The sequence below is a fragment of the Pristiophorus japonicus genome, chromosome 13 (assembly GCF_044704955.1).
Source record: "Pristiophorus japonicus isolate sPriJap1 chromosome 13, sPriJap1.hap1, whole genome shotgun sequence".
In the NCBI taxonomy this organism is placed as follows: Eukaryota; Metazoa; Chordata; class Chondrichthyes; family Pristiophoridae; genus Pristiophorus; species Pristiophorus japonicus.
The window spans coordinates 41,814,093-41,958,271 of record NC_091989.1 but is presented as its reverse complement, the minus strand read 5'-3'; the positions used below and the strand labels follow the sequence as shown (position 1 = coordinate 41,958,271).

Here is a 144,179-nt window from a genome sequence, read left to right as displayed (position 1 = left end):
TGTGAAGTGCCTTGGGACATTAATGGTATTCTACGAACATAAATGTGTTTTATTTAGATTCTTACCACCTCCTCCCCCCGCCCCGCCGCCCAGGATCTTATCATAATTTTCACATTTCCTCAGGCACAAGGACATGTGAATATCTCATTCTGCAAGAGGTGTGCAAGAGGGTCTGGATGATCAGTGGGCTGGAGGAGGAGCAGGCTAGCTTCTACCCAGCATCTCTGCTATGATGCACAAGATTGGAACTTATCATTTGCTCAAATCCCTAAACCAAAACCACATCCTATCAGTCTTAACACAGTATGTTGGAGCTCCAGTGCTGTGGGATGTTTTGTTACGTGAAAGGTATTATAAAAATGCAAACTGTTCAAATTTAAATCCCACTTTTTGCTAACGTGTATAAAACAAAAACATTGTTTTTTCGAATAAGTTTTTTTTTTAAATCAGAGGGGGTATCGACAAGATGATGTTATGTAACTGTAGTCTACGGAGATGAAAGCACTTGAAGGGGAATCTGCATTTTGCCGAGTGATTACAGCATAATTTTTTCTGAAATCATTTTTGGAACCGCTACCTTCCAAAGCAAATTTCAGCCACCAATATCTCCTCAATGCTGGTGAATAGCAAACACTTATTTCACCTGTATTAAAAAATGTAGGTCACACATGTACAGACACAAGTTATATTCGTTGGTATCCTCCACCAAGAATACTGCATCTCTTAACAATGGCTTTTATAATGTTTAAAAACATTACAATGCGCCATTGAAGCATTTTTTTTACAAAACAAAAAAATCAGAACACTCATATTAAGCTGTAATTTTAATTTTAAAAATATTAACACTGCAAAATGGATTTAATTGTTCACATACTGATGCTAAAAAATATATTTCTACTTGCCCAATATTTTTTTAAAAAGCTTAATGGTATCTTTTCTACCCCACCCATGTGCATCTGGCTCAGACTTGAGCCTGGGCCTTTACCAATACCACTATTAACTGATCACAAGGTTTTCAAGTGTGACAGAACTGTTCTCACTGAAATTTTCCTTTCCTGTGGGGAAATACTTGGCCTGGAGGCAGAGATTAGAAACTCAGCAGAATAGGCAGGATAAATCTGTAATTTACCACTCTATGGTGTAGCACACTGACGCTTCAGACACAGAATGCCAAAGCAACATCTTTTAAAAATCACATTTCAATATTGGAATGTACAGCCCATGTTGGAATACTGAATATCTTTACAGTTTAAACCCAAAATGGATCCGTGACAGTGAGCCAAAACAGGAAATAAAAAAGTCCAACTTTCTAGATCAGCTACCATCCCAAATCAGATGTAACTATACTAGTTTCCCCCAAAAAAGTGTTTGACAAGTCTCGATAGTGAATTAAGAGAAAAGCAATGCATAATCAATACCTGTTGAGCATTTCTCTGAGACTGCAAGTGTGACTGTAAACGTCGAAGTAGGGGTACACCATTTCTTGATTGTCGTTTGAGTGTCCAGTAAACATACAACCTCTGTATAAACTGTTTTTTCCGTGGCACTGAGACCTGACTCATTATTTTATTTAGCCTGCAAAGAAAATAACTTGTTTTAAAGTAGTCATTTCAAACATTATAACAATAATTAAGATGTCTTGGGAAACTAAGTCCAAACTAAGCTATTAAACTGAGCTTTGTTTAATATTGCACCCTACAAATCCTATTTCTTACCAGCTAAAATAAAAATATTCTGTGTACGACTGAAATTTATGAATAGAACCAAGAAGGAAAATGTGAATATGGGCAGGGAATTGGAAGGAGGCAGAAATGTTAAAAATGCTTTGCATGTTACGGTTAACTCAGAAATGTAATTTGAATGTTATTTGCACATTGACTTGTTTAAAGTTGGGCTCTTAAGGAAAACCAGACCTACAATATAATTTCTTCTTATTCTACAACCCAGGTCTGGACACACAATTGAGAGAACACAATTATTAGCATAAAGCACACAATATTCTGCAATATTCAGACACATGCAGTAGACCAACTTGCGCCCACATAACATGATCAGATTTGCATAGGAAAGATACTGCTCCGTAATGAAACACAGATGTGATTGCTAAACACCAGTTAATTAGAAAGATTCACCAAGGTCTCAGTATAATCAATTAAAATTTACTTAGAACCAGTTTGACTATATTTAGAACATAGGCCTGTGCGCGGAGATGACTGGATGTCAGATAAGAAATGGATGAGCCCTAATTTCCCCCAGCTAAACATTCAATAGTCCAAAACCATCATAATTGGTCCACAGCGCAAACCCAGTACTCTTGCCACCAATCCAAGGCCATTACCAAGCACTGTTTCAGGCTCAACCAGACTGTCCGCAACCTCAAAGTCCTATTAAACCACGAGCTGATCCTCTCCATCATAAAGACTGTCTACTTCCACTCGACCATCAACAGCCTCCTTCCCAATGTCAGTTTATCTACTGCTGAAACCCTCATCCATGCCTGTGTCACTTCCAGACTGGATTACTCCAATGCTCTGCTGCTTGGCCTCCCATCCTTCACCCTCTAAACTGCAGCTCGTCCAAAACTCTCTCTATATTTATTCTTTCACAATGTTCATCCTCCCCTCCTTCAAGGCCCTCTTTAACACCCACCTCTTTGACCAAGTTGTGGCCAATGATCAGCATCAATTTTCTTTTGGAAGCACTGTGGGATGTTTTCCACATTAAAGGCACTATATAAATGGAAGTTATTATTGCAACTACATACATGTGCATTGCTCTGTTGGAGCTTGTCAAAACTGCAGATGTCAAGGCTAAACCAACACATTTAGGTTGCAGTAATCTATTAATCCTGCTCATTATTGCATTATTAAATGGAAGAACATCTAGATAAAATGACTGTACAATATGTAGAACTTTTAACAGCTCAATTATGAAGCCATCAAATTTTGTTGTTAGAAAGTACCTGTGATGAATGCCACAGATGGGGCATAAGCACTGAACAATGTCAACATAATATTTGAAAGACTTGCAGTTATATACCACCTTTCACAACCTCAGGACATTCCAAAGCACTACAGCCAATGAGGAACTTTTGAAGTGTAGTCACCATTGTAACAGGAAATTTCCCTGAGTTAACTTCGGAGACTGGCTTTCGAATGCATGGTAAATATGCACTGACCAAGAAAATGGAGTCAGTGGCTAAACAGAACCATAATGCACTGAAAATAAGTTTAAATTATCCTCATGCCTATCGAGCTTCTTAAAAAAAAAGTAATTACTGGCTTTCCAATAGCCCATGAGAGTATCCAGTGTATGGTCAAGTCTTACAAACAAGGAACATCCCAGTTTGATTCTTGATCGGTGGTGAGCTGGCTGACCTTAGTCAGAGCACAAATACAGACACTACAATTGGCCTCAATAACCTCTAGCTAAGGAGGGACAAAATTATTTTTCATGATCATTTTTACACTGGAAATTCACATATGTAGAGCAACTTAATACAGAGTGGTGATTTCCTCATGGACCAAATAGATTGTCAATCCGCACTGCCCTTTTGCAGAAGTATTGGAGGGGAACTGTACACTTAATAAACTGTACCGCAGCAAGCAAGTAGTTTGTTCAAGAGGGAATAATAAAAAGGGTATAAAATATTTCTAAAAAAGCATATTAAAAATCAGGGACAACTTTCTCATGTCACGACGAAAGTGTGCGACTCCTTCCAAATTAATCAAGAACTTAGGATACAGGTCATGAGACTTTATTTATAGAGGTGGAGATGACCATCTGATGCAAGCATGGCAGAGGTATTAAAGATATTCTACTGTTTTACCTCTATTTTATGTAGTGAATAATTGAACCTTGAAATCCATCTGGAATTTTCTTTTACTATTAAATAAAGTATACGAGGGTTGAGGGATGGGGTGGGGAGGGGGGAGAAAGAGAGGAGGCTTCAATAGTTGCCACCCAGCTAATTTTGCTGTTTGTTACAATAGCCAAACTGTCCCATCAATAGTATTTATTCTGCCCCAGATAAATACAGTGTACTGTTCAGTGCCCAATTAAACTACATGCACAGGTGAAACCTCATCACGCTCACGCAAGCTTTTCTTTCATGAGTTATAAAAAACAGTCCCAGCAAAGACATTAACTAAAACCAATACAACACAGGTAATGAACCAGACAAGATATGTGTCAAAGAAACAAGAAATTAAACATTATATATAGTTGGAGATTCCAGCTTCCAGATGAGACAATAAACCGAGCTCCCATCTAACCTCTCAGATGGACTTAAAAGTGCCATGGCGCTATTCGAAGAGGAGCAGGGGAGTTCTTCCCAGTGTCCTGGCCAATATTTATCCCCAACCAACAATTAAACAGATTATCTGATCATTATCTCATTGCTTTTGGGAGACCTTGCCATGCGTAAATTGGCTGCTGTGATTCTTACATTACTTCAAAAGAATATCACTGGCTGTAAAGCACTACAGGACATTCTAAGATCATGAGCGGCACTACATAAATGCAAGTCTTTCTTTTCTTTATTATAAATATCAAATAAGAGGGAGAAAATTAAAAAATGTTGGTTAGTCACAAATTACAGGATAAAAACAGCACGAAAAATGTAAAGGTTTGTGCTTGCGCAGAGGCCTAGAATTTCCTGGATCCCACTTGTGCAGAAATTGCCGGTCTCTATGCCAATCTTACCTACAGGAATTGCAGCAGAAATCAGCATATACAATCAAGGCCTGAAGAAGGTGCGGAACATATGACATCTTCCTTCTTCAAGTCCCTCTACCTTATAAACGTTATGAAAATTACGTTTGAAGTCATCAAACCATACCTTATGCACACTAAGCACAGCATGTGTAAGAAAATGCAATTGTGGAAGGTTTTCTCTTTTTAATGCAATAGATTCTGTTGTCATAAAGGAGCATTCACAAGATTAGAGAATACAGTTAGGTCTCAGGAGAAAAATACATTTTGCAGGAAGGTGGAGCTATGTTAGCCAAGTGATATTTCAGTAACTCAGGAACAGCGCACATAATCAAGGATATTCACAAGTAGCAACATCTCAGTATAAATCAGTAACGAGCGAATTACCTTGGAGGGGGGGGGGGGGAAATGGCATAACTCTGCTCTTACACTAGTTATGCCAAAACTTCCCACGAAAGTCCATGCCAGAGTTTTAGCTAGTCCAGCAAGGCATTTGCAATAGTGTTGTACGTCTTATTTTAGATCTTGGTAAATTAAAGAGTGGTACAAAAATATTATAAAAAGTAAAAAAAAAACATTTCTATGTGACTTGTGTACCATAAGTAGACCCAATAATCCATGATTTATTATTGAATATTACTGGGAACTGAACAGTATTTATCTGGGTCAGAAGAAATGTTTTAATGAACGGCAAAATTAGCTGGATGGGAAATATTGATGCACTTTGCCCTACTTTCCCTCAACCCACCCATACTTTTGTTTAATAGTTTAAAAAAATTGCAATGGTATTTCAATTATTCAACTGCAAATAAAATAGGGAAAAAATAAAAAAAATACACCTTCAAGACCTCTGCCATGATTGTCAGGTGGCCTTCCCCACCTCCATAAACAAAGCTTTATAATGTGACTTTGATTTATTGCTGAAACGGTCAGTGTTTTGAGTCCCAAAATTATATACTTGTACCATGTGACATGCAGCAACTTACATTTATACAGCACTTTTTACATAGATAAATGTCCCAAGGAGTGTCACAGAGGCGGATGGAAAAATAAAAAGGGTGCTAAATCAAAGATGATATTAGGAAAGGTGATCAAAGCCTAGTCAAAAAAAGAGAGGACCTGAAATTAGGCAGGGGAGGTGGACAGGTGGGAGTGGTTTCTAAAATGTGGCTGAAGACAATGGTGGGGCAAGGGGGGTGAGGAACGTAGCACCGGCGGTTAGAGATGGGGAGGGGCAAGGCACATTAATACCCTACAGGGAATTTTTTTTTTTGCATACTCCCTTAAGCCCATGTTCTCGATTGATTAGTTATACTTTTATAACACCCCTTTCTTGAAAATTATTTGTAATATTGAGTGAAAAACTTGCCTGCTATTTTCACTGGACTCTCCAGCTTGTCAAACTAAACAACCCCTATACTCATATCAACAAAGTCACAGTACAGCAACTCTGCTGCCATGTGTTCCTAAAGTTCACACCAAGATCCGTTCACCCATCAACGCTGTGCTTGCTAACCTATATTGGCTTCTGGTCCATCTACACCTCGATTATAAAATTCTCATTCTCGTGTTCAAATCCCTCTTGAGGCTTCATCCCTCCCTATCTCTAACCTCCTCCAGCCCTACAACATTCCTCAAACTCTGGTTCCTCCCAACTCTGGCCTCTTGTTCATCCTCCATTTCCTGCACCACACCATTGGCAGCCACCCAGGCCACAAGATCTGAAATTCCCTCCCTAAACATCACCCTCCTTAAACCCACCTCTTTGACTAAGCTTGTGCTCATCTGTCATAATGTCTCCTCCTTTGATTTTGTAACAAATTTTGTCAGATTAAGCTTCTATGAAGCGCCTTGGGACATTCGTAAGTTATTATTGTTGACCGACATGGAAATTTAGCTTGAAGAAAGAGGAAAGCTTAAGGAGCGTACTTTTTAATAAAAATCAAATGATATCAATGCAAGTTTATTTGACTTGTTTTGAAAATGTTAATTCCTTGTTGCCATGGAGAATCATGAGCAGGGTTTCCTCACCAAAGATGCCACTCCAGTTGATGTCAGAAATGTTACAGTGACTCCCATTACAAACATGGGAGGTATAACTTCAAACTGGTCTAAGAACAGATCTGGACAGTTTGACTAGGAGAAACATTGCTGTCAGCTGGGTATATAAAGACTTCAGAGCAGACTAGCAGGGTGGAAAAAAAGCACTGCTTTAGGTTTTCATTCACAGGAAGACTGTCAAGTAAATGATATGTTTATTTCATCTATAAAAAGGTACAGTACTCCACTTAAGACATTCCTCTTCCTTCATGCACTAGCAATTTCTGGTTATTTAAATCATTTTTGTTTGTGTGTGGGGGGTGGCAAACTTGTTTTGTATTTAGCCAGTTATTTCTCTGTCCAGTTTGAGACAGGCACACAAAGATCCAATTAATTACTCACAATAAATACAAGTAGATCTCTCATGACATTACTCACAAGTAATGTGGGGCACAGAGCTCAGTGAGACTACCTTCACTGAGCTGATGTCGCCACTATGTCAGAGGTCTTGCAATGGTTTCTCACTAAGTGAAGGGAGACTAAGAGCGGTCAGAAAATGGGATTTAGACTTACATGGCTCTGCTGAAGGAAGGCTTTGTGCTTTTTGGATGGTAAATATTTGGGTGTCAGAGGAACATGTCACTACACTGCAGCTTGTGCATATTGGAGGCGCTCAGTATACTAAGCTGAGCGAAGACATTTGGGAGTTTCCCCGAGAGCTGATTTGATCCGAAGTGTGTTATTTGCCCCTTTTCTCTCTCTCTGTTACGATCAGACTTTCTCTCCATTATACTTTATTTTTCGATTGCTCTCTCCTAATGACATTACTTTTCCCCTTTCTCTGAATCTGTTCCTGTTTGTCAATCTCCCTCTTTTGTTTCTGTATTTCTCTCTTCCTGCAATGAACACTTCAGAGTGAGAGTGAGGAACAACCTAGCCAGTGGGTGTGGGGCTATCTGCTACAAGACCAGGATGTACATAGATTCAAGGCTATTGATTTTGTGTGGTGCAGGAAGAGTAGAAAAGATTGCAAGGTGGCTTAGGACAATTACATTTTTTCTACGAAGTATTATTGAAATGTGTCAAAGGTTTATGTATTGGATGGGTGGCTGCATGCCACAGATTTTTTTGATGAATACGATGGGTTCAGAAATGGTATCAGAGAGGTGGCTGTAGGATCTGATTGAACCATAGCTTCAAATGGCTGAGCAAAAAAGGTTGAAAGTAATCTCAGGTTTCCCAATCTGTTTGGCTTAAGGGACTCTACAACACAACACACAAGGACATAGAAGCATAATTTTTAGATAGATATTACATTTTCTTTACTTTTCATTAGGTTTATTTAATAGTCTACAGATTTCATCACAAAACTTCCAAATGAAAATCAGGTGATTATTTAACAAGTTTGTGAAGACACTCACCTATCAGGCTGAATGCATGGGACAGATACTACAGGCACAGCAGTACATTTTTCAACTAAGAGTTTCCTAGCCTTCTTTGTCTTCTGCCTCGCCTTACACTTTGTTTTAGTTGCCTTGTTAGGTGAATCTTTTCTACATATGCCATTTTTCACTTCAGCTGGCTCGTAAATGTTTACCGACCTTCTCACGCACCCTGGAGGAGTGTGCACAGCACAGAAAGCAGTCTTTTTCACATTGAACGATGTTGTTCCATTGGATGTAGTTTCTTTAACAGGCTCCATTTTCATGTACAGACCCGCTTGTTGAGCACACGTTACATGGAATGCTGTATAACAATTTGCCTTATGGCACTGGATGCAAGCACCAAGCCCTTTTTGTTTGCAGAGGTAGCATGTCAATTTCCACCTGGCTGCTGGAATGTTCTTGACACCATCAATAGGCTCTATGAATACAGTGTTAGCAAATCCAACTTCAGGAACCCACAGTGCACATACAACATGTCCCCACTGACCATCATCTGTCTTCTTGAAAGCACCACCCTTATTTGGGCACAAGATACAATCAACAGGTCGAGAAGGGGATTGCAAACAACGACGGCACAACCACTGTCCTTCGGGTATGTAAGGAACCCCATAGCATTCCTGATGCACTGCTAAGTTACACATGTCGCAAAACAATATTACATTACTGTTTTGACATTCTCCATCCATGCAAATACAACAAACAGCATCTTCATCAATTAAAGACTGAGGATCACCTTGATTAGAATTTTCAAAGTAAGATTCCTTCTCTAGTTTATCCATAAGGAACTCAAACACATTCTGTGAAACTGCACTCAAACCATCACTTTTACGCCTTTCATTAATCATTTCCAACCATGCATAATCTTCCTCATCCATATCGTACTCAACTTCATTATTGAGCTCCTCAGGAGATTTCTCAATGAGCCTGTAATAAGATGAAGGCCGACGAGGAGCAGAAGGTGGTTCATAATCTACTATTCTAAACCTGGGTTCTGGCAATGCATTCACCTGTGTTGGAGCTCCATGTGTACTCTGAATAGTGACATCCTTCTTTTTCACTTTATTAGATTTGTACCTTTTAGTCTTTATGAAAACAGGTGGACGTTCACTGTTTTCCTTGTTGCTGTTACATTCAACAATTTCTTGGGCAGTTAAATCATCTTCTGAAATTATCTCCAATGGATCATAAATACTGATCCTGTGCAGCCGGCCATCAATCTCCATTTCAACCATTCGCTGTGCTTGAGCATACGTCAGCATTTCACGGCTTGGTGAATGTTTCAGCTTGCAAGGTGAAGATGGACGCCTTGCTGTCACTCGGTGGCATCTTCCTTTCCTCCTCATCGTTAATAAGGAAGTCTGCTGAAAGAAAGTTTATAAAAAGTCAAAAAACAGCTATTGACGGGTTATTAAAAGTTACAAAACATTGCAAGAATTATTCAGACGTTAGAATAGACCAAATCCAACACCTCTGCATAACTTTTCCCCTTCAATTCAAATGAGACATATCCTTCCTCAAGCCCCAATTTTCTGCACTTTTTCTCCTCTCCCAAAGATAGGCACTCATGGCATGACACAGATCCATGTGCGTGAAACAGCATGGCAATTCTTTATTTGCAAGTCTAAATAGCAAGAGGTTACAAGTTTTTTGACTGAAGAACATCGCAGTTCAGCTAAAATCTACCCTCAAATGAAGTCTACAAATGTGCTCGTCAGCAAGAGTCATGGTCAGGGCTAGTGTTTGACCTTCCTATCGCAGGGGCACTGAAGCCAAGCTGAAATCACATTGGGCCCAAGTTTCCACATGATTTGCGCCTGATTTTTTTTTAGGAGCAACTGGTGGAGAACGGACTATCTTAGAAATCGCAATTCTCCACATTTTTTTTTCTGCAGTTCTAGTCAAGTAGAACAGTTCTACTTTGGAACAGAATTTTTTCTTCAAAAGTGGGTGTGTCCGGCCACTGACGCCGGATTTCAAAAGTTTCCACAGTGAAAACATACTCCAAACTAAAGTAGAATGGAGCAAGTGAAGATTTTTGTAGAACTGAAAAAACCTGTTCTACACATTAAAAAATCAGGCGCAGGTTACAAATTAGGCGTCCAGAACGAGGTGGGGGTGGGAAGGGAACTCATTAAATTCTACAATAAATCCTTATTTATACTTCTACAAATAAATCCAACCTGAATAAACATTTATAAGCAAAGAAAAGATTAAATAAACCATCTTCCTACCTGTGTGAAAGTGCTTCAGGCACGGAGAATTCTGCAGTTAGCCTGAGGCGCCCCTTCTGCCCGCGGGGGGGGGGGGGGGGGGGGGGGGGGGGGGAGGAGGCAGTGAGAAGGCTGCAAGTGCTGATGGCAATGTGCTTTTATTTTAAAAATGTTCAAAAATTAAACAGCTACAAAGAACTACAAAAATGGCCGAGTGCCAATGTTTTTTTCACACTGAGCATGCGTGAACGCTCCAACACGCAGCGTTGCCGGCAGGAAAAAAACTAATTTAAATAGTACCCGCCCCCTCCCACTTACAAAATCGGCGCGAGTGTAGGCTCCGCCCCCCCTGGGCGCCGCGCCAGGCAGACAAGGAGCTGCAGAACGCTCCAGAATCGCGATTTTTTTTTTTTTAGGCGCCGCTTTAGGCCTGAAAAACGGGCACCCAGCTCGGAGGGGCGCCCGTTTTTTATCGTGTGGAAACTTGGGCCCTAAAACTCCACACAGATCAGGAATCAAACATGGGCCCACAGAACAATACAGCACACAAGTAGGCCATTCAACCCATTTTTTCAGTTTCTTCTGTACTAAAACAAGCTAAAATGAGTCTCATTGCCCAATGCTCTCCCCATAGCCGTGCACCTTCCTCAGCTTCAAATATTTATCCCATTTTTAATTAAAAAGATGCAATAACTATTTCAACTACTTCTATGATAAAGCATTTAATGCTCCAACAACCCAGAGTAAATTAAATTCTTCTTACCTCTCCCTTTATTCTCTTGGTAACAATTCTAAATTGATGACCCTTCATCACTGACTCCCCAACCAGGTCTTTCGTAAAACCTTTCATAATTTAAAAAACCTCGATTAAGTCTTCTCTTAGCCTTTTCTGCTCCTGTGAATATAGTCCCAGTGCTTTCTTATTACTATAGTTTCCCAACCCTGACATCAGCCTGGTGAATGTACACTGTATGCTACGGCTTTAATGTCCTTTCTAATAACGTGCACAAAACTGCACAGGTACCACAACTGGCCTAACCAATGGCTTGTATAACTTCTTAAATTGTATTAACTTGTACTTTTTCTCTATTTATAAAACCTAAACTGCTGGGTTTTTTTTAATGGCTTTAGCTATCTGCAGATTCAGAAATTTAACCATTATATTTGAAGATCATTTTTATCAGAAGTTTAAAAAAAAAATGATATTCAGGAGGTTTCCAAATCTCAAAGTGAATTAAGTGTTGCTTGCTTTCTGCTTTATATTATACAAATTCCTGTAGCAATCTATACTATAGTGAAAATATTACCGTTTCAACAGAGATACGCAATATGAATGAATGTTTCTTTCAAAATTGACAATGTATCTACCCAAAGATGTTCAGAGTTTGGATGAAGATTGCTTGATTTCTGCATTAATCACTGAAAGTGATACTTGATAGATAGCTTTTCAAATTACATTGTTTCTTGTCAATTTTGCCTCACTATCTTTCCTGAAGAGTTTACTGGTGCTAGAATGTGGAACCATAGGCACTAGCTTGCAGCAACTTCCCAAGTGGCCAGTCTTCATATGCAAGTTGACAGTGGAGGTCAGCAGATTCATCAACTGAAATCATAGTTAAGCTTGATTCTATCTTCACCAAATATCAATACATACGGACTTTCCAGCAGGAATCACTGGATGATGAGTAGAAATGGGAACACTCATTAATTTCCCCCTTCCTAGATCACAGGCACACTATAGCACCCAATTACTGCCCCAGCTGAGATTAACTGACCACAGAGCAAGAATTAAAAGTGGAATCACTGACCAGTATAACTCACTTTACCAACAGCCATTGGGCTAACTGCAGGTTAATTTTTCAAAATGATATTACACTACATATATTTATTCATTATTGTACTAGGATTGAGGTTCAATAATAATTTCAACAGATCACCCAAATTCAGTTGCAAGCAACTTGCAATGCCAAGGGTGGGGAGCTGGGGGAGGAAGTCAGCCATTTTACACAGATAAACTCTTTCTCAAATCAATGACCAGGCTCAAAACTACACAGAGAAATATTGCCATCATCCTATAGCAGGAACAAAAGACCACCCACTTAAAATTGTACTTTAAGATCTTTAGTAGACTTTAAACAATTACTTTCCAATTCCTATCTTCCAAGACCTGTCGTGAACTGCCTCCTCAGTTCTGAGCCAATAGATATCACCACAGCATTCAATGAGAATAGGATGGGCACAAATCAATTCAAAATGATGCTCGAACTATGCTATCGCCAAAAGAGCCTTGCACATGGAATCAAACTATATTTCATCATCATCGGCTTTCACGCCGAAATGGGATGAGTTCACAGGTGTTTCAATGAAGGACCTAATATTCTGGATCCCGAACAACGTCTTGAAGGGTGGAAGATGCCGGTGTTAAAACTTGTGGTGGCCATTGCACCCCAGCCACCACACGGGCTTGGTCCAGTGGCAAGGATTAACCAGGACGACTGGAGACCAGCTCTGCTGCACGGACCTGTGCACATATATCACAGTGTGGGCTGGCACATGCTGCCCCTGGGCCTTCACCTCTTCTGGGCCCCGATCACATCTCTTTACGAACTATTGCCGCTCCTATGCCCTGACCTCGCTGCTCCTGCTGTACCTGCCCACACTGCTGCCGCCGCACGCTGCTAACTCTAACGGCCCCGGCCTGCTGATGGTCTTGCAGGCCGGGACCACGCCAATTTCTGGCCAGGGACACTGCATGCTGTTCCCTCCAATGGCCCCGGCCTGCTAATGGTCTTGTTTATCGAATTTGGGAAGATCATACCCACTATTAAATAAGTCAATGTTAATTTTTGATGACTTTAGTATGCCTTTTGTTTGTAGTTAGCATTGAATACTGAGGGGAGACACAGAACTGGTTATTTCAGGGACCGATGGATCATACATATACCAACATACCTGGACCTTGAGTACCAAAACAATCATCCCTTGAAAGGTTTTGGATAACATCCTACTGCATACGACACAACGTGAGCCCTTTGGTGCATTAAAGCCTTGCAGCCCATAGACGCTTTACCTCGAAATACAGTCATTAGACCTCGAGATGCTACAGGATGCGCTGTTTAACCCTCTTGTAGGCATGAATTTTCTTTTGTAGCCCTCCTGCTTCCCAAAATATATGTAGCATTGAGTGCTGCCCTCCAGCTGTCAGTGTTGTCTTTGTAATAACCCGTAGCAAAGATGCAGTTTTGCTGCCCACTTCTTAGAGCGGGCAAAACGTGTTATCAACATGCCCACTATAGGTGGTGGGGACCTTAGCGATCTCATCCAGACATGAGGTCAGTTCCACATGTATACTGATACCACCCAGCGCTCTCACTCCACCAGTGTGATATAAAACTGTTAGTCTGACATCCAGACTTGGGTGAATCTCAACTTCATGATGGGAAAACTGAAGCCAACATCTTCAGTTACTGCTACTAACTTTGTACCCCCATCACCGACTCAACCCCCGCCCTGTCTCAGGCTGAATTAGACTGTTCCCAAACTTGGCACCCTTGTCAACCTTCCAACTCCGTCACAAGGACTGCCTACTTCCACTTCCAATACTGCCTGCATTCACCCACCTTAGTCCATCTGCAGCTGAAACCATCACTGGGCTGATGAGCGAGTGGGATACGATACGGAGCAGTGTTTTGGATAAGCTGGATTTTGTGGAGGATGGGAAGCCAGCCAGTAGAGCACTGGAATAATCAGGTGTAGACAGGACAAAAGCTTTGAATAGGATTCTAACTACTATTGAAGACATGTGGAGGATTTTTTTTTTTTTGGGGGGGGGGGGGGGGGCAGTCTGCCATATTACTGCATCTGAAAGAAAGAGCTCTAAAAACTATTGAGTGCAGTAACCCATCACAGACATCAACAATACCTGAAGACAGTCATTACTGGGAAGAAAAGAGATGGGTAACTTTTTCTTCTGTCTCGTCACCTAGACATTTTTAATTTCTGGTATCAACCCTTCCCAAGCTTCAAAAGGAGGTGTACTTCTTTCGAAAATAAAGCTTGAATGCTGAGCTATTGATTGGGGGGGGGGGGAAGAAAGAGAGAGAGAGAGAGAGAGAGAGAGAGAGAGAGAGAGAGAGAGAGAGAGAGAGAGAGAGAGAGAGAGAGAGAGAGAGGAGAGGAGAGAGGAGAGAGAGAGGAGAGAGGAGAGAGAGAGGAGAGGGAGAGGAGAGGGAGAGAGGGAGGGGGGGGAGGGGGGGGGGGAAGAGAGAGATCTTAATCCTCATGCTGGAGTTACAATTTGGACTCCGCTGGTTCAAAAAGCTTGTGCCTAAATAAAAGAAATAAAGGAGAGTATCAAAATAAAAACCAATGCGTATAAGGTGGCCAAGGTTAGTGGGAAACTAGAAGATCGAGAAAATTTTAAACGATAGCAAAGTATGACTAAGAAAGCAATAAAGAAAGGAAAGATAGATTACGAAAGTAAACTTGCGCAAAACACAAAAACAGATAGTAAAAGCTTTTACCGATATATAAAAAGGAAAAAGAGTGACAAAGTAAATGTTGGTCCTTTAGAAGATGAGAAGGGGGATTTAGTAATGCGAAATGTGGAAATGGCTGAGACCTTAAACAATTATTTTGCTTCGGTCTTCACAGTGGAAGACACAAAAACCATGCCAAAAATTGCTGGTCACAGGAATGTGGGAAGGGAGGACTTTGAGACAATCACTATCACTAGGGAGGTAGTGCTGGACAGGCTAATGGGACTCAAGGTAGACAAGTCCCCTGGTCCTGATGAAATGCATCCCAGGGTTTTAAAAGAGATGGCAGAAGTAATAGCAGATGCATTGGTTATAATCTACCAAAATTCTCTGGACTCTGGGGAGGTACCAGTGGATTGGAAAGCAGCTAATGTAACACCTCTGTTTAAAAAAAGGGGGCAGACAAAAGGCAGGTAACTATGGGCCGGTTAGTTTAACATCTGTAGTGGGGAAAATGCTTGAAACTATCATTAAGGAAGAAATAGCGGGACATCTAGATAGGAATAGTGCAATCAAGCAGACGCAACATGGATTCATGAAGGGGAAATCATGTTTAACTAGTTTACTGGAATTCTTTGAAGATATAACGAGCATGGTGGATAGAGGTGTACCGATGGATGTAGTGTATTTAGATTTCCAAAAGGCATTAGATAAGGTGCCACACAAAAGGTTACTGCAGAAGATAAAGGTATGCGGAGTCTTAGCATGGATAGCGAATTGGCTGGCTAACAGAAAGCAGAGAGTTGGGATAAATGGGTCCTTTTCAGGTTGGAAATTGGTGGTTAGTGGTGTGCCACAGGGATCGGTGCTGGGACCACAACTGTTTACAATATACATAGATGACCTGGAAGAGGGGACAGAGTGTAGTGTAACAAAATGTGCAAATGACACAAAGATTAGTGGGTTGTGTAGAGGACACAGAGAGGCTGCAAAGAGATTTAGATAGGTTAAGCGAATGGGCTAAGGTTTGGCAGATGGAATACAATGTAGGAAAATGTGAGGCCATCCACCTTGGGAAAAAAAAACAGTAAAAGGGAATATTATTTGAATGGGGAGAAATTACAACATGCTGCGGTGCAGAGTCACCTGGGGGTCCTTGTGCATGAATCCCAAAAAGTTAGTTTGCAGGTACAGCAGGTAATCAGGAAGGCGAATGGAATGTTGGCCTTCATTGCAAGAGGGATGGAGTACAAAAGCAGGGAGGTCCTGCTACAACTGTACAGGGTATTGTTGAGGCCGCACCTGGAGTACTGGGTGTAATTTTGGTCACCTTACTTAAGGAAGGATATATTAGCTTTGGAGGGGGTATAGAGACGATTCACTAGGCTGATTCCGGAGATGAGGGGGGTTACCTTATGATGATAGATTGAGTAGACTGGGTCTTTACTCGTTGGATTTCAGAAGGATGAGGGGTGATCTTATAGAAACATTTAAAATAATGAAAGGGAAAGACAAGATAGAGGCAGAGAGGTTGTTTCCACTAGTCGGGGAGACTAGAACTAGGGGGCACAGCCTCAAAATATGGGGGAGCCAATTTAAAACCGAGTTGAGAAGGAATTTCTTCTCCCAGAGGGTTGTGAATCTGTGGAATTCTCTGCCCAGGGAAGCAGTTGAGGCTAACTCATTGAATGTATTCAAATCACAGATAGATAAATTTTTAACCAATAAGGGAATTAAGGGGTATGGGGAGCGGGCGGGTAAGTGGAGCTGAGTCCACGGCCAGATCAGCCATGATCTTTTTGAATGGCGGAGCAGGCTAGAGGGGCTAGATGGCCTACTCCTGTTGCTAATTCTTATGTTCTAATTATCTGGCCCCAAAGAGGGCAGTTCCTAAAAAAAATAGTTCCAGCAGTTTACTTTGTAGATCTGCATGAACGATTTTTTAGTTGTGCTTATTTGGAACTAGAACACTTTGGGCACTGGATGCCAGTACTAAAGACACCTAAAATAGGATTGTTGCAGTAGTTTCCCTGCAATAGGCTTAGCACCATTCTACTGCACTGAATCTTCAGACGTTTCAGTACTTACTGGTTTGTGAATAAACTTCACCCAATGTATATGTTGTTCCCTCTAAATAAGGGCACCTGCTGGAATTATCAAACTTTCAAGGTTCCTTTTATGGGGATTTTTCAAATGGAGCTTCAACTTGGAAAATTACATAAAGATTAGGATCTTTAGTGGCAATGACAATAGTGAATTTCATCCAGTTAGGACACAACTGATCTGAAACTGATCCAATCTCTCCCTTATAGCCCATAAGGAAGTCCATTCTGATGGACATGTCAAGTAATAAGATTTTTTAAAAACTTAATAGAAACTGCTGCAGTAAATATAACTGAAGGGTACAAATAATCATGGCATCACAACACCCTGGTTAGAGTGCAAATTCCAGACATTATTCAACATAAAGGGCTTCTGAGACACACTAACATGGGAATTAACAATCTTATGACCATGTAACCTTAAATTCTAGAACATTAAGCCAAATAAAAAGAATGCGACACGGAGACGATTTCAGAAATCAACATTTTACATATTGATTTCATCTATGCATCAGAATAAAAATGGTGTTAACTGTCAGAAACAGGCCCAGAATATATTAAAAGATTGCTGCTTCCTTTCCAAACCAAGTGCATATGGATGAAGTTAAACTGCCTTCCTTCAAATTGCACTAACTTTAACCAAGTAGTTGATATAATCTACAGTACTGACTAAAACAAAACCATTAAAAATGTTTGCAGTATAAATAGAACATGATTCATATGCCAATGTTGCAAATGATTTCACATTCGGAAATTATTCACAATAGTGCATTATATATCCTGCACAAACAGAATATTTTTTTTTAAAGTTAGAACTCACAGTGGATGTTAACGTGAATAGATTCTTGAAAGGAGTCTGCTCCCATTACAGGACTACAATTCAAGGTGGAATGGACATGCTTTGCACAGCACAATTTCATTTATATACAAGTACAAAGTTCCGCTTATTAAAAGGAGAGGGGAAAAAAAAAAGGCCCTGAAGATTTATGGGCCAGTTAAAGAAACAAGCTCCAGCGCACATTTCAGCAACGGAATTCCGCCAGTAGCACAAATAAACGATTTCATTTCCACGACATGTAGGAAATGGGTGGGGTGCAGCTTCACAGAGGTTTCATTTGAACTTGGGGGGGGAGGTGGGGAAAGAAAGAGACGGGGACTGCCAACTCTCCTTTGCGGGAGCGTTGACAAACCCGGAAGTGGCTCCAAAGCCCAGCCCGAGTGCGGGGAGCCGTGACGTCACCGCACCCAGCACTTCCCCGGGCCTGTTTGAATGAGCGGCGGCAGCGCGCCCGACCCCAGCAGCCGCCACCGACAGGTCCGGCCCGGTCCTACCCAGCCACAGCAGCGGCCCCTCCTACCGACTGCGCGCGCGTGGTACCCCGCCCCCGCGCCTTCAGTAACCGCCTTCACGCCGGCGAATCCCGACACCCGGAACCCACAACAGGGCTCCGGCAAACTAGATAAGCTTGACAAAAAAAAATGGCGTCCAACAAAACAAGGGCCGAAAAAAAAAGGCACTGGCGGAGCTTTCCCTCCCTCCCCCACCCCCAAACACCTTCCTTCCCAGTCAGGCAAGTAGGTCAATAACAAGTCGCCTCAATTACCGATTCCTCACGTCGGGCGAACTTACCGCCTAGTGGTTTCTTTTAAAAAAAATCTGTCACCAAACACGGGATTGTATCGGCGAGCCCTTTTCTCCGTGCAGGCCCCAGGCTCCGCTCCGGCTTCTCCAGACGTTCATCAAACGGACCGCGCTCGCTAGACGCTTTTTTTCGCCTTCTCTCTCTCTCTTCCCCCTTTTTTTTCCAAATCCAAACACTTGGTGCAAACCCCAGCCTCGGCTCGAGAGGGCGGCTCAGCCTCGAGCAGGCGCGCCGCCGCCTTCCCCTCCAACTCTTGTTGCTGTTGCTGCTCGCGTTGCGCGGCCAACCGCCACAGAGCGTGCGAACATTCGATCGCAGTGCTCCCTCGCGCTTATTCTCTCTCTGTCTGTCTGTCTGCGGTGTGTGTATGTATTTTTCTTTCTGTGCTTCTTCAACAACAATGCACCGTGTTCGGTGACGCAAGACGTCGACGTGAAGCACGCGCGTGCGCGTGCGCGCGCTCGGCTGGCCTTGGCAGCCAATTGCCGTTCAAGTGAGCGGCCCCGGCCGGCTGCTGGAACCGTCGTCTGGCTCCAGCCCGCCAATCAGCGGAGGAGAAAGCAGGTCGCGCGCTCCGACTACCAGCCCACGCACGCGCGGTTAACCCTGGGTTTCGGTTGGCGGGCTGGGGGAGGGGAAAACCCCTGTGGTAACTCGGAGCTCGAGCGGCGGAGGACGGCAGGCAGTGTTTGTTTTTAAAAAGTAGCAAGAGAATAGCTTCTTGATTTTATTCATAGGTGTGGTTTCCCTAAGACGGCGGGGTTGACCGTTTGCCTCGGTGGTTTGTATGGGGGGGGTGCGGGTGCGGGTGCGGTGCCCATGACCGTGAGGTCGGGTCGCAGATCCCACCCCCACCCCGAGGGAAAGGCCCGTTGTGGCGGAAGTGTCCGATGGGCCCTTTAAACCGCCTCCTCCTCCTGGGTGTCATCATCACACTCGCACATGGCGGCTCTGTCCTCGGCCATGGAGCGCTGACTCTCTAGTTTTCAATTACAGGGGCGCTGCGATAACGGAGAACGTGTCTCCTTTCTAGCGCAGTCGGGGAGAGGGGTCGCCTTGCTCCACTTTTGGACCTTCCCCTGCTCTCAATATCCGGGTCGGACAGGGAAGTGGGGGGAGAAACTGCTGACTGAAAGAAGACGATTATCTCTGGAATCTTTTGTGCGTCCTTCTGCGCATGCGCACAGTAGACCGCGCCCCTTTCGCGCACGCGCACTACGATATATGAGCAAGCCGGAAGTGAGGCCGAAACGACGCTGCTGCTCGAGCTGAGTTTTTTTGGGTTATCTTTCGTAAATCAATAGCTATAGTGAAGGTGCATCCATTGCCTCGAATATCGCCGTGATTACACGAACATGTTAATGGCCTTCTGAGACTGGGGCAGAGAGAGCTTGGGGGGGAGGCAGAGCGCCTCCAGAGGAGGTCAGGAACTCGGTGAAGGAGTGTGGAGAGCACAGTGGGGATGGTGGAAGAATGTGCTCCAGGTCGAAAGTGGGTGGGATGGGGGAGAACGTGATCCTGATGGTAAGATGGATCCGTTCTTCCAACCCCAGCTGGTTTACACCCGCACCACGTTCTCCCTCTCCTCCCCCTACACCTGGTTCATTTCTCGGAAAGCTCAGTGCGTGTGTGGCAAGTGGCATCATTGGACTGGACGAAATCCAGAAGTAACGACAATGTCACTATTCACTTCATACCCAATAAGTCCATTAACAATTCGTGACCCACACACAATGCCCCCATCTATAGTGGGGTGTTACGGGGGAAAGTCAGGAATCTGTGGAGGAGGAACTTGGGAAGGAGGAGAAGGTCAGGAATCCTGATTTGGGGGGGAGGGGAGAGAGGAAGTCAGGAATGTGGGGGTTGGGGGTGGGAGAGGGTCAACCCGAGAGTGAGCTCTGTTCTGTCTGGAGTCGGCAGTCAGAATTGCAAAAAGAAACTGCTGGGTGTGTCTCCACCTCCAAGGGGACCAATCAGCAATCAGGCCTTGTCATCAACTCTTTTTGTGGAGTACAAAATAACATTAGATTGAGTGCCCCCCGATCTGGGGGACACTCTAGACACTTATGACGGCCCTCTTTTTTTTTGGTATTTTTGTAGGGTTTTTTTGTGTTTTTTAGGGCATTAAAATTCCACATTTGACAAGTGCCCCCTATAAAAGGGGAGGGGGACACTAAAAACACTGGCAATTAAGGCCTTGTCATCAAACTCTTTTTGGAGTTCACCTGCAAAAACATAAAACATGTATCCGTGCCACCCGACCTGGATGACACACACAAGACATTTACAAGGCCCCTTTTTTATTTATTTTTTTGTGTTTTTTTTTTGGGGCACTAAAATCAAATTTTTCCTTTTTCCAGTGCCCCCTATAAAAGGAGAGGGGGACACTAAAAGCACCGGCAATTAAAACAAATTAAACTTTAAAACGTAAAATCAAATTAAAATTTGGTTGCCGGGCGTGATGATGCACTCCAGTCCCTCCGGTGCCCACCTCTCGCGGAAGGCCGCGAGCGTACCGGTGGACACCGCGTGCTCCATCTCCAAGGACACCCTGGATCGGATGTAAGAGCGGAAGAGAGGCAGGCAGTCAGGTTGAACGACCCCCTCGACCGCCCGCTGCCTGGACCGGCTGATGGCACCCTTGGCCGTGCCCAGGAGCAGTCCTACGAGGAGGCCCTCGGACCTACCCGCTCCCCTCCGCACAGGGTGCCCAAAGATCAGGAGAGTGGGACTGAAGTGCAGCCAGAATTTCAGGAGCAGCCCCTTCAAATAGTGGAACAGGGGCTGCAACCTTGTGCATTCAATAAAAACATGGAACACGGACTCCTCCAGACCGCAGAAATTGCAGGCGGCCTGGGAGTCCGTGAACCGGCTTAAAAATTTGTTGCACGGCACTGCTCCGTGCACCACCCTCCAGGCCAAGTCCCCGATGAATAGTGGGAGGACCCCTGCGTAGAGTGCCCTCCATCGGGGACCCCCGCCTCCTCCGGACGGCAAGATGGTACGCCATGGCGTGTCCGGACGGCCGGCGAGGATGGCAAAGTTGAGGGTGTGCAGGAGCAGCCCGTACAGGAAACCCCTCCGCGCGGAACTGAAAGGCACGGAGGGGATTTCCCCGAGGCGGCTCAAGTTGTGAGGCGCCGGCCCCCGAGGGAGGTTCCGGGGTTTGGCGCCGATGAGGAATTCCGTCCGGACGGGGGTCAGTTCGGACGGGATCTCCCCACGTGCTTGAGCCTCCTCGATACACCTAACGGAGTCAGGGCCCAGAGCTGTTTTTAGCGACTCGATGGCATCGGCCGCGCGGCGGACGTTGGCAGAATTTAGGCGCCGCGCCAGCGTGACTGGCGCCATCCAGCCCGCTCCTCCGCCATCGAGCAGGTCCCTGACCCTGGTCACCTCACCAGCCACAGCCCTCTCTTCCGACCGCCACATGAAGCCTCGGCCGTGGAGGTACGGATTCCCGAGCAGCGGTTCCTGCAGGACGGCCGCCACTCCAGCCGGCGGAGAGCTGCGCTTGGTGGAGACTTTGTTCCAGACCCTGATGAGTTCCCTGTAAAAGACAGGCAGCTCCCGGAGGGCGGTCCTGGCACCCCCCAAGTTCACAAACAGGAGCTGCGTGTCATAATTGAGGTCGAGCTGCTGGCGGAAGAAATACCTCGCCAGAGCACACCACCTAGGAGGGGGCTCGACGTAAAGGTATCTCTGCAGGGTCTGAAGACGGAAAGTCGCGAGCTGGGCGCTGACGCACACCAACGACTGACCGCCCTCCTCAAGCGGGAGACTCAAGACCGCGACAGAGACCCAGTGCTTCCTGTTGTTCCAGAAGAAGTCCACCAGCTTCTTCTGTATCTTGGCGACAAACGCAGGGGGAGGGGTCAAAGTGACCAGCCGGTACCACAGCATTGCGGCCACCAGCTGGTTTATGACTAGCGCTCGACCCCTGTAGGACAGCACTCGGAGCAGTCCTGTCCAGCGCCCTAGGCGAGCGGCGACCTTGGCCTCCAGCTCCTGCCAGTTCGCCGGCCAGGCTTCCTCGTCGGGGCTAAGGTAGACTCCCAGATAGAGGAGATGGGTCGTGCTCCAGGCAAAAGGCCTGAGCTCCTCCGGCAGGGAGTCCACCCGCCACTGACCCACCAGGAGTCCGGAACATTTCTCCCAGTTGATCCTGGCGGAGGACGCGGCCGAGTAAATCTCCTGGCACTCACGCATCCTCCGCAGGTCAGCGGGATCCTCTACCGCGAGGAGCACGTCATCGGCGTAAGCCGAGAGGACGACCTCCACGCCCGGCCCTTGCAGAGCCAGTCCCGTCAACCTCGTCCGCAAGAGGCGCAGGAAAGGCTCCACGCAAACGGCGTATAACTGGCCGGACATGGGGCATCCCTGGCGCACCCCTCTCCTAAAGCGAAGGGGCGCCGTCAAGGACCCGTTAACCTTAATCAGACACTCCGCGACGGCGTACAAAAGTCGGATCCGGGCGACGAAATGCGTCCCGAACCCGAAAGCGCGCAGAGTTCCGAGCAGATAGTCGTGATCCACCCTGTCGAACGCCTTCTCTTGGTCGAGGGATAGGAAGGCGACCGACAGACCAGCCTCCTGGGAGCAATGGATGAGGTCCCGGACCAGATGGATGTTGTCGTGGATTGTCCGGCCCGGGACCGTGTATGACTGGTCGGGGTGGATCATGTGGTCCAGCACGGCACCAAGGCGAGCAGACATCGCCCTGGCGAAGATTTTGTAGTCCGTGCTGAGGAGGGAGACCGGGCGCCAGTTCTTAAGGAGGCGGGGATCGCCCTTCTTAGGCAGCAGGACGATGACTGCCCTGCGCCAAGAGAGGGGCATCTCCCCGGTCGCCAGACTTTCCCCCAGGACCCGCGCGTAGTCGCCCCCCAGGACGTCCCAGAACGCCCTGTGGAACTCCACGGTCAGCCCGTCCAGCCCCGGGGATTTTCCCCTCGAGAGCCGGGCGAGGGCACCGGTCAGCTCCGCCAGGCTTAGCGGAGCTTCCAGATTTTCGGCGCCCTCCGGGCTGACCTTCGGCAGGTCCTCCCACAAAACTCTACGCGCTTCCTCGCTGGACAGATCCGGAGAGAACAGAGCCCCGTAATATTCACGGACCCTGTTGTTGACGCCCTCCGGATCCGAGACGAGAGAGCCGTCGTCGGCCAGCAGCGTCAAGAGCTGCTTACGGACACTCTGCCTTTTTTCCAGCGAGTAGAAGAAGGGGGAGCCGCGGTCCAGATCCCGCAGGAACCGGATCCGCGACCTCACGAACGCGCCTCGGGACCCGACGAGCTGCAGGTCCTTCAGCGCGGCCTTCTTCGCTTCGTACACCGTCCGCAGGGCCGGGTCCTGGACGACTTGACCGAGACGGGCTTCCAGGTCGAGCACCTCTTTTTCTAGGCGCCCGACTCTGGCCGCCCGCCTCTTGGTCGACCCCCTCGCGTACTCTTGACAGAAGACGCGGACGTGAGCCTTGCCCACGTCCCACCATAGCCTCAAGGAGGGGAAGCCCCCCTGCTTCCTTCTCCAGTCGGACCAGAATCGACGGAACGAGTCCTGGAAACGCACGTCCTCCAGCAGCCGGTTGTTAAAGTGCCAGTACGCGGACCCCGCCCTCGCGCGGAGCGAAGCGAGCTCCGCCCACACCAGGTGGTAAGGCCTTGTCATCAAGGGGCTCAATCAGAGCTTCAGGTGTTGCAAATTGATGTATTCAATACAAAAATACTCCCAACGTTTGTGTCTGTTGCGCTTCAATCTTTATTTGATGCCTGACACTTCTAGTTTTGCTTGCAAAACCCCTATGGAAAGTGATGGTTTTTAAAGTTAACAATTGCAGTGCAATCTGTATGATTTATAATTTTGTTTATGATTCCTGGAAACAATTTTTGTGGGTATGCAGGTATATCCTTAACCAGATTGATGGATTACTTACAGATAAGTAATATGCATTATATGAATGTATGAAATACTGTAGAATACTTACACTGTTTGAGCAACCTAGAGACAGTTTGTGGATTTCTAAGTAACTTTCCCCCAAGAAAGTATTCAAGTTGTATCATTGTGTCATTTGTAAAGGATTGTTAAAAATATATCTCTGAAAATCACAAACTTTCTTAATGTCTTCCTTAAGTACTGCCGTGAGCAGTTCACATTTGCCATATATGTAAAATGAACTGAATATTAGCACATTTATTACAAAATTATGAGAACAAGTGTGCATGGAAAGAATTTGATGGAGTTATGTCTAGAAACATTTTATGAAGTATTTCATAAAGATATAGCTCTGGAGAAAATTGAGAGTTCAAGTATATTTCAGTAATTCAGTGAACGAGCCTATGGCTCAGTGGGTAGCACACTCACCTCTGAGTCAGAAGGTTGTGGGTTCATAAATCTAGGCTGACACTCTATTGCAGCACTGAGGGAGTGCTGCACTGTCTTTTGGATGAGATGTTAAACCGAGGCCCCGTCTGCTCTCAAGGTAGATATAAAAGATCCCATGGCACTATTTAGAAGTGTGTTGTGGCCAATATTTATCCCTCAATCAACATAACAAACATTATCTGGTCATTATCACATTACTGTTTGTAGGTGCTCATTTCCCACATTACAACAGTGAATACACTCAAAGTACTTAATTGGCTGTAAAGCGCATTGAGACATCCGGTGGTCGTGAAAGGTGCTATATAAAAGCAAATATTTTTCTTTTTTAAAGGAAAGTATCAAAATACATAGGTTTATTATAGTAAATACATTTTAACAAACTCACTTTGAATTGTTTTACGATCCTAACTATCTGTTTCACAAAGGATTTTTGAGTTTTTTTAAACAAGTGTTTTGGAGATTGTGTATTTGCTCATTGGCCCTGTATTTATGGTTGGAGGCTTCCCGCGGGGAAATGGCTCTGGTCCGCAAATAAAATGGCCACGTATCTGGTGGTCTGGGAGGAACGGGAATTTGCAGTCCTGGGTCTCTCAGTACCTGCAGGAAGAGGCCCACGTATCTCGGGGTCACATCACCCGTGGGATCATGTGGGCCAGCCCAACGAATGATAAGGAATCCCCATTCATGCTTATGAGGTTTCCATATGTACAGATTCCCCATAAGTATGAATTGGAATACCCCCAAAAATACCTCTAAACTTCAAATATTTTTTTAAAATCACATTTAAAATTAAAATGGCATTTAATTAAATATTTAAAACATTTAATTATTTGAAAAATAAATTTACATGTATTAAAGGTGTTAAAAATAAACTTACCTTATTTCACAGGTTTTTAAATGTATAAATATTGACAACATTTTATTTTTTTGTTTATTTTTAAACTCTTACACTGGTAAATTTACCAGGCGTAAGAATTTTACAGGCATTTGCTAGGCAGAAGTTGGGCAAATAGCTCAACTCTCCACCAGCGAATGCCCTTTTCCCTGGGTTGCGGATGATCTGTCAAAAGAATTCTTGACGGATTGCAAGTTCTGTGTTTTAGCAAATGCTAAACCCGGAACCTGCATAGCCCCTACGAGTGCGTGCTCACCTCGTACACGGTCATAGGGGCCGCAAATTATGGCTCATTGTTCCATTTAAAACTGTTAGCTATTTGTTTTGCTAAGAAGTAAACTATAATGCTCAGTCTGATCTTAAAGTCTTACAGCACAGGTGGCGATTTGGCCTATCATGCCTATGCCAGTTCTAAGAGCTATCAAATTAGTTGCACTCCGCCACTCTTTCCTCCTAGTTCTTCTTTTTTTTTTCTTTTCAAGCATATATCCAATTCCCTTTTGAAAGTTACTATTGAATCTGCAAACTTTGAAATTATGCCCTTCATACCCAAGTCCAGTTCATTAATATATATCAAAAAAAGCAGTGGTCCTAATATCGACCCTTGGGAACACCACTGTATACTTCCCTCCAGTCTGAAGAACAACCATTCACCACTACTCTCTGCTTTCTGTCAATTTTGTATCCAAGCTGTCACTGCCCCGTTAATCCCATGGGCTTCAATTTTGTTAAGTCTATTACATTGCATTATATCAAATACCTTTTGAAAGTCCAGAAATACATCGACCGCACTACCTTCATCAACCCTGTCCTTTACTTCGGGGGAATACTCTGTGGTAACTTTACCCCAAGTCACTTAAATTTCACTCTCAATCTATCCACTACCTAAACTTTGGCTCTTCATTAGCAACAATACTTCTCCAGTCATTGATTTGTTCCTTCACCTCCACAATTTTGATGCCTTTGACTCCAGCAAAGCTTTTATTATCTTCCATTCTGGTATGGCCCCGTCTTCATTCCCTCACGTCCAAGTGGTACAAAATTGAGTGCATACAGTTGGCATTGCCAGCTCTAACTGGACCACATCAAGTGATATCAGGCCTCACTCCTCTGTCAAAATCAATCATTACTTCAGGATTATCCGGGAGAATAAAGATAACGCATAACTTCTTTTCTCCACTACTAACTTTAATCCCTCTCCCCTTATCTCCAACAACTGCGAGATGATCATGGACTTCTGTCACAAAGACTGAGACCGTCCATCCAGCTGCCCCTCCCATCTCCCTTTCCTACCAAACCAAATCTTTTTCTCCCCCATCACCCCACCCTCTCATTTCCTCTTTGCCCGAGTCCTAAACCCATGTCTCTAAGTTTTTCTCTCATCTCTCCCTACACCCTCTATGAGATCATCTTGTCCATGAGACCCACTTCCTGCTAAACTGCTGAGCACTCATCCTAGCTAACATTGTAACTGGTTCCTTCTCCTCGGGTACTATCCCCGCTCCTTTTGCAAACTGCCATTATCAACCCCTCCTCAAACTGAACATTGACACTGTGCTTGCAAACTATCTCTAATCTTTCTTTAAAGTCCTTGAATTTGTTTTTGCCTCCAAATGTCATGTTGATCTCTCCTGCAACTCCATTTGAATCTCTCCAATCAGGTTTCTTCCGTTGCCACAGCACTGATAAGACCTTAACCAAAGTCACTAACTACATTCTATGTGAATGTACATGTGATGCATTATCTCTCTTAATCATGCGCGACAGTGTAGTGCTGAGGGAGTGTTGCACTATCGGAGGTGCCATAGAATGTAGTTAGATTGGAGAGATTCAAATGGAGTTGCAGGAGAGATCAACATGGTATTTGGAGGCAAAAACAAATTCAAGGACTTTCAGTTGAGACATTATACCAAGGCCCCACCTGCTCTCAGATGGGGCCCCATGGCACTATTTCGAAGAGCAGGGGAGTTTGTGTGTCCTGGCCAATATTTATCCCTCAATTAACATAACAAAAACAGATTATGTGGTCATTATCATTGCTGTGAGAGCTTGCTGTGTGCAAATTGGCTGCTATGTTTCCGACATTACAAGAGTGACGACACTTCAAAAAGTACTTCATTGGCTGTAAAATGCTTTGAGATACTCGGTGGTCATGAAAAGCGCTATCGAAATGCAATAAGCTTTCTATTTCTATGCAGACTTTGATAAGTCGACCATGTCTCTTTGTTTTCCAGCTAGTTGGGCCTGCCCTTGCTACAAATATATTCTGAAAACTGAGACGTAATGTAAGATAGTGTTAAAACTGCATAGTTACTGAGATTTGCAGTGTTCATTTGTGGATATTGTATTTACTAATCCAAGACTGAACTGTAGCATGCATCCAGGATAGAGATTGTACTTCATTTCATTGTGCTTTTTAAGAGTTAATTAGGTATGTGTTTAAAGTCAACATTCACAAGTTACAATAAAGGGTAAGCAAGTTTTTTTTTTATGCAGGTCAACAAAATAGTACTTTCCTACATTTTAAAATTGTGAAAATAAATACTGTTATTGTAATAAAGTTTTAACTCCACTAAACAGTAAATCATTATGTAAGAGATGTTTGCAAACCATTCGTTGTGTTCCAATGAAGGAAAATATATTGTAAACATAATACAGGTACAACATGCTGAATCCGGCAACCTCGGGACCGAGGCTGTTCCGGATTTCGGAGAAGAAATCCAACGTCCCGAATTCAGTAACCTCGTGGCCGATTTTCGGGTATTTCCGGATTTCGGGGAAAAAATCCGACATCCCGAATCCGGCAACCTTGGGGGAATGATTTTTGGGTATTTCCGATTTCGGAGCAGAAAATCAGACGTCCCGAATCCGACAATCTCGTATGATTTTCGGGTATTTCTGAATTTCGGAGACAATCTGACGTCCCGAATCCGGCAACTCGTGGATGATTTTCGGGTATTTCCAGATTTCGGAGCAGAAAATCCGACTGCCCGAATCCGGCAACCTCGTGGATGATTTTCAGGTATTTCTGAATTTCGGAGACAATCCGACGTCCCAAATCCGGCAACCTCGAGGCCGGAGTGGTTTACGTATTTTTCCGGATTTATATATGAAAATGTATGTACTCAAAGCATGAACTAGAATAAGTAAAGGTTTTTATTTGGTAAAGTACAGGTATGAAACAGTATTCAGGTACCCTGTAATGTATAAAGAATAATATTCTTCCTGTGATCCACTTCCTAAGTAAGCTACACAAAAATAGGTACAGGTTACAATTGGCTGGAGGTTGTGCTTGAGGGAGAGCTTTGGGGTAGAGAGCTCAGATCTGGGGCTGAAAATGGGCCAGCAATAGAATTTAAGGGTGGAAATTGCTGGTGTAGTTATAGGCTGTAGGTCTTGGGCACTCTGCTGCGATAGGCTCTTAAATATATCGACTAATGCTAATTGTTTGTCATTTGGGCTTTTGTTTGATTAATTTCCCCCAAATTTTATATACCTGCATTATTTCCTTTTCACTTATGAAGTTTTGTTGCTCTAGGGCATTAATTCATGACAAAGATTGATAGCTTTGTCAATGGACATTTTTTCCACTTAATTATCAACATCAGCATCGTCATTCTCATTGCTTTCATCCTTTTCCTCTGGACGCAAAACCATGCCCACAATTTCTTCTTGTCACTTTATGCACAACGGGAGCATCATTGTCTATGTCCATGACTTCTGTGACATAGTCTTCATTCAATTCTAGTACAGCTTCACAAGTCAGCCCTTTTGCGTATTCTAAAAGTTCAGCAATCATTTTCTTCTCTCTGGACCCATGAAAACCTTCAAAGTCATCATCAGCATCAAGGTCATCTTCACTAAACATAGTTGCTGGACGGAGGTTATGTCAAGCAATAGTCAAGGTGTTTCTAGTTACCCCATTCCATGCATCCACAGCTGCCCATATGGCGTCCTTTAGAGAGAACCCTTTTGAGAACGTTGTTATCCCCATGCCTCTGTTCTCAGCACTAAGCAAACTCCTCATGAATTCGTTTTTGTAGAGACACTTCATTGATCTCAAAATTCTTTGGTCCATTGGCTGTATCAGTGATGTTACATTGGGAGGTAAATAGATTCCATCGACATTATCCTTTACTAGAAGTTTAGCATCAGGATGTGCTGAGCGCTTGTCTAGCAGCAAGAATATTTTGCCGTTTTCTTCAAGGCTGACCTACAATGAGCACACGCCTAGGGAACAAAATGCTTCTCACACCTCTTCAGAAAAATTACCCTGGTTACCCATGCTCTCTTATTAGCATAATACTGCACTGGCCAGCTCAAGGAACAAAGTAGAGATTACATCTTTTTTTGGAAAGGAAAACCAGAGGGAAGAACGCCGCCTTCAAGGAGTTGGCTTCGCCATCAAAAATGAACTGGTCGGCCGCCGCAAAGACTCCCCCCTGCGGGGTTAACTCTTGGACTCACCCAATCCTGGAACCAATGCGCCACAGTCATCAGTGCATACGCCTCAACACTCGATGCAACGGATGAGACTAAAGAGGGTTTTTATTCCAACCTCAACATCTCTGTCCCGCTTCCCTGGGGGCGACAAACTGATCCTCCTAGGTGACATCAACGTCAGGGTCGGCAAAGACAGCCCTCTGGAGAGGCATGATCTGCAGAGAGGGGGTAGGGAAAGCCAACTCCAGCGGTACCCTACTCCTGACAAAATGTCTAGAACATGAACTTCTCATCACCAACACCCTGTTCCGCCAGAGGGACAAATACAAAGCATCGTGGCAACACCCTCGCTCCAAACACTGGCACCTGCTTGGCTATGTCATCATCCGAGCCAGGGATCGCAAGGATGTGTGCATCACCCGCGCCATGAGAGGAGCTGACGACTGCTGGATGAACCACCGCCTAATCGATCCATCATGGTCATTAACATAGCCCCAAAGCGGAGGGGACAGCAGAAGCAGTGCTGCAAAAAAGTCAATGCCGGGCACTTAAAGACCCAGCTAAGAGAGCCCTATACAGCCAGCGCCTCACAGCTAACCTGGCATGCCTTGATGTCTGAGATGCTGAATGCCCACAGTGCTTGGTCTGCCCTCCAGGCCTCCATAACCAATGCCTGCAAAGAAACACTTTGTCACTCAACCAGAAAACACCAGGATTGGTTTGATGAGAATGATCAGGAGATCCAAGAACTAATAGATCGCAAGCGCAGAGCATTTCTGAGCCTCAAGCAACAACCCAACTCGGGAGCAACAAAGCAACATTACAGGCGGTTCAAGGCTGAAGTGCAACAAAAAACCGGGACCTAAAGAACAGGTGGTGGATGGAGGAAGCACAGGAGATACAACTGGCCGACAGCCATAATGTGCAAGGATTTTTCATCGCAGTCAAGGCCACCTACGGTCCAAACTCCCAAGGCCCCACCCCACTGCTGGCCAAGAATGGGGAAACACTCATCAAGGACACCGAGGTAGTCAGGGCCTGCTGGAAGAAGCACTTCGAAGATCTCCTCAATCGAGACTCTGCCTTTGATGCGCGTATTCTCGACTCCATCCTGCAGCATGCGACCCGCCACCACCTCGGGGTCTATGGAGTGTCCTCCATTTTGGATGCCTCCAAAAGTCTGTCAACATCCTTTGCCTGCTCCACAATGACATACAGACTGTGATCCTTACCAAAGGATCCATTACAGACCCAATTCACGTCCAGACCGAGGTCAAACAGGGCTGCGTTATCGCTCCAACCCTATTCTCAATCTTCCTCGTCGCCATGCTCCACCTCACAGTCAACAAGCTCCCCGCTGGAGTAGATCTAAATACAGAACCAGTGGGAAGCTATTTAACCATCGCCGCCTCCAGGCCAGGTCTAAGATCACACCAACCTCTGTCATTAAGCAATGGTACGCGGACGACGCCTGCGTCTGTGCAAATTCTGAGGCTGAACTCCAGGATATAGTCGACATATTTACTGAGGCATACAAAAGCATAGGCCTTACACTAAACATCCGTAAGACAAAAGGTCCTCCACCAGCCTGTCCTCGCTACATAGCACTGCCCCTCAGTCATTAAGATCCACGGCGCGGCCCTTGACAACATAGACCATTTTCCATAGCTCGGGAGCCTCTTATCAACAAAAGCAGACATTGATGAGATTCAACACCGCCTCCAGTGTAGCCTTCGGCCGACTGAAGAAAAAAGTTTTCGAAGACTCTGCCCTCAAATCTACCACCAAGTTCATGGTCTACAGGGCTGTAGTAATACCCGGCCTTCTATGTGGCTCAGAGGCATGGACCATGTACAGTTGACACCTCAAGTCGCTGGAGATATATCACCAACGATGTCTCCGCAAGATCCTACAAATCTCCTGGAAGGACAGGCGCACCAACATCAGCGTCCTCGTGCAGGCTAACATCCCCAGCATTGAAGCAGACCACACTCGATCAGCTCTGCTGGGCAGGCCACATAGTTTGCATGCCAGACACGAGACTCGCAAAGCAAGTGCTGTAGGCGGAGCTCCTTCACAGCAAACGAGCCAACGGTGGGCAGCAGAAACGTTACAAGGACACCCTCAAAGCCACCCTGATAAAGTACGACATCCCCACTGACGCCTGGGAGTCCCTGGCCAAAGACTGCCCTAAGTGGAGAAAGTGCACCCGGGAGGGCGCTGAGCACTTCGAGTCTCAATGCCGCGAGCGTTCAGAAATCAAGCGTGGGCAGCGGAAAGAATGTGCGGCAAAACAGTCCCACCCACCCCTTCCCTCAACGACTATCTGTCCCACCTGTGAGAGTCTGTGGCTCTTTGGTGGCTGAACGGTCCAATATAAGAACTCACTTCAGGAGTGGAAGCAAGTCTTCCTCGATTCCGAGGGACTGCCTATGATGATGATGATGCACTGGGAATACTCACACCCTTGAAACATCTTGGACGCTGGCTTTTCCAATGACCATCAGCTTAACATGTGTCCCAGTCACATTTGCACAAGCAAACACAGTCAATCTATCGTTGGCATCTTTTACACCTGCTGGCTGTGATTCTTCTGCTGTTGCTAATGTCTTTCTCGGTATATAGTGCCAAAACAGTGCTGTCTCGTCGGCATTATACATTTGCTCAGCTGAAAGGTTTATCATCAGCAATTAGTTTAACGAACTCATCCATATAACTTCCAGCTGCCTCATGATCTGCTGAGGCTTTTTCACCACACACTTTCAATTGCCTGATGCCATGACGCCTTTTAAATTTGGTTAGCCAACCTCAAGAGTAGTCGCATGGAGTTTCAATCTCCAGTTCTATGGAATTCCATGGCTTGTTGCATCACCATTGGGCCAGACAAAGGAACCGTTTCACTTCTTTGTCATCACTACTCCATCATTACTCGATCCAATTCATCACTTTAGGCTCATGCATAGTTTTTCTCTTACTCATTTCTTTCTGAACGTTACTTTCTGCATAAAACTTCATCTGTTCTTTCTGGGTTTTATTTCATAAATGGTGGAGATTCCAACACCGTACTCCTTACTCATGGTGGGGAGGGTTCAGGTGAGTGGAAATTTTTTTAAAAAGTCAATAAGGAGAAGGCAATAAAGCAGGATAGCACTGGGGGAAATGAAAAGCAGAGCATGACTGGAAGGGATAGAATGTATAAATATAAAAGTGTATCAAAGTGGGGTAAAAGCTGGAAAAAATGGTAAAAAAACAAATTTAAAAGCTCTTTATCTGAATGCACGCAGCATTTGTAACAAAATAGATGAGTAGATGGCACAAATGAGTATGATCTGATAGCCATTACAGGGACGTGGTTGCAAGGTGACCAAGGCTGGGAACTTAGTCCTTATACATGGCCTTCTTAAACCTTACAAAGGCCTTTGACACTGTCAACCGTGAGAGTCTATGAACCGTCGTCCTCCGTTTCGGATGCCCCCAAAAGTTTGTCACCATCCTCTGCCTGCTCCATGACGACATGCAGGCCGTGGTCCTTACCAACGGATCCATTACAGACCCAACCCACATCTGGACTGGGGTCAAACAGGGCTGCGTCATCGCCCGAACGCTCTTCTCGATCTTCCTCATTGCCATGCTCCAACTCACAGTCAACAAGCTCCCCGCTGGAGTGGAAGTAAACTACAGAACCAGTGGGAACCTGTTCAACCTTCGTCGTCTCCAGGCCAGGTCCAAGATCACCTCAATTTCTGTTGTCGAGCTACAGTAGGCGGACGACACCTGCATCTGTGTACATAGAGACTGAACTCCAAGTCATGGTCAACGTATTTACTGAGGCGTATGAAAGCGTAGGCCTTACGCTAAACATCCGTAAGACAAAGGTCCTCCAGCAGCCTGTCCTCGCCACCCAGCACTGTCCTCCAGTTGTCAAGATCCATGGCACTGCCCTGGACAATGTGGACCATTTCCCATACCTCGGGAGCCTCTTATCAACAAGAGCAGACATTGACAACGAGATTAAACACTGTCTCCAGTGCAGCCTTCGGCCGCCTGAGGAAAAAAGTGTTTGAAGACCAGGCCCTCATCTGCCACCAAGCTCCTAGTCTACAGGGCTGTAGTAATACCCACCCTCCTGTATGGCCGAGAGACATGGACCATGTACAGTAGACAATTCAAGTCGCTGGAGAAATATCAGCAACGATATCTCCGCAAGATTCTACAAATCCCCTGGCAGGACAGATGCACCAACATTAGCATCCTCGACCAGGCCAACATTCCCAGCATTGAAGCACTGGCCACACTTGATCAGCTCCGCTGCGTAGACCACATTGTTCGCATGCCAGACACGAGACTCCCAAAGCAAGCGCTCTACTTGGAACTCTTTCACGGCAAACGAGCTAAAGGTGGGCAGCAGAAACATTACAAGGACACCCTCAAAGCCCTCCTGAAAAAGTGCAACATCCCCACTGACACCTGGGAGTCCCTGGCCAAAGACCGCCCTAAGTGGAGGAAGTGCTTCTGGGAGGGCGCTGAGCACCTCAAATCTCATCGCCGAGAGCATGCAAAAATCAAGTGCAGCCAGTGGAAAGAGTGTGCGGCAAACCTGTCCTATCCACCATTTCCCTCAACAACTATTTGTCCCACCTGTGACAGAGACTGTAATTCCTGTATTGGACTGCACAGCCACCTAAGAACTCATTTTTAAAGTGGAAGCAAGTCTTCCTCGATTCCGAGGGACTGCCTATGATGATGACGACGATGGCTGGGAACTAAATATTCAGGGGTATTTGACAACTCGGAAGGACAGACAAAAGGGAAAAGGAGGAAGGGGAGCTCTGTTAATAAAGGATGAGATAAGTGCATTAGTGAGAAAATGATATTGGCTCAGAAGATTACGATGTTGAATCAGCTTGGGTGGAGATAAGGAATAATAAGGGGAAAAAGTTGCTGGTGAGCGTAGTCGATAGTCTCCCTCACAGTAGCTAAACTGTTGGATGGAGTATAAATCAAGAAATTATGGAGGCTTGTAAAAAAGGAACAGCAATAATCATGGGCGATTTTAATCTTCATATTGATTGGACAAAGCAAATTGGCCAGGGTAGCCTTGAGGAAGAGTTCATAAGAGTCTATCCGGGATAGTTTTCTTGAACAGTACGTTGCGGAACCAACCAGGGAGCAGGCTATCTTAAATCTGGTACTGTGTAATGAAACAGGATTAATAAACAATCTCCTAGTAAAGGATCCTCTAGGAATGAGTCACCATATCATGGTTGAATTTCAAATTCAGTTGGAGGGTGAGAAAGTTAGATCTCAAACCAGTGTCCTAAGCTTAAATAAAGGAGACTACAAAAATATGAAGGCAGAGTTGTCTAAAGTGGACTGGGAAAATAGATTGTGTGGGACAGTTGATGAGCAGTGGTAGACATTTAAGGAGCTATTTCATAACTCAACAGAAATATTTTTCAATGAGAAGGAAAGACTGTAAGAGAAGGGATAACCATCCGTGGCTAACTAAGGAAATAAGGGATGGTATCAAATTGAAAATAAGGGCAAACAAAGTGGCCAAGACTAGTGGGAGGCCAGCAAAGAATGCCTAAAAAATTGAGAGGGAAGATAGATTATGAAAGTAACCTAGCACGAAATATAAAGACAGATCGTAAGAGTTTCTACAGGTACATAAAAAGGAAAAGAGTGGCGAATGTAAGTGTTGGTCCCTTAGAGGATGAGACTGGGGAATTAATAATGGGGAACAGGGAAATGGCAGAGACTTTGAACAAATATTTTGTATCGGTCTTCACGGTAGAAGATACTAAAAACATCTCAATAGTGGATAATCAATGGGCTAAAGAGAGGGAGGAACTGAATACCATCACTATCACTAAAGAAGTAGTACTCGGAAAAATAATTGGACTAAAGGCGGACAAGTCCCCTGGACCTGATGGCTTGCAACCTAGGGTCCTAAAAGAAGTGGCTGTAGAGATAGTGGATGTATTGGTTGTAATCTACCAAAATTCAGTTTTCTGAATTCCGGATTTGGGATGTTGTATCTGTAAAAGGTTTTCACCTATAATATTTATTTGTACAAACGGGTAAGGTTTACTTGTTTGTATGGTTGTGAATGATTTAAAATGAAGTACAAAACCGAATTTAAAAATAATGCTGTGTACTTTATTAAATATTCTAAGTATGCAGTGTTCAGAACGAATTAGTGAAATTGCCATTAGCACATATTTAACCTTATGAGCTTAAAACATTTTTCTTACTCATTCATGGGCGTCGCTGGCAAGGCCACCATTTATCATCCATCCCTAATTGCCTTGAGATCGTGGTGAGCAGCCTTCTTGAACAGCTGCAGTCCGTGTGGTGAAGGTACTCCTACAGTGCTGTTAGGGAGTTCCAGGATTTTGACCCAGCGATTATGAAGGAATGGCGATATTCTTACAAGTCAGAATTGCGTGCGACTTGGAGGGGAACGTTGAGGTGGTGTTCTCATGCGCCTGCTGCCCTTGTCCTTCTAGATGTTAGAGATTGCAGATTTGGGAGGTGCTGCACTGCATCTTGTAGATGGTGTACACTGCAGCCAGTGGTGGAGGGAGTGAATGTTTAAGGTGGTGGATGGGATGCCAATCAAGCAGGCTGCTTTGCCCTGGATGTTGAGCTTCTTGCCTGGATGAATGCAGCTCCAACAACATTCAAGTGGAGAGTATTCCATTGCACTCCTGACGTGTGCCTTGTAGATGGTGGAAAGGCTGTGGGGAGTCAGGGGTTGAGATACTTGCCACAGAATTCCCAGCCTCTGACCTGCTCTTGCTAGTCCAGTTAAGTTTCTAGTCAATGGTAACCTCACGATGTTGATGGTGGGGAATTCAGCGATGGTAACACCATTGAATGTCAAGCGGTGGTGGCTAGACTCTCTCTTGTTTGAGATAGTAATTGCGTGGCATTTGTGTGGCGCAAATGTTACTTGCCACTTACCTGAATGTCGTCCATATCTTGCTGCATGGACTGCTTCATTATCTGAGAGGTTGTGAATGGCACTGAACACTGCAGTCATCAGCGAACATCCCCGCTTCTGACATGATGGAGCAGCTGAAGATGGTTGGACCTAGGACACTGCCCTGAGGAACTCCTGCAGTGATGTCCTGGGGCTGTGTTGATTGACCACCAACCATCATAACCATCTTCCTTTGTGCTGGTATGACTCCAGCCAGTGGAGAGTTTTCTCCCCGTTTCCCATTGACTTCAATTTTACTAGGGCTCCTTGATGCCACACTCTTGTCAAATGCTGCCTTAAGGACAGTCACTCTCACCTCCCCTCTGGAATTCAGCTCTTTTGTCCATGTTTGAACCAAGGTTGTAATGAAGCCTGGAGCCGAGTGGTCCTGGCAGAACCCAAACTGGTAATCGGTGGGCAGGTTATTGGTGAGTAAGTGCCACTTGACAGCACTGTCAACGACACCAAAATTTGCAGTAAATAAACTAATTGTGGTTGTTGGTTTCGACATTGAAGGGACATGTTTTAAGACTTGAGGGAAAAGGGAAGTTGGAGATGGGGTTTGTTGAACCTTGTGCATAAATTGACTAGTGCATTTCCCCACGTTATAACCGTGACTACGGGCTGGATTTTGCGGAGTGTTAGCGAGCGCAATTGGTGTTGGGCCGTGTGGAAAGTTGTTTCTTTCTTCTCCCTCCTCCTCCTCCCCCCCCAAAGCGGGTCAGCAACCCGTTGTGAGCCCACCGCCACGCGCCTTTCCCAAATGTCGGGTCTGTCAGTACTGAGCAGACCAGACACGCACTGGCGAGGAAGGCAATTAAAATCATTGGGGCTTGTTTACAGCCACTTCTCAATGGCTTTTTGCCCCAGCTTTTTGGATTTGTCAGGTCGGCCACCGAATTCCCGCTGTGCCTAGACCTAGTCTGTGAATCTGAGGCGGGAGGTTAATGGCCATTGAATCAGCTGATGAGTTGCCAGCTTCAAATGTCAAGTCAAAGCTCCCAGCTGATTGAGAAATGTTCCCTTAACCACTATTTTCTCTGGATTGCATTTCCATTACCGATTCAGGATGCTGCAAGTCTTTACACAAGTCCCCATCCAGTCTGACCTCATTACTTCTCCCACAATTGACAGATCACTTGTGTCGTCTATACTTCGCCTTCCATCTATTCCCTCAGCATGAGTGCCCTTGAAAAACTCTCACCTTTGGTCCTCAGCATCCTACCACAATCAGCCCAACACCAGCATCATAAGGTATCCAGCAGCACTGACACCAGCAAACTTCTCCGCAATCAACTGATGCTGCACAGGACACAGGGCATCAGCACCTGACCACATTGCTGCCCAGGAGGCCAGGAATGACCTCACCATGGCCAGATTTGATTTACTTGATGCTGTACACCCTGGCTGCCACATGATGAGTCAGGTTGGCACCACCAACACCATAAAGCATACCTATAATGCCCAACCCATTCCTTTCACACATCACCATTGCAGGGGGCACCGTTATGGCTCACCATTCACTACAACTCACTAAGCCACTTCCAAAGGTGCACACAAATCTGTCCAAGAATGCAAAGTGTTGAAAATAAAGGTTTCAATGTTTGACACCACATTAACAGAAACTTTACATGAACATTGGATAAAACACCCAAGTGTGTTAGTTGGTATGATTGTACTAGGGTGAGGGAGAGTCTGAGGAGTGGCTTGTGAGATGGGGATGTGATAATGTAGATAGAGAGGGATGGGTGGAGGTGCGAGGTAAGTTGGTGTAAGGATGTACAGGAGTAGGATAGGGAAGACAGAGTGATGGGGATGTGATGAGGCATAGCAGCATAAGGTTGAATGTGACTTTGTACTAATTTTTCGTGATCTACTGAGATCATTGAAATGTTTGTGGCACTGCACCCAGGTCGTCCTGATCACAACCCTACTTGTGCCCTCCTGTGCAATGTGCAACCAGGCCGTGTTGATTTCCTGTGGAGGTCTCTTCCACCCTTAGGAAGGGAAGAGGACCTCTCTGTGTCCTGTAACTCTTGGGAGTCATGGGAGAGCCAGAGTGCAGCTCTGTACCTTTGTGCTGTGCTCGTCAGTGTTTGCAGCACCTCAATGCTGTAGAACACGGACAGCACAAATGTCAAAATAAATTCTAGCATGGTCCCTTTAAATAAACCAGCTGATGGTGCGTCATCAAATGTCGTCACCAGATCCGCTTCCTCTAATTGGCTGGACTTAAGTCCAATCAAGGCAAATTCGTTTCAAACAACAAGATGGAGCCAGCTGTCCTCCGCCACAGACCCACGAGGTTTTTAAAATCGCAGCAGACAGTTCAAAAGTACTTCAGTGGCTGATAAGTGCTTTGGGATGTCCTGAGGCCATGATAGGTGCTATAAAAATGAAAATTTTTCCTCAGGACAATTAAACTGCTCTTCAAATCTGCATAACTATGAAACAACATCTAGTTGTAAAGTAGTTCCACTTGTCTAAGGATAATTTCATGGCAAATTGTATATTGACTGTAAACTAGGAAGTTATGACACTTTGCATATTCAAAAGAGGAACTGTAAAAAAAATACATCACGTTCTGTAGATCATTATCATAGCTGTTGTGGAAAGTGCATCAAGTCTAATACTAATCACCTGGTTCTTGTTACCATTTTATAAAGCTACAATGGGTCAGAATATGCTGGAAAAATAACGGTGAGTTCACGGGGCTTGTTGTTTGTGCGTTTAAAAAAAACTAGCAGTTTGTGTCAAGGAAGAGATATGCTATGTGATGCAAATCACCACAAGTTACTGGACAATTTGAACCGCTCTGCAGTTAGCCTCACAAAAACAAGATCTCGTCATCAATCTCCTGATGAGGTTCAAGAGATTGCTGTATTTGTGGTGTAAATACAAATTAAACTCGCCAGTTAGAAAACATTTAATGATGCAAGGACCATTTTTAATGACCAGATTTATGTTCCTACAATGCCACTCAGGCAGCTCAGAAAGGGAACTACTGAAAATGTGGAGTCTCTTTCCTACAGGGAGTAAATTGTTCCAGCAGGTCTAAAAATGTTTTTCTTATTTCCATTGTTTCACTTTTCCCTTTTTCTCTTCCTGTATACAATTTGCCTCTAATTCATCCCGTTTCCTTCTCCATTCCTGTTTCTCTATCCATAAATTTCATTGAGATAGGCTGTTGGTCCTGTTGTTCGCCAAGGTCCCACATACCCCATTATCAACTTGCACTTCCAGCAATTTGCAACTCAAAATATTTGAGCTAAAGGGAGACAAAAACACACAACTCGGCACACCGCGAGATTCCCCACTCCAGCAAATTCTGGCCTGCAGACAACAGCAGCACTCATACTTTGAGCAATTTTCTCTAAGTTGATCTCTGGGACTTTTACATTTTCATATCATATCAAGGAATATCTGTTCACCTGTATAACTTAATTTCCTATCTTATAATCATGGTATATAAGCTGCCAGGAAATTATCCATACTCAAGTAGAATGTTTAAAACTAGGTTTGGTTTTCAACAGCACAACCTCAATGTTCATCTCAGCACAATTCCAACATTGCATTTAAAAATGCAAAGATCAAATGGGTTCTCATGACACTAATGTGCCTTTCAGCTTAATACACTAATATGCATCTATTAAGACCGAGAGGTGGAAAATGGTATGACCTGTTCTTGGGTTCCAAAACCAGTGCCTAACCGAGAAGCCCGAAGCCTGTTGGAATTTGGCCCTCGTTAACATTTCTGCTTGAGCTGCCAATGTATGTCTCACCTGCATTTGTGCATTTCAGCAAGATGGCAGTTGCTGGTGGCGCAGCATCCACTTAATACTCTGCGTAATTTAAACCAAATACTACAAGGGTGCTGAAACAGGTGCTAGGCCCCGCCTTTACATATCTAACAGTGACTGGAGCCTGTTTTAGGCAACTGCTCAAGATGCCTGCAAACTCACCTTTACCAATATGAGTGTGGGACATTGTGCCCTGAAATTGATCCTTTTTGTCCCGGTTTACCACCCAGAAAACAGGTACAATGAGGACCAATTGTTACCCCTAACACTAACTAATCTTAGAACGTTAAAAGATTGAAGTTCCTTGGACCCGTGATATTGAGCTGCTTCCAAGCATTCCTAAAATTGGAGAGGATAGCTTTGCAGGAAGTTCTAGAAGTAATGAGGTGTGGATTCCAATTGGTTAGAAGTGAAGAGACAATGCTACAACCGTACAAATCTGTCAACTTTAATAGCTTGTTTGCACTAGAAAAGATTCACATATAAATACTGGTATTATATTCAGTTATGCAGAAAGTTCAGTTTAAAAAAAAATACAAGCACTGCAATCAATTTGCGCATTACTACTATAAATTTATCATTGTGAAAATATTACTTTGTGGCTGCCATATTAGATGAACAGTAGATAACTTAACCTGCTCTCGCCAGGAGATTTAGCTTTCTTGGAAATGGACCAAGTCTGCTTCACAACAATAAAAAATTCTAATCAAACAGAAATGCCCTTTTAAAACTTGGATGCTCATAACTTTTCTCCAGTGATTTTCTGAGAGATTATGTACAGTGCTTATAGCAGTGATTTCCTTTCAAGTGGCTCTTTCTATGAAAAAACTTATTACAGATGCAGATTGTCAAAATGGACTTGCTTTTAGTTCATGTGACAGAAGGCTACTGTCTCAGATTTAGATAAATGTACAGTATTGAATTTCCCTAGTAGTATTTGAGAATAATATAAAATTAGCTGCATTACACAGCAGAGTGGTAATGAATAGAGCCATAAATGATCAAGCCTAGAGGTCAGAAGTATGAACAACTGGACATTCCAACATGTCAAGTTGTCATTTTATACCATATGGAATAACTTTACTTTATTGCTGCACGTCTGAGGTGCATACAATAGCATCTCAAGGGTTACATATGAAGTTTAAATAGTGTTTCCATTAATTTTGCATACATCTCAAGCTACTGACAACAGTATTTTGATTTAGAATTTATCCACCAATAAAGCAACAAGCCCTTTCCAAATCTTCAGACTTTCAAAATTCAAACAGGACAAAGCAATGAATACAAAATATACAAGCTCAAATAGGAATGAATTTTCAGAGGTCGAGGCCTGTTTTTGCAATCCAGGACTATGCTACATTAGCGCCTAGCTTCAGTCCAAGATATTACCACTTTTACCAGTAACTTAGAGGATCAATATATTTAGTCCTTTTATTCAAAAACATCTTTAAAAGTTCCTGTTACTAGACAACTACACAAAGTTGTTTTTAAGTGTTTCAATAGACCAGGAGTGTAATTTACTGTTGCGATGGAGACAGAAGAGAGATTAGACAGCTGTATAAATCAAGCTGTCTTATGTGCAATACAATTCGTACCACAGCAATGCATAATTATCATGAAGTCCTGTTGCGCAATAAATGCTGCACTTCTGAAAGACATACAGGGATTAAAATTCCATTTCTGCACTCAACAGCATGTCATTTTCTGCCCATTCACTTCAACGGATATAAAATTATGGGCTGGCAAACGCAGAAGCAGAATTATTATCCCATGCTGTATCGTAAAATGGAGGAGGACATGATGCAGGTTTTAAAATCAGGGAGGAAACTGGGTGGATGTAGAAATGCTCTGAATAGAACTAGGAGTAAATGAGCAAATTAGACTACTGCATGTTTTTTAGCTTGACATGATTAAAGGAGCAACATCCTCACATATGTAGTTACCTTATTTCATCAGCTCTCATTTAGCACAGTGAATTAAGATTTTGTTCAAGCACTGGAAAAGCAAATAGATTTTTAAATAAACAGGGACTTGCAGAATGTTGTCTGCGCGTCTTAAATATTGAATGGAATGGAATGGTGGAATGGGCTGGATTTTTTTTTATCCTTTTCCCATATTCCTGTGATGTGTGTATATTTTTTCTAATGCCACTAACTTTGTTTCAATTTTAATATAAAATGGAGGTAGTCGAGATATGTTAAATCCAATTCCACTAAAGCCAGAAATATTAAACATTATTTTATGAGTGTTTCTGTACCGGGATATATAAACTGGGTTCATTTCCATAAGGTAGTGTGTATGTGCAATACTGTCAACATCTCCCGGTTTAAGATCTTCCTTCTTGTCATACCTATATATTACAACGGGAAAAAAAGTATCAAAATGACACAATCTTTTCATACTGAAACACTAGTAAATACATTTAAGCCAGTTACTTGAATTTCCTTCTAACATAGCATCAAATTTAAAGATTTTAAAGGTGTCAAGTTCTGAACCATTTCTTTTCTTTCCAGCAAAGACATCTCCTATTTATAGGTTGGTAGTCTTGGAATTCTTGAATATTCATGTAAATCATAGATTCTGTTCTATTAATTATTCAGAGATCCCTCTATTTGAAGAGATTGAGTACTGTACCATTCCGATTCAGAATCATACGGGTAATTTTCACTTTGTGCGGGCAGTAACCTGGCGGTTAAGGATCGGCCATCCATTATATGCCCCGCCCAATTTTCCTTTCCACTAACTTCAAAAATTGGGTGAAGTGTATGACAGGCAGTCAATCCACAACCACCAGTTTACTGCCCACACAAAGTGAAAATTGGTCCGTAGAATCTTATAGCGGGGAGGCCACTTGGCCCTTTGCATTTGTTACGACTCACAGTCCCATTATATACACCTTTTTAAAAAATATATAATTAAAAAGCTGTTATAGATTCTGCTTCACCACTTTTTCTGATTGGACACCCTATTATGAAAAGAAAAATCAATCATCGAACTTAATTCTTATGATAAATTTATGCCCTCTAGTTACTGACTTGCTAACCAGTGAAAATTGTTTACCTTACCAAACCCCTCATAATTTTTATCAACTCTATCAGATCTCCTCATAACTTTTTCTTTTCTAATGAAAAAGTTTAAGTTTCTTTTGTCTCTCCTCATCACTAATGCCTTTAAATTATTTTAATGAATCACTTTTGTACTCTCTCCTTGACATCCTTTGTAAAATAAGTGCCCAAAAATGGACAATATTCTAACTGCAACCTAAACAATTATTTGTACAGATTTAGCTATTTGCTTTTATACCCTATGCCCCATTTCCCTCAATAACCTTTACCTATCAAAAATTTATCGATCTCAGTCTGGAAAATTTCAACTGACTCAGCAACCACAGTCTGCTGGAGAATGTGTTTCAGATTTCCACTACCCTTTGTGTGAGAGTGCTTTTTGATTTTACTCCTAAATGGCCTAGGTCTCATTTTAAGATTATGCAGTTTTGTTCTGGATTCCCCCAGTAGTGCAAATCATTCCTCTATCTACCTCTATCTATCGAATTCCTTTATCATTTCAAACACTAAGGTATTTGAAATGATTAGTTCACCCTTCAATCTTCTAAACTCATAAAAGCCAAGTTTATACAACCTGCCCTCATAATTTAATCCTTTCAGGCCCTGTATTATTCTGGTGAATCTGCACGGTACCCCATCCAAGGCCAGTATATCTTTCCTGAGGTGCCCAAAACAGAATGCAGTACTCCAGATGGAGTCTGACCTAGACTCTGTACAATGGAAGCATCACTCCTGCATCCGCCTTGAGGTAAAGGTCAGATTCTATTAGCCATTTTGATTATGTTTTGTATCTGGGTCGAGTTTACCAATGTTACTTCACTTTTTCCCTCTCCCATAGGAGATGATTCATGCTGCTGTATGGTTTCACAATTGGTGTTTTGACTAGGTGTATGTTCTTCATGTGTGCATGTAGATGCCAAGCTACTGAACTGTGGAAGCATCCCTAGCCTTCCTTCATTCGATGTGTGTACATTTACACAAACAGGCATCACTTAAGAACATAAGAATTAGGAACAGGAGTAAGCCATCTAGCCCCTCGAGCCTGCTCCGCCATTCAACAAGATCATGGCTGATCTGGTCATGGACTCAGCTCCACTTACCCGCCCTCTCCCCGTAACCCTCAATTCCCTTATTGGTTAAAAATCTATCTATCTTTGACTTGAAAACATTCAATGAGCTAGCCTCAACTGCTTCCTTGGGCAGAGAATTCCACAGATTCACAACCCTCTGGGAGAAGAAATTCTTTCTCAACTCAGTTTTAAATTGGCTCCTCCGTATTTTGAGGCTGTGCCCCCTAGTTCTAGACTCCCCTACCAGTGGAAACAACCTCTCTGCCTCTATCTTGTCTATCCCTTTCATGATTTTAAATGTTTCTATAAGATCACCCCTCATCCTTCTGAACTCCAAGGAGTAAAGACCCAGTCTACTCAATCTATCATCATAAGGTAACCTCCTCTTTTCTCGAATCAGCCTAGTGAATCGTCTCTGTACACCTTCCAAAGCAAGTATATCCTTCCTTAAGTAAGGTGACCAAAACTGCATGCAGTACTCCAGGTGCGGCCTTACCAATACCTTATACAGTTGCAGCAACACCTCCCTGCTTTTGTACTCCATCCCTCTCGCAATGAAGGCCAACATTCCATTCGCCTTCCTGATTACCTGGTGGCTATGAATGGGAACTCTCAGATGGGAGAGTCCAGAACACAGGGACTTAACATAATTAGAGCTAGGCTGTTCAGGGGCAACATCAGAAAGCACTTCACACAAAGGGTAGTGGAAATTTGGAACTCTCTCCTAAAAAGCTGTTGAGGCTATGTCAACTAAAAATTTCAGAACTGAGATTTATAGATTTTTGTTAGGCAAGAGTATTATGGGGCACAGAACCAAGGTGGGTAAATGAAGTGAAGATGCAGATCAGCCATAATCAAAACTGAATGGCAGAACAGGCTTGAGAGGCTGAATGGACTACTTCCATTTCTATGTTCCTATGTTTTCTCCTCTCCCCCACCCCTGAAAATTAGAGACACTGATGCCAATTGTATCTTCACTGCCATCCAGGATTTGAATCTTTAATTTTCTACTGAAAAGGAAAGTATCAAATTTTGATTTGCAACATCATACGCAGCAAATATTTATTGATATGGGTAATAACATTAAACATTTGTTCGATAATTGCTCTGAGCTGTATCTTTAAAGATCAAGAAAAACAGACAAAATTGAATACAAAAGAAATTAAATGGAGGGGCACTGGCGAACAAAGGGATGGGGGGGGGGGGGGTCATCATTCCAAGCAATAAAATGTATTTGTTTCATAAAAAATTCCAATTAATATCAAAAGAGAATATTCAATATCCATTTGGAAATAACTTACCGCCAACCTCGATTGAGTTGAAGAAATCGGGAAACACCGGTCTGTGCAGAAGCCACATCAATGTGCAGTGAAACAGCTGCAGGGAAAGATGGAAGCGACAGTGATACTAGGAAAAATCCTCTCCATCATGAAATGTTCACTTGAAAATAGTTTCAGAACTGTCATGAAGCAACATGCTGCTTTCAATATACGACCATTTAGTGAAATCAGAATGTATAGGAAATAGAACACACTGTATTTTAAAGATAATATAAGTCACCAAGGGTTGGTCATAAAAAACAGGTGACGAGACAAAATAATTTAAGACTAAGGGAATATTAAGGAAATGTGAAGAGATTATTGACGAAGGATAGGTAGAATGATTATTTGGCCAATACGAAGCAGTAAAAACTGGGAGTTGAACATTGTACATAGTGAAATATGAGGCATAGCAGGCAGACTGCGTCACTTAGGCTCCAGATGCAGATTTGCTGACTGGGTGAGATTTACTAAGGAAACAATGGTGTGCCCTGGCTGATGTGATGATGACAGTGGTGAGAACTACAACAATGAGCAGTGTGGATGTGGTGAACAACCAACAATGAAGCATTGTATGAGGAAAGTATGCCGGTGCTTTTCCAAAATGACAAAAGCCTGGAGCCCATTGGTATAACTGCATGTAAAAGGCTGAGCTATGTTGTTAGCGTACTATGAATTATGAAACTTCAATAATCTGTGACTGATAATGCTAACAACCATGACATGGTGGCTATACTTGGTGTAGATCAAAAAAGAGCCTTCCTACATGTATTCAAATGTTGTAGAAATATGACAAAGTAAAGCTGTTTCCCTTGGACCTTGACAGTTTAAACTTGCAACTCATTGTATTTTAAATAACTTGCCACAGGAAGTATCTGATTTCCCTCTTTCTCTGACTGCTCAGCCAATCGAGAGTGGGAATGTAAAATAAATAGACATAAAGGCAAATCACACCGAGCTGCTCTTGTGCACTTCATAATAGCCAGCCTCAGAATGGCACTGACATAACACTGCCAACAGATCACTTGCCTGCCCCCTCACTTAGAAAACTTTGAATGACGAAGAGAAATCAGCTCGAGTACTAGCTAGTGTGCAAATCATGCCAACAAAGGAGTAGCATCCACTAAAGATCCCCAATAATCAGGAAAACATGAAAAAGTATAAATAATGCAGTGTTTTTTTTTTAAAAACTGCAGTATAATAACCAAAACAAATTATTTCATAGCTAAAAACATACAGAAAATAGAACTAAAGCTAAAATTAATTCATGCAACTATGTGATGTTGTGACAGATGCCTAGTGATATAATGGCTCAGTCCAGAAAATCACTGCCTTTAAATTTTGCAGATTCTGTTCGGTGTTTCACTCTGTTGAGCAAAATTAGAAGTGGATTGGCCAAGACAATAATGGAGATATTTTACAGCAGACGTCCAGTTATCATTCAGCCAAATTCCTGAAAACTCCATCTCAGCAGATGAGCTTTCCAGTAACAGCAATTTATTGCAGTTTGATTATGCCTTCATTGTACTTGTGGGCTGGGTGCTCTTCAATCTCTTGGTTGATGTAATTGAGGCGACAGCTCATATTGTTGCTCGTCCTCCAACTTAAAACAATGGGAAGTGCAAGTATGCATGTAAATGTCACGCTGCGCTTATTTTGCCTATTCTACCATGCTCTAATTCTTCGTGACAGCAAGCATGCAAATGGTTGGTTTATGAATAGGTAATATCAAATGTTTGTCAGTGACAATTTTGACAATACATGGTAACCCTTAAATTGCCAGCAGTTCCAAGGAATTAAAAGCTCCCTGTGCTGGCCAATTTTATATTTTTCATGCACTATGCCACTAAAACAAACTCTGGTACTACAGTAATGTAATCATATTATTGTAATATTAACACAAAACAAAAATACTTTGAATAAAAATGTAATTCCTGTTTTCTTTTTCCCATTATTCTTCCTCCCTATTACTTTTGTTTTAACTTTTAATTTTATTGCTAGCTCATGTGCACTATTATAATCTTTCTGTCAATTCGTTTTTTGAGTGTTTAATTGTTTTACTACCCATGTGGTAAGTTCTTCCTCCAGGCCCTACTATCTGTTTTGAAGGTAAGACATGAATCATACAATTTCACCTTTGATTGGCTATAAATCAGTTTTGACATCCAAAGCTCAGGTGTATAAAGACTGACATGATCATGCCATCAACATTATCAGATCACTTTATTAAATTGGCTAATATAAATATGGCAATTTTGAAATGCTGTAAAATCAGATGGATTTTAAAGAAAGGAAAGAGCTTTCACATCCTCAGGACATAATCAAAGTACTTTAAAACCAATAGATTATTGTTGTTAGGTAAATGCAGAAGCAAAATTTGTGTACTGCAAGGTCCTACAAACAGCAAATGAATGATAATCTGATTTGTATGGTGAGGTGAAAGAGGAGCATGTCCAGGACACTGGGAGAATGTTTTTTTAAAACATACATTTGAACAGGCAAGCAAGGCCTTGGTTTAGTATTTCATCCTAAAGATGGCTATTTGAACAATGCAATACTACCTCAATGCTACACTGAAGTGTCAGACCAGATTATGTGCTCAAGTCCTTAATTGGGCTTGAACTCACAACCATCTGATTCAGAAGCAAGAATATGACCAATGATACTTGCAAAATCTCTGATGAGTTACTTACAATTAGCAGAACATTTAGACGGGCATGTAAAGAGCACAATTCATGTAAATGCAGCATTTCCTTTTTAAATGTTGTAATATCAATCTCACTGCAATCAAACCTACGATCTTGGTTTGCCTATTTCTTATTTTGCAAAGGCTGCCAACGTCAGACACCCCTTAGAACGAAGACAACACCAATAGTAAACGGATAACCTATCCAAATTAAAAGTCATTATCCCTGGATTTATCTTTACACAATTGTAAAATTCAATATCCTGCGGTGCCCGGTGATCGTGGGAAACGCAGTAAACATGGAAAACATTCCTATACCATGGTCACCTGGGCACGTACTGAAGATCTAAACATGAGTAAGCAGTTGTGGAGATCATTCCCAGTCATCTTACACATCCTACAATCGGTGTACAATGGATTTTGCTAGGTGGTTTGTTATCAAAGCAGGGTTACAGACCTGTTGTTGGAGGCACAATCTCATGCAGCTTTTGCATGGCAACTCCACCGGGGTAGTTGTAGTGGGATATAAAGAGTAGCATCCCAGTGTAGCAGGCATTTGCCACTAGATGTGAAATCACAGCAACGGATCCTAATTTATACAGAAAGGATTTGCGGTAATTTATCATTCTGTGCAATAAAAGAAATAGAAAGTAATTAGTGATGGGCTTTTACTGGTCGTTACACTTGGGAATACAGAGACAGGAGCAATGTTCCCACTAAGTCTGGAAGTCCTGTGCAGGCCGCTCACCGGCTTTACAATGGATGTGCAGAAAACTGAATGGGCTGCGCAGCCAGTTAAAGGGCCAGCATACCAAAAAATTACATGGATCATTGGACAGGTGTAGGCTATTCAGCCTGTTCTAACATTCAATTAGGTCAAGGCTGACCTGTACCACAAATCCTCTGACCTGCCTTTGCCCCATGCTCTTGATTCCCTTACCTAACAACATTTTATCGATCTCATTCTTGAAAATTTCAATTAAACCAGAATCCACAGCCTTTTGGGGAGGAGTGAGTTCCAGATTTCCACTATTCTTTGTGTGCAAAAGTACTTCCGATTTCACTCCTCAATTGCCTGACTCTAATTTTAAGATTATGCCCTCTTGTTCTGCATTCCCACCAAAGGAAATAGTTTTTAAATCTGTATCTACCCTATCGAATCTCTATCATTTTAAAAAACACAAGTAAACCAGCCTTCAAATTTCTAAACTCAAGGGAATAAATGCCAAGTTTGTGCAAGCTGTCCTCATAATTTAACCCTCTAAGACCTGATCATTCAAGTGAATTTGCACTATACCTCATCCATGGCCAGTATATCTTTCCTGCGGTCTGGTGCCCAAAACTCAATGCAGTGCTCCAAATGGGGTCTAACCAAGGCTCTGCACAGCTGAAGCATCACTCTTGCACTGTCCACCCCCCTTGAACAAAAGGTCAGCATTCCATTAGCCTTTTTGATTACTTTTGTACCTGTGCACTAGGTATTACTGATGTGTGTACCTGGGCACCTAAATCCCTTTACTCCTCCAGAGCTCCAAATCCCTCGCCATGTTTTGTTTTTCTCAGATCTAACCTTTCACTTCCCCACATTGAACTCTATGTGCCATAGATTTGTCCACTCACTTAGTCGGCCTGTGTCCCTTTATAACTTCCTGCCCCCATCCATGCACCTTACTGTGTCTCCTAACTTAGTGTCATCGGTAAACCTAGATATCCAACTTTCGATTGCTTCATCCAAGCCATTAGTACATAGTGAAAAGCTGAGGCCCCAGTTTAGATCCTGGGGAACAACAATGGTCACATCCAACTAAAGAATGAAAGCTTTATCCCAACTCTCTATCTTGTACCATCCAATTACCCATGTCACAATGTTACCTCCAATTCCATGCGCTCTTACACAACAATATAATACTGGGTATGGTTCCAGTTCACCGCAAGCAACATGCAGGCAAATTTTTACTTCGACGGCATCAGGTTTTTTTATAAAGACGGGAGCTCAGAAAATTTGGAATATAAACACTTTTTGTCATTCTGAAACGAGTGCTGCAGTAGAATATAAATAATGCAACAATCAAGAGTATAAATACAATAATTGTGTATTCCTAAATTAGGTCCTTGTATTTTTTTTTTTCTTTGGCCATCTCGCAGTCTTTTCCAAATTGAATTAAATGGACACGTGTCTGCTCCTTTGGTTAGGAAAATCTATTTGGAGGGGAATTATTATTAGAGAAATAATAACAAATGAACACATACTTATTCAGTGTTGCACAGCTACATACTGATCTTTACAATATATGCCAACTTTGGCTTAACAATTCTAATAAAAAGGTACTAGTAATGCACAACTAATTTTATTGCATAATAAATGTCTAATCACCTATACAACATTCGCTTTACAAAAAATACAATCAGCACTCAACTTTTTAAGGACAATGCCATTGAATACTTACAGTTGGGAGCACCCGATTGCTGCAACGACATTCAAGACAGGAAAAGTGTAAATTATGAAGCGCAACTCCTTGTGAGGTAGGAATGAATATAAAAATATGAAACCAAGCGTTGGGAAGAGTAGCCTCCAGCTCCTCTGGTCCCGAGCCCCAAGAGGCAGAAAAAGTATACTGCAACCAAGAGCACGAGGCAGCACAGAGTAAAAATACCAGAAAAAGGGTGATGTCTAAATAGAATCTCAGTCAAGGAAACACAAAAACATTGTGCTGTTACTTAAGACATTGAACTCAAAAAAAAAAAAATCTACATTTAAGGAACCAGCAAGCAGCACTGCAGCTAATAGTGTGTCAATTTGTAGCCTATCTAATGGGAATCAATTGAAATTAGCCAAGGGTACAGAGGGATTGTCAAGCCCATAGAACTGAATTGATCCTTAAGCTTGTAAGTCACCGTTTCAAATTTCCTTCCAATGACAACTTCAATACTCCCAGGTCAGGCACAGTACGGATTGAATGCAGAGAAAAGCTCCCTTGTCTCTGTTCCACAAATGCTTCCCCCCTCCCCACAAGAGATAGTAGGCAGTGTGACATTTCCTAGACCAGGTGTACTTATGGCTCCTTGGAGTCAGATTGCCAGTGAGTAGCAAATTATGCTAATAGTTTTATGCTGTGGATTCATTCTCATGAGCAATTAGAATGATTTCACAGACGCTTACAGCCAGAAGACAAAGACTTTTGTATCACTGGTCTGCACTGGATTTGAACCCACACTTTAAGAGGTGAAAGGACAGTGGCTTTAACTCATGGTACCAACTAGTTCCACTTACATCAGCTCTAAAATGAAACTTTTTTTTTTAGTGCCAAAGCAATCTGTATCTCGAAGCAATTTGGTACTGAGAAGCAGGACGCTTTTTTGAATAATCACACCTCTCTGAAAGAATCAGAACCCCACAGTTACCACAATGCAGTGAAACCACCATTTTTAGGGGTAACATTTTGATTACACTTTCCCAGCAGAGCCTCACCTGCCAGATGTGCACATCAGGAATCATGCACTTGTAGCTGACGATTCTGTCTACTAAATTTAATGGATGGAAAATCATGGAATGCACATACCCGATTTCCTAAAATATGCTCCAAGCGGAGATCCCATGTCAGATGAATGCAATTGGAAAATGTACCCTTAATGGCTTATAAGTGACAAACTTTGTAAACATCTAGTTACAATGGGGGTGAAATTCCCGTCTTCATTAATTTTAGCGAAATGCTGGTGTAAAGTGGTAGAAAGTGACTCCTCCCACATAGCTTTATAATTACTGATGCTTCCCATATGATTTTGAGGATCAAGAGCCTGACAATTTGGAGATAATGAATGTCTGGGAGGCATTATAAAGGCAATAATCTGATTGTGTGGTTGAGGTGGTATTGCACTAGCTTTATAACCTTCAGTTGAACTCCAAGATAAGATTAAGTCTTGAAATCACTAATTCATGCTGATGTTTTTATTTTGCTGGTAACTGCTGTTATCGTGATGCCAACAGCTTTTGCTCTACCTGTCAATGTGTGACGACACTCACATTGATAGGTAAACTGTTGTGATGTTGAAAGTTAACAGTGATAATCATTGATTGCATGGAAATAACAGTCAGCATATATCTCATATTTAACCTAATATGTAGTGAGACTGTTTTTTTTTTTAAACTATATCTTCCCGGTGAAGTCAAATCACATTTAAAATAAACATTTTCAGTTTTTAAAAACATTTGCTTTTGAGTTCTACTATAGTGATCTGAAGGCTGTGTAAAGGATAATCCCCATTTGGAGCTCTTATTCAAGACGGTGTTGTACCAAAGTACTTCTCCCTCAGGCCATAGGAGACGTCCCCAAAATATAGAATCCACACACACGGTTAGACCTGAAAGGAAACATACTGGAAAGTTACTAGATGTGTTTATTTGGTTGTGCGGACAAGTCTTTAAATTCAAGTCGCTGTTGAAGAACAAACAGTACGTTACTTACCCAACCACACCAAACCAGCTGGTACTGCATGGCACAGACTTTTGAAAATAGAAATACGATGATTCACTACTGACAGCAGCAGCATGAGGCCCAGGAATATGCAAAGCTCGGATCGGAACACAATGATAGATAAAGCAGAAAGCCAGATAAAGGTGCCATGGTTCTGCTGCATCCAGGCAGTAAACGCCAAGATAACTGCAACATAGATGAAATATATTGTTTTCAAATGAATATACCCCTTACAGACTATGTGCCTATAAAAATGTTTCAAGTTTATTTTAAACCTTCGCTGTAAGTAAAAGATTTACATATCAACATTTACTCCTTTGGAACAATTTCAAATTTTAATTTAGTCCAGCAGAGTTACATTGTTACAGGTACTGTATATTCTCAGTCACTAACTTCAGGTGTCAACCTTGGCTCGTTTTTGTAGCATTGGGCCCAAGTTTCGAGCCGCGCCTAGAACGGCACAGTCCCGACCTGGACGCCCGTTTTTCGCTCCACAAAGTGCGCCTAAAAAAACCTTCCAGATTCTCCAGCTCCCTGCAGGTCGTTTGCAGCTCGGCGCAGTGCAGCACGAGCTGCAGGGGGCGGAGCCAGGTCCCTGCGCTGAAAACAGTGCCGGGACCTCTGCACATGCGCGCTACAGTGGGCACGCATGTGCAGTAGCTCCAGGTGCCCAAAACTGTGTGGGAGGAGCCGAAGCACGCAGCCCCTAGCCCTGGCTGAATGGCCTCACTGGGGCTGCGTGAATAAGGCTCCTCCCACGGCCAGCTCCTGCTTCCTCCCGACCCGACTCCTGCTTCCCGCCCCCCGCCTCCGGACCAGACCGGACCCGACACCGACCCGACTCCCGCTCCCCCGTCCCCGTCCCCCCCCCCGCCGCCCCTGGACCGGACCCGACCCCAACACCGACCCGACTGCCGCTTCCCCCACCCGCCCCTGGACTGGACCCGACCTGACCTCCCTCCCTCCCGACCTCCCCCCGACCTCCCTCCCTCCCTCCCCCCGACCTCCCTCTCTCCGACCCGAACCAAACCGACCTCCCTCCCACCACCCCCCCCCGGCACCGACCCGCGCTCCTCCCGACCCAACGCCACCTACCTGTAAATCTCCCCCCATATCTCCTTTCCTCCTCCCCCCCCACCCATCCCCCTCCTCTTACCTCCTTCCCCCCACCCATCCCCCTCCTCTTATCTCCTTCCCCCCCTCCTCTTATCTCCTTTCCCCCCCCTCCTCTTATCTCCTTCTCCCCCCCCTCCTCTTATCTCCTCCTTCCCCCCCCTCCCTCCTCTTATCTCCTCCTTCCCCCCCTCCCTCCTCTTATCTCCTCCTTCCCCCCCCTCCCTCCTCTTATCTCCTCCTTCCCCCCCCTCCCTCCTCTTATCTCCTCCTTCCCCCCCCTCCCTCCTCTTATCTCCCTCCTTCCCCCCCTCCCTCCTCTTATCTCCTCCTTCCCCCCCCTCCCTCCTCTTATCTCCTCCTTCCCCCCCCTCCCTCCTCTTATCTCCTCCTTCCCCCCCCTCCCTCCTCTTATCTCCTCCTTCCCCCCCCCTCCCCTCCTCTTATCTCCTCCTTCCCCCCCCCTCCCCTCCTCTTATCTCCTCCTTCCCCCCCCCTCCCCTCCTCTTATCTCCTCCTTCCCCCCCCTCCCCTCTCTTATCTCCTCCTTCCCCCCCCCCTCCCCTCTCTTATCTCCTCCTTCCCCCCCCCCTCCCCTCTCTTATCTCCTCCTTCCCCCCCCCTCCCATCTCCCCATCTCCTTCCCCCTTTCCCCCCCTCCCCCTTCCCCCCCCATCTCCTTCCCCCCCCTCTCCCATCTCCTTCCCCCCCTCCCCCCCCTCCCATCTCCTTCCCCCTCCCCCCCTCCCATCTCCTTCCCCCTCCCCCCCCTCCCATCTCCTTCCCCCTCCCCCCCTCCCATCTCCTTCCCCCTCCCCCCCCTCCCATCTCCTTCCCCCTCCCCCCCCTCCCATCTCCTTCCCCCTCCCCCCCCTCCCATCTCCTTCCCCCTCCCCCCCCTCCCATCTCCTTCCCCCTCCCCCCCCCTCCCATCTCCTTCCCCCTCCCCCCCCTCCCATCTCCTTCCCCCTCCCATCTCCTTCCCCCTCCCCCCCCCCCTCCCATCTCCTTCCCCCTCCTTCCCCCCCCTCCCATCTCCTTCCCCTCCTTCCCCCCCCTCCCATCTCCTTCCCCCTCCTCCCATCTCCTTCCCCCTCCTTCCCCCCCTCCCATCTCCTTCCCCCTCCCCCATCTCCTTCCCCCTCCCCCCCCCCCCCCCCATCTCCTTCCCCCTCCCCCCCTCCCATCTCCTTCCCCCTCCCCCCCTCCCATCTCCTTCCCCCTCCCCCCCCCCATCTCCTTCCCCCCTCCCATCTCCTTCCCTCCTCCCATCTCCTTCCCCCTCCCCCCCCTCCCATCTCCTTCCCCCTCCCCCCCCCCTCCCCTTCCCCTTCCCCCCCCTCCCCCCTCCTCCCCTTCCCCCCTCCCATCTCCTTCCACCCCCCCCCTCCCATCTCCTTCCACCCCCCCCTCCCATCTCCTTCCACCCCCCCCTCCCATCTCCTTCCACCCCCCCCTCCCATCTCCTTCCACCCCCCCCTCCCATCTCCTTCCACCCCCCCCTCCCATATCCTTCCACCCCCCCTCCCATCTCCTTCCACCCCCCCTCCCATATCCTTCCACCCCCCCTCCCATATCCTTCCACCCCCCCTCCCATATCCTTCCACCCCCCCTCTACCTTCCCTCCTTCTGCTCCCCCCTCTCTCTCCTTCTACCTCCGTCCTCCCCCTCCCCTCGCTGTCAGAAACACTAACAGACAGAGAATGAGACACACACAGACAGACAGAAAGATAGAGACACTGAGAGACACACTGTGGGGGGGGGGGGGGGGGGGTGCATCCCAGCACGCTGTTGGAGGGCTCCCAGTGCTGCAGTCGGTAAGTAGAAAATTTTTAATTATTGATTTAAAAAAAAATTATTTATGAATTTTTTTTGATTGATTTATTGGTTGATTTATTGATGTTTTTATCATTTATTATTGATGATGGCTCTTCAGTTTTACAAATAAAGTGTTTAATGTTTGTAAACTTCCCTTTAAACCCCCCCACCCCCATTCCCTACGCCTGATTTTCTAAAGTGTAGACAAGGTTTTTTCGAACGTACAAAAATCTTCACTTACTCCAAACTAACTTAGAATGGAGTAAGTTTTCACTGACGAAACTTTGAAAACAGGCATAAGTGGCCGGACATGCCTCCTTTTGAAATAAAATTCTGTTCCAAAGTGAAACTGTTCTAACTGACTAGAACTGGAGCAAACTAAATGGCGAGAATTCCGATTTCTAAGATACACTGTTCTACACCAGTTGCTCCTAAAAATCAGGAGCAAATCATGGTGAAACTTGGGGCCATTGTCTTGGAGTCAGAAGGCCGTGTTCATGACCCACTCCAGCATTTGAGTGCATAATCTGGCTGACATTTTAGTGCAGTAATGAGGGAGGAGGCTCCGACTTTCGGATGTAAAAAGTTAATCCGTGGCCCTGTCTGCCCTCTCATGGACGTAAAAGATTCCATGGCCCTATTCAAAGAGGTTCTCCTAATTTTTTGGCCATTATTAATCCTTCAACCAACATCACTAAAAACAGATTATCTGGTCATTTATCTCATTACTGTTTGTGGGACCTTGCTCTGTGCAACTTAGTTGTCATGCTTCCCTACACTGCAACAGTTACTACACTTCAAAAGTACTTAATCATCTATGAAGTGCATTGGGACACACTAAGTTTATGAAAGGCGCTATATAATTGCACATTTTTTTTTAAAGTAATATACTGGATTTCAGTCTATTAAACATCTAATTGCAGGTAATACTGTATGGGAGGTGTAAACCAAAGATAGAACCTGCTCCAAACTGAGCCTCTAGTATACTGCCGACACCCAGTTCTGCCAAAGCTTCAATAATATTCGAGCCAGATGACAGAAAACATGTTTCTATGTTCCATTATTTTACTTTGTTTCTAGGAAATGTCAAGAAACACTCAAAGGTATGAATGGTGCAAAATAAATGTATTTTGATCACTACATTGTTGCACTGGATTTAAAGAGATTGTTAATACATACATGTGTTATAAAAGCTCTCAGCCGACTGCCAAATAGAATTATATACACTCGTATTTCAGAATTCATGCTATTTTCTGGACTTTACTAACCTCACTATAAATATGGAATATAGTTCATACATTTCCAAGCTTAGTGTAGTGGCAAACCAGGTTACAATCGACCCCATCTTCACAAAAGAATAAACAATAAAGAATTATGAAGCTGCACTCACCAATAGGAAGTGCAAATATATTTGGGAGAGTTCTTGAGCAGTAGAAGAGAAGATGAAACTGAGTTGCTGAGATCCAACAGTAAAAACAGGCTACCGTTGAACCAAACTGTTTCCTAACTTCTTTCTGAAACTTCCATAGTGCATAAATCACACAGAGACCCAGGCATCCTCGAACTGTTAAAAAACCACAAAGGAAGCTGAATGCAATTAAATATGCTTTCATTAATAGCTATTACATCTCTGGTAGATTTAGAACACAACAAGATCAAAATAAAAGGAGTACTTATTACATAATCTAGTTAACCCCCTGTTTATCAACTGGAAGCACTCATTGGCCAGAAATCCTAACAACTCTGGTACTCACTGGCACCCAGATTATACTTGTTAATTGGAGGGAGATCATGGGCTATAATCTGCTGTGGCAGGGTATCGAACCGTATGCCGTTAGTTGGACTTGTCCTTGCGCATTCAGGTTTGAAGATTTTTTGCGTGGTAAGTTGCTGAAATTGCGAGCTGATAATGTGCAGCGAAGGAAAGAGAGTTTCTGGGCTCTGAGTGAACAGGTAAAGCAACTGTGTAGCTCCTTAACCAAAAAGGATTGTGAAATTAACAATGCAAGGAAGTGTAAATTAGAGTGGCTGAATTAAATTTCAAATCAGGTACCAGAAGAGAAATAAAGAGGGATTTGATTGAGAGAGAAAACACAGATTGGGGAAGAGATCACCTCTTCCAGAAGGTAGGTACTGCAGGGAATTCAGGGCCAGTGATCTCCTGGACTAGTTTTGATCGCCGGAGTCCGCAGAGGAATTTCCCAGATTTTCCCCCCCAAATTCAACCAGGTTTTTAATCTGTTTTTTGCTTCTCCCAGGCGATTACATGGTTTTGGGTGGGGTGGAGTGTATATATTGTGATGCACAAGCAATTGTGTGGGACAGGCTTGATGGACCAGAGGGTCTTTACCTGTTCGTCATTGTTCATATGTTCGTAGAAAGGATAAGTAAAAAAAAAAAAATTTTAATTAAAAAAAATCTCCAACAATTAAAACCTGAAGGAATGAGACTCCACACTTGGAATAGTTCATTTTCAGTGCCAGAGGGGTTGTTTGGCAGTAATTAACACTTATCACATCATTACAAGGGTACTTAGACTGGAATGGACAAGACATATTTTCAGTGGCGAGTTTAGCTTGTATCTATCGCGCAAATACATCAATTTCACGCCAGTCAATGCATTTCGATGGTGAGCCAGACAGCAAGATCCCATTTTCATAAAGCTAATGGCAGAGTAATGCAACTTTTCCATTTTTTGAGTTTAACTGCTCATCTGCCACTCGCCTATCATTTCTGTATAAATAATGGTGAGCGCCATTAGCCTCACTGTTATTTTGATAGCAAATTATAGCCCCATGTAGAAAACCAGGGTCAAAGCTAACAAGATATGTTAAAATTCAATTTTGTATTAATATGCAATTCTTAAAAGGCGAGAACATTTGTCATTTGAAAGTACAAGCCATGACAATGAAAGGAGTCAGAAGCTCTTGCTTTCAATGATCTTCGAGAAAATGTAAAAAATTGCATCCTTTTTATTAGGTTAGTGGGTGGTTGTCCCTTTTAAAGGGCACATTTCCTCTAAGGGACAAGTTTTATAACATGTAATTATTTGACCAGAGTTGGGTATCTAGATACATCATCACTACAGACCCCATCAATAAACATGCCAAAAGCCTGAAGAGAAATATTTTTTTCACAAATTAAAAGTGCAAAATCTTGAAATGGGGATAGGAGGTAAACAACGTAGCTTTTGATGTCTGATATGAAAAAGTATTATTTTATCCCATTTTGAGTTGAGTTCATTTGGGAAAAGATACGTTGGAGAAAGAAAAGAGAGAGAGCTTTGTGTCTTACTCCATTCAGATTAAGGGCTAAATCAGACAATGAAACACTGAGTCAGAGACTCAAGCTAAGGTTGAAAGGAAAGTTGTCTAAAATTACACAGTGTCGTTTTGAGAGCGAGAGAGATCTTACAGTACTGATCAGCCAATTCCATAATATATGGTATAAAAAATATAAAATAAATGTATTAATACATGAATCAGATAAAGAGAAGAGAGATCATAAATAACTAATGCTGGAGGACGACTCGCAGAAGGATTAACCTAGATACCATAACCAGCCCATTGCAAGAAAAAAAACAGCAGATTGACTTAGAAGATTCAACTGTGACTTAATGGCATAACCACTGCCAGACAAGGAGGCCATAAGCCTTTTTACTGATTCAATAGACTTTAAAATAGAGCATATAAATGCTATTGTTTGCTTGGTTGTTCAACTACAAAAGTATAATCCTTGAAACTTGAACTCTAAAGCTGAGCTATGTCACCTTGCATTAAATGAAACTGTACACTTGTAATTTCAAAACCACATTTTTTTATTACTTGCAATAATCATTCAGATAACCATGCTGTCTTTTCACGCAGAGAGTTAAGAAAATAAGTGATGGAACAAAAACAATGTTGTACGCCCTTAAATTCTTCTTCTCTGATAAGCCAACAGTTAAATGGTTTCCAACCAATGTTGAACTTTATTCAGCTGATTGATAAGGAAATATTCTGCCATTCAGGTTGGCAATGCAAGACAACCTAACAAGACAAATTCAGCATCCAATATTAAACTCTAGGCATACAAGATAAATTCCAAGATATTTTATTGATTGTGGCCATTGGAATACTAGAATATGCTAGCTATCTTTCCCATCTTAATGTATAGTTAATTCCTAAATAATGGAATATCTAGTTCCAACAGGGGCTCAGAGCTCATTTCAAAAATATGCATTAATTATTCTTACAGAGACAGCACACTACAATATACTACTCTGCATGTATGTGCCAATATTTTTTTGTTGGGCCATAACCAGGATCAGGCTATGAAAGCCAAGCTATGCTATGAGCTGAACTAACAATAATCAGGAATCATTTCTATTTAGAAATAGAATAGAAAAAATTGACAAGATGGTTTACTATAATGATTCATCCACTTAAATAATAAACTGGATCAAATATTGAGAGTATTTTCATTGAGGCAGAAGCAGAGGGTGCAGAGAGATTCTGGGTATGGCATCAATAAAATCAGCAGCCACACAGCACTGGAAGTACACTCCATGGGGTGTCAGTCAAATTGGAGTGAGCCTGCCTACTTCATCAGGTCTCACATACTGTCCACTACAAAAGTGCACCCTGTAACAATAAAGACATGCACATTCTCCGTTGTACTAAAAAAAGAGACTATATTTTATACAGCATATAGGAAAAAAGGCTCTAATTAAATTATTTATTTTCAGGCTTTATGCAACAACAAAAAATACTAATTAGTCTTTTGAAGGGTATGCTTAGATCATTCCCTCCCCCCAAGCTGTTTCTCAGTTTTGCATTTAACTTAGAATGAGTTAATCATACCTAGAAGCTGCGAGTAAAACTTGGAGATGTCAAGAGCGAAGAGGATGGAAGCTGCTGGGGCGGAGAGCAGCGAAATAAATAGCGGCCCCACGAAGGTCCTTGGCACAACCCCGGGGAACTCGTGATGATCGTACTACAATATATGTATTAAAAAAAAGAGCGCTTCAGACCACGAATCAGACAGTAGAATAAGGCGGAGAAATGTAAAGCGATGGGGCTGGGTGTACCTGGTCCAGGTGCAGGCGGTGGTAGAGCAGGTCGTGCGCCGCTTGCAGGCTGAAGCTCTCCTCCACTTTGGTGAAGGGGCAGGCCAGCAGGTGCAGGGAGGCGAGCAGGGCCAGGAGCAGCAGCTCCCTCTGCACGGCCCGGCTCCTCTCGGCCATGGCGGGCCTGCACACACCACTCACAGCGAGGCGGCAGCTACCGCCGCCATGCAGGCTCGGGAGTCCCGTCCACTGCCCGCAAACCCTCCTCCGCTCCTCTGCATCCAGCAACTACTGCACAAACAAAGCCTGCCGCAGAGGCCCGCTTCGCTACACGCGGGAGGGGAGGGGGAAGCCAATGCCGAGCGCCAGCCCCACGTGCACACAGCCGGCGGGGGGGGGCCCCGATGACGGGTAACAACATCCAGGTCAAACCCGCACAGGATGTCACTGCCCCCAATGTGTATCGGCTGTTATTGAGCCCGACAGTTCATTATTTATAAGTTTGGGCTCTGTTTTTATGTGTCGATTGTCAGGTTTCGGCATTATCAGTGATAACGCAATCTGCTTGTGGGCTGTGTTTGCCTGTTTATGCATAGACTTGCGTCTGCCTGTGTTTATGCATAGATCTGTATTATGCATAGATTTGTGTATAACTACTTATGCACACTTGTGTTTTTGTGCTTATGCATTGACTTGCGTTTGCCTGTGTTTACGCATAGATCTGTATTATGCATAGAAATTATGAATAGCTGTGTTTATGCATACATGTTGCCTATATTTATTTACAGATTTGTGTTTATGCATTGACTTGTGTCTGCCCCTGTTTATGCAGAGGTTTGTGTTGGCCTGTCTTTATGCAGTAATGTGCTGCTGCATCTGCATTGATTCAGGAGATCACGATTCGACAGAGCGCACACGCGCTCCACGTGGGTGAGCGAGCGCTCTGAGCGTGTCGAAAGCTGGTTGGTGGGCTGGGTGATGTACAGCGGCACGGACCAATGGCGTGGCCGGTGCTGGGTGGAGCAGGCGGGCTGTGCGGGTTGGAATGTCCGGCTTGGTGCGCGCGCGATGGAACGTCAGTACCTGCGGATGGCCATGTAGCGAGCCAGAGTTACCTGTACCCAGGGGACGGCACTGCACGGCCACCTGTCATTGCAGGGCTGCAGCACACCACAGCCACTTGCACCCAGGGCATTGCTTCCAATCACAGTGAAGAGCCGCCGTTAGCTTTATCCAGAGCACTGCAGTCGTTGCCAGCTACAGTTTGGGACTGTACCGGTGTAAGAAACAGGCTTCCAACTTTCTGACACTCCCAGCACTGGCACATAAATCCAATGCAAACTAAACCCTAAATTAATGTTTTGCACTGACGTTTGAGTTTGCACTTCAGTAGCTGTAATTAAACAGTACTACTGGCATTTCTTTTATTGGCTTTTTAAACCAAGTATTACTTGCTGTCTCATAAGTTCGCCTTTCAACCTAGTTTTTTTGAGATTTGTATTATATACATAGTAAGGAAATGGGTTGCTCCAGCAAAAAGCTCCACTGTGTTCTGCTGCTTGGATTGCTGCTGTTATTTCGTCTTTCGTCAGGGTCCGACAAGTTATCTTGTCCGACTTGCAAAAAAATAACTAGCAATTTCTTAAAGGTAAGTACTTATCATATTTATGATCCTATTTGGATTTCACAGCATTTCTAATGTCCATCATCTGGGCCAGTGGTCCATGTAGGGAGAGAGTCACTAACAATGACTTATTTGAACTATCTGATATGATGTTAGGGTCAGTAGATACTAGATATTTGCTGGTCTACAAGCTTGATCAATATAGAATATGAGAATTGTAAAAGGATTAGGAATGACTAATTTAAATGCTGAACAAAGTAAAATGTATTAGTGTCTGAAAATTCTTATATTTAAGAAATTCATAGATGGTGCATGTGAATTGGGAGTGTTCGATGGGACAGTATAGAAGGTGCTGTACTCTGTCGGGGAGTTCAGAACAAGGGGGCATAACCTGAAAATTAGAGGTAGACTGATCAAGGGTGATGTCAGGAAGCACTTCTTCACACAAGTTATTGGAAATCTGGAACACTTTCCGGAAATGTTGTTGAGGCTAAATCAATTGAAAATTTCAACAGTGAGCTTGAGATATTTTTGTTAAGTAAATATATTAAGGGATATGGAGCCAAGGCGGGTAAATTGAGTTGAAATACAAATTACCCATGATCTGATTTGAATGGCAGAACAGACTCGAGGGGCTAAATGACCTACTGTTTTTGTTTTCCTATGCTCTTAACTCGCAGTTCTGTCATGTTTCACAAGAGTTGAAGACTGTAGCTTATACGCACCATAATGAATTATAGATGTTTTCTTCACAGTAGTGGAATATCAAAGAATTAAACAATAGTACATTGACCATTCTATTTGTGATACATGTGTGTGTATGTGCAAATTCGTCTCCCTAAAAAGTAAAACTCAACTAACGTGTTTGAGTGGTGTTGTGACCTGAAATGGTTTAAGGCTCGACATTAACGGGTGCCTGCATGCCCTGGACATCCAGGTAATGTTTCTTGGAAGTAAGGTTAGTCTGCTTACATCACTTGAGTCCAACTAGTAGAATTCTGTTTAAATGCCCGTTGAACAGGAGACATACCAACGAATCACTAGCACTTTAACTTGTTTTCAAATATTGGCTATTCCAATAGCATATATTTTTATGTGATGGTGTTTTCTTCAATTAGATTTTAGTGTTTATATAAGATTTTAATTTAACATATGATGTTTAATGGCTTTATGGGCAGGTGGCCAGTATGATATTCCATGGCATAGTTAACTAATTACTTACCTGTGGGATCTCAACTGTTTGGAAGTTGTGGAGTCCCATTTGTTTTCTGGACACTTTAAACTTGTACAGGTATCTGGAGTAGGGCTGTTGAATAGTTTGCAGAGGAGAAAATGCAAATGTGCCAAACTCCGTGATATACCTGATTAATTACTGAATTTTGTTTGAGTTATAGTGGTATAGTTCTCTAAAATGTGCCCTGCTTCTGGTAAATAACCAGTCAAATTTACCATAATAATAATGATATGACTCATCTTTGGTGAATATAATCTCTCACCATCTTGGTAACATATTTAGAAGCGGACAGCTCGAACTAATCTGTTCAGGATATAATTTCAGAGTTAAGGCCCTCGATACTTAAAAAAAAAAATACCTCCCTCTGAAAAAATTCCTTTCAAATAAAAGAATAGATTCCAGAAAAGTTACTGAGTAACGCTTATCTAGTGTCATTGGCTTAACATTGAAATTAAACATGTAAGTTAACCTTTTCTCATTCAGAGTTCTTTAGGAGCACAAATCTGGGAATTTGTGTAGGTAATGAACATGCATTCTGATTAATATGAAAGCTAGATAGATGTTTAATGGCTGAGAGCAATTGAATATATACTTCCTCTTTAATTGTGAGAGCTGATCACAAATGTGTGTGTGTGTGTCTGAGGGTTTTGTTTTGGGGGTGGAGGGGCACTGGGAGAAGAAGAGAGGCATACTCGCCTGTTCCTACCTTGCAAAGAGTGATTAGTGATGTGCACTTTCCCAATGTGTATTGAGAAACTAGAATGCAGTATTAATCAGTAGTATCTCCAGCTAAATACTTGTCTCTGTTGCAACTGGGTTACACACAAAAAAAACTATTGCAAGTGATCAAAATTATTTTTCAAAATTAGGGTGTAGAAGATACTTCCAGAAAGAATTTTGGTGGTGGAAATACAGACTGGGAAGAAAGATATTTGTCAAAATATGAATTCAGGTACGTATGTTTGCAGTTTGTAATAAATCTTGTCCTGGCTGTGTCCTTGCATTTTAGATACCAACGTATGAAATTGAGGAACAAGAAAAGGCTAGCTGGTCCATCAAACCTGCTCCACACTCATTGGGCCCAAGTTTCGGGTGAAGTTGCTCCAATTTTTTTGGAGCAACTAGTTTAGTTTGGAGTATCTTAGAAATCGCACTTCTCGGCATTTAGTTTGCTCCAGTTCTAGTGAGTTAGTTTCGTTTCGTTTTAGTTCTGTTTTTTTTCATAAGGGGGTGTGTCCAGCCACTTAGGTCTGTTTTGCAAGTTTGGGCAGTGAAAACTTACTCCAAACTAACTTAGAATGGAGTAAGTGTCCACTTTTGTAAGTTCTGAAAAACCTTACTTAGAGTTAAGTTCACTGCAGGCACAGCCAGAGATGGGGGATGGGAAGCATTAAACACAAAGGACTAAAGCATTAAACACATTACTTAAAATGGCCTAAAATCTCTTGCGATGATATTTTGCCTTATATCTTCTGAGTGGGTCATTTATTCCTCTTTTTATAAATAAGCAAGTGTAGGCTCCCGGCTGAGGCAGACACATCAATGGGGGGGGGGGGGGGGGGCGGAGGGAAGTTAGGGGGTTTTCCAAAGCACTAAACACCTTCACAACAACATTAAAGAAGCATAAGTACATTTAAAGCACTAAACAAAGCCGTACATTTAAAGCACCAAGCACTAAATGTGAACCACATTTGTTAATTACAACTTTTTAGCTGAGGTATTGGAGCCAATTTCTAATCCAGCATAACCCTCGCAACTGAATCTGGTTAAGTAACCGAAATACGAAGTCCCTTATCAAAGGCTTTCTGAAAGTCCAGGTAGATCTACAGGATTTCTCTCATCCACTACCCTAGTGACTGCCTTAAAAAAAAAAGCTTTTATCAAATTTGTACAGCACAATCTACTTTTTCGGAAGTCATGTTGTGTATTTATAATGGCCCCTTCCCTTTCCCAGTGATCGTAAAGTGCATTTCTTGTGATCTCTTCTTGCATCTTCTCAATAATGGATGTCAGGCTGATAGACCTGTAGTTCCCTGGGTCTGATTTGTCCCCTTTTTATTTTGAAAATAGGAACTATATGAGCTATCTTCCAGTCTAAGGGAACAATCCCTGACTATTGAACTTTTGAAGATACGGGCAAGGGGCTCACAGAGCATCTGTCCCATCTCTTTTTAATAACCCTTGAATGTATATTATCCAGACCTAGAACCCCAACAATCTTGAGCTTTCCTAATCTATCCAATATGACATTACTATCTATTCTAATATTAATAATGCTATTCAATATAGAGCAACTCCCATCTGGGACATGAGCATCATCTATAGCAGTATAGATTGATACAAAATAGTCATTTAGCAACTCTGCCATACTGTCAGCTGTTGCTCAGTTGAAAGCACCCTCGCCTCTGAGTCAGAAGCTTGTGGGTTCATGTTCAACTCCAGAGACTTGAGCACAAACATCTAGGATGACACGCAAGTGCCGTCTTTCAGATGAGATGTTCTCAGGTGGGCATAAAATATCCCAAGGTACTATTTCGAAGAAGAGCAGGGGCATTATCCCTGGTGTTCTGGCCAATATTTATCCCTCAATCAACATCACTAAAACAGATTATCTGGTCATTTTCACACTGCTGTTTGTGAGAGCTTGCTGTGTGAAATTAGCTGCCGCGGTCCCTATAATACAATAGCGCCGACACTTAAAATTTTAAAAATGCTTTGGGATCTCCAGTGGATATGAAAGACTCTATATAAATTCAAGTCTTTTCTTTCTGGGCTTACAATATTAGAGATATGCAGCCTCACATAAAGTGATTAAAATAGACTAAACAAGATCAGAGAGGAAAATGGATTATGTACGAGATTGACGTTCGATTATACAATACAGGTAGCTCTGATTTGATGTGTTTCTGTGATAAAGCTTTGCCATACAGTTGGAATGGAATTGAATTTCTGAGCTTATTGACATTAATCTGTGCTGCAAGAAAAACTGCTGGAACTCTTATGCCTATCCATTTCTGTACAATGTGATTATTCAGGTTTTGACTTTTAGCGGAAGGGCTAGTGTAGTGAAATAAAAATCAAATGTACCAAAATGCTCAAGCAATTTAAGCACTTAATTCATAATGTATTCTCAATAGTTCTGTAATAAGTGCAATCTACTCACTATTTGCTGCCAATCTAGCCATTCATATACACTTGATGAATTTAATAGGAAATGGCAAATTAGATTACAGCAACTTGCATTAATATAGTGCTCCTCACGTGCAGGAAGATGTCTGAGTGCTTTACAATAAGGGGCATAAATATATACTGACATCGACCATGGAGAAAGGGAGAGGAAAAAAAATGAATAGGGAACTGAAAACACAGTTTAAGGTTTTTGAAACAAGGGAGGTGTGTGGGTGGAGCTGACTGGATACAAGGTTCCAGAGGGCTGGAGTGTAGTAGTTGAAAGAGTGACTGATAGTGGTGGAGAGCAGGGAACAAGAGATGTGGAAACTCTGGTGTTAGAGGAGCTGAGAGAGCATGCGGACAAATAAGGCAGGACAAGGTCAAACGGTGACAGGGGTGGGACCATCACAAGACTGGGAAAACAAGTTTGGGGAGGGTGGGCGTGTAGGACTTTGTGGTGTATCTAGCACACAAATCACTGACTCCACACGGTCTGGTGTAAGTCTAACTGCTGTGACCTTCGTCCTTTATTGTTAAGCTCCAGAGTGCCTCTCAGGTGTGGTGGTCAGCCTTATATAGTGTCTGTTCTAGGTACTTCCAGGTTTCCCACCACAGCGCCCTCTGTGGTGTGGCATAGTGCTTACATTATATTTAAGGTACTGGGACGATACACACATCATTACATAGCATCACCTCCCCCACCCCGCCGGAACGCAGGACAACGATACATACATCAATACATAACATCACACTTGTCCAACGGAAGGCAGGTAGGCATAGACAGTGCGTTAGTATGGTACATATTATCTGGTACATTAACTAGTTATTGACTGGTAACGGATCCCTGATTTCCTTGTTAGCCCTTATCATTAATTGTACTTCATATCCATTATTTTACACAAATACAGTGACCATTCAGCATTAAAAAATTAATTCTTATTATAAATTCGCCATCTCACATTAACATAGCTCATTTTAGACTCGCTCTGCCTTACAGAAGTCCTTTGTGGGGACCACCTCTTGGTAAGGCCCTTTTAAGACTCCCAGGTACATTTCCTTTTTAAGGCGCCATCTTTGATGCAGGAGGATTCCACGAGGCTTCTCCTTGGGCTCCGCCATCTTTGATGCTCTGTTGCTCTGAACACGATGCCGCCGCCATCTTCTTCTCCGCCGCTCCGGATGCCCTCCGCCGTCACAGCCTCCGCTCCCCTCCGCTGCCACCTGACTTGCCGCGTCCCCCGCGGCTTCCGTAGCGGCCGCCGTGGCCGCCGACCTCCAGCTGCTGCCGCCGCCCGACGCTAACAGCTCCTCTGCGGGGCCCGCCCGACGGCAACTTCCTCGGCGGGGCTCTTCCGATCCGCCGGCCATCCTGGATCCCTCGCACCCCGCCGGCTCATCCCCCCCCCCCACACTAGGCCTCTCTCTGCAGGGCTGCTTGCCTGTGGGGGCTGAGGCTGCAGGATCTCTGTGGCTTGAGGTCCGGGCCTGTGGCTTGAGGTCCGGGGCTGGGACTTGCCTGTGAGTGTATTGAGGCTGCAGCTCCAGCTCAGTTGGCGCTGCTCTCTAGGGACCCGGGGCACGGCAGCACCCCGGGGAGCAGCAGCCTGTGGAGGGGTGAAGTCTTCCCAGCTCCCACGGACCGTCCCCATCCACCTCCGGCCGAGGAGTGTCGGCCCATCGCCTGCAACGACCCACAAAGGTAAACCGTGTGTCTCGTCCCCGTGGGATACCTGCACCATCGCTGTGCCAAGAACAGGTATCAGTTCCATGGTGTAGGTACGCAGCTTAGCCGTGACCGGGACCAGCTTGGGTCGTGCAGCTGGGTTAATCCACAGTTTTATCAAAAGTTCTCCGACTCATCAACGACGGACCCGAGCCCGTGTCCACTTCCATACTCACAGGGACTCTGTTGATTTTTACTTCCCTTATCACTGGGGGCGAATCGTCGGTACACGTGTGCAGTCCAAACTCCTCATCTTCTTCTACCTGCTCCTCGCTGAACAGTAGATCATCCCCCATCTCCTCAGCCACATGGTGAGTCCGATTTCTTTTACACATACGCTGAAGGTGGCCTTTCGTGTGGCAGGTATTGCACGTGTACTCCGCAAACCTGCACCGGTGAGCCTCATGGCTTCCTCCACAGCGCCAGCATGGTGCTGCTTGATTGGCCCCCCTCAGCGGACTGAGTTCCAGGACCCCGAGGTCCGTGCTCTCTGCCCTGGACAGAGCCACGTTCTGCAGTTTTGTCTGTGGTGGGTGCCATCCTGTGGACAGTGCCTGCCGGTTCTAGATTGTGTGGATTATTTGCTTGGTGCTGCAAGTTGAGGTCATATGTGCCCGGCTGATGGTGATGGCCTTTGTCAGAATTATTGTGGTTCCGTGGCTAACAGCTTGTGAAGGAGACCCTCGTGGCCAATCCCCATAACGAAAACGTCCTGCAAAGTCTCGTCAAGGTGTGCGCCAAAATCACACGGCGCCGCGAGTCTCCAGAGGTCCGCAGCATATTTGGTGATATCCTGGCCCTCGGGTCTGCAGTGATGATAAAATTTGTATCTGGCCATGAGGATGCTCTCCTTCGGTTTCAACTGGTCACGAATGATTCAGTCAGCTCCTCGTATGACTTGTCCCTGGCACTCCCGGGTGCCAGCAAATCCCTGACGAGACAGTAAACCTCATCACAACTGGAGAGCAATATCGCCTTACGTTTATCTCTCATTGCGTCCGTGTCCTCCGTCAGGTCGTTTGCTGTGAAGTAGTACTCGAGCCTTTCCGTGAAGGCCTCCCAATCATTGCCCACGGTAAAATCCTTTAGCGAGCCCAGAGTAGCCATGGTTGCGTGGAGTTCGTCCGCTTCCTAGTTGCCAATGTGGTGTATGTAGCACACAAATCACTGACTCCACACGGTCTGGTGTAAATCTAACTGCTGTGACCTTCGTCCTTTATTGTTCAGCTCCAGAGTGCCTTTCAGGTGTGGTGGTCAGCCTTATAGAGTGCCTGTTCTAGGTACTTCCAGGTTTCTCACCACAGCGCCCTCTGTGGTGTGGCATAGTGCTTACATTACATTTAAGGTACTGGGACGATACACACATCATTACATAACAGACTTGGTCAGCTGGAGCCGGGGAGCCCACCTATCGGGTTTTTAGAGATCGAAGCTTGAGATGAACGCATGGACTAGGTTTTTAGGAATGGAGGTACAAGAAAGCAGTCTTGGTAATAGAATGGATGTGCGGCAGAAAAGCTGAGCTTGGGGTCAAGCAAGATGCCGAAGTTCCACATTGCTTCATTGAGCTTGCGATGAGAGACCGGGAGTTTGATGTAATTCAGGCCTGAGACATGGAGATGCTGACTGGAGCTGAAGGGGGATAGTCACCATTTTGCCAACGTTCAGCGGGAAGACATTCTAGTTCATCCAGGTCGCTAATAGGCAATTTGAGACTGGCAACAACTTTTGGGTCAGTGGCAGAGGCATCAAATTAGTGCCATGTATTGTCGCCAACTTCCACATAATTCAGTAAAGGTAGCATGTAGATAGGGAAGAGGAATACGTGTTGTTGAGTTACAGAAATGTATGTTTTACAGCACATGTCAAGGGTCCTGATGTGTTTGACGCTCTGGGCAGCAATAACTAGCCATAGATGTGTTATGGATTACAATGTCGGATGAAGCTTGTAAGCCCTAAGCTATCTGGCCTGTGATGTCTTGGTTACTTGTCCTCCTGAATTGTCTCAAATATCTGAGCACTTCATGTACAATAAATTGCTTTGAAGTGAAGTAATTGTTTTGTTTTCACCAGACTTTTTTGGTCAGGGAATTGAATTAATTTCACTTGGTGTCATTTGGTTAATGGCAATTTGGGCTACTATAGATGAGAGGGCACATGAGAACAACAGAAAGAGCTACTACACATACTTGTGTGAAAGGGCGATTCGTAATGTTATCTGCCTATGTGTAGCTATTACATTCGTATATATGAAGAATTGTATGAATTTTTAAATGTTTTGATGAGGGAAATTTTAATTAAGTGCTTTTGTAGAACAGGATTTTTGCTCGTAACTGTTCTTTTTAATTTAGTGAGACTCGTCTTGTGGAAATTATTGAATCCCTGTGTGAGAATTCTGAGTTTGAATGTAATCTCATGGTGGAAACCAATGAAGAGTATATTGAGCGTTGGTGGTTCACAATGTAAGTGTCTTTTATAACTAATTCATTTAGTCTTTATTACAAAATCCGTGACAAAATAATTAATCTTTGGGTTTATTGTTATGAGTTTGTAACACTCTCTTGTGTCTCCACACTCTGCTCCTCTAATACAAAACGTCCCCTGATTCCGCACTCCCTCTGTTCTGTCGCCCTTCCTTTCACTATTGGTTGTATGTGCAGCCATTACACTCCTGCCCTCAGGAACTCCATGCATAGCTCCCTCTGCCTTCCTACTTTACTCCCTGCCTTACAAAGACTGTGACATTAATCCCTTTTGCCCCCACTCCAACTCAGCATCCACCTTTTCTTATCCTAATTATAAAGCATTTTAAAACACATTCCAGCACATGAGGAACACTGTAGAACTAGATTTTGCTATGAGCCTGCAGTGTTAGCAAGCTATTCCTTCAAGGTATTACTGCTGACCTGACCCTGTTTCTGCTGACATCTACATGTGCCCACTTTCCAATAGGAGTTGGTGACTCGTGTTTAGGATCAGGGATTCTGGCTGATCTGTGTTGATTTTTCCCCCTCTAGCCCAGGAAGGTTGAGGTTAATTCAAGTGATCTACACTTGACCTGACTGAGATCAAGTAACTCAAAACAAACTGGGAATATAACCTCAGACCTCCTGATCTTCATAGCATAGTAATACACACTTGCTCACAATCCTCTCTTGTCAGAAATCCTGGATGTCCGATAGAGTTGGTTTCCTTTTAATCAAGGGCACCAGCTTCATAATTTCTTTGTGGATCTAAAATATCCCATTTTGATTAAAATATAAAGACACTACCTAATTTTAAGTCCTTGAAAATTCCTTTTTAACAATTGTACTGATTTGCAATCTATTCCATACATTCAGAGTGGACCAAATACCAGATGTGTCTGCATTTCGGAACGGATTGCAAAACTGGTACAAAAGCAAATTAATTCCTCCAAACCAATGTAATTAAAATCATAATTAGGATTGTATTAAATAGGACACAATGCTCTTTTATTTTTGTCCAGAATTAGTTCTAAATGGAATAAAAACAAAAAATGCTGGAAATCTCAGCAGCATCTGTGGAGAGAAACAGAGTTAACATTTCAGGTCTACATAAGAACATAGAAAATAGGTGTCGGAGCAGGCTATTCGGCCCTTCGAGCCTGCACCGCCATTCAATATGATCATGGCTGATCATGCACCTTCAGTACCCCACTCCATAAGAACATAAGAAGTAGGAGTAGGCCATTTGGTCCCTTGAACCATTCAATAAGATCATGTCTGATCTCATCCTGGTCTTAACTCCACTTCCCTGCCCGCTTCCCATAACCCTTGACTCCCTTATCATTCAAAAATCTGTCTATCTCCACCTTAAATACATTCAATGACTCAGTCTCCACAGCTCTCTGAGGTAGAGAATTCCACAGATTCACGACCCTCTGAGAGAAGAAATTCTTCCTTATTTCTGTTTAAAATGGGTGACCCTTATTCTGAAACTATGCCCCCTAGTTCTAGATTCCCCCACTAGGGGAAGCATCCTCTGCATCTACCCTGTCAAGCCCCCTCAGAATTGTATATGCTTCAATAAGATCACCGCTAAATCTTCTAACTCCGGTGAGTATAGGCACAACCTGCTCAACCTTTCTTCATATGACAACCCCTTCATCTCAATAATCAACCTTGTGAGCCTTCTCTGAACTGCCTCCAGTGCAAGTATATCCTTCCTTAAATAAGAAAACCAAAACTATGCCGTACTCCAGATGTGGTCTTAGCAACACCCTATACAGTTGTAGCAGGACTTCTCTACTTTTATACTCCATTCCCCTTGCAATAAAGGCCAACATTCCATTTGCCTTCCTAATTATTTGCTGTACCTGCATGCTAACTTTTTGTGTACACGGACCCTCAGATCCCTCTGTACCACCGCATTTTGTAATCTCACCCCATTTAAATAATAATTTGCTTTTTTATTTTTCCTACCATAGTGAATAACCTCACATTTCACTACATTGTACTCCATCTGTCAAATTTTTGCCCACTGACTTAGCCTGTCTATATCCCTTTGTAGATTCTTTGTGTCCTCCTCACAACTTGCTTTCCCACCCATCTTTGTATCGTCAACAAATTTGGCTATATTACACTCGGTCCCTTCATCCAAGTCATTAATATAGATTGTAAATAGTTGAGACCCCAGCACTGATCCCTGTGGTACCCCACTAGTTACAGTTTCCCAGCTGAAAATGACCCATTTATCCCGACTCTCTACTTTCTGTTAGCTAATCCTCTATCCACACTAATGTATTACCCCCAACCCCATGAGCTCTTATCTTGTGAAGTAACCTTTTATGTGGCACCTTATCGAATGCTTTCTGGAAATCCAAATACACAACATCTATTGGTTCCCCTGTATCCACCCTGCTCGTTACATCCTAAAACAACGGCAGCAAATTTGACAAACGTGATTTCCCTTTCATAAAACCATGCTGACTCTGCTTGACTGCATTATGATTTTCTAAATGTCCTGCTACTACTTACTTAATGATGTGCTTCAGCATTTTCTCAATGACCGATGTTAGGCTAACTGATCTATAGTTTTCTGCTTTCTGTCTCCCTCCTTTCTTAAATAGGGGCGTTACATTTGCGGTTTTCCAGTCCACTGGGACACCTCCAGAATCCAGGGAATTTCGGTAGATTACAACCAGTGCAGCCACTATCTCTGCAGCCACCTCTTTTAAGACCCTAGGATGCAGGCCATCAGGTCCAGGAAACTTGTCCACCTTTAGTTCCATTAGTTTTCCTAAGTGCTTTTTCTCTTGTGAGAATGATTGTTTTAAGTTCCCTCCCTCCCCCGTAGCCCCTTGATTTTCAATTTTTGGGATGCTTTTAATGTCTTCTACTGTGAAGACCGATACACAATATTTGTTCAAAGTTTCTGCCCTTTCTCTGTTTCCCATTATTAATTCCCCAGTCTCATCTTCTGAGGACCCAACATTTACTTTAGCTACTCGCTTCCTTTTTATATACCTGTAGAAGCTCTTGCTGTCTGTTTTTATATTACTTGCTAGTTTACTCTCATAAGCTATCTTCTCTCTCTATCATTTTTTAGTCACCCTTTGCTGATTTCTAAAAAATTCCCAATCCTCTGGCCTTCCACTGTTCTTCGCAACATTGTATGCCTTTGTTCTCAATTTGTTACCAACCTTTATTTCCTTAGTTAGCCACGGATGGTTCATCCTTAGAGTAATTCTTTCACACTCGAATATATCTTTGCTGAGGGTTATGAAATATCTCCTTAAATGTTTGCCACTGCCTTTCTACAGACTTGCCCATTAATATATTTTCTCAGTCCACTTTACTTTCATATCTTTGTAATTACCTTTATTTAAGTTCTGGACACTAGTTTGAGAACGAGCTTTCTTGCTCCCAAACTGAATTTGAAATTCTACCATGCTATGATCACTCTTCCCAAGAGGATCCTTCACTACGAGATCATTAATTTATCCAGACTCGTTACATAAGAACATAATAAATAGGAGCAGGAATAGGCCATTTGGCTCCTTGAGCCTGCTCCGCCATTCACTAAGATCATGGCTAATCTGATTATGGACTCAGCTCCACTTCCCTGCCCGCTCCCCATAACCCTTTACTCACATCACTCAAAAATCTATCTATCTACGCCTTAAATATATTCAATGACCCAACCTCCACAGCTGTCTTGGGCAGAGAATTGCATAGGTTTACAACCCTCTGAGAGAAGAAATTCCTCCTCATCACAGTTTTAAATGGGCGGCCCCTTATTCTGAGACTATGTCCCCTAGTTTTAGTTTCCCCTATGAGTGGCAATATCCTCTCTGCATCCACCTTGTCGAGCCCCCTCATTATCTTATCTTTCAATAAGATCACACCTCATTCTTCTGAACTCCAATGTGTATAGGCCCAATCGACTCAACCTATCCTCAACCCCCTCATCTCAGGAATCAACCCAGTGAACCTTCTCTGAACAGCTTCCAATGCAAGTATATCCTTCCTTAAATACAGAAACCAAAACTGTACGCAGTACTCCAGGTGTGGTCTTACCAATACCCTGTACAATTGTAGCAGGACTTCTCTGCTTTTATACTCTATCCCCCTTGCAATAAAGGCCAACATTCCGTTTGCCTTCCTGATTACTGGCTGTACCTGCATACCAATTTTTGTGTTTCATGCACAGGGACCCCAGGTCCCTCTATACTGTGGCACTTTGCAATTTTTCAACCATTTAAATTATAATTTGCTTTTCTATTATTTCTGCCAAGTGGATAACCTCACATTTTCCCACATTATACCGCATCTGCCAAATTTTTGCCCACTCACTTAGCCTGTCTATATCCCTTTGCAGATTTTTTGTGTCCTCCTCACAATTTGCTTTCCCACCCATCTTTATATCATCAGCACATTACCAGATCTAAAATAGTCTGCTCCCTGGTTGGTTCCACAATGTATTATTTCAATAAACCATCCCGCATACACTCTGTGAACTCCTCCTTCAGGCTACCTTTGCCAGTTTGATTTGTCCAATCAATATGAAGATTAAAATCACCCGTGATTATTGCCGTACCTTTCTTACAAGACTCTATTATTTCTTGATTTATACTCCGTCCAACAGTGTAGCTACTGTTAGGGGGGTCTATAGACTACACCTACCAGCGACTTTTTCCCTTTATTATTCCTTATCTCCACCCAAACTGATTCTACATCTTGATCTTCTGAGCCAATATAATTTCTCAGTACTGCACTGATCTCATTCCTGGGTCTGTGACCCTTCATCAGAACTGGAAAAGTTCGAGATGTAACGGAATCATAAGAATATGCAGGGGCAGTGAAAGGTACCTGAAACGTTAACTCTTTCTCTCCACAGATGCTGCCGGACCTGCTGAGATTTCCCACATTTTCCGTTTTAATTTCGGATTCCAGCATCCACAGTATTTTGCTTTTGTATTGGTTCTAGGTGGAGTTACGTTTTATTCTAATGATGGTTTTGTGACTGTTGTCAACTTCTGTATTAAATGTCTGATAATGTTTTCACTGAATGATTATGTTGTAATCACTGCAACTGTTTACCAGAAAAAAGCTTTCAACGGGGAACTGGAAAAATATTTGAAAAGGGAACATTTGCTGTGGGGAAAGAGAGGGATGAATAGAACAGCTCTTTCAAAAAGCCGCACAGGCATAATGGGCTGAATGGCCTCCTTCTGTGCTGTAAAGTTTTATGAACATGATCAGTTTGTGTTGCATTCAAATTTAGCTACTCTGATAAATTTAAATTTTTTTTAATTGCAGACAGAAAACGCATCCTAATTTCTTCCTCTGGTTCTGTGTGGATATGATTAAAGTTTGCTGTCCTGCTGGGAGCTTTGGTGTAGACTGTGTTGGTACTGTAATTCCTTTTGTGAACATTATGAACTTCAGTGTATGCAATGTCGTACAACAATATAACTGTATCTTGTGACATAATTTTGATGGCTGTGTTACATGATGCTTTTAATTAAGTCAAATTATGTACATTTAGTTCCTTCCCATGGTAAAAAGCCTGCATGTTATTGCATTTTAACAAAAGGCTTCTTTTGCTGCATTAACTAACTGCGTTAATACTTTAACTAACCTCTTTCTTTAATAGTTTAGTGGATCCCTTGTATAATTGTGTTATCAAAAGCCATTTGATCATGTTGAGCTGTGTGCAAAGCATGACACTAATTAGCAAACATTAGACTAGACCAGGGTAAAGAGTAGACCACGTATTATTCGAGACAATTGGAGAGTAGTCACAGTCAGTCAATAACAATTTCATGTTTCAGGCAGTCAAGTGAGGTTTCAGTAAAACATGAGAGTAAAATTCCTCTTAACACAAAAATGTGTTACTTTTTCCCAAAATTAATGGACTGTTTACAGTCTCGTTCTCATAAACCACTTGTTCCAAAGTCTCATGGTCCTTCAAATCCATTAATTATGGAGAAAAATTAGCTTTCTTCGACTTTTTGTGAAAATAGATTCCCCCCCCCCCCTCCCCCACTCCCGCTCCACTTAATCCACTGGCAGTTGAATTGACAAAGGAATTGAGAATGAGCGCCAATCCTTGCAAAGCTGGCCAGTGCAAAACTGAGGTCGATGCAACATTGAAGACCAGGCCCAGGAATCAATTTAGTGTTAACCTTTAAAATCATGTATATTTTTTCTGTAATTTTGTCTACTTCTTCCTCAATTCATGTCTTAATATAATGCCCAAGTCTCTCTAAACAACACGGAATGACCACCTGGTATGAAAGCTTGACGTGCAGCATGCTTTTGACGTGTCGCAGCAAGATCACTTCTAACACGCTGTCATTGAAACGGAGTAGAATTTAAAATGGGGTGTAGACCGACTGCAAGTGCATACCCCCTGAATAAATAGAAGCTCATCACAGTTCTCATTATTGAACTGTATACAACTAGTTGGAGCAGACGCACTGAAGTGATGGGGGAGGGAGATTTCTCTCGCTGTGTTGACTTTTCCTTAACTATGGATTCTGGTCACCTGCTATTACAGATTCACCACTTTTCCCCCCCTCTCGCTTCAGTTTTCTCGCAACCTCTCCAGGGGGCATTGATTTATGCTGGGGTACGCTTTCACAGGTGTTAGCTGCCCTCAGTACCTCATCCGAGTAGCTACTTTTTCAGATATGAGCCTCAGCAGCGAGTGTCCGCTTGACATTTGACGCACGTGCACGCTTTCCAGCGGGGGTCACCTGACAGCAATTAGCACCAATGTTTTCCCCCTCTCCCTATCTAAGGGCACTGATGCCAAATGAAACTCTCCTATTGACCTCAGATCAACTACCTCAGCAGACTGGGAATTGAGCCCAAGACATTCTGATCTGTATGCTCAAATGTCACTTTTACAATAAGCCAGCAGCCGAGCTGATTATACATTGTTTTAATCCATTTAGAATTTTTAATAGTCATGTATGTGCATTGCCAGCAACCTGGAGAACTAAAACATGTCTGAATATTGGCATGCAAATAATTTGCAAAATATATAAGGTGGGAAATGATTTTCATATTTGCTGCAACCTCAGAAATGTCAGCAATATAAGGAATTGTCCAGAAACATTTGTGATTTTCCTGTCTATTGATGCAAGTACAGTGGATATATCTGTGGAACGGTCCCATGTTCATTAGATAGGACTTGAGTGTGTGTTCCTGATGTCTCGGTGGATAAATGAAGTGTGTTGTAGTGCTAAGTGATATGGATCAAATAATCCTTGTGTGTGTGTTAAGCTGATTTCAGCTAAGATAGCAATGGGAGTCCAGTACAGTTGGCTTCAATGTGCGTGGGCAATAACCTGGGTTTCTGCTTTTGATCACTATCTAGTGGCCACTGCTGGTAACTGCATGCGTGTGCATGTTAGGTGACGAGAGGATCAGATTCAGTTGTAATGCCACCACTCCTTATTGGCTCACATAAAGAGTCGTCACTGGGGCGAGGTACTAAATGTCACTAGTTGTGGAACCCTGCCCCATTCTGCATCATTATCTTTGGGGGAAGGCGATTTAAAATTATGGCAAATGGTTCTTTGAAGCACTGGAATTACATTATCAGACCTGTATTTCTAAAGTGACTACTTGTGTCTAATAATCTGTATTACTTTAGGATGTCCCGGTGGTGCAGATAGGCCCTGCAATGGGCATGGTTCATGTGATGGCGATGGTACACGGACTGGTGATGGCTCTTGCAGCTGTATGAAGGAGTACAAAGGAGAAGAATGTCAAGACTGCGCTGCCGGCTACTACAGTGAATTCCAGAATGAAACCCATTCACTCTGCACAGGTACGTTTCTGAGCTGAAAATGTAAGTCCCTTCAGTTAGTTCTTTCACGTCTGTAGAATGATCCAAAGTGCCTCACAGCCAATCAGTTACTCTTCGATTTGTTGTCACTTGATACGTAGGCAAACATGGAGCCATCTTGTGCAATACGAGGTCCCACAAACAATAATGAGATAACAAATGGTTAGTTTGTTTTAGTGGTGTTGTTGATGCCACTTTACCCACAATGTTTGCAACTGAATATTTTAATGGAATAGTAACCAGCAATTATCCATTTGATACATTCAAAAAAGCAACATGTTGTGGTACCTGCTATCCTAAAAAGGGAAAATATTAATGCTTAATTCTCGTATGTGAGGAAGATACTTCTGTTGAAATTCAATTTAAAGCTGCATTTAAAAATAAATCTTCTGTTTTCTTCAAACTTTGAAGTTTTTTTGTGTAATCCTCCAGGTGAGGAATGTCTGTGTGAGGGAGTGGAATACTTGTCATCTGGTGCCTGCATTAAACACTCCCAGGTCAAGTATAGCACAGCTAGAAGCAGAACAAAGATTCTTTAACTCTGCCCCAACAAATTGCCTAATTGCAACCTGCAAAGTGTGCTCTTTTCTGCTTGATGCCCAGCGGAATGCTGCTGGGGAGTCAGGGATGCAGCAGGATGTGACTGCAGATTGGGAGATGTGGTGTTAACAGGTGTAGGGTTGCTCCGTGTCCGAGCAGTAGACCTTCTGACATTCAGCTGATGTTGCTTCTTTGTTTTAAGTTTTAGAAATGCTGCAGCTGATCTTCCAAACCCAATGTTGGGCAAGCCTGTGCACTGGCTTAAGACCCCTGTTCCCACTCTCACACAGTACTTACCTGTGCCCTTGACTCCAAAATAGCAACAATTCCCTAAAGGTGCCTTGGGCTAGTGTCAGAGAGACCACGGAGTTGGGTAGGCACATGCCTGTGAGGAAAAATGCAAGAAATTACAGGAAGACAAGTTAGAAAGGTGACAGATGTAGTTCAAAGCCAAGAAATGTGAAGCAGTACATTTTGGAGGAAAAGAACTGAAAAAAGATGACCCAAAATGATGAGATACTCAATGGAGAGCAGTAAAGAGGAGTGTAGGCATATAACTTTTTAACAATGAAATGCAGGTAGAATAGGCCATAAAGGTCTATCCTGAGTTTTATACATTGGGGCATTGAACATAAAAGTAAGGAAATTATATTGCATTTATGTCAGACATTGGTTAGGCCACAGTTGAAATATTAGTCAGTTCTCAGCACCCCATTACAGGAAGAATATTGGAGCCATAGAATGGCATTTTCAAAAGGCCTTTGCCCAAGGTCAGAACATATGGAGTTGAGGGACAAACATAGAAAAATAGGTGCAGGAGTAGGCCATTCGGCCCTTCGAGCCTGCACCACCATTCAATATGATCATGGCTGATCATGCAACTTCAGTTCCCCATTCCTGCTTTCTCTCCATACCCCTTGATCCCTTTAGCTGTAAGGGCCACATCTAACTCCCTCTTGAATATATCTAACAAACTGGCCTCAACAACTTTCTGTGGTAGAGAATTCCACAGGTTCACAATTCTGAATGAAGAAGTTTCTCCTCATCTCGGTCCTAAATGGCTTACCCCTTATCCTTAGACTGTGACCCCTGGTTCTGGACTTCCCCAACATCGGGAACATTCTTCCTGCATCTAGCCTGTCCAATCCCATCAGAATTTTATGTTTCTGATGAGATCCTCTCCTTCTAAATTCCAGCGAATATAAGCCTTTCTTCATATGTCAGTACTGCCATCCTGGGAATCAGTCTGGTGAACCTTCGCTGCACTCCCTCAATAGCAAGAATGTCCTTCCTCAGATTAGGAGACCAAAACTGTACACAATATTCAAGGTGTGGCCTCACCAAGGCCCTGTACAACCACAGTAAGACCTCATGCTCCTATACTCAAATCCTCTCGCTATGAAGGCCAACATGCCATTTGCCGCCTTCACCGCCTGCTGTACCTGCATGCCAACCTTCAATGACTGATGTACCATGACACCCAGGTCTCGTTGCACCTCCCCTTTTCCTAATCTGTCACCATTCAGATAATAGTCTGTCTCTCTTTTTACCACAAGTGGATAACCTCACATTTATCCACATTATACTTCATCTGCCATGCATTTGCCCACTCACCTAACCTATCCAAGTCATTCTGCAGCCTCATATAATCCTCCTCACAGCTCACACTGCCATCCAACTTAGTGTCATCCGCAAATACAACACTTCCTTCACAATTTGCCAACTTGGAGATATTACATTCAATTCCTTCGCCTAAATCATTTAATGTATATTGTAAATAACAAGTAGTAGAATGGATAGCGAGCTGTACAAAACAAAACAGAGATAGGGTTAACAGTAGTTACTCAGACTGGTGTTCACAAGAATTGTGCTGGGACCACTGTTGTTTACTATTTACATAAACAATCGGGTTACAATTTCAAAATTTGCAGATGACACCAATTTAGGATGTATAGTTAATATTGAGGATTGCAGGAAGACGTTAATAATCTTGCAGAGTGGGCATATAATTGACAATGAACTTCATTATAGATAAGTGGTACATTTTAGTAGGAAGATTAAAGTGGCCAGATACTCCTTGGAAAATAAGTGTCTAATGATCTTATTGAATGACGGAGCAGGTTCGAGGGGCCAAATGGCCTACTCCTGCTCCTATTTCTTATGTTCTTAAATGGGGTGGAGGAGCAGAAGGATCTGGGGGTACAGATAAATCTCTAAAAGTAATGATGCAGGTTAATAAGGCCATTTTAAAAAAGCAAACAAAGCACTGGGGCTCATTTCTATAGGGATACATTTGAAAAACAGGGAAGTTATGTTAAACTTGTATAGAACCTTGGTTAGACCACACTTGGAGCACTGTGATCTGTTCTGGTTCATAAGGGAGAAAGCAATAGAGAGATAAGTTAATGAGCTCGATGAAGAATTGTGGGTGGAGCATAAACACCAGCATGAACCTATTGGGCCGAATGGTATATTTCTGTGCTGTAAATACTATGTAATACTATGCAACGAATAAATAGCAATGATTCATTCGAATGATACTGAGAATTAAAGTTTGTAGCTATGAACAAGGCTTGAACAATTGGAACTATTTCATTTGTGACAGAGACAATTAAGCAGGGATCTAATTGAGGTTTTCAAAATTTTGAAAATTTGTAAGAGGGTAACTAGGAAAGAATGTGTGCATTGGTTGGGGAATCAGGAACTGAGACTGAGGATTATCACTTGAGGTGGGAGGGGTTTTATTTTGCACAAAGAGTTATTGGAATATTTAAAGCTTTAGCATAAAGTTGGCTGTTGAGGCAGAGCTTATATGGGGAAAAGGCAGGGAAATGAGATCAGCTGCAGTTGAAGAGCTAACACAGACATGAAACGCCAAACAGCCTCCTACTGTGCACTATGTCAGTCTTTGTCAAACCAACCATGTAACTGGACAGCTGTGTACCATAGCAGGTAGTTTATCAGCAAGGAATGAAAGTTGACCTGCAGTCAGTTATATAACACATATTTTGAACTATGTACAGCCTGTCAGCCTGCCTGCAAAATGTGCACTGGTCCATCGAGCAAGAACTGCACTGAATGTGCAAGCGGCTGGATAGATGCTGTCACTGATGAAGATGGAGTTGTCTGTGTGGGTAAGCATGCTTGTATTATTACAGTGCAAAACATTGCCGTGCATTCCTCTCTCTTTTGTCTCTTCAAAAGTTTAAGTCCAGTATTCATTAGCACCTCAGACATCCTCTAGGAATGAGTGAGCATAACATGGTTGCATTTCAAATTCAGTTGGAGGGTGAGAAAGTTGGATCTCTAACCAATGTCCTAAGCTTAAATAAAGGAGACTACAAACGTATGAAGGCAGAGTTGGCTAAAGTGGACTGGGAAAATAGATTAAAGAGTGGGACGGTTGATGAGCAATGGCAGACATTTAAGGAGATATTTCATAACGTTCAACAAAAATTTATCCCAATGAGAAGGAAAGACTGTAAGAGAAGGGATAACCATCCGTGGCTAACTAAGGAAGTAAGGGATGGTATCAAATTGAAAACAAGGGCATACAATGTGGTCAAGACTAGTGGGAGGCCAGAGGATTGGGAAACTTTTAAAAGCCAGCAAAGAACGAAGAAAAAAATAAGTGAGGGAAGATAGATTATGAAAGTAAACTAGCATGAAATATAAAAACAGATAGTGTTTCTACAGGTCCATAAAAAGGAAAAGAGTGGCTAAAGTAAATGTTGGGCCCTTAGAGGATGAGACTGGGGAATTAATAATGGGTAACAGGGAACTGGCAGAGACTTTAAACAAATATTTTGCATCAGTCTTCACTGTAGAAGACACTAAAAACATCCCAATATGGGATAATCAAGGGACTATGGGGAAGGAGGAACTTAATACAATCACTATCACTAAAGAAGTAGTACTCGGTAAAATAATGGAACTAAAGGCAGACAAGTCCCCTGGACCTGATGGCTTACCTCCTAGGGTCCTAAAATAAGTGGTTGCAGAGATAGTGGATGCATTGGTTGTAATCTACCAAAATTCCCTGAATTCTGGGGCGGTCCCAGCAGATTGGAAAAACACAAATGTAACACCCGAGATGAGGAGAAACTTCTTCACCCAGAGAGTGGTGAACCTGTGGAATTCTCTACCACAGAAAGTAGTTGAGGCCAATTCACTAAATATATTCAAAAGGGAGTTAGATGAAGTCCTTACTACTCGGGGGATCAAGGGTTATGGCGAGAAAGCAGGAAGGGGGTACTGAAGTTTCATGTTCAGCCATGAACTCATTGAATGGCGGTGCAGGCTAGAAGGGCTGAATGGCCTGCTCCTGCACCTATTTTCTATGTTTCTATGTACCCCTATTTAAAAAAGGGGCAGACAGAAAGCAGGAAACTATAGACTGGTTAGCCTAACATCTGTCGTTGGGAAAATGCTGGAGTATTATTAAGGAAGCAGTAGCAGGACATTTGGAAAAACATAATTCAATTAAGCAGAGTCAGCATGGTTTTATGAAAGGGAAATCATGTTTGACAAATTTGCTGGAGTTCTTTGAGGATGTAACAAGCATAAGGGGGAACCAGTGGATGTGGTGTATTTGAATTTCAAGAAGGCATTCGATAAAGTACCACTTAAAAGGTTACTGCACAAGATAAAAGTTCACGAGGTTGGGAGTAATATATTAGCATGAATAGAGGATTGTCTAACTAACAGAAAACAGAGAGTCGAGATAAATGGGTCATTTTCCGGTTGGCAAATAGTAACTAGTGGGGTGCCACAGAGATCGGTGCTGGGGCCTCAACTATTTACAATCTATATTAATGACTCGGATGAAGGAACTGAGTGTAATGTAGCCAAATTTGCTGATGATACAAAGATTGATGGGAAAGTAAATTGTGAGGAGGACACAAAAAATCTGCAAAGGGATACAGACAGGCTAAGTGAGTGGGCAAAAATTTGGTAGATGGAGTATAATGTAGGAAAATGTGAGGTTATCCACTTTGGCAGAAAAAATAGAAAAGCAAATTATAATTCAAATGGAGAAAAATCGCAAAGTGCTTCAGTACAGAGGGACCTGGGGAGCCTTGTGCATGAAACACAAAAGGTTAGTATGCAGGTACAGTAAGTAATCAGGAAGGCGAATGGAATGTTGGCCTTTATTGAAAGGGGGACAGAGTATAAAAGCAGAGAAGTCCTGCTACAACTATTGTACAAGGTATTAGTGAGGCCACACCTGGAGTACTGCGTGCAGTTTTGGTCTCCGTATTTAAGGAAGGATGTACTTGCATTAGAGGCTGTTCAGAGAAGGTTCACTAGGTTGATTCTGGAGATGAGAGAGTTGACTTATGAAGATAGGTTCAGTGGGTTGGGACTATACTCATTGGAGTTCAGAAGAATGAGGTGATCTTATCGAAACATATAAGATTCTGAGGGGACTCGACAAGGTGGATGCAGAGAGGATGTTTCCACTCATGGGAAACTAATACTAGGGGACATAGGGCCCAAGTTTCCACATGATTTGCGCCTGATTTTTAGGAGCAACTGGTGGAGAACGGACTATCTTAGAAATCGCAATTCTCCACATTTTTTTTTCTGCAGTTATAGTCAGGTAGAACAGTTCTACTTTGGAACAGAATTTTTTCTTCAAAAGGGGGCGTGTCCGACCACTGACGCCTGATTTGAAAGTTTCCACAGTGAAAACGTACTCCAAACTAACTTAGAATGGAGCAAGTGAAGATTTTTGTAGAACTGAAAAAACCTGTTCTACACATTAAAAAATCAGGCGCAGGTTACAAATTAGGCGTCCAGAACGAGGTGGGGGGAAGGGAAGTCATTAAATTCTACAATAAATCCTTATTTATACTTATACAAATATTATACAAATAAATCCAACCTGAATAAAAATTTATAAGCAAAGAAAAGATTAAATAAACCATCTTCCTACCTGTGTGAAAGTGCTTCAGCCAGGGAGAATGCTGCAGCAAGCCTCACAAAACGAGGCAGCCGTTCCCGAACGTGGGGTGGGGGGGCGGGGGAGGAAGCCGTTCCAGACGGCGGAAGGGAAGGAGACAGAAGGCTGCAGGAAGCCTCAGAAATTGAGGAGCCATTTCCCGACGGCAAAAGGGGGAGGTCGTCAGGAAACGGCTGCCTCAACTTTCTGAGGCTTCCTGCAGCCTTCTCTGTGCTGATGGCAATGTGCTTTTATTAAAAAATGTTCAAAAATGAAACAGCTACAAAAAACTACAAAAATGGCCGAGTGCCAATGTTTCCTTCACACTGCGCATGCGCGAACGCTCCAACGCCCACGCGCAGTGTTGCCGGCAGGAAAAAACCTAATTTAAATAGTACCCGCCCCCTCCCACTTACAAAATCGGCGCGAGTGTAGGCTCCGCCCCCCTGGGCACTGCGCCAGGCAGACAAGGAGCTGCAGAATGCTCCAGAATCGCGATTTTTTTTTCCGGCGCCGGAGGGGCGCCCGTTTTTTATCGTGTGGAAACTTGGGCCCTTTGTCTCAGAATAAGGGGCCGCCCATTTAAAACTGAGATGAGGAGGAATCTCTTTTTCGGAGGGTTGTAAATCTGTGGAATTATCTTCCCCAGAGAGCTGTGGAGGCTGGGTCATTGAATATATTTAAGGCGGAGATAAGACCGATTTTTGAGCGATAAGGGAATAGTTATGGGGAGCGGGCAGGGAAGTGGAACTGAGTCCATGATCAGATCAGCCATGATCTTATTAAATGGCGGAGCAGGCTCGAGGGGTCAAATGGCCACTCCTGCTCCTTTTTCTTGTGTTCTTGTGACCAAGCTAAACCCTTCAATGCTAACGATCCAGTTCATTTATTCTAAATTCAAAGCACAGCACAGATATTCAGTCACTGAACTTTCAATTGTTCCTGTCAGCAAGTCCTGAGAGTGAAGTGGTCTGAAGATCTCTAAATGTTCCTTTGTGACTGATTCATAGTTCCACACACAAGTAATTTGGCTTGTTTTAATTGATTTAAAATATTACTAAATACTTTTCTTCCCTTCCAACCATTTGGCATTTCTAGCAGACATAAATAGGAACACAGTATCTTCGGACTGGTACCTGATTGAATAAACTTATTTGTCTTGAATGCTGCAGACCTTATTAAATGTATAGTCAGTGCTGACGCAAATGCCTGTAGTACCATTTTTCTGCCAGCAGATGACATGAATGTACTTTACAGAAGAATTGACAAAAGCAACAAATTCTAACCCATCAGCTCACTAATGTCAGAAGCAATCCTAATAATATATCATGGTAATAAAATAAAGTACTCACAATGTGTTTATTGTGCATTTCTGTTCAATTTAAAGTAGCATTTGTTAAGTAGTAAACATCAATCACTAGATAACTGGAGGTTTCTGTCTACTTAACTGCAACATCCTCCAAGAATTCAAATAAGGTATGTCAAGTATATAAGATTCTGTAAATTTATTACGTTGTGATATTCCACTTCCTCCTCTTTGCCCCACACAACCAATGCTCACTTACCATGTGTGGTGGGGAAGCTCTGAGACACCAAAATGAGTTTTATAATGAACTATTTTGTAATTTTTTGTGTTTTTTATGCTAGTCATGGTGGGAAATAGAACATTTTTCCACTTTGGACACCCATTGTTGGGATCCAGCACTCTTGGGTTAGAAATGGTGTGGGCAAGATAGAAAGTAACGTTCCCTCTACTTCAACAATGGGCCTGAAAGCTAGACTTACAAGAACCTGCTAACTGAATCAATAAGTTTTAGCATTTTCTACATTAACCATCCTTTTAGCTTCTCGGAGTAAGATTGAAAGGTTCGTGCCAATGAGCGGGTGGTTCTGCTGTGGACTTGCTCCTACTGGGAACTGCATTGAGAACGCCCAACCCTGATTGCAGCAAATGAGATTTTTGTTTTGTGCCACAAAGTGTCCCACACTAAATAATATTTATAATATTAGTGTTACAAATGGGTGATTTAAGTCCAGGTCTTGTACCCAGTGTGAACTAAATTGTCAAATTCCAGATTGCAAAGATTGCGCATTCTCGCTCTGGTATCCACTGTACAACTGCATCTTTCCATTTACTTGTAGATGTTGATGAGTGTGTAGCAGAAACCTTACCTTGCAAACAACATGAGTACTGTTCAAATACAGAAGGGTCCTATTCCTGTAAAGGTATGTCTGTTCACTTTAAGCTTTGTTTCACCAGACACCATACACGCTAATTTACAATTTTCATGTATCTGGTTTATGTCTACACTTGTAACCTATTTACATTACCAGTTTCGCACCAATGGTCTTGCTGAAAGCAGGCAGTGCAGATAACTCTCCCTCCCTCGAGCACTGGATTTTGGAGGCAGCAAGCACCACCAAAGTCTTCACTCATGCCTCTGACAGCAGGACTATCTCCTACTGTAATATAAAGCAGAAAAAAACACTGGCGGCAGAGGTGGCAAAAGATATAGCCACTACCAGGGTGAATGTATGAAATAATCTCCTCTCCCCTCTATACAGTTTTCCGAATCACTCGCCCCTAAAAGAGCATTCCAAACGATTAGGAAAGTTAAGAGAGCCAACACACAGGTTTATAAACCTTTTTTTTTCAAAACGCATGTGCAAGTCACTTCTTTGCAGATAACATAATTATTTTTTGCCCCTTCAACTTCTCTCATTGCTGTATGAGTTCCACACAGGTAACAACAGGTTTAAAAAGAAACACCTCACAACTTGTACAGCAATGCCTCAGCCCTTCATGTGGGGCAAGCATGTTCATGCAGCCTATTATATCTATCTGCTATTTAAAAAAAACTCAATGTAAGTGTGGTTTTAACAATATTTCCTATCTAGAAAGCAGTTCCAACAATTAATTGCTTCTTGTTGAGTTCAAAAACATGGAACCAAGAAAAAAGACTATACAAAGCAGGAAGGTCTCTGCCTCAATTCTTGTTGGGTGTGAAGTTGGTTGTTCTAGGTCAAAGAGCAATTGGAATGCTACAATTGGTCAGAACATCTCTGAATTGGGGATGGGAAGGGATAATTGCCCAAGGTTCCCACTCCTGACTCAATAACCTGTGAATGCAACTATATGGATCTCCGATGAGAAGATAAGTTGTGGATATGATGCTAAATAGCTAATGGACACTCACTATTTAGGTTTACATGTGAAGAATGGCCACTTGAGCCTGTGGTGCCGCCATTTTGCAAGGAATCAACTCTTTCAGGAGAGGACAAAAAATTTGAGTGAAAAAAACACAAACACCAGTAGATTATGTTTTTTTTAAAACTTGGATCGCATCCAATCAAAACCAAACATATGAAGACATACTAATATATACAGAGACGAGTACAGCAACTGAGAACTTCAGATATCTTAGAACATAAGAACATAAGAATTAGGAACAGGAGTAGGCCACCTGGCCCCTCGAGCCTGTTCCGCCATTCAATAAGATCATGGCTGATCTGGCCGTGGACTCAGCTCCACTTACCCGCCCTCTCCCCGTAACCCTTAATTCCCTATTGGTTAAAAATCTATCTATCTGTGACTTGAATACATTCAATGAGCCAGCCTCAACTGCTTCCTTGGGCAGAGAATTCCACAGATTCACAACCCTCTGGAGAAGAAATTCCTTCTCAACTTGGTTTTAAATTGGCTTCCCCGTATTTTGAGGCTGTGCCCCCTAGTTCTGGCCTCCCCTACCATTGGAAACAACCTCTCTGCCTCTATCTTGTCTATCCCTTTCATGATTTTAAATGTTTCTATAAGATCACCCCTCATCCTTCTGAACTCCAACGAGTAAAGACCCAGTCTACTCAATCTATTATCATAAGGTAACCCCCTCATCTCCGGAATCAGTGAATCGTCTCTGTACCCCCTCCAAAGCCAGTATATCCTTCCTTAAGTAAGGTGACCAAAACTGCATGCAGTACTCCAGGTGCGGCCTTACCAATACCCTATACAGTTGCAGTAGGACCTCCCTGCTTTTGTACTCCATCCCTCTCGCAATGAAGGCCAACATTCCATTCACCTTCCTGATTACCTGCTGCACATGCAAACTAACTTTTTGGGATTCATGCACAAGGACCCCCAGGTCCCTCTGCATCTCAGCATGTTGTAATTTCTCCCCATTCAAATAATATTCCCTTTTACTGTTTTTTTTTCCCCAAGGCGGATGACCTCGCACTTTCCGACATTAGAGCAGGGATGCCCAAGCTTTAGTTTTCAGGGTCCGCATAGGTGCATACCATGGGGCCTCGGATAATGTATAGGAGTAGAATTTCTGCAGGGGTTCTCATGATCTCCCGCTGTAACCTGAGCGTAAATGCCAGAGAAGAGGTGTAATGGCTGTTTCAAAATTTTATTTGATAAATAAAACTGCTTATAAGCCACGTGACTGCCAGAGGCATCACATCCACACCGTATCTTCATATCTGAAATGCATAACACTAGTGTGGCAACAGACTAAAAACAGGACTTTCCAAACATCCAGGCCCACAAAATAAATTAAAAATATATATAAATGCAAGTTGAACTGAGTAACATTTGCTTCAAAGTTCAAGATTGCCAAAACTTGGGGCCACATGTGACCCTAGGGATAGTAGGTTAGATACTCTTGTCCTAGAGCAGGAGCATAAAATGAAAGTGATCATAGTCTTCTGAAACATTGCATGTTAACTACACTGTAAGAATACTGTTTAAAAAGGGGGAGCATTTCAAGTCACACTTGTGGATGAATTTATCAAGTAGGTTCAGATCATTTTAATAAGGGGGGTGGGGGAGAAAGAGAAGAAAGGTGTTATTAAAACATAACCCAGAAAGAAGAGATTGTGAATGATGAAAACTGCTGTTTTGAGTTTTTTTTTTAAAGTAAAAGTTGGATGGAAGGCGTTCCATGAGTGTATGCTATCGGAGGTCATATTTACAATAAGTTAATATACTGCAGTAATAATGTGCCAGTTTAACTTTATTTGTCTCACTGTTCAGCTTGCGATGATGCCTGTGATGGATGTACTGGAGAAGGTCCTGACGAATGTATCAACTGCACAACTGGGTACACAATGGAGGAGCAGGAATGCGTAGGTATGCGATGTACTTGTGGCTGGTGAGATTAGCTTTGAATGAATTGTGTAGCAGATGCTGGAATCTCTGTCTTGCTGCTGATCTTAAACTGAATACTAATCTATGTACTAAATCTCCTAAATGTAGAGATCACTTTCTTAATCAATTTTAAACTGGCCATAACCAGTTGGCAACTTGAAAATTGAGCAGAGAGAGCAAGAAAGGAGCATGTGTGTTGCATGATAGCATAACTCTTCTCCTACCGGAGAACATGTGACTGGCTAAAAAAAACAGCTGACATTAATGGAAATAGTAAAGTTACGTTTAAAATGACACATTTATTAATGCAGACTGATGGACCTAAGCTCACCCTCTGCTGTTCAATCTGCTGTCTAAACAAACGATGGGCCAGAGGTTTAATCAATTCTGCGGCAATAATTTCCAGAAAAGATCCATTTCAATACTTGTAACATTGCATGCGGTTCAATTTCTTAACTTATCTCTGGCTGCTTTCTCATTTCAGCCTGTTCTGAGATTCCTTAATATAATGGGCTGTAAAATATCTTTAACTTGCCCCATTCTCTCCTCTCCAACCCATATTTAGTGTTTTCTTGAATTAAGAAAGTAGGGACTGAACATAGGAAAAGTAGCCTGTGAAAGTCACACATCATGTGGGCATTATCAGATGTGGGGCTTCAAGAAAAATGGCAGCTAGTGACCTGGTGCTCTGTGGGGTAGGTGAGATGCTTGCCCACACATTTAATATCAAAGCTCATTAGTGGCGCTATTGGCTATATTTTTTTTTCTACTTGTTCTCTCCCTGTGACATACATTTAATTGGCTGAGAAAAGCCTATTCCCAGGCCTACGCAAATACTGCTTTCTAACTGGCCACTGGAAGGTGCATCAGGGCAACTCTGATTTCCCTCCACCCCCCGGTAGGTAAGCATTTGGGCTCTGCTTGATGTGTTCCCACATTGACGCATCAGAGATTGAGAACTCTTACATGTGGGAAGCTAAGTCCTATCCCACCCAAATGCACAGCCTGTTGGACCTGTAAAGTGACTTGCTACCCAGTGTTGTCCAATAGAAATTGGTGACTAGCCGCAGACGAGGCTCCAGCAACACCGTTTTAGCCACATGCACTCATTTTAAACGCTTTCCATGCACTCTCAAAATACAGGTAAATGTACTTCATGTATATATTTCCTTAATAAACATCTGCCACCATTCAGTAACTAGGGAAGTAAAGCACTCACAATGTTCATAAAACACTCGCACTGTGCTTCTTGTTATACCATGTTAACAAATGTACAAAAAGGTGAAAGTACATATGCATATGAGTGTTGTGATCATATGCCCAATGACTGTGTCTATTACTCATTTTTTATTTACCAATCAGAAATGAGTTCGCCACATCGGGATTCCCAAGCCACATGTGGTTACTGTATTGGACAGCACAATGCTACTCTACAATTGTAAACGTTTTTTACATCCCTTCCATCGGAATGGGAAGCATGCTGAATAAATTTGCTTTATCAAGGTGTGGACTTTGATAAATATAGCTCCAAACCCAACATGCTTCAGTCCAGTTCAGTTTAGGTCATTCACAGCAATGCTGCACTGTGGTATAGTTTTACAGAAAATGACATGCAGTATGAAACTGAAACAGCTTAGGAGCTTAAGTCATATTCACATTTTCTTTCATTTTTTTTTCCCGCATTGGATTATTGTTCTGTGGTGGGGAGTAGGGGAGAGAAGAGAATCCCCCACACCATGGCAATTTTAGTGCACTGGGCTTCCTTTATTAAAATAAAATTAAACAAAAAATAAAAAATTTGAAGAGTTATGCAATGTTTCAAATTTTGTTCACTTTCCCTGTGTTTAGATATAAATGAATGCAGCCAGTCTGATGAAGTGTGTACGCGTGAAAATGAAGACTGTGTTAATACTGAAGGCAGCTTTAAATGTGTCTGCACTGAAGGCCACAAAGACACAGATGGCGCCTGTGTAGAAATAAAAGTACCAGGTATACTGATAAGTTTCAAATTCCACTTGTATCAGGTGATGGCTTTTATCTAACTCGGAAACTAACTAACATGAGCAATCTGCTTAATAATGTAAATAGAATTAAAAATACTTTTCACCGACTATACAGTGCTAAATGAGTCAGATCCTTATCACCACTTTAAAAATATTGCCACTCTAAGGGCCCACGGGGGGGGGGGGGGAGGAGGCAGCCGTTCCCGACGGGGGGGGGTGGGGGTGAGGGAGTGCGGGCCCGACCGACCGAACGCAGCGGGGGGGCAGGAAGCCGTTCCAGATGGCGGGCGGGGGGGGAAGGAGACAATGAGAAGGCTGCAGGAAGCCTCACAAGTTCAGCAGCCGTTCCTGACGGCAGTGGGGGGAGGTCATCGGGAAACGACTGCCTCAACTTTCTGAGGCTTCCTGCAGCCTTCTCACTGCTGCAAGAAGCCTCAGTGCTGATGTGCTGATGGCAATGTGCTTTTATTAAAAAATGTTCAAAAATTAAACAGCTACAAAGAACTACAAAAATGGCCGAGTGCCAATGTTTCCTTCACACTGCGCGTGCGCGAACGCTCCAACGCGCACGCGCAGGGTTGCCGGCAGGAAAAAAACTAATTTAAATGGTACCCGCCCCCTCCCACTTACAAAATCGGCGTGAGTGGTAGGCTCCGCCCCCTGGGCGCCGCGCCAAGCAGACATGGAGCTGCAGGGCGCTCCAGAATCGCGCGCTTTTTTTTTGGCGCGAAAAACGGGCGCCCAGCTCGGAGGGGAGCCCGTTTTGTAGCGTGTGGAAACTTGGGGCCTAATATTCAGTAACAGCGTCAAGGACGTTTAAGATTGGAAAACTCTTAAGATGATTGGAGATAGTTAGCTGGTTTAATTCTTCAAATCTTCTGGTTTAGACCACCCTTGTATATTGGCATTCAGAATCCTGGCAGTGCTAGGTACCACTGAAGGCTACTTTCACTCGTTATTTATAATGCATTTTCTCTTTTTGTATCAATAATACACAGGCACCTGAGTGGGAAAGAGGTGAGATTGACTGAGATCAAACTTTATCCATCCACTTTGACATAAAATGTAAAATTGAAATCTGTTCATTTGAAGTTGAGTCCAAAGTTGTGTAGATAAAATTCTCTGGCTTTTTTGAGTAGAGAAGTAATAAAAACCCAAAGTTCTAACCACAACATTAAAGGGAGGAGCACCGAAAATGAATCTTAGTTTGCTTTGACCACCACGCCTTCCTCAAGGAAGGAAAGACGGGGAAGGTCCATACAAATCAATGAGCATACGTTGCATCACTGGCCTGTACCAGGTGCGTGCATACTGTTTAGCTTCTTCCATCTTCTGCTGACCAAAAAAGCTGGTCTGTATCTGTGTACAGCAAGCCCACTTGTGTTTACAGTGTGTTGTAAGAAGTAGCGCTGCCACCAGAGATGCCAACACAAAACATCTCTCGTCGTGGTGTGTGCCTTGTTTGGCACTATGGGCCTTCTGGTGTTCCCAGTCCTAATTTTCATCCTATAAAATAGTGACGGTAGAAGAGAGTGGTGGTTGATCAGGAACGCAATGTTACAAGATTATCCTGCTCAGCAGACTGCACATCTTATCAACCGATAGAGCTGCCCTGGTGGCAAATTTATACGGGTAAATGTTCCAAGGCCCCACTTGCAGCCAGTGCATAGTGAGCATGTCGCACGAGATTACCCGATACGTGCTGGCTGCATGCAAAGCTCCACCAGCAGCATTGGAGCCTTGCACACTTCTATAATTTGTAGCCAAGGTCATGCTATTTTTGGCCACATTACCAAAGGGGTGGCATTGATGCAAAAAGGCAATTACACGTGCTTGAAAATGATGGCATTTTCCAACACAAGTGACTTTGTCTGGCTACAAAGTATGGTCCTCTACTGAGAAGAAAAATGGGGGCAATTTTGACTTTTGAAGTCAGTGGAAATAAAAATCAGGAGAAATGTAAAACGGGCTGACTATTTACACCCATTATCATCCGTTTTACACCATTGCGCAGTGTCCGAATTATCTCCAATGACTTTACAAAAATATCAATGGCGAGGTCAGGCCATGACCAGTATTGACAATAGGGACTTCAGTTTAATAATCTTTATTTTGTTTCCTGCAGTAGACGTGGAAGATTCTGAAGAGCAAAATGTTGTTGAACCTGAAGCTTTAGCAGATGTTGCCCCTCATGAAGACCTTTGACCCACAGTTCAACATATTAGTTTGTCTTGTACAAAAGTCTGCGGGTATATTTTGAAAAGGACTGTCGTTTCTAAATGATGTAGAAGTTATTTTTCAACCAGAAAGTTAAAACATGTTGCCAATGTGATTTGTTTACATGACCAAAAGTTGCCAGTTCCTGGCCTGTTTCCATTTTAAACTCCGTGGGTCAAAATGCTCTTTGCTCGTTTATTTGTGTCACAAATATTTAGTTTCACCTTGTCTATACTTTTGTGTGAACAGATTTGTCAATAAAAAAACATTTTGTAATGTTTTTGATGCCAATAAGTCTCCGTGGAAGGTTGAAAAATTTTAACATTGATACATGACCTTTATGCAGTGACACTGAGCCTTGTATCTACAGATTTTAAATTCTAAACAGTTTTCAGTTGGCCTTTGTATATGTACTTTTTGTTCTGATTTTCATATCCTTGTCAGTTGGAGGTTAGAGTTTTGTTTAAAATGGGTATTACAAAATGGCACTATGGTTTTGTCACTACATCTACTCCTGATTCTGATTTAAACTTCAATGACGGTCATCTTCCAAACAATTTCTCTTTCTCCTCGATACCATTGATCACTTCCAGTATTTTCTCTCATTTCAGACTTTGGGATTTTCAGGGTTTATTGGTACTTTTCCCATTAATTCCTGAATTAGAGATCATTGCATTATGTATGAGGTTCTTTCTCTGCAACCTAACCCAAAAAGACACTGTTTATACTCCATTCACATCTTTTGAACTGGGGGCTATTTTTAAAACCACGATAATTCTTATATTTTATTAAGATTTGTCTTTTCAGAATTGATAGTTTAATGTTCATTTTTGTGACACTCTCGCACTCAAATGACATTGCCTAATAAATAAGTGGGAATTGTACTAAAGATGTTATGGACATACCGGCTTGCACATTCCATTGGGAATACTTCTTTTTTAGGGTGCTGCTGATTGGGAAATTGGGTGGTGATCGCTGCCCATTTTACCTCCATTTCGAATCTGTAATCAGCATTTAAATTGATGCAGGAAATAAGTTTGCGGGCCATTGTATGTAAATTAATGCATCATGTGATTATGTCAAACATATATTTCTGCGCGTTTCACACTGCTTCATTTACCCACCGGTATAAAACTGGGTGTTCAACAACAACAACTTGTATTTATATAGCGTCTTTAACGTCGTGAAATGTCCCAAGGTGCTTCACCGGAGTATGATGAGAAAAAAATTGACACATAAGGAGAAACTAGGGCAGGTGGCCAAAAGCTTGGTCAGAGGTAGGTTTTAAGGAGCGTCATATAGGAGGAAAGAGAGGCGGAGAGGTTTAGGCAGGGAATTCCAGAGCTTAGGGCCAAGGCAATAGAAGGCACGGCCACTAATGGTTCAGCGATTTATAATCGGGGATGCTCAAGAGGGCAGAATTAGAGAAGCGCAGATGTCTCTGGTTGGGTTGTGGGGCTGAAAGAGATTATAGAGATAGGGAGGGGCGAGGGAATGGAGGGATTTGAAAACCAGGATGAGAATTTTGAAATCGCGGCGTTGCTTAACCAGAAGCCAATGTAGGTCTGCGAGCACAGAGGTGATGGGTGAGTGGGACTTGGTGCGAGTTAGGACATGGGCAGCCGAGTTTTGGATCACCTCTAGTTTACGTAGGGTAGAATGTGGGAGGCCAGCCAGGGGTGCATTGGGATAGTCAAGTCTAGAGGTAAAGGTATGTATGAGGGTTTCGGCAGCGGTTGAACTGAGGCAACGGTAGAGACGGGCAATGTTACGCAGATGGAAATAGACAGTCTTTGTTATACTGCGGATATGTGGTTGAAAGCAAATTTCAGGGTCAAATATGACACCAAGGTTGTGAATAATGTAGTTCAGCCTCAGACAGAAGTTGAGAGGAATGGAGTCACTGGCTAGGGAATGGAGTTTGTGGTGGGGACAGAATTGGAGAAAATTTCTGTTCATCCAGAACTGAATGTCAGACAAGCAGTCTGACCATTTAAAAACCGTGGAGGCATTGAGAGTATTGTGGTAGAGCTGGGTGTCATCAGTGCACATGTGAAAATTGACTGTTTCGGATGATGTTGCCAAAGGACAACATGTAGATGAGAAATAAGGGGCTATGGATAGATCTGTGGGGGAGTACAGAGGTAATGATGTGGGAGCGGGAAGAGAAGCCATTGCAGGTATTCTCTGGCTAAAATTAGATAAGAATGGAACCAGGCGAGTACTGTCCCACACAGCTGGATGACGGTGGTGAGGCGTTGAAGGACAGAATAGTCGACCATGCAAAAGGCTGCAGACAAGTCAAGAAGGATGAGGAGGGTTAGTTTACCTTTGTCACAGTCACAAAGGATGTCCTTTGTGACTTTGATGAGAGCCGTTTCGGTACTGTGGAAACCGGATTGGAGGGATTCAAAGGGAGTTGCAGGAAAGATGAGCACGGATTTGGGAGGTGATAACACGTTCAAGGACTTTGGAGTGGAAAGGGAGATTGGAGGTGGGGTGGTAGTTTGCAAGGACGGAAGGGTCAAGGGTGTTTTTTTTGAGGAGAGGGGTGATGGTGGCAGATTTGAGGGAGAGGGGCACTACCTGAGGAGAGAACCGTTAACAATGTCAGTTAACATGGGAGACAGAAAAGGAAGTTGGGTGATCAGCAGTTTGATGGGGTCTCATGGACAAGATGAGCTCGAAGAGGTCATATGGTCAGATCAGAGAAACTGGAGAAAGATGTGAGATCGGCTAGGGTAGGGGGGATCCTTTCGTGCGGTGGGCTAGGGGAAGGAAAGGCAGAGGCGGCTAAACAGATGGTCTCAATGTTTGAGACGAAGTCCATGAACTCCTCACACTTATTGTCAGAGGTGAGGGTGGAGACTGCGGAGAGGGGTTTAAGGTTAGCAGTGGAGAATAGAAGCTTGGGCTTATCTTTGCATTCCAGAATGATTCTGGAATAATGAACAATTTTACAGATGAGAGCAGGATCCGATAATGCATTTTGTGGTTTAGCCAGATCTGGCGGTGACTGGTTAAACCAGTTGTCCGCCATATCCATTCAAGTCTACTTCCCTTCGACTTAAGGGAATGAAGATGAGGGCCGTACCTTGGGGAATGGACAGGGTAAGAGAGAGCAATTGTTTTAATAGGGACTAGGGCATCAAAGGTGGTGGTGAAGGTATGGTTGAGCAGATCGGTAGCTGCAGAAATGTCATGGTCAATGAAAGGCCAAAGGCTGGATGTTCAGTGCAGTGTTCAGCCACCTAAGAATTCATGTTTAGAATGGAAGCAAGTCTTCCTCAATTCCAAGGGACTGCCTATGATGATGAAGTGAGTTTTTTCCAGGGGCTAACACAGAAGGAAGTAGGGTTGGGTGGAGGGGGTGGAAGGCGGATGTGGGTGGAGAGCGATACGAGGAAGTAGTCCAAGATGGCCATATCTGCGATTGACATGATGGGAGTAGGAAGGCGACGAGAGATGGCATGGTCGAGGGGTGTCTGTGAATATGGGTTGGGGAGTTTACATGGAGGGAGAGATTAAGGGAGGATAGGAGGCTAGTGAATCAGAGGAGAGAGAGCATGATGAATTGAGATAGATGTTGAAATCAACGAGGATGAAAAGTCGTTCAGTGCAGAGGTTAAGGGAGGAAAGCAGTGAAGAAATATCGGTAACAATATTTTTATAATACTTGGGTGAGTGGTAGAGAACATGAATTTTAAATGAGAGGTGAGGGGGGTGAATAAGGTGAGATGCTGAAGGGAGGAGAAAGTGCCAGAGGAGTAGGGTGATAGACCAAGGTGTGATTTGCTGATGAGAGCCACACCGCCACCACGGTGGTCTGAGCGGGGCAAGTGGTGGAAGGTATAATAAGATGGGGGGGCGTCATTTAAGGGTAAAGTGTCATCGCCCCTCAACCAGGTTTCCGTCAGGGCCATGATGTCGATGCTATCCACGATAAAATCATGGATGGCTAGGGCCTTCTTTGCAGGTGAACGGACATTCTGGAGGGAGATGCGGAGAGGGTCGTCGATGGCTGCCCCACTGCCAGCGTCCAATAGGTCTGTACTGGGAGCAACGATTTCAGGATTATAAGGTGTTGTGCTCTGTAGGGAAATTAGTTTAGAGAGGTTATTGAGATTGCAACATTGTTGGGCCATTGTTGAAGCTTTTTATTTGTGTTTTTCCTTCTTGCCACTAATGTGCTTAAAAAGCCTTCGTGACACATTTTGTGGTATTGCATTTTTTCTACTCCCATCGCAATTGTGCCACAAGGACATTCTTACTGCCAATCCCCCTATATATGTTTTGTAGAGGAGGAGCAACATAGGGATGCAAGGCAGGTTATAATGCACCTGAGGCAGTTGACACCCACTGGTACCCCGCGCCAGAATATACCAGCAAAGCTGCACATGGCTTTTCTGCAGAGGATTGCCTGTGAATGCTTCAATTCAGAGACTGATACAGAATTAGGTCGCACTACATGCAGACCTGCTACAAAACGTCACCACAGGAATGGCATTGCTTGTGGCTGTAAAGCAGTCAACTTTTATGCATCAGGGGTCCTTTCATTGCAAATATCAGCCAATCAACATTTCATAGATGGATGAAACAAGTCATCGATGCATTGCTTACTTGCACAACATGGTTCAGTACTAGCCCACCTTACTTTCAGTTGGCCTTCTACTGATCAGAAAATTTCGGTTACAGAGTAATGTTCTGTTGCCATAGTAATGGTGGTAGTAGTTGTCATATTAAACTGCTGGTTAGCATTTGATGATTGGTCACCCAATAGGTTAAAACAGTGTCCTTTTGCCTCTCAGAGTTGGATGCAAATGTTGACTCGACTTGTAGCAAGAAAGCCTCATGCCTTTGCTGCAACTTACAGCCTGTTTAGTTGGTACTAATGCTTAATCAAAAACCTTTTAGAAATTAGTACCAGCCTTGCAGTTTTACTCTGGATCCCTGGCCAAAAAGATTGCTGATGTAGGAAATAAAAATGCAACATTGGTGCACTAGAAGATAATATTCTAAGATACTCCATGATTTGGTCATTAGCAGAATTATTCATAGATTTATGTGTAACTTTGGTAGCCTGTTCCTGAATTTCCAATATGTTCTGCCAATGACATCTAATCTTACTCCAATAGAATTTACTCTGTTTGCACTGCTGTTTAATATAGCTTGAAACTACCCTTTCCTGTGGCAATGGGTGCCCATTATAGAAATACCTTTTCCTACTGAGCCATTCTGCATTTTCCCTCGTCATTTATCCTTCTAACTGCTCAACAAGACTACCCAATTAGTACCAAATAATGGGTACTTCTGTGCACTTGCACCCTCAAGGAAGCTGATTTATACTTTTACGTCTTTCAGTCTGGGCAAGATTCAACTCCAGGTCTCCAAAATAAACATACAAGACCCTTGCGTGGAACCATTAAAATCAGCTAAATGTAATAAGGCGAGTTCTACAATGAGTGAATGATCCGCACTGCTACATTGCCTCCCAATTAGCAAAGACAAATCCTTACCCCATTGTTTATTACTAATGATAAGAGTTGGATGGCACTATGGTTATATTTCCAAATGTTGCCCTTTCATAGCTAACTTTAATCTCCCTGGTAATCCAAACCACTTTCCATTTACATTCCATTGCTTCCCCACTCCTGCACTAGTTTCTCGATAAGCCTGTAACACAACCCTAATAGTCCTCAACAAGCACTTTTGTCTCCAATTTATTTTTCCAATAACAGAGAGAAAGCTCATCACTAATTTCTGCTGGTCTTGCTCATCTTTTTAATCATTTTAAAAAATAATTTGAATTAATGACTAGAAGGGGAAGAATACCCCATAATTTATTCTTAGTCTGGAGGAGTCCTGCGGAATAATATGATGCATTTATGTAGCTTAAGACAAGCTTGCAAAGTCAGAATATTAAGACTAAAAGCACAGCGATGAAATGTAAACCATTGTCATCGATGCAGGCTGTGGTTACATGTATTCACCATACTCTCTTGGGCTTTTGGACAGATGGCCCTTCTTTAACCAGTTGGGTAGGTATTGTTGATGTGTCGACGGGGTCAGGCTTGTCTATTGAACATAAGTAACTTCTCCACTCTGTTGTCGGTTGATGACTTGTAGATTCTTTGGATATTGATTTTGGGGTGGGAAAGTCTAAAAGATCAGACAGCGTGACTCCCAATAAGAACGTGTAAAACCTTTCCATTTTATTGAACTCTGAAGAAAACTTTAAAATTGCAGATCCAATTACCGCTCCTCATTTCACTTATTTCTCTTCTGCGCTCTAGCCTTTAGATCTATATCTGTTTAGACTCTTGTATTACCGTAAATGTGAAGCTAAGATCTCAGATTTCATGAAAAATCAATATAATATGTATAGTTTAAAGTACTGTCAAAATCCAGTTACATTTTTAGTGAACCTCCAAAGAGAAGTTGATTAAAGGGGCACCGTTGCCATGGTGAGGATCTTCCAATATCCATTAGTAAGCACAGAGGACTGTTCCATGACAAGAGGGCAAAACTATGTTTCCAATTATATCTGATGCACCAAATTATTTTTAGCATGGTTTGCATTGTGGTTTTCAGACTTTCTGAATTAGATTTAATGTAAGATTAATGTATAATATCTTAAGGACTAAAGCTGAATCACTACACCTCGCTGATAGCCAGGTTCAAAAAGATGATAAAACTGATCCAGGCAATGAAAGTCCAATCAGTTTCACATAAACACATAGTCAAATAATAGAATTGGTTATCAGGAATGCACTTGACGATTCCATAAGAACATAAGAAATAGGAGCTGGAGTAGGCCATTTGGCTCTTCTTCTCCACATGGCTGATCTTCTACCTCAACTCCACCATCTCGCACTATCTCCATATCCCTTAATTCTCCAAAATTTAATCAACCTCTGTCGCATCCACAACACTTTGGGCTAGAGAATTCCAAAGATTCACAACCTTCATTTCTCCTCATCTCAGTCCTAAATGGCCGATCTCTTATTCTGTGACTGTGACCTTGTGTTCTAGATTCCAGAGCCAGGGGAAACATTTTCCCAACATTAACCCTCTCAAACTCCTTAAGAATTTTATATGTTTCAATTAGATCACCTCTCATTCTTCTAAATTCTAAGGAATATAGGCCCAGTCTACTCAATCTCTCCTCATAGGGCAATCCCCACATCCCAGGAACCAGTCTAGTAAACCTTTGCTGCACTCCCTCTAAGTCAAGTATGTCTTTCCTTAGGTAAGGAGACCAGAACTGTACACAGTAAACCAGGTGTGGCCTCACCAATGCCCTGTTTAATTGTAGCAAGACTTCTTTATTCTCAGTACTGCTATGATAAACTGGTAAGTAGCAGCCAACATGGCTTCATAAGAAACAATATTGCCTCATTACCCTCCCTACCTTTTTGAGGAACTGATATCCCGAATTGACTGTGGAATGCCCTATGACATGATATACTGAGATTTCCAAATAAGCTTTTGGAAAAAATTCTGACTAAAAGGCAGCTACTTAATCCTGAAGCAATGGAGGTTTAGGTAAAACCAATGAATGATAGAGACATTCACTGACGAAAGCAACACGTGTTTGTTAGGGAAGTGATGTCAGGGTGGGGGGATGTGGAGTGCCTCCGAGTTCAATGTTGGGACCCTAATGTTTCAAACGTGGTTTTGGAAGCTCAATGCAAACTGGTTAAATTTGGGAGAGCAAGCAGTTGAATAAGTTAGACAAAATGTGTAAGTGTAATGAAATTTAATAGGGGCAAGTAGAAATTGTTGCACGTAGTAAGAATAAAATGAAGTCCCATGAATTGTGTCAAAATAGCAAGGCAGAAGTTGAAAGAGGATTAGTCGCTTAACACTGAGAGGAGACCCTTCGAGCTATACAAGAGTAAATGGTAAGCAAAATTAAATCTGGCACATTACTTCTTATTAGGTTAATACAGGAGATCTAAGGGATATATGTTCAAATTAGTGAAAGGCAAATTTAGGACTGCTGTCAAAAAGTTCTGTTTCACGTGAATGATCAGCACATGGGATAAGTAGAGTAATGCAAACAAAAACAAGGCATGGACTAGGAGATAAGCTTCTGGAGTGCACTGAAGCAATGGAGGTTGGCTAAACTGGAAAAAGCAAAGGGTGGCTGTGAATAGAACAATGTGGATATGGCACGAGAACAGTGGACTGGTGAAATCAGTGCCGAGGCTCTCGCTGTTTGTTGTTTATATTTTAAAAAATTAGGAGTTGTGAACAGAAGCAAAGCTATTCAAGTTTGGAAGTGATGCTAAATTGGGGGAGGGATCAAACAATAGGGACAAAACAGGACACAACACAGGAGAGTGTCCTTGAAGTATTGGTTAATAGCTCACTGTAACTAATAGTGCTGTGTGCAGCAACAATAAGGAAAGATAACTGGATCTTGGAATGTGTAACCAGACAGATACAAATCAGAGGAAACTGACTCTGTACAAGGCACTGGTATGGCCATGTCTAGAGGACTACAGTAACATTAGGACAGTCAAATTACCTTCCTAATCTGCATCTATTATGTGATCTCTTCCATGGTCTTCAGTGGGACAATAAAAACCCTGTGCTTCAATTCTCCAAAGGCAGTTTCTGCATGTCAGCTGGAAGTTTAACCAACAACTATCTTATATTTCACTTGCGGGCTCCATCATTATTCTTTCTTCATCCATTCTTGACTTCATTTCCTCGCCTGCGTTCAAATGGAACTCTCCATTTGATTCTGTTATATTTATTAAGAACTTCTCTCGTTCATGCTAAAAGCTTATTTTCTACTTTACCCTCTCTAAATTAACTCTTTCTAAAGCCCAAGACTTGAATACTGCTCCCATATCTGAGGAAGCCTTTGCAGCACATTTCTCACACTTCTGGACAGGATCTAAGAAAAGATGTGCTATCTGATCACTGACCTTATTCTCACCTGTAGCATTCAATCTCTCTATCACAAAACGTTCTTGTAGTCAGTGGTCCTCAGGATGTTCATACTTTGTTCCTTCTATGCTCCAAATATATTGGGCTGGATTATCCGGTCCTTTGCGCTTCGGGTTTCACCCCGGAGTGGCGTGAAAGGTGGCGTTCAGGTCTCCTGTCGCGATCCTCTGGTCGGGTTTTGTGGCGGCACTCAGCAGCACCGCTGGGAAGAACTGCGCCGCGTGTGCAACGCCTCTGGTTGTGACACCGGCAGTAGTTTGGCCTTTTTGACCAATCCGTCCGCCCAGAAGTGCACCTGCAATGACCGCCTGGGAAATCAGTGAGGTCCAGCCACGTCGCAGCGGTGAGGAAGGTAAACTACTAAGCCCCCCCAGGCGCGCACACGGCCCGGCACTTTAGTTTGCATGTTTCCCATCCTTGCGCCACAAAAAGTGTACAACGCCTCACTTCGTGCTGCGCCCCCTGATACCAAAACTTCCTTACGCAAACTATTTCCAGACGGTAACTTTCTCGTCTCGCCTCGGTTTTTGCCCCGAAAACCGAAAAGCCTAAAATCCAGCCCAGTGTCCTTACGTCCCTGCTGTGCTGAACTCAAATCACATTTTACCATTTTTACTGCAGCTCGTTCATTCCCACGGCCTCAGAACTGGACCTCCTGACCTCAGACTTTCCTTCCTCCTGCAATCTTCAGGCTTTTAAAACTCAAACTTGACATCACACAACCACGACTTCCTGATTTACCTGATCTTCTCTTATTCTTGTCAGTATTTGCTGTCGGCTTTGGGCATTGACCTTGGAGTCACAACTTTAAAAAATTAGAGGCAGTTTGGCTCTTGCAATTTGTGTTTGAGTAAAACCAGTTAAGGATGCTAGGAGCTATAGATGATGTTAAATCACTTGGGGTAGAATCTTTACCGGAGTTCCCCCCAATTACTTGCCATAACTTTGGTAAAAGATAGGAGGAAATCCGTTAGAAATGGTGTAACTGTTTCATATAGAAACATAGAAAATAGGTGCAGGAGTAGGCCATTCGGCCCTTCGAGCCTGCACCACCATTCAATAAGTTCATGGCTGAACATGCAACTTCAGTACCCCATTCCTGCTTTCTCACCATACCCCTTGATCCCCCTAGTAGTAAGGACTACATCTAACTCCTTTTTGAATACACTTAGTGAACTGGCCTCAACAACTCTCCGTGGCAGAGAATTTCACAGGCTCACCACTCCCTGGGTGAAGAAGCCCCTCCCCATCTCGGCCCCAAATGGCCCACCCCCCATCCCCAGACTGTGACCCCTGTAGGACATATAGACCCTCGAGCCTGCTCCGCCACCCAACAAGATCCCTGCTTTTGTACTCCATCCCTCTCGCAATGAAGGCCAACATTCCATTCGCCTTTCTGATTACCTGCTGCACCTGCAAACTAACTTTTTGGGATTCATGCACAAGGACCCCCAGGTCCCTCTGCACTGCAGCATGTTGTAATTTCTCCCCATTCAAATAATATTCCCTTTTACTGTTTTTTTTCCCAAGGTGTTTCTCCAGAGTTTCCACTGATCTCCCATGGAAGATATGGCGGGACTTTGGAATCCCCATAGAAATTCTACTCCCTAATGTTTGTGTATGGATCCAGAAACCTAGGCACCTCAGTAGTTTTCAATTCCGTGACTCCATTACATTGAAAGAAAGTGAGTTGCAATTCACTTACTGGCTTATGTAAAGAAAGACTTGCATTTATATAGCACCTGTCATGACCTCAGGATATCCCAAGACAATTTATTGAAGTATAGTCACTGTTGTAATGTAGGAAACGCAGCAACCAATTTGCATACAAAAAGATCCCACAAACAGTAAACAGATTTTTTTTAGTGATGTTGGTTGAAGGATAAATGCTGGCCAGGACACCGGGGCGAATTCCCCTGCTCTTCTTTGCATAATATCATGGACTCTTTTACATCCATTTGAGAGGGCAGGCAGAGCTTCAATTTAACGTCTCATTTGAAAGACAGCAGGTCCAACAGTGCAGCACTCCCTCAGTACTGCACTGAAGTGTCAGTCTAAATATTTGAATTCAGAATTGCAGATAACGTGAGGTATCATTTATCCAAACACCCCTTATCTGTATTCTGATTCGGTATCTGTATGGACCTGGTAGAATGCTATGTGTGTACAATATATCCATACTGTCAACATCCCAAATTGTCTCAAAATTACCCACACCGATTGTTTTAAGCATTTAATTATAGCTATTAGTAATTTTTCTATTTGGAGCACCATCAGTTGTAAAAATACCAATCTGAAAAGTTATTGAATGAAAAGAAAGACTGTTGCAGATAATAGGAAAATAACTCAAGTATTTTAAATACAGGAAGATTAAAGCAGAGCATATACTTGAGAACTGTTGAACTCAGTGAAGCTGCAGTACCTCCTAATTAACTCAGGGTGGTGCCCTTGATCTGCATCTGGGAACAGAGCTGCTCAGTGCATTTGCGAAAGAATAAATTCTCCTATTAATGCAGGCCAGATTCAGAGATGGAGAATCAAAATCTAGATAGTACTGTGACTGGAGGGACCACCACTGAGCCACATGCATAGTTAAAGAAAAGGAACTGCTACCCATCATTACACATCCAGTGAAAATGGACACCCAAACCACAGAAAAAAACAGATGTCTGGAACAATTAAACCTCCATCAGAATTGAGGCGTAGAACTCCACTTTTACAAAAAAAAACGTATGTATACACTAAACTCCTGCAGTGAATAAAGAACACAGGAAACGAGGCATTTGGTCCACACCTGTCACTCCCCCAAGGCCCACATTTATAGACCCTTCCACATGTACCTGAACATCAGATCTGGAATGTAACTTGCCTATTTTCTCCACAGATGTTGCCTAACCTGCTAAGTGCTTCCAGAAGGACCTCCAAGTCTCCAGCTTCAGAGGAAGCTGTGTTGCCCAGTGTTTCTATTCTGTGCCATTGTGAACAATTAGTTTGCTTTTTTGGAACCACCACACGCACTCCTCTTTAATCGTGAGCTGCAGCCTTTAAGAACTGATAGCTTAAAGGATTTGTTTGTTCCTCAGCTAAGTTTACCACCGACCAAGCACTCAGTGCAAGCCTTTCATATGCACAAATTGTCTATTCAAATTAGAGGGAGGGGCTCCTGTTGCAGTATCCTGTTGGAGGTGGGGTATTCAGCGTACCCTACCTGCTGAGCTGCCAACACAGGTGATACGGACCAACTCAACTCTATTTTTACAAAATTGGGTCTAAGATGTAGCTAGCACAATGGTGCATTCTGTTCCTAGCTGTGAGTGCTTCTTTTCACATGGTAGATTTGGTTTTCTAGTGTAAGCAAATGCTTGGCCCCTTTGCAGCTCAACTGAAGTGTGAGGCAACTTGACCAGTAAATAGCCAGAGAAAGAAAGAATGAACTTGTATTTGTATCATGTTTTCTCACATCCTCAGGACATCGCAAACCAAAGCAGTTCACATCCAGTGAATTAATTTTGACAATAGGAAGCTTGAGGCCTACTCTGTGCCTAATGACCGCAGCTCATGACCATGTGGGTCAGAGGCACTTTGAGCACACCAAGACTGCACACAGAATATGTGCAAGGCTTATTAAGGATGCAATTTCATTTAAGTTACCAAAGCCCTTGACCAGATGCTTAGAGTTTGTTTGAAATGGGTGCTTCAAGGGAGGCCTTGTCATTAATTACACTGTTTATAGTTGGCTGGTTTTCTCCTCTAAATAGTACCATCCTCCCTTGCAGTGCCTGCTGCATCATGGCCTCCAATGCCCAATCTGTAAATTCAGCCATTTTGCCTTAAGCTATTTTTTATTTGGCAAAAGAACAGGCACAGCATTAATGGCAGCCACCAGCTTAACACTAAAACTACTCTGAGACTTTAGTACGCTCCTACATCATGTGCTATACATTGGGAATGCACTCAAGATATTTACATTGGTATTATGGGGCAGGATCAGCTTGTATTCCTAATGCACGAACAGTGGTCCTAATGCTGCCTGAGGACCACATTATCCACCCCATTGTTGTTATGCAGGGTAATATGGCAGCAGGTTTGCACACAGCAAGATCCTACTAATAGTAAATTAGATCAATAACCAGCTAATCTGTTTTTGTTGGGCATGATTGAGGAATTAATGTTGGCCAGGACACAAGAACTGCCTGTTCTCTTCAAATAGTGCCAAATGATCTTTTGAACAAGCAGACAAGGCCTTGATTTAAGATCTCATTCAAAAGACAGCACCTCCATCTATCTAGATCTCCCTCAGTACAGCACTGAAGTATCAGCCGAGTTTATGAATTCACAACCTTCTGACTCAAAGGCAAAAATACTATCAACTGAGCCAAACTGACACTTAAATCTGCTGTAATCGGCCTTTAGAAATGCAGTAAGTTTGGGTTGGTTTATCACAGGAGTTTTTCTGTAGGTTTTACATTCATTCAGTGGGAGTATTGCTGTTTGATGAAAGGAATCATGCATCGGCAACTCAAATATGAGGCTGCTGTAACAGCTCTGTTATGTGGGGATATGTCACAACACCAAAGAATATTGGGCTCATATTAGTCTCATTTATATTATTGAATGGTAATAAGTTTTTTTAAAGACCAAGGGGGATTTAACCCCCAAAAACAGGGAGGTTTGGGTCGGGTGGGATATTAAAATGTTTAAAATCTGAATCCCCATCCCAATCTGCTGGTTTTAACAGAGGCGCGCAACCTCTCATGAGGCGGGTTGGCAATTTAAATATTATAATCAGGCTGCTCGCCTCATATTTAACCACCATTTTAAATTTAAATTAGGCCAGCCAAGTTTTCCGAGCCTCGGGAAACCCGCTAGCTAAAGGGAGGTGAGGACAGCTGGATCCAGGAGGTAAGTGCCTTTACACTTACAATTTTTACTATTTAGATTTTTGATAGTGAATGCCAGCAGACTTACCCACCACATGGGGCAGCACAGCTACGCCCGACCCTATTGATCGTCACACATGCACACTTATAGCATTGATCACAGGGAGAAATCAGGAACCCGGGATAATGTTTCCCTTCCCAGCTGTGGGACGCTGCTGCAGATGACTGCTCCCTTGGAACGACCCTGGAGGCGATTATTCCTTTGTTTTGATTTCTCTTCATTTATCCATCACCTGTCCTGATTTTCATTTCTGTTTTACTCTCTCATCGCTCAATCCGTTCCAGGATCTCCCTAGTGATTCATAGAATCATAGAGTGATGCAGCACAGAAGGAGGCCATTCGGCCCATTGCGCCTGTGCCGACTCTTTGAAAGATCTATTAATTAGTCCCACTCCCCTGCCCTATTCCCATTGCTGTGATAATTTTCCCCCAAGTATTTAGCTTTTGTAACTCTATCTGTAATCTTCCAGTAACCTTGCAGTTCAGTACCACAGGGTGAACAAATATTACTGCTGCTATGATGATGTTCTGTTTCTTACCATCTTCCCCGGAGCCCTAAGCCACAAACCATCCTGTACACTCTAAATGTGCCATTCCTTAGCCAGTTGTAATGAAGTTCACAACAGAAATTGTGGGTGACTTGCCCTTCGGACTTCCCTATTTTTCCATTGATAATTGCCTAGACTTCTGACTTGCCATTTCCCAGTAGCACAGTAGAGTTTAGAAACTAACCACCGAAGGAGATATTGCTGAAGCAGTAACAGCCTGCATCATTACACTGCCCTGCGTTTTATAGAGATCTGAAACGTTACTCTTCCATCACCTTGAAATGGTGTGTTCAGCGGTGCTGAAGGTTTTCACCCTGTCCTTTCACATCTGCCCTATGGGTTTGAATTCATTGCAGATTGACAGGATACAGGTAACACAAGTGCAGACAATGGCCATCTCAAACAAGAGATTTAACCTACTCTCCTGAGCAGGCGGCTGGTAGGGTCCTTCGACACATAAGCATGTCGGGATCCGATGGTGTCAGCAAATTTTAACTCAGCAATGAGCGGGGCCTGCCAGAGCAACCTGGGACAGCAGAGGATCAGCCTCAGAGGAGAATGAAAAAGGACAGTGTTTTTCTTTCCTTTGGGGAGCCAGCAGAAGAAGGAGACACTCCCTCCCTCTTTCCCAAACATGAGACACACGTAGAAAGCCCCGAATCCCAATCCCGTCACCTATCTTGTGTCGAGTTTGGCCATGCCATTTCCGGAATGGGTGGGACGTGGACCAATGGTATGTTAATAAGAACATAAGAACATAAGAAATAGGAACAGGAGTAGGCCATATGGCCCCTTGAGCCTGCTCCGCCATTCAATAAGATCATGGCTGATCCGATCATGGACTCAGCTCCACTTCCCCACCCGCTCCCCATATCCCCTTATCCCCTTATCATTTAAGAAACTGTCTATTTCTGTCTTAAATTTATTCAATATCCCACCTTCCACAGCTCTCCGAGGCAGCAAATTCTACAGATTTACAACCCTCTGAGAGAAGAAATTCCTCCTCGTCTCAGTTTTAAATGGGCGGCCCCTTATTCTAAGATTATGCCCCCTCGTTCTATTCTCCCCTATCAGTGGAAACATCCTCTCTGCATCCACCTGTCAAGCCCCCTCATAATCTTATACGTTTCGATAAGATCATCTCTCATTCTTCTGAACTCCAATGAGTAGAGGCCAAACCTACTCAACCTTTCCTCATAAGTCAACCCCCTCAACCCCAGAATCAACCTAGTGAACCTTCTCTGAACTGTCTCCAAAGCAAGTATATACTTTCGTAAATATGGAAACCAAAACTGCACGCAGTTTCTAGGTGTGGCCTCACCAAAACCTTGCATAGCTGTAGCAAGACTTCCCTGCTTTTATACTCCATCCCCTTTGTAATAAAGACAAAGATACCATTGGCCTTCCTGATCACTTGCTAAGCCTGCATACTATCCTTTTGTGTTTCATGCACAAGTACCCCCAGGTCCCGCTGTACTGCGGCACTTTGCAATCTTTCTCCATTTAAATAATAACTTGCTCTTTGATTTTTTTCTGCCAAAGTGCATGACCTCACACTTTCCAATGTTATACTCCATCTGCCAAATTTTTGCCCACTCACTTAGCCTGTCTATGTCCTTTTGCAGATTTTTTGTGTCCTCCTCACACATTGCTTTTCCTCCCATCTTTGTATCATCAGCAAACTTGACTACGTTACACTCAGTCCCCCCTTCCAAGTCGTTTATATAGATTGTAAATAGTTGGGGTCCCAGCACTGATCCCTGCGGCACCCCACTAGTTACTGGTTGCCAACCAGAGAATGAACCATTTATCCCGACTCTGTTAGTTGGCCAATCCTCTATCCATGCTAATATATTACCCCCAACCCTGTGAACTTTTATCTTGTGCAGTAACCTTTTATGTGGCACCTTGTCAAATGCCTTCTGGAAGTCCAAATGCACCACATCCACTGGTTCCCTTTTATTTATCCTGTTCGTTACATCCTCAAAGAACTCCAACCAATTTGTCAAACTTGACTTCCCTTTCATAAATTCATGCTTACTGCCTGACCAAATTTTGTTTTTCCAAATGTCCTGCTGCTGCTTTTTTAATAATGGACTCCAACATTTTCCCAACCACAGATGTTAGGCTAACTGCTCCATAGTTCCCTGCTTTTGGTCTGCCTCCTTTTTTAAATAGGGCATTACATTTGCAGTCTTCCTATCTGCTGGGACCTCCCCAGAATCCAGGGAATTTTGGTAAATTATAACCAATGAGGCCTGGGAGTTAAAATAGCCCAGGCCTGATTTCAGCAGGAGCGGGTGAATTTTGAATTCACCTCGCCACTATTGTTCACTCTCAGTTTTTGCACATGCGCGGTTTCTTTTAAATTTGCTGCGTGGCCCTGGCATTTAGAGGGAACAGCTTGTGAGCGGCCTGAGTAGTCCTTTCCTGATTACTGCATGGCCGCGCACACTCGCAGCTTAAAGGGAGCACTGCTCACCACCCATCTGTCCAAATCCCGCCCGGAGTTAAAATTGCGGCCATTTTGTAAATAAGATGGACACAGGATTATATTCTTTTCGAGCTGGTGACAGACGTGTGGTAAATATGCTGGACCTAGTTGGACATGATTTTGTTCCCGTATAACTATAAAGAATTGTATGAAGTCAACTGGTAACCACAGGTTCGGGCATTGAAGTAGCATTTAGCCATGCATGCTGGGCCTGAGGTAAGTAATGCCAGAAGCTGTCGTTGAGTTGGACTGTCAGAAGTCTGCTATGCAGCTGGAACATGAGTTCTGCATTTGTGAAGGTTCCTTACACGATGCAATTGCCGGATTCGCCTGGGAGGGCTCACGACATATACAATGACATGTGCATGGGTTTGGTTGCCAGTGAATTGAGATATGTTGGATGTATGGTAAATAAATGTAACATGATATATTGTTGCAGAAACGGCTGGGCACCAGAGGCTGGGAGTGTTCATATTGTAGTGATATTGAAAGGAGACCAATGTCTGCGTTGTACTTAGCAGAATTTCTGTCACCAGTTGCTGGTGCCTCAGCGAAAAGCAATAGTTACCTTCAGTACCCTAGACCTCGCATACTTAAGCTTCCTTAATAACGAATAAACCCTTCCCTCACCTTCACATGGTCCATCTCCAACTCTTCCCTTCCCTTCCTCGACTTCTCTGTCTCCATCTCTGGGGATAGGTTTTGGCAGAACATCGTCCCCCCAAAAAATGATCCCCCATGTCAGAGGGACATGTCCACATGGAGGGGGCTCCCAGGCTGCGAGATTCCTTGGGTCTGGGCCAGCGGGAGAGTAGTGACTGGTATGCCAAGTAAAAGGAGGTGTACCTGCTGTTGGGCACATTGGGGCTGATCTAGGTCTCCAAGGCCCAGGGCACGGCTGAACCCAAAGAAAAGATTCGTAGATTTTGAATTTCACAAAAATGGTAAGGCTCTGCTGCATTTTGCGGCCTCCTCTGGCTGGCTCACACTGGCTGAGTGCCTGCCATTGCCGCTTGAATCAGGGCTCCTCTTCCGCTACTGAAAGTCTGCTAATGTCAATAGTGGAGGATTCCAGCAGCTGCATTTTGGCATAAGTTAGACAGAGAAACACACACCATTTTCATCTCGCTGCCATTAGATACAAGAGACGTGATAACACATCTCGACATCATTTATGTCATTGCATCCTATGATTGAAAACAATCAAATAAAAGGTCTGTCAACATCTTTTTCAGCAAGATGATGATTTTACATTCTTGCAGCTTGATGTCGAATGTCTTTCCTCCTACTCTATAATTGGGTCATCATCAAAATATAATTGTTGAGGGTTCCCTCTGCTGGTGATACTGTGCTAATGCACTGCCCATTTGTAGCTAACTTGAATGCACTTTAAAATAGTAATATTGATTAGAAAATGTAATGACAACCTTACGTGCACTGTGCAGATGTGTTTGCCATTTTTGTAAGTGGTGTTAGGTTCCTGTGTAATTTAAGCCTGACTGCATCCATATATACTTTTTGTTAACTTGTTCATTGGGCTCCTGTTTAGCATCCAGTAACAGACAGTTCCAAAGTGCTTCTGATAAGATCAGCCTTGTACAAAATGAAATGGGCAATGTTTGTTTCTTTGTTCAAGTCTGGTGAATGGGATGTTAGCCTATTAGCTTTTATGACTCAACACCATGTTTCAGGATAGTTGATTGGTGATCGGGGATATCACTGGAGTCACTTGCCTATTTCTCCAGTTGGACATCCACAGGTCCGGTGTGGTGGGGGGGGAGGGAGGGAGAAGGGGAGAGGCCGGAGGGGGTGGAAGACGGGTAGGGGAGGGGATATAAGAACATAAGAATTAGGACCAGGAGTAGGCCATCTAGCCCCTCGAGCCTGCTCCGCCACTCAACAAGATCATGGCTGATCTGGCCGTGGACTCAGCTCCACTTACCCGCCCGCTCCCCATAACCCTTAATTCCCTTATTGGTTAAAAATCTATCTATCTGTGATTTGAATACATTCAATGAGCTAGCCTCAACTGCTTCCTTGGGCAGAGAATTCCACAGATTCACAACCCTCTGGGAGAAGAATTTTCTTCTCAACTCGGTTTTAAATTGGCTCCACAGAATTTTGAGGCTGTGCCCCCTAGTTCTAGTCTCCCCGACCAGTGGAAACAACCTCTCTGCCTCTATCTTGTCTATCCCTTTCATTATTTTAAATGTTTCTATAAGATCACCCCTCATCCTTCTGAACTCCAACGAGTAAAGACCCAGTCTACTCAATCTATCATCATAAGGTAACCCCCTCATCTCCGGAATTAGCCTAGTGAGTCATCTCTGTACCCCCTCCAAAGCTAGTATATCCTTCCTTAAGTAAGGTGACCAAAACTGCACGCAGTACTCCAGGTGCGGCCTCACCAATACCCCGTACAGTTGCAGCAGGACCTCCCTGCTTTTGTACTCCATCCCTCTCGCAATGAAGGCCAACATTCCATTCGCCTTCCTGATTACCTGTGCACCTGCAAAGTAACTTTTTGGGATTCATGCACAAGGACCCCCAAGTCCCTCTGCACCGCAGCATGTTGTAATTTCTCCCCATTCAAATAATATTCCCTTTTACTGTTTTTTTTCCCAAGGTGGATGGACTCACATTTTCCGACATTGTATTCCATCTGCCAAACCTTAGGCCATTCGTTTAACCTAGCTAAATCTCTTTGCAGCCTCTCTATGTCCTCTACACAACCTGCTTTCCCACTAATCTTTGTGTCATCTGCAAATTTTGTTACACTACACTCTGTCCCCTCTTCCAGGTCATCTATGTATATTGTCAACAGTTCTGGTCCCAGCACCGATCCCTGTGGCACACCACTAACCACCGATTTCCAACCCAAAAAGGACCCATTTATCCCGACTCTCTGCTTTCTGTTAGCCAACCAATTCTCTATCTATGCTAATACATTTCCTCTGACTCCGCGTACCTTTATCTTCTGCAGTAACCTTTTGTGTGGCACCTTATCGAATGCCTTTTGGAAATCCAAATACACCACATCCATCGGTACACCTCTATCCACCATGCTTGTTATATCCTCAAAGAATTCCAGTAAATTAGTTAAACATGATTTCCCCTTTATGAATCCATGTTGCATCTGCTTGATTGCACTATTCCTATCTAGATGTCCCGCTATTTCTTCCTTAATAATAGCTTCAAGCATTTTCCCCACTACAGATGTTAAACTAACCGGCCTATAGTTACCTGCCTTTTGTCTGCCCCCCTTTTTTAAACAGAGGCGTTACATTAACTGCTTTCCAATCCGATGGTACCTCCCCAGAGTCCAGAGAATTTTGGTAGATTATAACGAATGCACCTGCTATAACCTCCGCCATCTCTTTTAATACCCTGGGATGCATTTCATCAGGACCAGTGGACTTGTCTACCTTGAGATCCATTAGCCTGTCCAGCACTACCCCCCTAGTGATAGTGATTGTCTCAAGGTCCTCCCTTCCCACATTCCCGTGACCAGCAATTTTTGGCATGGTTTTTGTGTCTTCCACTGTGAAGACCGAAGCAAAATAATTGTTTAAGGTCTCAGCCATTTCCACATTTCCCATTATTAAATCCCCATTCTCATCTTCTAAGGAACCAACATTTACTTTAGTCACTCTTTTCTGTTTTATATATCGGTAAAAGCATTTACTATCTGTTTTTATGTTTTGCGCAAGTTTACTTTTGTAATCTATCTTTCCTTTCTTTATTGCTTTCTTAGTCATTCTTTGCTGTCGTTTAAAATTTTCCCAATCTTCTAGTTTCCCACTAACCTTGGCCACCTTATACGCATTGGTTTTTAATTTGATACTCTCCTTTATTTTCCTTAGTTATCCACGGCTGGGTATCCCTTCTCTTACCGCCCTTCTTTTTCACTGGAATATATTTATGTTGAGCACTATGAAAGAGCTCCTTAAAAGTCCTCCACTGTTCCTCAATTGTGCCACCGTTTAGTCTGTGTTTCCAGTCTACTTTAGCCAACTCTGCCCTCATCCCACTGTAGTCCCCTTTGTTTAAGCATAGTACGCTCGTTTGAGACACTACTTCCTCACCCTCAATCTGTATTACAAATTCAACCATACTGTGATCACTCATTCCGAGAGGAACTTTTACAAGGAGATCATTTATTATTCCTGTCTCATTACACAGGACCAGATCTAAGATAGCTTGCTCCCTTGTAGGTTCTGTAACATACTGTTCTAAGAAACAATCCCGTATGCATTCTATGAATTCCTCCTCAAGGCTACCCCGTGCGATTTGATTTGACCAATTGATATGTAGGTTAAAATCCCCCATGATTACTACCGTTCCTTTTTCACATGCCTCCATTATTCCCTTGATTATTGTCCGCCCCACCGTGAAGTTATCATTTCGGGGCCTAAAAACTACGCCCACCAGTGACTTTTTCCCCTTACTATCTCTAATCTCCACCCACAATGATTCAATATTTTGTTCATTAGAGCCAATATCGTCTCTCACAACTGCCCTGATATCATCCTTTATTAACAGAGCTACCCCACCTCCTTTTCCTTCTTGTCTATCTTTCCAAATTGTCAGATACCCCTGTATGTTTAATTCCCAGTCTTGGCCACCCTGCAACCACGTTTCTGTAATGGCCACCTAATCATAACCATTTGTAATGATTTGTGCCGTCAACTCATTTACTTTGTTTCGAATGCTGCGTGCGTTTAGGTAAAGTGTTTTAATACTAGTTTTTAAACCATGATTTTTGGTTTTGACCCCTTCTGCAGCCCCTTTATATTCATACATATTGTCCCTTCCTATCACCTTGTGGTTTACACTTACCCCAGTGCTACTCTGCTCTGTTGCCTCCTGCCTTTTGCATCCTTTCTTGGGGTTCTGTTCATCTGAGCTCTCACCGACTCTAACTAGCTCAGAGCCCTCTCCTGGGTTCCCATCCCCCTGCCAAGCTAGTTTAAAGCCCTCCCAACCGTACTATCAAAACCACCTGCGAGAACATTGGTCCCGTCTCTGTTGAGGTGTAACCTGTCCGACTTGTACAGGTCCCACCTACCCCAGAAGCGGTCCCAATTGTTCAGGAAACTAAAGCCCTCCCTCCTACACCAATGTCCCAGCCACGTATTTATCTGACTAGCCTTCCTATTTCTACCCTCACTAGTATGTGGCACTGGCAGTAATCCCGAGATTACCACCTTTGAGGTCCTAGCTTTCAATCTTACTCCTAGCTCGCTAAACTCAGCTTTCAGGACCTCACCCCTCTTTCTACCTATGTCGTTGGTACCAATGTGGACCTCAACCACTGGCTATTCCCCTTCCCTCCCCAGAATGCCCTGCAGTCGCTCAGTGGGATGGGTTGGTGGGAAATATAGTGAGGCCCAAAGCACTTCAAGAATTTTAATATAGCAGACGAAAGACAATCTCATTTTAGGCATAGATAAATTTGGTGGAGCATGGCAATATAGCCAAGCAGGAGTCTCCAGAATGATGGTAGCTTACATAGTAGCCCAGAATTTGCTGGAGTGGGTAATCACCCCGTGTGCCCCCTCACCCTTAAGCTCGAAGATCTTTTGCACCACAAATTGCTGGAAGTGCAAACTGATAACAGCACAGCAAAGGCAACAGGGCACCTGGGACCTTAGTGAACAATGGGACCAACAGTCTATCTCTGTAACCACTGAGATTTAAGGATAGAGAAAGAACTAGAGGCACAGCGGACAAGGAAATACAATGAATTAGAGTCAAATTAGGTACAGAAAAAGAAATGAAGAGAGGGAAATAAATATTTGATTATGAAAGAGAGAGAAAAAAAGACAGTAAGGAAAAGTAAGATAAACATAAAAAAAAATTAAATTTAATATTTTAAAAATCTTTCGGAACAATTTACTACTGCAGGAATGAGACTCCACAGTTTCAATTGTTCCCTTTCTGGGCCGGAGAGGTTGAGTGGCATTGCAGGAACATAAATCTCATGATTAAAAGGGTCCTTACATCGTTAAGTACCAACCCCAACTTTCTGCGGCAAGTTTAATTTGTTTTAACAGCGCAAATATAGTTGACGGAGAGCTTCCATTTTCGCCAGGTAAAGCCCCGCAAGGCATCCAGCAATTTGTGGTGATTCGCAACTCACCACATATTGTGGATGATTTACACATTAATAATGGTGTGCGCATTAAACTCAGTTATTTTCCAAGTAAATGTTTGGCCATTATCACTATGCAGAAAGGGTGGCTACTTCCAGAAGCTGAAGAGTATGATAATGATGATGAAGAAGATGCACAGCACCTTCCATCAGGAAGAAGATGCAATAGAAAGGAGAAGAGGTGGAACGAGAGAGCCATCAGCCTGAAGCCAGACAAAGAAGTCAGCAACTTATAGCTGACTGCTTTCAGTAAATAAAAATATCGAAATGAATAAAAATGTTCTCACTACCTGTTCCTCCTTCACCTCCCAACTTCCTCACAAAGACCTGCAGTCCCAAAGGCTTCTGTACTGTAACTACTTAATACAGAAGTCACATTCTCAGCTGTCATCATCCAAGTCCACTAAGGTGCAAACATCCACATAAATGAATTCTAAAGTCTATATAGTCAAACAATTTTTACTTTTTAGAACAAAATTCAACAACAGATTCCAGTAATTTCTTGCACTCTAACTGTGACAATTTCCTATAACTGCATCCGCCCTTTGTGCCAGATACCTTACTGGCTCTAGCTCCTAATCTGCTACTTTTACAAGATGCTCCATGAGCAAGGCAAGTTTGAGAGGTGGGTGGCTGAGAAGATTCATCTACAGCATTTGAGAACTGAATGGTAGCATAGTGGTTATGTTGCTGGACGAGTAATCCAGAGGCTTGGACTAATGATCCAGAGACATGAGTTCAGAATCCCACCACGGCAGCTGGGGAATTTAAATTTAATGAAATAAATCTGGAATAGAAACTAGTATCAATAATGGTGACCATGAAACCACAGGACTGTCGTGAAAACCCATCTGGTTCACTAATGTCCTTTAGGAAAGGAAATCTGCCATCCTTACCCGGTCTGGCCTATATGTGACTCCAGACCCACAGCAATGTGGATGACTCTTAACTGCCCTCTGAATTGGCCCAGCAAGCCAGGGATGGGCGGTAAATGCTGGCCATGTTGGCGCCATCCACATCCTGTGAATGAATTTTAAAGAAATGACACCCATCGCATTGATGCTCCTGTCCCTGATGCTCCTACTTGCAGTTGCCATTCTTTTATGTTGTCAAAGGGTGCCAGGTCTAGATCAGACACTCCCAAATAGTGTTTTTCAGATGTGCTACTTGCTGGCGTCATCACTGACCAAATAGTCTCGATCAAGTCTTGGAAGCCCTGGGACAGTGTTCAGGCTGTCCCTCAAAACACCTGCTGATTTTTTTGATTATGTTCTAAGCACTTGGGACATTTTTCCACATTAAAAGCGCTATATAAATGCAAGTTGTTGTTAAAGCAGTGCTAGCTGCCTTTGCAGAAGTCACCAATCCCCTTAGCACCTCCTTCTGCTGCCTTGTTGCTGCTGGTCTCCTGGTCTGTCAGTCTTGTCAGGATGTTTTGCAGGTGGTGAGAAAGTCCAGACAACATTTTTCAGGTGCATGTTGTGAATCCACTCCCTTCTCCATCATCTCAACCATATATATTGAAACTGTTTCTACTGCCTTCATATGAGAGCTATACTCCGAAACAGTGCTCTTTTGAGGATTGGGCCTTTGAGACCAAAGTCCCCAGGGCTCCTCAACTGAGGGCAATCATTTCTCTAACCTCCACAAAGCAATAGCACTCTCTCCCCTTCCACTACTTCTTCCTCCTGGATGTGTGCACTTGAACTGGTGCTGGGACAGGTCAGACGCCACAACAGAGGTGAGGATGGGGAAAGACTTGTGGATCTTGCTGAACCCGCCCACTCTTCTGATCGACAGGTCTCTTCCTCCACATCATCCCCCAGGATTTCAAAATCAATGAAGCTCGATTAGCTGCACGCATGGCTCATCATAGATACCTTTCAAACCTTATTTAAATTGGATTGTTTAAAGGGAACGGCAAATGCTGGAATTCTGAAACAAAAACATAAAATGCTGGAAATACGCAGTAGATCCATCAACTTTGATGGAGAGAAATGACAACTTAACATTTTAGGTGTAGACCCTTCTTCAGAACTGGAAGGAAAAGTTAACAGAACTGAACAATAAGGGCGGGGGCAAGAGAGAAAACAGGTTGGTTCCTCAAACGGTTTCTTTTTAAAAGTTGGAAATACGTGAAAACTGCTAGTTGATGCGTGAAGCTATGTGGAGAGGGAGGAGACTGGGCTCGACTAGATCACGGTGCAGCAATTGGCCTTCCCATGGAAAGATGCATTTTCCAATTTCTCTTGTTTTTTTCCATTTTCCAATAGGTTGTGTGTTAAGGAATGTGAGAGATGACAGCACTGAAAATGGAAGGTTTTCCCCATTTGCTCCCCTGAAGTAATGTGCTGAAATGGTCAGATGCAATGTAAAGGCTCCATCGGCCGTCAATGTCCTCAACCCAAGACTCAATGGGTCACCACTCCCACTTCTCTCATTGCAGCTTTCCAAAGCCTCTCCTTTGAGTCACGGGTTATATATGTATGGCTGCCAAATTAGCAGCAATTAGAATAACTACATGGGTTTAGTTTAACAGGATTGTGGCCACTGTCCGTCATATTCCATCGGTCATAAGGCACCACATTAGATCCTAAGTATGATGTGAATAAAAACAGCACAATGGAGGGCTATGAATCAGACCAACCAGACCACTGTACATGAGTCAGTTATGTAGATTATGTTAAATTAGGACCCCCCCCCCATCCCATCCATAATCAATTGAATGGTCACTGTGTATTCTGTTTACATTAGATTGTATGAATTAGTGTTTCTGGTGTCGAGCTTCACACATTGGGAGCGTCAATCAGTAACTTGGGTGCCAGGGTCAGCACAACCCAGGCGATTTGCCAATGCACCACTGCTGGCCTCTGTGCTCCAATTTCTTATTTGCGATTGAAATCCCGATATGTTGTGTGAAGCTCTGCACATGGTCCGCTATTTTGGTGAAATGCACATCTTTAATCATTTTTGTTCCCCTAGAATTATTATTTTTTTAAGTTTTTCACTTATTTGAGGTGCACTCCCCTCAGTCAGATGTCTGCCTCCTGCCCAGAACTTCCTCATTCTGATATTTTACGAGATGTTTCTCTGGAGCTGTTGCGGTTGCTGTTTGAAGATACTGTGTGATTATATGAAAGGGGTTCCAGAAATTATTGAATGAAATATTCTGTACTCATGTGCAGCTGACAGAGGCTTCTGTTCTTATTAAATTGAGAGACCACAGTGAAGACCCATAGTGCAGGACATCAGCAGAGTAAAATAAATAGTCGTGATACCTGTCCTCCTATATGGCTCAGAGACATGGACTATATACAGCAGACACCTCAAAGCGCTGGAGAAGTATCACCAGTGCTGCCTTCGCAAGATCCTGCAAATCCACTGGGAGGATAGACGCACCAATATCAGTGTCCTCGCCTACGCCAACATCCCCAGCATCGAAGCACTACCACACTCGACCAGCTTTGTTGGGCGGGCCACATCGTCCTCATGCCTGACACAAGATTCCCTAAGCAAGTGCTCTATTCGGAACTCCTACATAGCAAGCACGCCCCAGGTGGGCAGAGGAAATGCTTCAAGGACACCCTCAAAGCCTCCTTGATAAAGTGTAACATCCCCACCAGCACCTGGGAATCCCTGGCCCAAGACCGCCCAAAGTGGAGGAAGAGCATCCGGGAGGGCGCTGAGCACCTCGAGTCTCATTGCCAAGAGCATGCAGAAACCAAGCACAGACAGCGGAAGAAGCGTGCGGCAAATGAGGCACCCCACCCACCCTTTCCTTTAACCACTGTCTGTCCCACCTGTTACAGAGACTGTAATTCCCACATTGGACAGTACAGTCACCTGAGAATTCACTTTAAGAGTGGAAGCAAGTCTTCCTCAATTTCAAGGGAGTGCCTATGATTGATTGATGATTGATGAAAATAAATAGTGAATATCTTCCTTCTAGATAAGTCTGGGGCAACACTGCACCCCCGCCCCCCCCTCCCAACTCACACCTCATGCGAACTACACTGATGCTACATCTGTTATACCTAATTGCAGGTCCTCAACATCACATTTCCCGCTAAGAGGTTCATTCAACAGAGCCACCAGTAACCAGATGCAGAGAGAAATAAAGTTATACAGAGGCACACTGAATTAGAACTCATCTCTGGTCAGTTAGGTCAGCATATAACTTAATATATACATTTGATTTCCACTTCAAATAATGTGTGAGGTTTATATTTTTGTTCATTATAAAGGGGTGCGTGAGGCAACTCTGTATCTGCTGTGTACCGTTATCCAGCTCAGGGACCAGACTGTCTCTACTCTATACATCAAGAGCTGAAAAATCACACATGTTCTGTTCAAACTCAAGCATTTGATAGGAGGATGATGTGGAAAGTTGCGTATTTTCTAATGGGTTCCGTTACTTTCTCCATGGTGAGCTTTCCAATCTCACCAGGGAACGAGCCAGGCAGAGGCTGGACAGATGCTTCTCACAGAAATAAACAAAGAGAAGTTTAAGGGAAGATTTTCGACTTCAGTGGCTCTGAAGGATCAGATGAAGAAATCATGTGTCCCCAGCCAATGAATTCCCAGGACAGAAAATCTGGGACTGGGGAGAGGTGGTGGGGGTGGGGGGGGGGGGGGGGGGGTGGGGACGGGAAGTGGGGGGGGAGGGGGGGGCTGCCATTTCCTAACATGCGAGGACCAGGAAGTCTTTTTCAACTGCTTTTATTCTTTTAATGGAGTCTGTGATTTCTGTGTCTCAATGAATCAATATCCAGCACCATCTACGGATATGGTCACAGGCTTCGAGCCTGTTTCAGAATTCACATCTACTTTGTGATGGCTCAGCTGGACTACAGGTTACAGAGAGTAGTTTGGCTGGCACATTAATCATTAAACTCAACACCGATGATAAAAATAGACGATACTCAATGGAGAACAGTGGGCTACAGAATTTACTGTGATTTATTACACATGTTTCACCCATGAATAAGCTAAATACTGCAGTTTTCCATTGAGCACTCCGCTCATAATACTCATATATACCTTTCTTTTTATTAACTAAGATCATTTCAATTTAAATTAACTACAATGGTTTTACCTATGATCAGGGCTATTACAGTAAAGAAGGCTTTTTAATATTCCTCAGTGGTTCTTGGGAGCTGCCTCTCCAGCTATGAAGAGACTCATCTTTCAAATTCATAGGCCCATCTCTGCTCTAAAAAGAACAGATTGCAGCACAGTCTTTTAGCTCCGAGTCTTGGCTTATGTGCTTTAATGTCCCTGAGAATAAATTAATTTTTATAAAACTGTTCACTTGTTTGGGGTTCATTCACTTCAGAGAGATGTCTGCTTTTAAAATAATAGATTATTCACTGCTGCCAAATGATTTACTGATGTTAAATCACGGGTTCAGTTGCTTCGCTGTACTGAGTTTGAATACTTGATTCCTGCTTACAGAATCAAAATGGAAACAGGCATTTTAATTCTGCGCAGCATCATGCAGTTTGAAAACTTGAGAACTTTCTATCTTGATACAGAGTGAAAACCTGAAAGCTGGCTCCACAGGGCCAATGATACAAGCCAGTGGGGTGCTGAGAGCACTGGTGTTACATATCGGGAATTCAGGTCGTACACTGCCTTGACCATCTGGGCATAGCAATCAGGAAATTATGGGAAAAGTCCTCCAAATTTCTGACATATGCTGCTGGTGAATGAGTCTCCCTCACAGCACCAGGGAACTTGTAACCCAACTTCTGCCTGAGGCTGAACCACACTGTTCACAACCTTGATGTCATATTTGACCCTGAAATGAGCTTCCGACCACATATCTGCAGCATAACTAAAACCGCCTATTTATACCTCTGTAATATCGTCCGGCTCCGCCCTTGCTTCAGCTCATCCGCTACTGAAGCCCTCATCTATACCTTTGTTACCTCTAGACTTGACTATTCCAAAGCACTCCTGGCTGGCCTCCCACATTCTACCCTACATAAACTAGAGGTGCTCCAAAACTCGGCTGCCCATGTCATAACTTGCACCAAGTCCCGTTCACCCACTTGTGCTCGCAGACCTACATTGGTTTCCGGTTAAGCAACACCTCGATTTTCAAAATTCTCATCCTTATTTTCAAATCCCTCCATGGCCTTGTCCCTCCCGATCTCTGTAATCTCCTCCAGCCCCACAATCCCCCAAGATATCTGCGCTCCTCTAATTCTGCCCTCTTGAGCATCCCTGATTATAATCGCTCAACCATTGGTGTTGTGATATCTTCACAGAGCACAGCACACACAGCTTCCTAACATGGCAGGCAGCTCTCTCGGAAGTTTCCGGAAAGTGCCTAGTTCTGTTTAATGATTAACTCTGCAATTGCAGTACACAATACGTCCACATCCATAGTGTGGAGCTACAAACATTACAAACTTACAGACATTACACTTCTCCCTCCTTAATGAAGAAGCCATCATAACAAACATCATACATAACTTTCATATTTATACATAACACAGGATATAAACTTTTTTTTTCCATATTTACAAATTTAACTTTATCACTTGTTTTCTGTTTCGAAGAGGATACCTTCGCTCTCGAACAGAACCTTCCAAACATGGTGTTGAATCTAAATTCATTCGAGGCTCATCCTAAGGAACATTTTCCTCCACGGAATTTCCTTGATTTTCATTTGAACTCACTCTAACTTCAGGCTCTTTGTTTTCCTGACTTGGACTCAGACTTTTATTCTGATCCTCTCCTGGATTTGTTTCCAGTACATTGGATTTAGGATTTGCTACTGGTATATCAAAATTATCTGATGAGTCAGAAATAATTGAATCATTCCCACCTTCAACTCCTTCCATGTCTGTAGGTAAAATATGATCAATATGAACAAACCTAACCTGCCCATTATCAAACATCTTTACCAAATATGTGCGAGGACCACATATCTTCACCACTCTTCCTGGTAACCACTTCAACCATTTATGGTGATGGTTCTTCACTCTCACCTTCTGGTTTAATTTCACACTTCTCTCTTTTACTCTACCTTTATCATGATTCTCTTTCTGTCTTAATTGTGTCTCTTCTACGGATTGTGCCAAATTTGGTTTTAATAACGAGAATCTGGTTCGTGGCTGTCGTTTGAGAAACAACTTTGCTGGTGTTCTACCAGTAGTTGTATGAGGAGTATTTTGATATGTAATCAAAAAATTAGCCAATTTCTGATCTAATGACAACTGTCGTTTCCTTGGATTTGGATCAAACATTTGTTTTTTAAGGGCACGTTTTATAATTTGCACAGTGCTGTCTGCTGCACCATTCGAAGCAGGATGGTATGGTGGAACCTTGGTATGTTTCACACCATTTTTGCTCGTGAATTGTGCAAATTCTTCTGATCGAAATTGTGGTCCATTATCCAAAACAATTTCTTCAGGGAGGCCAAATGAAGAAAATAATTTTCGTAAAATGTCCAATGTTTTACTTGTTGTTATTTTCCACATTGGAAACACCTCAACCCACTTCGAATGGCTATCAATCACAATGAACAATTGTTGTCCTTCTAACTCAGCAAAATCAATATGTAGCCTTTGCCACACCCTGGGAGGCCATTTCCATGGCTGTATTGGTACTGGTGGTGGTTGCTTGCTTACCGATTGACATGTCGTACACTGACTCACGATGTACTCTATGTCTTTATCAAGACCTGGCCACCATAAATAACTGCAAACTCTTGGTCAAGCACATTCCCAGGTGCTGGTCATGGAGGTCTCCTAATAATTTGGACCTGAATTTATTTGCTATAACTACTCTTGCACCCCACATGATACAATCTTTATCGACTGATAATTCATTCCTATGAATGAAGAATCTTTGTCGGTTACCTGGTTTGGCCATCCATTTGCAATATACTCATACACCTTTGACATCATTGAATCACATTTGGTTGCTCTACCAATCTCTTCAGCTGTGACTGGCAGTTCATCAATGTATGAAAAATAAAACACTTCTTCCCTATCGGGTGTAACTTGTGATGGGGAAGGCAATCTAGACATTGCATCAGCATTACTGTGATCAGCTGATCATCTGTATTCAATATCATACGTATCTGCTGACAAAACAAAAGCCATCTCTGCATTCGGGCTGCAGCTAATGTTGGAACTGGGGACTTTGGATGGAGGATTGCTGTTTTGGGCTTATGGTCCGTAACGATGATAAACTTAGGACCATACAAATATTTGTGAAACTTCTTGACCCCAAAAATTAATGCCAAAGCTTCCCTTTCAATTTGCGCATAATTACTCTCACTGGCACTGAGAGTGCGTGAAGCAAAAGCAATTGGTCTCTCCTCTCCGCTACTTAATACATGAGAGATTACTGCCCCAACTCCATACAGAGAGACATCACATGCTAGCTTAATCTCCTTAGATATGTCATAGTGAACTAAAATGGTGCTCTCTACCAATTTGCTTTTACACTCCTTGAATGCTGTATCGCATTCTTTTGACCACCTCCAATGGACCTGTTTTTTCAAAAGTTCATTTAGTGGATGTAACACTGTAGCCAAATTTGGTAAGAACTTCCCATAATAGTTCAAATGACCCAAGAATGAACAAAGTTCTGTGACATTCCTGGGAGTGGGTGCTTTTCTAATTGCATCCAATTTTTCCATGGTTGGATGTAAGCCATCTTTGTCTACTCTGTACCCTAAGTACTCCACTGAGTTTTTAAACAACTCACACTTACGAGCAGACACGCGTACTCTGTACTTCTTTAGCCGTTTGAGGACTTCATTAATATGTTATTATGAATTTGCCTATTTGGTGCTGAAATTAGTATGTCATCCAAATAACATACTACCCCTTCAATACCTTGCAAAATCTGGTTCATTACCCCTTGGAATATGGCAGGGGCGGAAGACACTCCAAACCGTAGCCTATTAAATTGATATAGGCCTAGATGAGTATTTATAGTCAAACATGACTTGGACTCATCTAGTTCAAGTTGTAAGTAGGCATACGGAAGATCCAGTTTTGAGAAAATCTGACCACCTATCAGTGTTGTGAACAAATCTTCTATATTCGGCAATGTATTGGGGACATTACCCTCTAGAACCTGATTTACGGTTACTTTATAATCACCACACAATCTTACCTTACCATCAGACTTTGGTACAACAAAAATGGGTGTAGCCCAATTAAATTGATCTACCTTACAAATAATGTTCTCAGTCTCTAGTCTTTTGAGTTCTTGCTCAACTTTCTCCTTGAGTGCATATGGTACGGAACATGGCTTGTAGTAAACCGATCTAGCGTCCTTCTGTACCCTGACACTTTCCTTGAAGCCTTGGATCGGATTGCCCGTTTCACAGAGCAACTTTGGATACTGCTTGATAACCTCATCCGTTGATGAAAATCTCGCTTCCACACAGAAAATCTTACTCCAATCCAGCTTCAGTGAGCTCAACCAATTTCTTCCTAGTAAAGCAGACTTGTCTCCTCTCACTACTATTAAAGGCAAGTTCTGAAATTGATCTTTATATTTCACCGGTACGGCGATACGACCTACCACAGGAATTTTCTCTCCCGAGTAGCCTCGCAGCTCTATCTTGGATTTCTCCAGTTGGAAATCATGCAATTTGTTGAGGTACAATGACTCCGGTACTACACTCACGGATGCACCCGTGTCAATTTCCATTGGTATCTTGAATCCCGCAACATCTATGTGGATTTTGATGCTTTCCGAATCGCTGTCCGTTAACCTTGTGCTCCTGATGACGTGTAACTCTAACATCTCCTCGTCCTGTTGTTGTTCTTCCATGCTATGTAGTCTCTTTGGATTTCTACTCATAGCTTTGAACTGTGGACTCATAGCTTTAAAAGCTGGTTTACCCTTCAGTCGGCATGCCTCCGCAAGATGCCCAGTCTTTCTGCAGAAGAAACACTCTGCCTTCACGTATGGACAACTTTGAGCAATTTATTGTCCCAGGCACCTATAGCACGACTTCGATGCTCTGTTAGAATTTCCAGTTTCTGACACTTTCGGCCATGCCCATCTTTTACTTTGAACCTGCAGGTGATTTACCTCGGTTGACTGACGACCGTAATTATTATTTAATTCTCAGGAATATTGTTCGGCCATGCCCATCAACCTCGCTGTCTGACAAGCAATCTCAAAATGATAGCTTTCAGCAATTTCTAACGATTTGGGGTTATAGTGCTGCTCCAGCTTCATTAAAATCTCTTTAAGCTTTGTGTCCTTTGGCTTGTAAGGCACAAGCAGATTTACAAGGGTGTAATATAATGCCGGACCTGCCTCCGATAAGATCATCACTTTATTACATTCCAACACAGCCTGGTTCTGGACTGCATTGTCTGGAACTTCGATTATTTTATTTGCAGTGAAATACATTTCTAGCCGATCCACGTATGCTTTAAAATGTTCCCTGTCATGTCTACATTCACCCAAATATCCCAATACACCTGCCATTTTAATCTCTAGCTGTTCGCACCGTGTGCTGTATTTTACCTCAGATTTTGTAGCTTTTTTCCAAAGACAAAAACTTCCAAAGTCTCTCTGTCGGCTGGCTGAATCCTTCACCAACAAATTTAAGCTTTAAATCATCCGAAAAATCCCATCTCACCGCCAAATGTGATATCTTCACAGAGCACAGCACACACAGCTTCCTAACATGGCAGGCAGCTCTCTCGGAAGTCTCCGGAAACTGCCTCGTTCTGTTTAATGATTAGCTCTGCAATTGCAGTACACAATACGTCCACATCCACAGTGTGGAGCTACAAACATTACAAGCTTACAGACATTACAGGTGGCCTTGCCTTCCGAAGCCCCAAGCTCTGGAACTCCCTGCCTAAACCTCTCTGCCTCTCTACTTCTCTTTCCTCCTTTAAGACGCTCCTTAAAACATTCCTCTTTGACCAAGCTTTTGGTCACCTGCGCTAATTTCTACTTATGTGGCTCGGTGTCAAATTTTTTGTCTCATAATACTTTTGTGAAGCGCCTTGGGACGTTTCACTACATTAAAGGTGCTATATAAATACAAGTTGTTGTTATAAACCGACCTCTCGTGAATGTGCATGTGAACAGTCTGTTTCACGCAGACCAGGGGGACCTTTTTTTATCTTTATCACTCGTGAAAACATAGGCAACAGTGAATCAACTCCCGTTTTACACTCTGCCCAACTTTCTTTTCCACTGACGTCAATCGAAGAGAAAATCGGGCGAGGTGTAAAATGGACAGCCGATTCGCTGTCGTCGATTTTCCGTCCGGCGATAGAAGTGAAAATAACCCCCCATTGTCTGCTTGACTGTGTTTATGGACAAAAATAAGCATCGCTCCCTGCCCCCTCCCTCACTGTTACTTGCAGCTTCTCCTCGCAACATGGCTCTTGGCTTCTGCCCACAATGTTCAGCGGCATTTAATCCCCGAAACAGAGCAGCAACAGGAAACAGGAGCTGAAAATGTTGCTGGTGGTGAGGTGGGGGTGGGGGCAGGGTTGGGGATAGGGGCAGGGGGGGGGGGGCGGCGGGGGAAGGATGGGTGGGCGGGGTGGGAGCCAGGAGCAGCACTGGGAAAGAGGTGACGAGAATAGCAGCATCAATTGAGGGGGAGGGATGGAAGAGCACCATAATGCACTGAGGAGGGTGAAGGGGGGGTGGGGGTGGAGAGGGGTGGAGGGGAAAAGAATGTCAGCATAAAATAGGGTTGAAAGAGAGAAGTGTGCAAGTGTGAACTGGTGCTGGAAACAAGGAGAGTGTCAGCATGAATGTGGGAGAGGGAAGGAGAGTTTCAGCATGAATGGGAGGGAGAGGAAAGGAGAGATTCACCATGAATGGGGGGGGAGAGGGAAGGAGAGTTTCAGCATGAATGGGAGGGAGAGAATAAAGAGTGCCAGCATCAGTTGAGTGGGGAAGTAGAGCGTCCCTTTGAGTTGGGGCAAAGGGGGATAAAAAGTGCCGGAATGAACCAAAGGGAAAAGGAGAAGCTCGCCAGTTTGATTTGAGGTGGAGAGGGAGACAATGGCTCACACAAAGTAGATGGGAGGGAGAGAAGTGCCAGTAGGAATGGGAGGGTGGGGAGGGAGACAAATAATAACTCAGACTCACCCTTTTGGATGGTAACTATCAGAGTTTCCAATCTAATGTTGCCAAAAGCTACCATTATACCATTCACAGTATCTAACATCTTTAAAACAATGGTTTAGCTGGTAGACGAGAGGATTTTAATAAGAAATAAAACATGACATTTTGCAAAGCTCTCACACTCCTGTATATATTTCATTTGTAACATTCACATGGTCCCAAATTTGTAGATATATAAATAATGTTCACAAACATAAAATGTCATGGTGATTTCCCCTCCTAATCATGTGTAAAATACAGCCGGGCGATACTCAACATAAAAATGGAAATTCTCGCCAGCTTTTCTCGCCGAACGTTAATGGTTCTTCTCAGCGGGCAATCGGGTGTTGAGGGCCTTTAGGGAAAGTCCAGCTCATAATGAGTTGAAAAAAGGAAGCCAAATGAAGAGTTCCACATATTAGACAAGTTAAGGATAGGCAGTGATATCAATTGGAACGGGTGATGATAAAAGCAATAAGAATAATCCCTTGTATAAAGTGGATGAGCTATGAGCAAAGATTAAATATGCTGATGTTATACAGTCTACAGAGAAGATAGTTAAGGGAAAAAATTTCACTGGGGTATAAAATATATTAAATGGTATCGAGATAAGGTAAACTGAGAATGCTGCTTCAAAGTGAGTCAACCAATAGGGTCAGAGGGCAATACACTAGTGCACAATAAATTGAAACCATATATTAGGAAGAACCCCTTTATCAAGGAGTGATAATGTTTTGAATAATCCATCAAAAATAATGATATTAAAAGTGCAGTTGATTGCTAGGCTGGGAGAGTTAGAGTACTAGAGGGATAAACTTCATTCGCCTGAATGTTTCTTCTTTGTTCTTGACTTTCCTTATCTATCTAGGCTGTAGCACAGAAGCATCTTGTACACCTGATGTTAAAATGTATCATCTTCACATATGTATTTCCCATAATTTATCTTAAAGTGACCAGTATTGGTCGAATTACAAGATCTTTTTTCCTAGCCTTGAACTTCACTGCAGTACAACCATGGAAAAAGTCCATGGGCTAGAATCTCCACTTTTTTTGCATGCTTAACATTTAATGCCCATTTTACCACTGAAATGACGTATAACGCCCATATATCGCCCATTTTGGCACAAAATGGAAACTAGTAGGCATTTTTAGTAAACTTATCGCTGAGCGTTACTTTCCCCATGTGATAATGCCAGGAAAAAATATTACCGGCCACCCACTTTTTTTGGGCAGAATCAGCTGAATGGGTGAAATCAACGGCCATAATATCGGCCAGCGTTAATTTCCACTCTGATTCAACGCCGAGATTCAATATTAACGCCCGCCCACTTTTTTTTGTTGTAAAGAGCATTTTTATGAAACTAACGACCATGAGATCACTCTGCGTCAATTTCACCACCTCGCACACATATCACCCACAATATCGTTCGCCCAAAAAACCGCCCACAAAAAGTGGAACTGTTCTGAAAGAATGCCAGCGGTAAGGCTGGCATTTGTAAAATCCCACTCTTATGTGAGGAGCTGATATCTGAACAATTTGCCTGAAAGAGCGTCGATGTGAGTGACAACGCTGACACACTGCTGTGTGTGTGCAGCTCAGACATCAATGGTGCCCATCACCTTGGTACCAGCTAAAGTTGATTGATGTTAAGTTGTATTTAACCCTTTCATGTTAAGGAATCACCAGTATGTAATGGTGCAGCTATTTGAGACAATGCGCAACAAGGTTATGTTTAGTAACAAAAATTTAATACCAACATTGGTCTGAAATCATAAGTATCACAACCAATACCACCCAATCCCTGCCCACCATTGACATAAATCACATGTTCAACATGTCCAGCAACACAGAATACAAAGGCAAAGCAGGAGCATGGTCCCCAGCCCCCATACATTGAAACAAGTTGCATACACCCAGATGGAGATATAACACAGCCATCACCTGCAGACATGCACCTCACTTTCCTTCCCCCTCCCCTTCTCCTCAGCACCAGATGTAATAGGATCGTCCGCCAACTCCTGCCCCGCGCCCCCACCTTCTGGCCTCTGTGGTCTTGCCTTGGGCTGCGCTGCTGGCTGAGCTGCAAAACACAAATGAGGTTATTAGAGGAGAAAGGGATGCGAGGGTGACAAGGTGAGTCCAGCGCTACAGAAAGCATATGCACGACAAAAGCACCACCGCTCTCAAAATCATCGCAGACATCACATTTCATGACCATCAACACATCTGCATTCCAATGATTTTCATTAGGCCATCATTATTTATATGACAATTTTAGAAATCTATCATATATGACTGTTCGGAGATGAGTGGGTGTGGCATCTATTGACTTTACATGATGCAATTGTGTAAGCTTTACTCACGTGGCATCACTTCAGGGTCTGCAGATGCATCCGTGGCTGTCCGGGGGTGCTTCCCCACGAGTGCGAGCACCCACTCCTCCATCTCTGTGATGTCGCTGGGGACTTGTGGCCTCCCCCCGTTGGCATCTGCATCGACCTCATCATCGATAGCTTCTTCTGTAAAAGGTGACAGGACGACATGGCATGAGATCATTGTGTGATATCATTGCTAGGTACTGTCACAGACACTGATACAACACATAACCGACATATATAATCATGATTATTATGATAATTATCATTCCTTACCTAAAGAGGTACACCGTGACTGCAGGCTTTGAGTAAAACATTCCCGGAAAAAGTGAAAGACCTCACATCTGCTGATAGTCACTCATGACTGTTACAAATCAAATGATCTAAATACATAAGTATATGTAAATCAATATAATACTCATCTTGTGATCCCACAAGGTCATTCCATCGTTTGCGGCATTGATTGCCCTCACGCACCTCGTTGGTTGCCGACGAGACCACCTCTGCTATCTCAGTCCATATCTTCTGGTATGCCTTTGGGGTGGGCTTCCCACGCACTCCATGTGTCAAATCACCCCAGCATAACTCGACCTCCTGCAGGAGGGAGGCATTTGCCTCGTCCGAGAACCTCCTGGCTCTTTTGTGCCCTTCAATGTGCTCCTCTCCCACCTCAATGCTTTCTCCAGCGTCAGTCTCCACAGTGTGCTGTGAAGCCTCCTCCTCTCTCTCCATTATAGGCCAAATTCGGTCAAATATGAGGCTGGTAACAGCTACTTTTTGTTTGCCTACTTACTGTGAAGCTCTAAAGTCTCCCTCTTTCCTCCCTAAGCCACACCACACCCAGCCACGCCTTCAGTCCCTCTCAGCTCCCTCTCTCTCTGTCTCCTCTTCTGCACGTCATGTTGACCCTTGACCTCCAGAATTGCGGGAATCGAGCGTTGCCATGCCGTTGCTAAGGATGGCCACAACTTACGGCAGAAGGCCAAAAAATTTAACGCCACCCATTTTAAATCGCTCACGGTAATGCCTATTTTCAAAAGTGGAGACTAGGTGGTTTGAGAATGGGTGAGAAGTCGGCGATCTAAAAACCCTTTTTTAACACCCACGCCGGAAATATCACCCATTTTTGGTTCTAGCCCCATTAGTATAATGACTGATGTTTTATATTTTCATACACATATATATTTATCAAATTCTCTCTATTCATTGTCATGGAAACTGTTTGTGGTGTTCTTCAGCCAGGAGAATGGGATAATCTGGGTTGGCAAGCACTTCACAGGTATCAGTAACACCCTTCTTTATCAGATTTCCGATTAGTTTTACCCTCCTCTTCACTCACCAGTCGGTTGTCTGCAGTGTGGAATGACTTGGAGCTGCTGTAGAGTGAGCTTGTCTCCAACAGTTTCACGACCAACAATTTTACTTCATCTAAAAAACCTGCTGGGCAAAGCCATGTAATAAGCTTTCCTGGAGTTTCCTTCTGAAATCAGATTTTTACTGTGGGCCAGGCTTCACCAATACTCACCCGCTGCAGTTGAAAAGAGGCCTCGGGCTATTTTAACTGCCATGGGTGGGAATCGGTGGAAATTTGTGTGGCCCAAGGCCAGCGTGCCAAACCAGGTAAGTGGTTGGATCGACTGGTGGGCCGTCCCGCGGGATCCCCACGATCAAGGGAGAAGCGATTTATTATGGGGCTCGGAGCAGCATTCCTGACATAAAACCCCAGCACCTGCAAAAATCAACTAGTTTTTAAGAATGATATGGTGGAGTAGTGTAACAGTCAAATTTCAGTGTTGATGCCAACAAGAGTTAGCTCATTAAATCTATTCCATTATTTATGTTAGCAATGGCGACTCTAAATTTATCCTGATTCATATTTTTTATCCCAATTTATGTTCATATTGCTGAACCTATAGGAATATTTACCTGAAACATTTGCATCATCACTGAAAATGTATAATAAATAAAAGTATCAAGCACATTCTTCCACTCAAAATGATTTCAAGTGCCCCAAATGGCTCTGGCAATGTAGTATTGAGTAACAACCAGTCTTTATTTTGTATTTCATTAATTTAATAAGGCAACCGGTACTATAGTGTTTCATCCTTGGTCTGTGCTGAGTTACTTGATCTCGGCTTGCGTAGCCGTTGGTCCACTACAATTGGCAACAGAGCCTCTGGGTTAGGAAGGGAGAAATTAACCAGAGTTCCTGCTCCTGATCTGTTGACCTGTGCAAGAAAGCAGGTGCATGTGACCATTGAGTGAGAAGAGGATAGGGTTTGGCTGTGATCTATTTCATTGTGCCAACACTCACAGTTCACATTCAGTCATAGATGCACAACACCAAAGAGCTGCCATTATTGAACCAGACCACAGCAAATACGATTTTCCTCCAGGAAAAGAACCGAGAATGGAGAACATAATTTCAATCAATAATCAAAGTGCACCTGGAAAGATGGTCAAAAAAGGATCATTTAGGTGAGTACCACAGAACCCAATGTGTCAGCTATTAGGGCTGGTAATGTGGAAGCTGGTGTCCATTGCACTGAAATACATGAGACATCAGCTTCTCATATTGTCGGGGTGGAAATATACAGCCTGCTCTACATATTGGGGTGCATCAGATTTGGCCTCTGAACCCAATAAACCTGCTATGCCCCATTGTGACTGGTCAACACGAGGTAAGTGGGGGATCTGTACATCAACAGTATGCTAGACCTATATAGGCCTCAAATTTTTTCAAATTAGGGTGCTCCCAATTATGTGGCTGGAGTGCGTGGATATCAGTTACTGAATAGGAGATCCACTTAAAGATTACATTTTATCCTGGGTGGCCTGACCTTGCAGTAGGCCAACCAGCCTAGCTCAGCCTAGTGACAGCTGTGGTTCAGTGGGTAGCACTCTTGCCTCTGAGTCAGAAGGTTGTGGGTTCAACTCCTATACCAGAAACTGGAGTACAAAAGTGGCACTCCAGTGCAGCGCTGAGGGAATGCTGCATTGTTGGAGAGTGCCATCTTTTGGATGAAATATTAAACTGAGGCCCCAGGTGGATGTAAAAGATCCCATGGCACTATTTTGAAGAGCTGGTGTCCTGGCCAATATTTAGCCCTCAATCAACATTGCAAAAACAGATTATCTGGTCATTATCACATTGCTGTTTGTGGGAGCTTGCTGTGAGCAAATTGGCTGCCGCGTTTCCTACATTACAACAGTGATTACACTTCAAAAGGACTTCATTGACTGTAAGGCGCTTGGCGACGCCTGGTGATCGTGAAAGGCACTATATAAATACACGTCTTTCTTTCTTCTTACCTCCTGCTCACCTTCTGGGCCTCAAAACTTTCCTCAAATAGCATTCTCCTTCCCTCATTACCCCAAAAAAGTCCTTTCGTTCATAGGCACCAGAAGCACTTTATGTCTACCTGGTACCAAATATCTTGCTCCCACAAATTCGGCACACTCTCAGCACATAATATGCTATTCACCAGGAGCAACATTGCAATGTTATAATGATCTGACTTTGCATTGTGTAGAAGGGTGGCTCACTCAAATACAGGCACATGAAGCACCTCGAGATCATCAGTTCCAGCACTGTCCAGCTGAGGTTGCATTATTGTTCTCGAAAGTTTTTAATCATTATTCCCATTAATTGGCCCATATCTCAATAAGGGGATGTACTCTCAACTTCTTTTTTTGACAACTGGCAAAGTGAACATGAGGTAAATATGAGAATTGCCTTGTTTGGTACATAAGGGCATCACTCCCAGGGAACAACAGTGTACCTTACTTGAGCGTATAAATCTAGGCTGACACTCCAGTGCAATACTGAGGGAGGTGCCATCTTTCAGATGAGACGTTAAACCGAGGCCCCGTCTGCCCGCTCAGGTAGATGTAAAAGATCCCTTGGCACTATTTCGAAGAAGAGCAGGGGAGTTATCCCCGGTGTCCTGGCCAATATTTAGCACTCAATCAGCATCACAGAAACAGATGATCAGGTCATTATCACATTGCTGCTTGTGGGAGTTTGTTGTGCCCAAGTTGGCTGCCGTGTTTTCCACATTACCACAGTGACTATACTCCAAAAGTACTTCATTAGCTGTAAAGCGCTTTGAGACGTCCGTTGGTCGTGAAAGACACTATATAAATCCAAGTCTTTCTTTCTTTACATGTCAGGAGGTGATGGTCCAGACCAACAGTTTTCATTGGACATAGGTGCTACGTATTATGCCCTAAGCTCTTGGGAATCCTTGCACCAGGGAAATGGTCTGCGCCCTGTTGAGCTGTTGTCTACTTTCGATAGATAAAATGATAAATGTATTGCCCCTTTCAGACATGAATTTCATCATTTGCTTGATGCATTTATGGATGGCCAACATATGTCATCGGTGGTGCCTTGGAAGGATGTGGTGGCATAACTGCATGCCCATGGCAGGCGTCATTCCTGTGATACCAGTTGTCTTCAAGCCAGCCTCTAACAGACGCCACAGCTAAATGGCAGGCCCTTTGTGAAGCAGGGGCACGAAAGACAGGTCTCCTCGGACATGCCAGGAAGGACTTTCTGGGCCACTTAATGGGATAAGGACAGTGCGTAATGAAGGTATGAGGTGCAGTCACACCTGCCATTCCTGTCCTCTCAGAAACTGCTCCCCCTCCTCCAAATCTATGACTGCTTATGAAATACCCAAAGGAATTTCCAACGTGCTCACTTTGCTTGTTGCAAGCGAAATAACTGCTGAATGCGAAGGATTGTAAGAAATGGTTTCGGAAGCAAAGATGTGCAATGCAAAAAAAAAATCAGGTGCAAACAGAAACATAAATTAATGCAGCAAATTAAAAAAGCCGACAAGGCAAACTAGGTAAACTTGCCTACCAAAAATTAAAGTGATATTCACCTTTACGCAACCTACTTTCTTTGGGTCAGGACCACCTCCACATTGCAGCACCATTTCACTTGGGAACTACCGGGAGCAAGTGACAAGAAAGTGGACAGATTTAGAGTGAGATCTGTTTACATTCAATTTGGAAGTGTACACTGGCCATCAGCAAAGCCTCAAAAGATCCTGGCTTGCAGCAAACTGTGGCCCACTGCGAATGGGGAGTGACCTCCATGGCCGACTACATAATCCACATTCTTAACTCGATTACATAACCCACTGAGGTTCTGTGCTGCCAGTGGAGTCTCATAAAAATAGCCCCCTAGTGATCAGATTAAGGATTTATTCACCAATAAGACAACAGGGCTACATACAGCCTTTTCCAAACCTTTAGGCCCACAAATTCTAACAGAATAGGCCAAGAAGTAAGAAATATAAGTGGCAATAGACCCGAGTTACCTGGGTTTTGTGGCCTGGATTGTTAAGGATTGTGGGCCCCATTTGGGCCCAGACTTCCTGCTCATGGGTTGCACTAGCTCTCATAGCCCAACGCAATCAGCAAAGCTTTCACTTCAGCTTCCAATTTAAAGAAAGAAAGACTTGCATTTATATAGCATCTTTCACGACCACCGGACATCTCAAAGCGCTTTACAGCCAATTAAGTACTTTTTCAAGTGTAGTCACTGTTGTAATGTAGAAAACGCAGCAGCCAATTTGCACACAGCAAGCTCCCCCAAACAACAATGTGATAATGACCAGATAATCTGTTTTTTTTTGTTATGTTGATTGAGGGATAAATATTGGTCAGGACACCAGGGATAACTTCCCTGCTCTTCTTCGAAATAGTGCTGTCATGTATTCGACTGTCAGTGTAATCCATGTATAAACTGACCTAAGTTGTACACTGTGTGAACACTGACCACTAGGTGGTGAACTTGTGGGAGACACTCCTAACCTGGACTTTCAGGTATAAAAGGGGAAGCTCCACACATCTTCTTCACTTCAGTGCTGGCAAATAAAGGTTACTGGTCACAGAGTGACCTTCTTGCTAGTATGGGCCTCGTGTGCATTTGTACTGTATAGCAAGGACATATTATTGGCGACGTGAAACTGGGATTTATACTACGCGAGCATGGCCACTAGCAGCACAGACGAGAAGTACTGTGTTGGTGATGATTGGAACGATTTTATTGAGAGACTACAGCAAAGTTTCTTCACTAAGGAATGGCTGGGACAGGATTCGGCCGACAAATGCAGGGCTCATCTCCTGACGGTTTGTGGATCCAGGACGTACTCCCTGATGCAGGACCTTCTAGTGCCAGAGAAGCCAGCGGACAAGACTTTTGAAGAGCTCAGTAAGTTGATCGGGGAACACTTTAAACCGGCGAGCAGCATGCATATGGAGAGACACCGGTTTTACACGCACCGGCGGCGAGAAGGGCAAAGCGTTCCAGACTTCGTGGCAGACCTCCGGCGACTGGCGAGCCTATGTAAGTTCCCAGATGCATGCAGAGCGGAGATGCTGTGAGATTTTTTTTATTGAGGGCATCGGGCATGCTGGGGTTTTCAGGAAACTGATGGAGACCAAAGACTTGACCCTGGAAACGGCGGCTTTGATGGCCCAGACATTTATCTCAGGGGAGGAAGAGACCAGAATGATGTTTGACAAAAATCTTGATTTAAATACAGCAAATGGACAGAGAGTCAACATTGTTAACGCGGCACACAGTTCTCCAGGCAGACAGGGGCAATCGGACATGCCCGAGCATGTAGTCGAACCCAAAGGGGGAATTCAACAGAGACAATGGCTAGCTGAACGGCGATTCATGCCATCGCAATAGACAATGCGGCCAGTAATGGGGCCATTAACACCTGTCAATGATGCTTTTAAGGACAGTTACAGAGACAGTCAGAAACGATCGACTGGTAATGGACCTTTTGTTTCCAACACTGGTTCATGTTGGAGGTGTGGAGGCAAACACACAGCCAGAGCTTGCAGGTATCAGCAATATACCTGCAGAAATTGCAACGTCAGCGGTCACTTGGCGCGTATGTGCAGGAAGCCTGCAGCCAGGTTGATGTCCGAGGAGGACGGGCCCAATGTAAGACCTACGAGGCCAAATGGACACTGGGGGAAATCGCTGGAAACTGAAGTTCAGCGAGTTCATGTGGAGCACATATACAGTTCATACACCAGGATGCCACCGATAATGATGAAAGTGCTCCTTAATGGCATCCCAGTATCAATGGAGCTAGACACGGAGGCCAGCCAGTCCCTGATGAGTATCAAACAGTTCGACAAGTTGTGGGCATCCAAGGCCAGGAGGTCAAGATTATTGCGGATTGACACACAGCTACGGACATATACAAAGGAGATCATTCTGGTGCCAGGCAGCGCCACGGTAGTTGTGACCCACAAAGATTCGGAGAACAGGTTGCCACTCTGGATTGTCCCGGGGGACGGTCCCACACTGCTGGGAGGAGTTGGCTTGCTGTCATGAACTGGAAATGGGGCGATGTCAATGCAATTTCTTCTGTGGAGCGAATATCATTCTCACAAGTGCTGGACATTTTGACTCATTATTTCAACCCAATATTGGCACTTTCATGGGGACCAAGGTAATGATTCACATAAACCCGGACGCCAGGCCAGTACACCACAAGGCCAGAGCAGTGCCGTACGTGATGCAGGAAAAGATAGAAGGCGAATTGGACCGCCTGTTGAGGGAAGGCATCATCTCGCCAGTCGAATTCAGTGACTGGGCGAGCCCGATTGTGCCACTGCTCAAGGCGGATGGGTTGGTCAGGATATGTGGTGATTACAAGGCCACCATCAATCGGGTGTCACTCCAAGACCAGTACCTGCTACCAAGAGCGGAGGACCTCTTTGCGATGCTATCCGGTGGCAAACTTTTTTCAAAATTGGACCTGACCTCAGCTTACATGACCCAAGAGCTGGCGAGTGAGTCGAAGAAGCTGACCACCATCATAACACACAAGGGGTTGTTTGAGTACAACAGATGTCCGTTCAGAATTCGCTCAGCCGCCACGATCTTTCAACGAAACATGGAAAGTCTCCTCAAGTCGATTCCAAGGACAGTGGTTTTTCAAGACGACATCCTCATCACGGGTTGCGACACTGAAGAACACCTCCACAACTTGGAGGAGGTGCTACGCAGACTGGACCGGGTAGGTCTGCGACTGAAAAAAGGGAAGTGCGTTTTCCTAGCTCCAGAGGTAGAATTCCTGGGGATGAGGGTAGCAGCAGACGGGATCAGACCAATTGCGTCCAAAATGGAAGCGTTCCAAAGAGCACCAAACCCCATGACACGACGGAGCTGCGTTCGTTCCTGGGGCTCCTGAACTATTTTGGTAACTTTCTTCCCAAACTGAGCACGCTGTTAGAGCCGCTACACGTGCTCCTACGCAAAGGTCGCGAATGGGTCTGGGGGGACAGCCAGGAAAGAGCTTTTGACAGAGCACGCAATTTGTTATGCTCCAACAAACTGTTAACGCTATATGACCCATGTAAGAAACTTGTTTTAATGTGCGATGCGTCGTCATATGGGGTCGGGTGTGTGTTGCAGCATGTCAATGCCAAGGGTCAGTTACAGCCGGTAGCTTATGCCTCCAGAAGTCTGTCCCAGACAGAAAGGGGCTATGGGATGGTAGAAAAGGAAGCGCTTGCATGAGTATATGCAATAAAAAAAATGCATCAGTACCTGTTTGGCAGGAAATTTGAGCTGGAGACAGATCACAAACCCCTAACGTCCCTTTTGGCCAACAACAAGGCCATAAATGCAAATATGTTGGCCTGCCTACAGAGGTGGGCACTCACGTTAGCCGCCTATTACTATACAATTCGGCACAGATTGGGCACCGAAACTGTGCCGATGCACTCAGCAGGCTCCCACTAGCCACCACCGAGGGGACAACCGAGCATGATGCTGAGATGGTCATGGCTGTTGAAGCTTTCGAAAGCGAAGGCTCACCCGTGACAGCCCGTCAGATCAAAGTCTGGACAAATAGAGATCCGCTACTGTCTTTAGTCAAGAAATGTGTCCTGAATGGGGACTGGGCAGCCACGTACGGGGCATGCCCTGAGGAATTTAAACCATTTCACAGGCGCAAGGATGAACTCTCGATTCAGGCCGATTGCCTACTATGGGGTAACCGAGTAGTCATGCCCCAGATGGGCAGAGAGGCGTTCATCCGAGAACTCCACAATGAGCACCCGGGCATTGTCATGATGAAGGCAATTGCCAGGTCACACGTTTGGTGGCCAGGGATAGATGCAGACCTGGAGCTTTGTGTTAGTAGGTGCAACACGTGTACCCAGCTGGGCAATGTGCCCAAGGAAGCTCCCTTTAGCCCCTGGTCCTGGCCCTCCAAGCCACGGTCACGCATCCATGTGGACTACGCAGGTCCTTTCATGGGAAAAATGTTTTTGGTTGTAGTAGATGCCTACTCCAAATGGATCAAGTGTGACATTCTCAATTCAAGCACATCCTCTGCCACGGTAGAAAATCTACGGGCACTGTTCGCCGGACGTCTACCGGACGTATTGGTCAGCGACAATGGCCGGTGCTTTACAAGCATTGAATTCCAGGACTTCATGGCAGGAAATGGTATCAACCATGTCAGAACGGCACCATTCAAGCCGGCCTCAAACGGCCAGGTGGAACAAGCAGTGCAGATAATCAAACAGGGGATGCTCAGAATCCAAGGAGGTTCCCTACAAAGCCACTTATCACGCCTCCTGTTGGCCAGTCGATCCCGACCACACTCGCTCACAGGGGTTCCACCCGCAGAGCTGCTCATGAAAAGGACGCTCAAAACCAGGTTATCCCTTATACACCCCACCATGAAAGAAATTGTTGAGAGCAGGCACCGGTCACAATGTGACTACCATGACAGGAATGCGAGGGCGCGATGTATTGATGTCAATGACCCTGTCTTTGTCCTCAACTACGCTGCAGGGCCCAAATGGCTCGCAGGCACTGTGATTGCCAAAGAGGGGAATAGGATTCTGGTAGTTAAACTTACCAATGGACAAATCTGCCGCAAACACGTGGATCAAACAAAAAGAAGGTTCCGCAACCCCATGGAAGAAGCAGAGGAAGAACATGATGTAGAGTTCACTCTACCACAGGTGACCGAACACCGGAACCCAGTGGAGGAGAGCCCAGTCACTGTGGGCAGTCCGGACAGGCCTGAGGCACCGCAAACAGCAGACACTCAGGCCAGCGCCCAACAACCGGAGCCCCAACTCAGGAGCTCTACAAGGGAGCGTAAACCACCAGAGAGACTTAACCTGTGATCCCAATACGACTTTGGGGGGGAGGTGATGTCATGTCTTCTACTGTCATTGTAATCCATGTATAAACTGACCTAAGTTGTACACTGTGAGAACATTGACCACTAGGTGGTGAACTTGTGGGAGACACTCCTAACCTGGACTTTCAGGTATAAAAGGGGAAGCTCCACCCATCTTCTCCACTTCAGTGCTGGCAAATAAAGGTTATTGGTCACAGAGTGACCTTCTCTCAAGTCTGGGCCTCGTGTGCATTTGTACTGTATAGCAAAGACATATTAAGTGCCATGGGATGTTTTTCATCCACTTGAGAGAGCAGCCGGTGCCTCAGTTTAATGTCTCATCTGAAAAACAGCACTTCCGACAGTGCAGCACTCCCTCAATACTACACTAGAATGCCAGCCTAGATTTTTTTGTGCTCAAGTCCCTGGACTGCGACTTGCACCCACATCCTTGTGACTCAGAAGGCAAGTGTGCTACCCACTGAGCCACAGCTGATACACTTGTTAAGGGAAGATCTTAGCCCCTAATATCAATCATCTGCCCCTGCTACAGTGGATGATAGTTTATCGGAGTAGGAAAAGCAGACCAGGGTGGAGGAGGAATGGGCTCTGAAAATCCACAGGATGCAACCCTAACAGTTACATTGCAATCGTGTCTGCCGTGGAACGCCACTGCGGGCCCTGCCTAGATTTGATGGGCCAGAGGGAGAAGGCTGCAGGAGCAGACCTTTGCGGT

The 144,179-nt window shown here is 43.6% G+C and overlaps 3 protein-coding genes across 4 annotated transcripts in view; 1 reads left to right on the top strand and 2 right to left on the bottom strand.

Annotated features, from left to right (window-relative positions):
* brd1a (bromodomain containing 1a) overlaps positions 1 to 19,035 on the bottom strand; it is a 45,445-nt gene extending 26,410 nt beyond the window's left edge. The window contains exons 1-3 of the mRNA XM_070896744.1: positions 18,619 to 19,035; positions 8,175 to 9,556; positions 1,419 to 1,575 (exon numbers count right to left, since the gene is read on the bottom strand). Of these exons, the coding sequence (XP_070752845.1) occupies positions 1,419 to 1,575; positions 8,175 to 9,541 (1,524 nt within the window). The 5' untranslated portion in view covers positions 9,542 to 9,556; positions 18,619 to 19,035. The remainder of the gene's footprint in view (positions 1 to 1,418; positions 1,576 to 8,174; positions 9,557 to 18,618) is intronic.
* A 22,535-nt stretch (positions 19,036 to 41,570) lies between these two features.
* On the bottom strand, positions 41,571 to 62,130 carry alg12 (ALG12 alpha-1,6-mannosyltransferase). Its single transcript, XM_070897397.1, has 9 exons — positions 61,750 to 62,130; positions 61,523 to 61,655; positions 58,072 to 58,245; positions 53,742 to 53,936; positions 53,534 to 53,637; positions 51,726 to 51,949; positions 49,736 to 49,905; positions 46,575 to 46,650; positions 41,571 to 43,488 (listed from the first exon to the last, which is right to left on the bottom strand). Exons 1-9 carry the CDS (start codon positions 61,903 to 61,905, stop codon positions 43,239 to 43,241), a joined length of 1,482 nt encoding a protein of 493 aa, XP_070753498.1. The 5' UTR covers positions 61,906 to 62,130; the 3' UTR covers positions 41,571 to 43,238.
* Positions 62,131 to 62,189: 59 nt separating this feature from the next.
* Positions 62,190 to 95,947, top strand: creld2 (cysteine-rich with EGF-like domains 2). 2 transcript variants are annotated; one of them, XM_070897399.1, is made up of 10 exons: positions 62,190 to 63,376; positions 65,456 to 65,538; positions 71,832 to 71,942; positions 77,262 to 77,353; positions 79,609 to 79,785; positions 83,367 to 83,477; positions 88,430 to 88,513; positions 91,320 to 91,415; positions 93,282 to 93,422; positions 95,565 to 95,947. In XM_070897399.1, the coding sequence occupies exons 1-10, from the start codon at positions 63,248 to 63,250 to the stop codon at positions 95,639 to 95,641; spliced, it is 1,101 nt and encodes a 366-aa protein (XP_070753500.1). In that variant the 5' UTR covers positions 62,190 to 63,247; the 3' UTR covers positions 95,642 to 95,947. The 2 variants fall into 2 exon arrangements, with proteins under 2 accessions (XP_070753500.1, XP_070753499.1); XM_070897398.1 differs by having other exon boundaries at positions 62,192 to 63,376; positions 95,562 to 95,947.
* Positions 95,948 to 144,179: the final 48,232 nt, after the last annotated feature.

Excerpts from the sequence above, each read along its gene's own strand:
- alg12 (XM_070897397.1), bottom strand. The coding sequence starts at position 61,905 with ATGGCCGAGAGGAGCCGGGCCGTGCAGAGGGAGCTGCTGCTCCTGGCC. Across the intron at positions 53,638-53,741 it reads AGCTGGTTTGGTGTGGTTGG|GTCTAACCGTGTGTGTGGAT; the intron begins GTAAGTAACGTA and ends GTTTCCTTTCAG. Across the intron at positions 49,906-51,725 it reads GCAATCGGGTGCTCCCAACT|AATGATAAATTACCGCAAAT; the intron begins GTAAGTATTCAA and ends TTTATTGCACAG.
- creld2 (XM_070897398.1), top strand. The coding sequence starts at position 63,248 with ATGGGTTGCTCCAGCAAAAAGCTCCACTGTGTTCTGCTGCTTGGATTG. Across the intron at positions 63,377-65,455 it reads TAACTAGCAATTTCTTAAAG|GGTGTAGAAGATACTTCCAG; the intron begins GTAAGTACTTAT and ends TTTCAAAATTAG. Across the intron at positions 71,943-77,261 it reads GAGCGTTGGTGGTTCACAAT|ACAGAAAACGCATCCTAATT; the intron begins GTAAGTGTCTTT and ends TTTTAATTGCAG.